This window comes from Heptranchias perlo, chromosome 15 (genome assembly GCF_035084215.1).
Source record: "Heptranchias perlo isolate sHepPer1 chromosome 15, sHepPer1.hap1, whole genome shotgun sequence".
Classification (NCBI taxonomy): domain Eukaryota; kingdom Metazoa; phylum Chordata; class Chondrichthyes; order Hexanchiformes; family Hexanchidae; genus Heptranchias; species Heptranchias perlo.
Genome location: NC_090339.1, coordinates 25607970 through 25750529, shown reverse-complemented (window position 1 = coordinate 25750529; position 142560 = coordinate 25607970). Strand labels below are relative to the sequence as shown.

Genomic DNA, 142560 nt, shown 5'->3' with positions numbered 1-142560 from the left:
GCTGCCCCAGGAAGCTGTGGAAGCTACATCATTAAACAAATTTAAAACAGAAATAGACAGTTTCCTAGAAGTAAAGGGAATTAGGGGTTACAGGGAGCGGGCAGGAAATTGGACATGAAGCTGAGTTCGGATCGGTCAAGGCCCTGTGGGTGGTGGAGCGGGCCCAGGGGCTGAGTGGCCAGGTCCTGCTCCTACTTCTTGTGTTCTTTAGATTTGAGGTTAGGATCAGATCAGCCATGATCTTATTGAATGGCGGAGCAGGCTTGAGGGGCCGATTGGCCTACTCCTGCTCCTATTTCTTATGTTCTTATGTTCTAATTGTCACAAACCTTCTGCAGAATATATAAGAACATCTGAACCCCTTAATTAGACAAATGTAATTTGTTCCCTGTTAATCTGTATAGGTCAGAATGAATATACAGGCATTTACTAGCAGCAGAGGTACTTGCCTATATATTCTCTTAGCTCCCTCCAGAGACATTAGAGTGCCCAGAAAAGCACCTTCACGAGCCCCTAATATAAAATAGGCACCTTTTCCTAGTCACAAGTTAGTATGAAGTTATTAGTGGAGCAAGACTTTGAAGCAGACACCTTAACTGCTCTCTACCAGGCCACTCAGTCCTGTTGAGTTTCCAGTTCTTTCCTTAATGCAAAATCCTCCTGTAAACTCAGGTGATGCTTAGTAAAAACACTCCCACTGTACCAGATTGCTTCCTTGCAAGGAATTCTCTATAGGAATCATCTTCACCCAGCCTAAGAAATGGCCACAAGAGATGGAATGACCTCTAACTTTCCATGTTGGGTCACACATTTCCAGAGAGTAACACAAGGAGGTATATCTTGATATATCCAAGTAATTTGGGCTGATCCTTCACTCTCCAGCACTGCTCTCATGGACTGTCTGCATTTGCCACTGATACAGTAGAGTAATTGTGTGCCTAAACCTGATCTGACTCCATTGCCAGTCTCCCGCTCTCACCATGCAGAACAGTAAGCGCTAATGTTATGCCACTGGATTTATCAATTTGAATCTGGTGGACTCAATTTATAGAAAACTCCTGTACAGTCCGCCTCCCTCTATGGTGGGTAAAATCCTATGCTGACCGGGAGTCAGAGACGAGCACAAAACCGGCAGACCACAATTCAGAGGGGAGATTAGCATTGGAGTCAAGTAGGTGTCTAAACCAACTTTCATGTTAGACTAATTACTAATATATCAAATACAGGCAGTGGCAATGTGGGGTCCAGGTGAGTAGGACTGGGCCAGCAGCTGGAATTTGCATAAATCAGTTTTTGCCAGGGCCCTTGCAGTTTTATAAATTGAGTCTTAATTGTCCATTTTTATAAATAAAAACTTTATGGAATGTTCTCAAAATCTGAGATTATTCAGAATATTTAATAACATTTATAATTTTACAATACACTAATATAGAAATAACTTCCAGCGACACTGCCAATACCTGCTTCGCTGGTGCCATCTCTATCTGCAAAGGACATCAGCAAGATGCACTGGACCATTGTTCACGATCAGCATAGCCTTAGCAAGTTTGTTTCCGCATGGGACACAGTATGAACTAAGAATGGAATCATTCCATGAACACCTTGATGTACATTCAAGCATTAAAGAGGACCTTGTAGTGAAGGAAAAAGGAAGAGGTTAAGATTCTTGGAAATTTGGAGGCTCAACGGTTTCCTGATCACCATCAACAGTAGCTGTCTGATTGGCATTGCTACAGTTGTGAGAAAATATGCCCAATGCTGCACGTGCAAACTTCTTGTTGGGCTGCATCTTGTAGAACAGGCTCCACCTCAGCATAGCCCTGTTCTGGGGACAGGTTTTCTTTTTCACTTTTCTATAATTTTTCCTTTAAGGAGTCACAAGATTGACATATGAGTAAGGCTATTTGGTCCATCTTAACTTATCTATCCCTGCCCATCACAGCATCCAGCTGTTTCTTAAATGATTCAAAGGCTTTTGCTCCCACTATCCTAGGCATTGGTGAAGCCTGGCACTAGCTTGTCATTATGAATAGACATAGGCTCAATATGAATAGGATCTCACTACAAGGACTAATACAAAAAGGAAATTAAATACACATTTGGTAAAACTCCTTTATGGTGCACATTCTCAACACCAAGTTATGAGTAGTGTACTCTTTCAAGAAACAATAAAGTACAATTCATAAATAAAAATGAACATAATGTAAATAGGAGGCACTAAGTGGCAAAACATTCAGTACTAAGCAAGAGAAGTAACTGGGTGTGTACATTTAAAAATAAATCTATACATACATGAGATTTTACTACAAAATCAAGTTTCTTGAACACGTCAGATTGCAGGTCACAGCACTGTCTTCATCTTGGCACTCTTATAAATGCATTTCAGTACAATACACCAGTGCAAGAACATCATAAGATGCCTTTCAGCTACATTTTCAAATTCAAATCAGGAGACAAATCTATCAAAATCTTTAATGAGTTACATTTTTTCATCAAGAAAACTGATATCTGAAAACATTGCCTTTTGGCTATAAACACTAGCTAGTTCAAGAAAAAAAAGTTGGATTTCCACTGAATGAATATACAAACTACAGCTGTAGTGCCTAATACTAATGCACTCTCAGTACTGCACTGAAGTGTCAACCTAGATTACATGCATGAGAGGGACATAAACCCATGACTCAGTCGAGGGTGCAACCACTGAACCAAAGGCGACGCTTAAAATGTTCGAGTAATTGGTTTAGTATGTGTGTGTTCACATGGGATGGAGTTTTTAAATTCAACATGGCATCCTCAGCAATAACCTTAGGTTTAGAAGCTGTTGAAAAGGCAAGGCATCATAAAAACCAGTAATACGACATACATAGCTCCACAGTAAATATATAGCTTCAGAAACACACAGTACTTTTTCTTTTACAATTACACCAAGTTCTTGAGGTCCCGGTGTTGTGAATCTTTTACTGCCTAATGCGGAGACATAAGTTCTAACCCCTAGGTACACTGCAGCAATCGAACCATAAACATGAAGCTCTGGAAAGGCTTATGATGATTCAGATTTTGCTCATGAGCCACATGATCTGAAAACACATGGCAAAACAAATTAGCGCAGAAACCTGGAAGTGAATTCAAAACCTGGAATATAATCAAAGATGCTCAAAGGACAATGCAAGCCATGAAAGCAAGAGAAAAAAAAAAGGTGCTTATTAAAAAGTCATCTGAACTGCTAAGACTGTGTTTTGACCTTGCAATACTCCCAGGCATCCAGTCTTTGAAGCACATCACATTGAATGTGTTCATATGCTAGTGTCATGCTGCCAACTAGAGCATGTGGTGTAGCACAAACAAATGACTTAAGTTTCAATCCTTCCAAATTATTATATGATGTCTCCAGTCTTCACAAACATCTGAATATTTAGCAATTACATAGTTAGCATTGTGTAGCATAAAGCCCAAACATGCAAACAGACAATTTGCCAGTTCGAAAGTTACACATGGTGATAATATGTTCAACATGTCATGCACAAGGTGTCAAGATTTTTATTTAGTAGGGAAAGACCACTAGGATGTGTGATTATATTATGAATGCAAATCCAGTTAAAATGTGAGTCCCACTCCTCAATCAGTGCAACCAACCATACTATAATATTTTACCACCATTTTGATTATGGTTATAAATAAGAGCAAAAGCAAATGTTGATTGTCTTCTGAGTCACAATGGTGAGACCAAGGAGTCAATTCAGTAAAGCAAATCTCCTCCAGTACAATATACTGAAGCCACTATCTAAGCACTGTCTGTGGGACACTCATACCCTACATACAAGCACATACAATCTATCACTGGTTTCGAGGGCAGGGAGGGAAGTAGTTATGCAGTATAGTTCTTCAATCAAAATAACATCTTCAACTAATCCTCATGATGCAAGTCCAATTAGGAAGCCGCCAACAAAACCCCCTGTGAGGACGATATTCTTCTTCACAAACACAGTCACCTGTGTGGAGGAGAAAGAAGGAAAGATGGTTAGCATTATTATCACACAGCATCTGTGGAGGAGCAAAGGACACCCTACAACATTATGGAACAGCTGCAAATTTAAGTTATTCCCAAAACAGTGATTTCTGACAGGATGCAAACCATAAATCCATGTGATAGACGTCATAAAAAGCTGTAACAAATACACATTCGTTGTTTTTGAATGCCAAACTGATACATTTTGTTTAGGAGCATTAACTAAGCAAAGCTTAGGAATCAAGTTTAAAATTAAAAAAACTAAACCCTCAAATGGCCTAGTGGATAAAGGCAGCACCTGGCGTAGCATTAATTCATAGAGACCAGAAAGCCGCACGCTTGATTTTTGGTTTGAGTTAACTGATCTAAGCCAGAGTAGCAGCTGGACTGCTACAATAGGCCTTAGTGTCCCCAAGCTGGGAAGGCAGTAAAAAGAAATCAGCCAAGGTTTGGGTTTCTGCTCTTTATTATCCACCTGCTGAAAAGTGAGTGTGAGCGATCAGGATTGGGCTCAACTGTGATGCCCATCGCAGTGACGTAGTATGCCAGCATAGTGTCACACATGGAGAATGGTCATTTGGACAAGTTACTGGAGGACTGGCAGTGCATGTGCAACAAGGATTCTAGCATGAAATCAGCATTGTCGAGAAAAGGAGGGAAACTGGAAAGAAAATAAAAAGTTAAATCTCTAATGTCCTCAATTGCTGCGGGGCAGGAGGAAGCATTTTGAAGGAATAACTGACAATTAGAAGACACTAATTCAAGTCAACACAATGTCATCAAGTTTAATACAAAAGCTACTATAAATATATGGGGACAAATATACTGTTCATCATCAGTACTTACACCTTAAATGTATCTGTTCCACATTTTAGCATTTAAAATATATTCAATATATTGTGGCAATCAATTCAGGTCTGCCCATGGGATAAATATACCCACTGTGTCTGATGTATCCATATTGTACATAAAACAGTGATGTATTTATAGCTCTCCCTCTCCACGCTGAATCCAATTACACCATTATTATGGCATCATGTTTTCCACAATCAATCAATCTCTGCAGAGAACATGTGACCATACAATAGCTGCAGTTTCCTTTTTATGTAACTGCTTCTTGTATGACAGAAAACGTGTCAGTACTTAATACGGTGGGAAAGACACTACAGGAGAGATGAAAAATTCAGAAGCTGGGGGATAGGAACTCGACTGACAGATTAAAGAGGATTTTTTTTTATTTAAAGCAGGTTTGTGAAGGCAGAGGTGTGACAGGATAAAGTGCTCTTGGGAAAGATTACGCCATTAAAACTACTTAATGCTGCAAGAAAAAAAAATAGGTATCCAGGCCATAACTAAAAAGAAATGTTTCTGTAAGAACAGTGTAATAAGAAAAACCGAGCTACACAGCTTTATCAAAGCCACTATTTTGGAATCAGGAATCTAAGCAAGGCTATTCCTGCTTACATATAGTGTAGACCTACAGTTACCTATAGTATAGTAAAGGTATAGTTTTACTTACCTTTAGTTTAAAAGTCTCATTTAGACCAAAATTAAAGCATGCAGCTCCATTAAAGAGGTGCAACTGAAAAACCAAGGAAAGTACCACCCTGACTTCTAGTTGGTTACTGAAACTGTGCAACAACATAGGTACACCAGTGTCATCATCACCCTACCTCATCAAATGCGCTGTGTACTTCCGGAACAATCTTATTCTTGCCAATTTTCAACTGCTTCTTTGCCTTGTTCACATCTCTCTCCACTCGCTTCCAGTCAACAGTGATGTACCCTGTGTGATTGGCAATCTGCAAGGAAAACTAGAGCATCACCACACCCACCTTTGAGGAGGCTCTAACAATCTCAACTTACCATGGGGTTCAGTATTAAGACATGCAGTACATTCTCCTAGTGGATAAATGCATCATTTGTTATGGTACTAAGCTATACCAAATGTGTCTGTTTCTTACCACATACTATTGTCAATATAGTTTTTCTCTTCCTCCCCAAATCAAGAGGAAACAAGGATGTGTTATTAGGAAGTTGGTTATCCCAGTTTCCACAGCAGAAGTGAAAGGGGGCAGTATCAACAAAACCTTTTAACTTGTGTTCTGGAGATTGGATTAACTTCTGCTCAACAGCACTCATTCGCACGCTCTCCACGAGGGGACAGCACAAACGTATACAGACCGAGAAATGCAGGCGCACAAAATCACGGCGCTAGCAGGACAAGGGAAAAAAAGTTGGCCAACTGCCTGGTCTTATCTTGACATGATACATCATCCACTTGCTTTAAGAGGAAAACAGGATATCTCCAATCCTCACTAGTTTCCAGCTCCACCTTCTTCCACTTTTTGCAGCCTCTCTGCATTTTTCAAGACAACACCAAACTCAACTGCTTAAATAAAAGCAGCTTTCAAATAGACTCTGGTTTTCGGTTTGCTGGCTTGTTTACATTCTGTCTCCTGGTTCCCTGCCTCATCCTTCCCTCAAACACATCAATCCACACACAAGACAGGCTTCACCTTGCATTTAGGAAAATCTGCAGTTAGACTGATAGAGAAATGGAGGCACTGGGACAGCTGCTGCCAGTGTAAAGCAACAGAACAAAAACCCCATGGAAAGAAAATAAATACACAGCAGAAGCACTAATAGAAATGAAGATCAAAGCAGTTGACATAGCTGTTGGCTACCTGAATAAAATGATGATATTGTTTTATAAAACAGACTATATCTGTTGGGAGTTCCTGGTTGTTTCTTAAATCACAATTCTAATTACACAAAATATCTTTTTGTCTCTGTGTACTCCCAGCAGATTTCATTATTGTAAATATTTAGAGCAGATTCCAAATCTCTAGTTGGGAAGGAGTGATTTCAAGACCAAGGATTTTAGTGCTGGAGAATGGAACACTTCCCACTTTTTGTATTTAGTGCCAATGTCAAGCACTCTCAGGTCAAGTACAGCAAATGTTAGGCACAGTACTGTGACTGATGTGATTTAATCTCAAGGTTTTAGATAATAGTGAAAAGCCATGCAAAATTCATCCCTACTGTGCAGGGCTGTATTTTTTTATTATTCGTTCGTGGGATGTGGACATCGCTGGCAAGGCCAGTATTTATTGCCCCTCCCTAATTGCCCTCGAGAAGGTGTTGGTGAGCTGCCTTTTGAAACGCTGCAGTCCATGTGGTGAATTCTCCCACAGTGCTGTTAGGAAGGGAGTTCCAGGGTTTTGACCCAGCGACAATGAAGGAACGGTGATTTATTTCCAAGTCGCGATGGTGTGAGACTTGGAGGGGAATGTGCAGGTGGTGTTGTTCCCATGTGCCTGCTGCCCTTGTCCTTCTAGGTGGTAGAGGTCGTGGGTTTAGGAGGTGCTGTCGAAGAAGCCTTGGCGAGTTGCTGCAGTGCATCCTGTGGATGGTGCACACTGCAGCCACAGTGCGCCGGTGAAGGGAATGAATGTTTAAGGTGGTGGATGGGGTGCCAATCAAGCGGGCTGCTTTGTCCTGGATAGTGTCGAGCTTCTGAGTGTTGTTGGAGCTGCACTCATCCAGGAAAGTGGAGAGTATTCCATCACACTCCTGACTTGTGCCTTCTAGATGATGGAAAGGCTTTGGGGAGTCACTCGCCACAGAATACCCAGCCTCTGACCTGCTCTTGTAGCCACAGTATTTATATGGCTGGTCCAGTTAAGTTTCTGGTCAATGGTGAACCCCCGGACGTTGATGGTGGGGCATTCGGCATTGGTAATGCAGTTGAATGTCATGGGGAGGTGGTTAGACTCTCTCTTGTTGGAGATAGTCATTGCCTGGCACGAATGTTACTTGCCACTTATCAGCCCAAGCCTGGATGTTGTCCAGGTCTTGCTGCATGCGGGCACGGACTGCTTCATTATCTGAGGGGTTGCGAATGGAACTGAACACTCTGTGATCATTAGTGAACATCCCCATTTCTGACCTTATGACGGAGGGAAGGTTATTGATGAAGCAGCTGAAGATGGTTGGGCCTAGGACACTGCCCTGAGGAACTCCTGCAGCAATGTCCTGGGGCCGAGATGATTGGCCTCCAACAACCACTACCATCTTCCTTTGTGCTAGGTATGACTCCAGCCACTGGAGAGATTTCCCTCTGATTGCCATTGATTTCAAGTTTACTAGGGCCCCTTGGTGCCACACTCAGCCAAATGCTGCCTTGATGTCAAGGGCAATCACTCTCACCTCACCTCTGGAATTCAGCTCTTTTGTCCATGTTTGGACCAAGGCTGTAATGAGGTCTGGAGCCGAGTGGTCCTGGCGGAACCCAAACTGAACATCAGTGAGCAGGTTATTGGAGACTAAGTGCCGCTTGATAGCACTGTTGACGACACCTTCCATCGCTTTGCTGATGATTGAGTAGACTGATGGGGTGGTAATTGGCCGGATTGGATTTGTCCTGCTTTTTGTGGACAGGACATACCTGGGCAATTTTCCACATTGTTGGGTAGATGCCAGTGTTGTAGCTGTACTGGAACAGTTTGGCTAGAGGCACGGCTAGTTCTGGAGCACAAGACTTCAGCACTACAGCCGGGATGTTGTCGGGGCCCACAGCCTTTGCAATCAGCCGTTTCTTGATATCAAGTGGAGTGAATCGAATTGGCTGAATACTGGCTTCTGTGATGGTGGGGATATCGGGAGGAGGCCGAGATGAACCCCTTGGTATATATTACGAAGTGTGGGGGTCTACATATACACATATGTAATCAGTAACTCAAATCATACATCTGTAATCTAATAGGACCAACTCTCCTCCAATATGCAGGCTACTCACCTGATTTGTCTTTTATAAGATGTCCATAAGGCAAATACATTGCATGCTTTGCATACACAGCCAGCCAGGGATGAATGGATGTTTGTGTTGCCCTAATTGGTGCAAGTGTTTTACATTTCCATGTGGGTTGAATATCAGCCTAAATCCAACTTGGACCCCAGAAACTATCAAAAGCATTAAGATTGTTTATTTTTCTACAAAACTGAATGCCTGGATCAACAATTACATATATAAGCTCCAAAATATACATGCAGTTTGTACATGGGTTATAATAAACCACCAGTTTAAGTTTTGACCCAGCTCTCTCTTTCTTCCACCCCCAGCAACCCCCCACAATTGTATCTGCTTCCTGAAGTACCTCAGCCTCAGATTATGAAGTAAATCATTCCATCATGCACAGAAGATTCTTGATTTCCCAATTCAATGTCTGAGTCTCACCTGGAGCATGAAGAAGCCTCCACCAACTGCTGTTGCAGCTAACTTTCCAACCTTCTTAAACAGGAACCCCGCACACCTGCAAAAGAGAAGCAGCAGAAATAAAACACTTAAAAAGAGGGAGAAAAGGGCAGACTCGTTTATCTCTTCCTAAAAGAAGTCTCATCATATATTAGATTCAGTTGAGGATGAATGTAAGGCTTCAAGGGCAAGCTATTTTGTAGAAAACTGAACATTTACAAGTTACAGCAGGACAGCAAGTAACAAAGAAACCAAGGAAATACAGGCCTGTGTGTTGCAGTTGGACAATACTGAAAACAAGTTTGAATGCAGTTTAGTCTAAAAAAGGGTGAAAGAGTTACCTAACAAGTATAAGAACCCAAAGTGAAATAAATTGAGCAGAATCAACCTGGTTCCTGACAGGCCCACGGGCCCACACCAAACCATCGAAAATTCAGCACCAATTCTAAGTCTCACTCAGAGGTCATAAGGATGGGTGGTATAGGTGGTGATTGAGGTTGAAGTTATTGCACATTATTGAACAGTACTATACCTAACATTTGCTGTGCTTGACATTGGCACTAAATACAAAAAGTGGGAAGTGTTCCATTCTCCAGCACTAAAATCCTTGGTCTTGAAATCACTCCTTCCCAACTAGAGATTTGGAATCTGCTCTAAATATTTACAATAATGAAATCTGCTGGGAGTACACAGAGACAAAAAGATATTTTGTGTAATTAGAATTGTGATTTAAGAAACAACCAGGAACTCCCAACAGATATAGTCTCAGTTTTATAAAACAATCTCATCATTATATTCAGGTAGCCAACAGCTGTGTCAACTGCCTCGATCTTCATTTCTATTGGTGCAGATCACAATGGACGAAATATTCTAGTCACTTTCTTAAATCCATTTAGTTCAGACTTATGTAGAGACAGAAGTTACTAGATTACTGTGTTGCCTACCCGGTGCCAGGGTTAAGGACATCTCCTCAGGGCTGGAGAGAAACTTGGAGTGGGAGGAGAAGGATCCAGTTGTCGTGGTCCACATAGGCACCAATGGCATAGTTAGGACTAAGAAAGATGTTCTGCTGAGGGAGTTTGAGCAGCTAGGGACTAAATTAAAAAGCAGAACCACAAAGGTGATAATCTCCAGATTACCACCTGAGCCACGAGTAAATTGGCACAGGGTAAATCAGATCAGAGAGATGAATGCATGGCTTAAAGATTGGTGTGGGAGAAGTGGGTTTCGATTCATGGGGCACTGTCACCAGTACTGGGGAAAGAGGGAGCTGTTCCGTTGGGACGGGCTTCACCTGAACCATGCTGGGAGCAGTGTTCTGGCAAACCAAATAACTAGGGCAGTAGAGAAGGCTTCAAACTAAATAGAAGGGGAGGGCTCAGGTGGAGTGAAGTTTAGATTGATAAAGAGAAAAGACAAGGAAGTAGTACAGGAAAGTGATGGGGATAATGATAAACAGAGTGTGTCAGGAAGGGACAGAAAGTACAAACATAAGAGTGCATTAGCAAATAGGGCCGGGGTAGGAAAGAATGGTAAAAAGACAAAATTAAAGGTTCTTTATCCGAATGCGCGCAACATTCGTAATAAGACAGATGAATTGACGGCACAAATAGGAACAAATGGGTATGATTTCGTGGCCATTAGAGGTATGGTTGCAGGGTGACCAAGGTTGGGAGCTAAATATTCAGGGTTATTTAAAATTTCGGAAGGATAGGAAAAAAAGGTAAAGGTGGTGGGGTAGTTCTGTTAATAAAGGATGAAATTGGTACAATAGTGAGAAACGATCTTGGCTCAGAAGATCAAAATGTCGAATCAATTTGGGTGGAGGTAAGAAATAGCATGGGAAAGTAATTATGGGTGGGGGTAGTATATAGGCCCTCTAACAGTAGCTACACTGTAGGGCAAAATATTAATCAGGAAATAAGGGGGCTTGTAAAAAAGGTAAGCATTAATCATGGGCGATTTTAACTTTCACATAGATTGGACAAATCAAATTGGCAAAAATAGCCGAGGAGGAGTTCGTATTAGGGACTGTTTCTTAGACTAATACGTCAAGGAACAGGCCATTTTGGATCTGGTAATGGGCAACAACAGGATTAGTTAATGATTACAAAGTAAAGGATCCTTGGTAAGCAGTGATCATAACATGATGAATTTCACATCCAGTTTGAGAACGAGGATCTTGGGTCTGAAACTATTGTATTAAACTTAAATAAGAGCAATTATAAAGCAATGAGGGTGGAATTGGCTAAAGAGGACTGGGTAAACAGATTAGATGGTATGATGGTGGATAAGCAGTGACAAATATTTAAAAAGATATTTCATGACTCATAACAAAAATATATCCCTGTGAGGAGGAAAGACTCCACAAAAAGGGTGAACCGACCATGGCTAACTAAGGAAGTAAAGGATGGTATCAGGTTAAAAGAAAAAGCATACAATATGGCAAAGATTACTGGTCAGCCCGAAGATTGGGAAAACTTTAAAAACCAGCAAAAGATGACAAAGAATAATAAATAGGGAGGAAAATAAATTATGAGAGTAAACTAGCAAGAAATATAAAAAATGACAGTAAAAGCTTCAAGTATATAAAAAGGAAGAGGGTAGTTAAAGTAAACATTGGTCTCTTAGAGGATGAGACTGGAGAAATAATAATGGAAAACAAGGAAATGGCAGAGGAATTGAACAGATATTTTGTATCTGTCTTCAGAGTAGAAGACACTAATAACATAATAGTAGAAAATCAAGGGGCAAAGCGAATGAGCGAAAATTTGGTAGATGGAAAATAATGTGGGAAAATGTGATGTCATCCACTTTGGGAAGAAAAATAAAAAAGCAAATTATTTGAATGGAGAAATATTACAAAATGCTGCTGTACAGAGGGATCTGGTGTCCTCGTACATGAAACACAAAAAGTCAACATACAGGTATAGCAGGTAATCCGGACGGCAAACAGAATATTGGCCTTTATTTCTAGAGGGATGGAGTATAAAAGCAGGGAAGTCATGCTACAACTGTACAGGGTGCTGGTGAGACCACACCTGGAGTACTGCGTACAGTTCTGGTGCCCTTATTTAAGGAAGGACATATTTGCATTGGAGGCAGTTCAGAGAAGGTTCACTAGGTTGTTTCCGGGTATGGAAGGGTTGTCTTATGAGGAAAGATTGAACAGGTTGGGTCTATACTCATTGGAGTTTAGAAGAATGAGAGGAGATCTTATTGAAACATACAAGATTCTGAGGGGACTCGATAGGGTCGATGCTGAGAGGATATTATCCCTCATGGGGGAATCTAAAACTTGGGGGCATAGTCTCAGAATAAAGGGTCGCCCGTTTAAGACGGAAATGAGGAGGAATTTCTTCTCCCAGAGGGTCGTGAATCTTTGGAATTCTTTACCCCAAAAAGCTGTGGAGGCTGGGTCATTGAATACATTCAAGGCTGAGTTAGACAAATTTTTGATCAGCAAGGGAGTCAAAGGATATGGGGAAAGGGCAGGAAAGTGGAGTTGAGGTAAAAATCAGATCAGCCATGATCTCATTGAATGTCGGAGCAGGCTCAAGGGGCCAAATGGCCTACTCCTACCTCTTATGGTCTTACACTTGGAATCCATTCACTGGGGCATCCCAGTGGAAAGGAAATTCTCCCATTAAACATCTCCATTAAAATAAAAACCATGAGAATGAATTTACGTAGATTGCGTCTCATTTTCCTTGTAAAGAAAGTAACCTCATCCAGCAACAATGGTACCTCTTTACAATTACCTTATGTTAATCTGTTACGAGGATAACGAGCTATCTAATCTGCAACATCACAACCTCTTCCCACTCTCTCCTCTCCACCCCCCCCCCCCCCCCCCCCCTCAAATTGCTGTCAATATGAAATACAATGAGCAGAAAAGTTACCCTCTGCTTAGTCAATATTAAAAGTGGAAAGCTTACCAACCACTGGCTCCTCCAATCATCAGCTGCGTTGCTACTGTATATTTCTCAGCAATTGGTCCAGAGTTTCTTCCAAAGAATCGGTTCCACCACCTTTGTCGTTTGGCATATTCAGCCAAATCCAGCACCTCAAATTGATCATTATCATTGCCCTGTTCTAGAGAGAAACAATTAAATCTCAGTTTTTTTTGTAGAGAATATACAAATATGCCAGCCACCATCAGTGTTATATTCTTCTTAGCCGCACATCCATTAGAACAAATAATGCTCACAAACAAAACGGCTGTCCAGAATCATTTCAGCCTCCGAAGGGAAAGATCATAAACCAGGGTTAAAGAAGATTTGATGATCCTGCTATTTACTCTTAAGCACCCACACCAGCTGTCACTTTTCAGCAAACTCAAACCATCAAAGGAACGCTTGCAGGATTTCAGTTCAGCAACCGTGAAGTGACAGACATTAGCAGCTGCTGTCTGTACATAGGCACAAAGTAGATCTGTATGCCATGAAATAAGTGGGGATGGGGGAAGGGTAAAAGTTCCTTGGAACATTTTTGTGTCAGCTCCAGAATTCCTTCCAAAAAAAGGACAGTGCTCCATTTGTCCCCAAACCAATTATCCCTGTATTCTAGTAGTATCCAGTATGTCCCCATGTGTCTATTTTAAAGCACACAAATGAGGAAAACAAGTGTTAGTAAGCAAGACAACGAGACGACAATCAAAACCAAGTCTAGTCCTTTACACTTTACAGTAGAGGTCATCTGACAGCCATCAAGATCAGTAACCCTGGCTGACTTATCCCTTAGCCCGGAAGCATTAACAACAATTTGCATTTATATAGCACCTTTAACGTAGAAAGCCATCCCAATGTGCTTCAGAGGCGTAATTAGACAAAAATGGATGTTGAGCCAAACTAGGAGATACTGTAGCAGTGATCAAAAGCTTGGTGGAAGAGTGAGGAGTTTAGGGAGGGAATTCCAGAGTATGGGGCCTACACAACTGAAGGCTCAGCCACCAATGGTGGGGTGGGGCAGGGGGCTAGGTGCAGATCTACAAGAGGCCAGAATTGGAGGAGCACAGTTTGGAGGGGGTGAGGGCAGTGCAGAGCTAGAGGAAGTTACAGAAATAGGGAGGGGTGAGGCCACATAGGGATTTAAAAACAAGGATGAGAATTATAAATTGGAGGTGTTAGGGAACCAGGAGCCAATGTCGGTCAGGAAGGACAGGAGCAATGGGTCAGAAGGACTCGATGTGATACACAATATGGGCAGCGGAGTTTTAGATGAGCTAGTTTACAGAGCGCTAAGGATGGGAGGAGAGCTTTGGAAAAGCCAAGGCTGAAGCTTAGCTCATGGTCTAATAGGACACCAAAATTGCAAGCAGTCTGGTTCAACTTGAAACTGGTTGAGGAGGGGATGGAATCGTTAGCAAATGTAGAGTTTTTGGTGGGGGCTGAAGGCGATGGCATCAGTATTCCCAATGTTTAACTGGAGGATGATGGTGGACAATACCAGTTGGAACAACCAGGATGGGAGAGTGTAAAGGTTCTACTGGGTGCAAGGACATCATAGGTGGAGATGAGGGAGTGATTAAGCAGATAGATAGCTGCAGAAATATTGTGGCAAATGGAAGGCCAAAGGCTAGGTAGTTGGCACCTTGAAAGTGCAATTATGCACTAACCACAGGATGCTTCTTCCTTAAAAAGAGCACTGGTTTCATCTTGAGCTTTGTGCAGGCCACCATAAAATTTAGCAGCAGCACATTTTATTCAGGATCTACAGCATTTAACTGTCCTCAAACTACATATAAAAGCTTGTTCAGCAGCCAATCAGAACAAGTGATTGCCCAAAGGACCATGATAGATACAGACAAAATACCCATGTACAAACCAGTCTTTTGTAAGTCTATTATCACTATCAGTAGCTCAATTGGCAAACTCTATTTGACCTGAAAAATCAGGTTTTCTTCAATTGCCCAAAATAAGTCAACAAAGGATCAATCAGCCCTCTCTAAGTCAATAAAGAACATAGACAAAAGGCAAAAAACAGAAAATACTGCAGATGCTGGAAATCTGAAAACAAAAACTGGAAATACTCAGCAGGTCAGACAGCATCCGTGAAGAAACAGAAGTCAGTCAATGTCTTCAGATCTAAAAACGTCATTTGACTGAACTCCATTTCTCCACAGATGCTGCCTGATCCAAGTATTTCCAGCTTTTTCTGTTTTCAATAAAGAATGTGTCACGTTTACAGATATGACTCGAGTATCTCTAATTGTAACCAATCTGTAAATTGAGCTATAGTCCAGGATTTTCCCTCCAATAGTTTATTTGAATTGATGGTGCAAAGACTGTTGCTATTATCAGACCAAAGAAACTAAGTCTCCAATGAACAGAAACCTGTGCCCTGGTACATGCCATTAATGGGTTAGCATGCCTATGTTTAACAGTTAACCACTAATCACAGAATGTTGCTCACTGGAGATGAAATACTATTACTGAAAATCAGGCACTTTAGATTAATACATAACTGACACTATATTATTGTATATTAGGCACTATGATGTACATCACTGACACTATATTACAAGGATCTATCCTTATCCCCCTCCTATTTCTCATCTACATACTGCCCCTCAGCAACATCATCCAAAAACATGTCAGAGTCCACATGTACACTGATGACACCCAGCTCTACCTCACAACCACCTCCCTTGACTCCTCCACTGTCTCATTTGTCACATTGCTTGTCTGACATCCAGTATTGGATGAGCAAAAATTTCCTCCCACTAAATTGGGAAGACCGAAACCATTGTCTTTGGTCCCCACCACAAACTCCATTCCCTAGTCACCGACTCTATCCCTCTTCCTGGCCACTGTCTGAGGCTGAACCAGACCGTTCGCAACCTTGACGTCCTATTTGAGCCCGAGATGAGCTACCAACCACATATCAGCTCCATCACCAAGGCCATTTACTTCCACCTCTATAAAATCACCAAACTCCACCCCTGCCCTCATCCATGCCTTTGTTACCTCCAGGCTGGACTATACCAATGGTTTCCTGGCCAGCCTCCCATCTTCCACCCTCCATAAACTTGAGCTCATCCAAATCTCTGCTCCCTTTATCCTAATTCACACCAAGTCCCATTCACCAATTACCCCTGTGCTCGTTGACCTATATTGGCTCCCGGTCCAGAAACACCTCAATTTTAAAATTCTCATCCTTGTTTTCAAATCCCTCCATGGCCTCACCCCTCCCTATCTCTGTAACCCCCTCCAACCCTACAAGATCTGAGCTCCTCCAATTCTCACCTCTTGTACATCCCCAGTTTTAATCACTCTACCACTGGCAGTCATGCCTTCAGCTACCTTGGCCCTAAGCTCTGTAATTCTCTCCTTTAAGACATTCCTTAAAACCTACCTCTTTCACCAAGTTTTTGGTCTCCTATCCTAATACCTCCTTATGTGGCTTAGTATCAAATTTTGTTTGATAATCACTCCTGTGAAGCACCTTGGGACGTTTTACTTCGTTAAAGGTGTTATATAAATGCTAGTTGTTGTTATAGAATCATAGAATCATAGAAGTTACAACATGGAAACAGGCCCTTCGGCCCCACATGTCCATGTCGCCCAGTTTATACCACTAAGCTAGTCCCAATTGCCTGCACTTGGCCCATATCCCTCGATACCCATCTTCCCCATGTAACTGTCTGACCCATGTTGTTGTGTATCAGGCACTATAATGTACATCACTGACACTACATCACTGTATCTCAGTCATCTTCCATTAATAAGGTGCATCACTCAGAGGAGATAGTTAAGGGCTGCATATAAACTGAGTCCGGCTCCTCCCACCAGGCCTGTCGTTGGAGAGCCCACTGGTGTAACCTTCTCTCCAGCCCCGTATTCTCGGCCTCCTGCCCTCTGCTCGTTGCGCGGACCGCCCCTATCACTTTTCTTCTCCGGTCTCTCGCTGTCCGCGTTCCGATATTGGCTCCCAGCCCAGCTGCCGTGCCACATTCTCACCTCTCGCCTCCGCCATTCCGCTCCGCCCTTTCATCCGGAAACGACCCGCCTACGCCGGCGGAAATGATCTAATCAAACTCTTTCCCCGCCCCTGTCATTCTAAGTGCACGCGCTCTGGGGCACTGTCAATCATTAGTTGGGCCTGTCTGCTGCAGGGGTAGTGAGAGGGTTAGAGGCACCATTTGCACTTTTTGCTTTGTTATCTGTAATATATTTTGTTTAAAGTTACACAACCTTATAATTTGTCGATCATGACTGACCACTATACATTGTTAAAATAAAGTGTGAGATATACAGTAATGTCAGCAATGTACATTAATAATATAGTGCCAGATTTACAATAATGTCAGCAATGTACATTAATATAAAGTGCAAGATATACAGTAATGTCAGCAATGTACATTCATATATAGTGCAAATGGATGTATTGCGCTACCAAGCCGTGAACAAAGGATGGGTTGGAAATGTGAGCCTAACAGGGATACACCTTGTAGGCTCAACAGATGGGACATGTAAGAAAAGCGTGTTTACAGGCTTTCTGCTGAATATTGTTAACCTTGTTAAGAAACTGTATTTACGGGCTTTCTGTTAAAGATTGTTAAGAGCATCAACAAACCTTCTGTTAAGATTGTTTAAACCTTGTATGGTTAGCGCACCCTTGATGAATACCACGTCAAGAGACACCATGGGCCCGGTTTAAAAACCAAGCCGGGAAGGGGGTGGGGGGTCAAATTGAGGACAGGAAGCCCATTAGTGTGGGTTTCCCGGATGTCCTTACGATTTTGACGTAAAGACGTCTTTTATTTTTTTTGTCGGTTTTCTGTCCGACTGACCGGCCCGATTGACAGGCTGGTCTCAGTCGGACAGGAAACCAGCCAGGGAGAGGACATGTTCAGGTAAGTCTGCAGGTATATCTTTGTTTATATGGATGGGGGGTCACGGGGAGGCATGGGTGGGCATGGGGCATAGGTGGGTATAGGTTGGCACGGGGGTCTTGAGTCATGGGGGGAGCGATCAGGGGTCAGTCACGAGGTCGTGACAGGATCAGGGGGTCATTGCGGGGGTCCGCAATCGTTGAGGGGGAGGGTCGGGGGTGGGAAGATCGGGGTGGGAGGATCGGAGTGGGGGAGGAGGATCAGGGTCAGGGATTGGAGGATTGGAGTGTGGGGAGGATCGGAGTCAGGGATTGGGGGTTTGTGATCGGAGGTTGTGTGTCCGCGATCGTTGGTGGGGGGGGGGTCGGTGCAGGTAGGCTTGTTGGGCCTGGGGGAAGCACTCCTGCTCCTCCGGGCCCACAAGCTGTGCCTTTCTAGACACCCACCTGATAGTCTCAGGCCTGCTCACCTCCTTGCACGAGGTGTAAAACAGAAGGCCTGGGAATCCCGGCCCCCCCGGGGTTGTCATTGGGAAGTCCAGAAAAAAAGAGGCCCGAAGTCTCCTTGAAAGGTATCAAGGCCTGACCCACCTCCTGGGAGTGGGTTGGTCATCCGCCCCTCTTCCCGCCCCAGTGAAAACCGGAAATGGGCGGGTTGGGGGCAGGTCTGAAATGGTGGCAATTTTTAATGCCTCCCCGCCCCCAACCCACCTGTTTTTCACTTATAAAATCGACCCATGTCTCCATTATTATCAAAATGTTTACAGGATCATGGCATGGGAAACCATCAGTTGTCTGTTTCTGCCTTCTTGTGGAGTGTGACAGAAAGAATGATTGATGTACAGCCCCAAAAAGGGAGGAGGGGGGCTCAAGGTCCTGTAATAACTAATGGGTGTTTATAATATATATAAGTCAAGACTTAAAGCGTACTAATTAGAATATTCTCGGAGCGAGGCTGGACCACTTGAATGTTACCACAAGGACCTCGGAACCTTGTCGATGTCAGCTTTGCCAGGTTGTATCGCAACATCTTATTTAGTATGTTATAATTGTGCTCTTGCATTTTAACATCTTTACTACTTATATTGTAACTTCTTAATAAAACCTTTATACTTTGGAACAAACATTCTTGAGCCTCTTTGTGCAAGAGACCGAATCTTACACAGATTACTTATATAAGTCATGAATTTTCAAAATTTATTGAAAATACAATCAACATCACCAAATATGTTTCATTTCCACAAAAATTTATTAATGGAGTTTTCAAACATTTCTGAATATATTTCCTTGCAAACTTCCTTTATCCCCTCTTAGCCACTGAAATATTTTCCTTACCCTGTTACATGGGAGTTCCGATTACATCAGCAAAGAATGACTGTTTGCACATGAATTTTGGTGATGTCGAATAGAACATTGTGATTAGGTAAATGTTGCATCCTGTTAAGCAACAGGAGTTTTAAATGCTCTTGTTTGTGTGTAAATGATGTGTACCCAGTAACATGGAGTGTCATTTGCTAAACATGTAGGTGGCCCAACAACACGGAGAGTCATTCCATCAGAACTCAGGAGTAAGCACTGGGGAGGAATCAGAGAAGTCTATCCAGGAGGATACTCCCGAGGTCTAATGGCCACTACTGGGCTCACAAGTCAAGGATGTTTCGGCCCACAGTGACACTGCTGAAATTATGTGGGACAATAATATCTATGTGCAGTACTGCAGTAATATATTAACTGCGTGAGAGTTAGGAAACTTGGTGCAATATTTGAGCGATATAGTGAAAGAGTGGGGGGGGAGGTTAGAGAGCCTAGTGCAGGATTGCAATGATATTAACACTAGGGTTTAAAGAGCTCAGTGCAGGATTACAGTGATAGAGTGAAAGTGTGTGGGTTAGGGAGTGCAGTGCAGGATTGCAGTGATGCAGTGACACCATGGGGGTGAGTGAGCTCAGTGTAGTATTGCAGTCATACAGTCAGTGACACCATGGGGGTGAGTGAGCTCAGTGAAGGATTGCAGTCATATAGTCAGTGACACCATGGGGGTGAGTGAGCTCAGTAAAGGATTGCAGTCATATAGTCAATGACACCATGGGGTGAGTGAGCTCAGTAAAGGATTGCAGTCATATAGTCAGTGACACCATGGGTTGAGTGAGCTCAGTAAAGGATTGCAGGAGCTGAATGAATCCTGTTCATTATCATACCATCTTATTTTCTAATCTTGTTAATTTAAAATTCTAAAACATCAAACTGTTGGCAGTTGCATTCTATGTTTTTATATTATAAATAGGACTCGCTATTGACATATTTTTGTCTTGGCTATCAGCTCCTCAGCTGATAGCAAACAAAGTGAATATGTTTTACAAACTCACATCTCTGAATAGCCTGTGAAGATCTGAGTCATCATGTCTTCTCAAGGTCCTTAAAGTTAAGTAGATAACACTAAATGATGCAATTATATTTACTGTCTTCACACTTCTGGAAGATTTCTACTATTCTCTCTCCACTTCCTGCATCTCCTCACTGCTCTCTCCCTCTACTTGCCTGCTTTCTGCTATATTTAAATTATATTTATAAGATTAATAGTCTGTGTTGATTAATCATATTATACTTTGATCCATTACTATTGTAACATAATCTACCAGATTGTGCACAATATTGAGAGGACTCAAACCTCTAATAATTAATGATGTGCAAAGGATAGGTTATATGTTTGGCATAGACAACAGACAGAACATGCTGCAGTACTAGCCTAGTGTTTGGGCCATTGATCACCATGAGAAAGAAGCTAACCTCATGATTCATGAGATGAACATCCGATTATAAATGACAATTGAAATGCTCTGAAAGTGGCAATAGCAGGTATGAAACTGAACTTAAAACAGGGCGACACTGCCATTTTCTCAACACTCTTCTGAGGTCTCCAATTGGCTGTTCTTATTCCTGATGAGCAATATTGGTAGTTTGGTGATGTCATCGGAGACCCAGTAACCAGATGTAGCTGTAGAGATTGTGAAACAGATCCTACACTAGCTACTGAGCAACTGATTGACACCTTTCATCTAGCATTTGGGATCATTCTGTTGAGGTTTCTGCAGAGTCAGGCTGGGGTTTCTTTTTATCCTGCAATAGAACAGAAAATAACATAAGGAACAATGAATGCATTGTAACAAATGGGCAATTGAGGCCACAGGGGTCAAACTCAGACAGAAATTGGAAGATCACTGTCAAAATAAGCCTTCAAGTAGTGCATCTGTGCAACATTCTACAGCCTACTACACAGGCTGTCAAAGTCTGATCCCTGAACGATGCATAAAGATGCCACCACGTGTCCCATGACTGCCTTCAAACCCATTTATAGATACATGCAAAGTCACAAAACAACAACAGAAGAGCACCATTCTGCCATTTTAATGGAATTGCTTGAGAGTTTGGACCTTTTGACAGCTCCAAGATTGAAACTAGAAAGGCAATATATTCCTTTTTTTAATTTAGAGCTGTACCCAGCTTTTGCATCACTTTCTGTTTTAGGGAAACACTGTAAAATCCAGTGGAATTTTAAAAATATTTTCCTTTATTACATCTGTGCTCAGGTTTATTTAAAGAAACTGATTTTACCACTGGAAATAATGCAAAGGAACTTTTTGAACAAAACTGCCCGATGAAGCACTGCAAATCGAAAGAACATGAGTTGCAAAAGGCGATCTTTTTGAAGCTGTCTGGAAAGAATGAATAGGGTACCAGTATTGTATGAATCTGACAGATACCTTACATGTATACACTAGGCATGTACAGAGAAAAATGATCAAAGTAATTATAGGGGCGATTTTAACCTTACCCAGCCCAGCTGAAACCGGACGGGCAGGCTGTTAAAATGTCCGGGTGACTTACCTGCCGACATCGCGCATGGATCTCGCCATCTTCAATTTTAAACTGCTCTTCTGAGCAGGCAGCAAGGACGACTGCCTGATGTCGGTAGAGTCCTTCTATAAATATGTAGATCAGGGTCTGATGATGTCATTGGGCCCCGACTGTAAAATTAACCATGGCCTGAGCGGGAAAACCGCTGTGAAGACAGAATAGGATCTGGGAGCAGAGGAGACCCAAACACGTAAGCTTTTTTACTTTCTTTATGGGGCCAGGACTAAAGTTTAAGCCTCTCATGCCCAGCGCACCCACAAGACCCTCTCGAAAGTCCCTCACCATGGGAAGAATTGTTCTTGTTACTATGTCCTGCTACAACATTTGCAGCAGTGCGGCAGAGGGGTCAGAATTTGGTCAGGACCATATGGATGTCTTTTGCTCACCCCATTGTTATTGCAGTGAACTGATTTGATCCATCTTGGGAACTGACCTTTTGTGTAGATGCATCCTGATGTGATATCAAAGTCTGATCTGGTGACATCATAGATGAGGAATGCTGTCCTGAGCCCGTTGTGTTAAGTTTGAAGGCTGCTGTTATGGGGACTATCTCAGTTAACATTTGTACTAAAGTAGTCTTTTCATTTTTGCAGAAATCACTTGAAATACAAAGAGTATCTGGTTCTTTTAAAGATGTAATACAACACCTCTTTTATTTAGAGCATCCAATACACATCAACATAAAAGATTAATGAACTGACCATACTCTCTTAAAGGAGCAGTATTGCCCAAAGCAGTTGTTAGATAATATAGATTCATAGAATGGATACAGCACAGAAGAAGGTCATTCGGCCCATTGAGCCCGTGCCGGCTCTTTGTAAGAGCAATCCAGTTATCCCATTCCCCTGCTCTTTCCCCTCAGTCCTGCAAATTTTTTCCCACCCCCATATCTAAGGATGATTGGAAGATTATGGCCAGCACCTCTGCAATTTCCCCCCCTACTTCCCTCAGCAACCTAAGATGCATCCCATCCGGACCAAGTGACATATCTACTTTAAGTACAGCCAGTCTTTCTAGTACCTTCTCTTTATCAATTTTTAGCCCATCCAGTATCTCAATTACCTCCACTTTTACTGTGATTTTGGCAGCATCTTCTTCATTGGTAAAGACAGATGCAAAGTACTCATTTAGTACCTCAGCCATGCCCTCTGCCTCCATGCGTAGATCTCCTTTTTAGTTCCCAATCGGCCCCACCCCTCCTCTTACCTATTTATATGCCTATAGAAGACTTTTGGATTCCCTTTAATGTTAGCCGCCTGTCTATTCTCATACTCTCTCTTTGCCCCTCTTATTTCCTTTTTCACTTCTCCTCTGTACTTTCTATATTCAGCCTGGTTCTCACTTGTATTATCAACATGACATCTGTCATACGCCCCCTTTTTCTGCTTCATCTTACTCTCTATCTCTTTTGTCATCCAGGGAGCTCTTGCTTTGGTTGGCCCCCCTTTCCACCTCATGGGAATGTACCTAGACTGTACCCTTTAAAGGCCACCCATTGTTCGATTACAGTTTTGCCTGCCAATCTTTGATTCCAATTTACCCGGGCCAGATCCGTTCTCAACTCACTGAAATTGGCCCTCCTCCAGGTAAGTATTTTTACTCTAGATTGCTGCATGTCCTTTTCCATAACAAATCTAAACCTTATGATACTATGATCACTGTTCCCTAAATGTTTCCCCACTGACACTTGCTCCACATGACCCACTTCATTCCCCAGTGTTTGTAAACGCGCATGTCACTTACGTCATCCAACATTAATAACCTCCATCAAAAGAACTAGTTATGTAGCAAAATCGTCATTGCACGTGACATCATCACAAAGTCTTTTCCAGACTTTTTCCCTAGACAACGTGGACCCCCTTTATTGTTCATTTGCATAGGCCAGTTTAGCATTTTATTAATCTTTACTGACAGACATCTAACTAGAATAATTATCACTTTTGCATATCATAAACCACTTTAACTACTAATGCAGTGGAATTTTTCAGTCAATGAGTTTGTATACCAGCAACTACTTCTATGGTTTTCTTAAAATAAACTTGCGAGGTGCCTAACAAACAGAAGGACATCACATATGCTCTGAAGGGACAGTGGCTTGCACTCTAGTTATTTTGATACATAACCGCGCAGCATTTCATTACCCAGGCGTGAAGCCAGCCTGCTGAATGCTTTGTTTATGTCGGCAGGTGTCGAGATGCTGTTTGTGGTTTATGTGGCCGTCTGAGGCAGACTGGTAATATAGTTCTTAATTGAAAATGCTTCCCGTCTGTTTCCTGAGCTTACTGCACAAACAAAACAGCTGCCGCTGTTTACTCTTCTGATTGCCTATCTTACCAACATTCTTAACCGGTTTAGGCTCTGTGTATACTCAGATCAGTGCAGCTTAATAGGTAATAAGCCCGTTCCTTTTACGATACAGCTAAGCAGACAAACATATACAAAACACATAGGAAAGGCAGTTGTGTGGGCTGGACTGTGCATTACACTATGGGACTGTGTGGACTGAAAGGTGTTACACAGAAGAACTAGGAGATCTGAAAGGTGTGCTACACAAATGAAATGTAGGGACTGAACAGTGTAATGTACAGTCCTATACACTGAACAAACTTTACACATGGAGCAACTAATATAAAAAATATATTTATATATTACAAATATATAAAAAGTCTATCTTTACCCTGCCTGATGACAATGGTGAGACAAAACTGATCAGATCACATTTAACAAATTCACTTTTAACAAAAACTCTATTTGCCAAAAAATGGATGTATAGTATTTACATGCAATAGATTTTTACTTTTTTTGTGGTATTTTGAAAGAACAAAATTAGCCATGAGTTGTAGCATACCTGTTAAGTGCTTGCTGTCTTCAGCTGGAGATGAGCTGCTTCATTCATTGGAGATACACAGAGCGAAGCAGTAGCTAGAGCTTTCACTCATTGCAGGCAAACTCTAAACTCAGAGTAGGAGCTCGTGAGTATTCAATGGGTGCAGGCAAGCCTGACTCAGAACAGAGCAAGAAGCAGAATAGATACTGTCATGTGCGTTTCTGTACACCAGTATCTCTGAGCAGTCATCAGTCAGGCTGCTGTTCTACTGTACATCAGTCTCTCTGAGCAGCCCTGAGCCAACCTATTAATACGTCAGTTGTAACTGGGTGAAATCCCCTGATTCAGCCCCTACTTTGTTCAGAGGCTGCTCAGTTGCTGTTAGTCAGCGCTGGGACTGTCCCAGTCACTCTGGGGCACTACGTGCCGACAGCCCCACACAGGTCATATCATGATTGCCTGTGTCTGAGATGAAACTGGAGGCTGTTGAATTGAAAGTCATCTCATCTGGAACATTTCCCGACACTTTCCCCTGTGTCGGTCCTACAAGCACTCAGTCTTAGAAAGCGGCAAGTCTACCACACTAATCCTGGCTGTACTTTACTACAGTTGGGGAATTTTCTTTTCTTTTAAATGAACTGGAATTTTTTAATGACCTGATTGATTGAGATGAAAGAAATTTCCCAGGTGATATTTAAAAGAAAACCAATACTTTTGTTTTAAGAAAGTCACAAGATCAATTGGCGTCAAAATATTCAAAGATAAGACCCAATCAGAAAAACATTCTCAGAAAATAAAATTATTTTTGTTAAGACTGAAACTATTTCTCATAACTCCTTCCCTCCATCTGAGTGAGTGATTTGTATATGGGTTTACTTTATCAAGATTCAAAGTTTAAAAGTGCTTTATTTTATTTCAGTGAGAATATTTAAGTTCGTTAAAAGAATTACCTGCATTTATGTAGCACCTTATCCAATCTCAGAAATATTTCAAAGCACTTCATGCATAGCATTTTAAATTGGAATGCAATGACTGTTGTTATGTAGGAAAATGTGGCAGTCATTTTACACAAAGCAAAGTCCTACAAACAGCCTTGAAATAAATGATCAATTAATGTTTTTGGTTTTAATGTCCAGCTGAACCAATGGAACAGGCAGATGAGATCTCAGTTTAACATCTTATTGATAATCAACACTCAATACTGCACTGGAGTGCCACATGTGGCTAATTTGGAATCCAGATGTGGCTAATTGCATTTCTGATTAGTAAATAAAAAATTAGTAATAGACACCATCGTTGGGCGTGATCTCAATACTCATATTTGCACGGCGTAAGCGTGTGAACTTTAACCCTTTTGTGCATTTGTTGGTAAAATGGTAAGACGAAAAGCAGAGTGAGTGAGTGTCTTTTGATCGTTGTGAGTACTTAACTTCCTTGCTAACTGAATGGCGGCAGATGTTTGTTAAGTAAATATACACAAGTGAAGTACATTTACCTATATTGTGTGAGTCTACTAAAATTAGTGCATGTGGCTAAAATGGCATCACCATAGTCACACCTGTGGTAGCAATTTCTATAGAAACATTGATCTATACCACTCACACAGATATACAATGCTAAGTGTAGCACACTCCTCACATTCTGTGTGCAAGATTAGCATCACCTGGGTATATTTTCTTCCGTTCCCCAATTTTTGCTCACATTAGCAAACTAAGGAATTCGTAACCCAAACACTGTATTGTAATTTCCCTGGTCTCCTTCCATTCTTTTCAACTTTGGTGGTGTCCTGAACAATAAACCTTGGCACTTAAGATTTCTCAATAAAAAAACATTAGTACATTCACTGAATACAGCACACACTGCACAGTCTATTGTTCTTACACATTTAAGAAGCACTGAATGTAACATGCTCCACTCATAGAAATACATACAAGTTGTTGCTTTCGTATCTTCACTCTTCCCTTGGAGAACAGTGTGAAGTAGTGGAAGGATTCGCAGACTGATTAACAGTCTGACGGGCTTCAACATGCATGTTCCTTCCATGGCCGTAACCTTTTTTTTATACCAGCCGATGGGGTGATTAGTCCTATACAGCAGAAGGACTTTATAGGCTCTCACAATCCATTCGTGGTGGCAGAGGCACCCACACCCACTGGACGCAAGTATCCTGCTGGATGTCAACCAAGAATTCAGAACTGAAGCTCCGGTCTCCACTCGCCAGGACTGTCTGGAGTGGGGTTCGAGCCCTGCATCTTCCGACTCAGAGGCGGGAATATCACCAAAGGCTCGCTCCACATAGAAGTTACAAAACGAAAACAGGCCATTCAACCCAACCAGCCTGTGTCGGTGTTTACCCTCCATATGAAGAAACAGTCCTATTCACATTTACCCATCCTGTTCCCAAAGCCCTTTATCCCCTTTTCCTTCATGCACATGCCCATATCCAGAGGATGAATAAAAAATAATCTAATCTTGAATGTTGGCACAGTTTTTGCCTCAACCTATAAGCATAGAAGTGAATTCCACAGCCTCACAACTTTATGTGTAAAGAAGTTTCTCTTGCCCTCTGTTCTAAATTTCTTACATTTAAACTTATGTCAATCAACGGCCCCTCGTTCTAGATTCTCTCAACTATTGGAAACAGTCTGCTTCTATCTACCCTGTCCCATTCTTTCGTAATTTTAAACAAATTGCCCCCTAATCTGCATTATTCTAACAAAAAAAGACTCAATTTTTCAAGTTTTTCTTTGTATTTCTATTTCCTCACTCCAGGCAAATATCCTAGTCAATTTGCATTGTACCCTCTAAAGCTTCAATATCCTTCCTATAGTGTGGAGCCCAATACTGCACATCGTACTATAACTGATGTCTTAGTAAGGTTTTGTTGAGGTTCATCATTACCTTTTGGCTTTTATATTCTATACTTCTTGTGATAAAACCTAGAATTCCATTTGCTTTTTTAAAACGCTTTATCAACCCAAGGTGGTGTCTTTAATGCCCTGTGAACCTGTACCCCCAAATCCATTCACACTTCCATAGTACCAAGCCTACTTCCATTCAGAGTATGGTTACTGCTGTTATTTGTTTTACCAAAATGCATCACCTCACACTTATTGACATCGAATTCCATCTGCCACTTTTTAACCCATTCCTCCATCTTATCACTATCCCGTTGCAGTTTTGTTTGGTCTTCTGAAGAATTAAATATATGTTCTATTTTGGTATCATCTGCAAATTTCAACAGCACTCCCTCAAGGCCTTTATCCACTCAGTCTATACCACTTGCATATGTACCTAACATCAAGCACAGCACCTAATGTACTGTCCATGCAGCTTGTGCATGTGCGTAATAACATATACAACGTGACACCATTCGGTCTACGTCATTGCAACAGCTACATAATACTGTGTGCAGTGCTTTCAATGTGGTCTATACCAAAGGTATTTGTATATAACATCAAGTATAGAGTACTCTGCATGATGTATACTGCTCTCCCAGGTATATAATGCCAAGCACAGCACAATCCACACATTCTATACAGTTCACATATGCGGTTCTCTTACAGGTATAGAATCTTAGAATGATACAGCACAGAAGGAGGCCATTTGGCCCATCATGCCTATACTGGCTCTTTGAAAGAGCTATTCAATTAGTCCCCCTCCCCTGCTCTAGCAGGGCTACGAGGAAAGAACAGGGCAATGGGACTAATTGGATAGCTCTTTCAAAGAGCCGGCACAGGCACGTTGGGCCGAATGGCCTCTTTCTGTGCTGCATCATTGAGTGTATGATTCCTTCCCCCTGGCCCTGCAATTTTTTCCCTTCAAGTATTTATACAATACGCTTTTGAAAGTTATTATTGAATCTGCTTCCACCACCTTTATAAGCAGTGCATTCCAGATCACAACAACTCGCTGCGTAAAAAAAAATTTCCTCATCTCCCCTCTGATTCTTTTGCCAATTACCTTAAATCCGTGTCCTCTGGTTACTAACCCACATGTCAGTGGAAATAGTTTCTCCCTATTTACTCGATCAAAACCCAACAGTTTTTTCAGTTATAACAACGGAAAATGCTGGAGAAGCTCAGCAAGTGAGGCAGCACCTGTGGAGAGAGAAACAGAGTTAACATTTCAGGTCGATGACCTTGCGTCAGAACTGAAAGATGTTAAAGAGTTAACAGTTTTTAAGCAAGTACAGAGCCAGGGAAAGGGGAGGAAGGGAGGGGACGAAAGAACAAAAGGGAAGGTCTGTGAGAGGGTGCAGCGCAAGAGTGATTACATGACAAAAGGGATGATGGTGCAAGGCAAGGAGGGTGGTAATGGGACAAGTTAAGAAATGAAAGATGGGTCTAGAGAAGTTGTAAATGGCAACAGCAGAACCATTGTCAGCAGCTGCGGTGCCACAAAAATAAAGTAATGGGAGCAGTGGTTATGGACTAAAGTTATTGAAATCAATGTTGAGTCCAGAAGGTTGTAAAGTGTCTAAACGAAAGATGAGGTATTGTTTGTTGAGCTTACGTTGAGCTTCATTGGAACAGTGTAAGAGGCCAAGGACAGGGAGGTCAGAGTGGGAGATCACTCGCTTTGCTGAACACCTCCGCTCAGCCCGCAAGCATGACCCTGACCTGCCGGTCGCTTGCCATTTTAATTGCCCGTCCCGCTCCCACTCTGACCTCTCTGTCCTCAGCCTCTTTTACTGTTCCATTGAAGCTTAACAGAAACTGGAGGAACAGCACCTTATCTTTCGTTTAGACACTTTTCAACCTTCCGGAATCAACGTTGATTTCAATAACTTCAGACCATAGCCACCGCTCCCATTACTTTTTTTTTGTGGCACTGCAGCTGCTGATAATGGTTCTGCTGTTGCCATTTACAGATCCTCTAGGCCCATCTTTTGTTTCTTAACTTGTCCATTACCACCCTCCTCACCTTGCACCATCATTCCTTTTGTCATTAATCACTCTTGCGCTCTACTCTATCACAGACCTCCCCTTTTGTACTTTCCTCCCCTCCCCTCCCTCCCTCCTCCACTTTCCCTGGCTCTGTACTTGCTTAAAAACTGTGTAACATCTTCCAGTTCTGACGCAAGGTCTTCGACCTGAAACGTTAACTCTGTTTCTCCCTCCACAGATGCTGCCTCACTTGCTGAACTTCTCCAGCATTTTCTGTTTTTATTTCAGATTTCCAGCGTCCACAGTATTTTGCTTTTGAGTATACTCCTGTTAATTGTATAATTATTTAGTATTGACTGCAGCAATCAAACCATCTAAAAATAAAACAGATGTACAAAGAACTTTTCACTTCATGGTCGTTAGTATGGTAATGATGACTGAACAGATCTTTTTTGAGGAACAAATTTCCAGCAAAAGCAGTTGATAGTGTATTGATTAACTCCTTCAAAAAGCAGATAGATAACTATCTGGTTGGGAATGGGGCTGGAAGTTATAGGGATAGATGATCAAATACTCCAAGTGACACAATAAATCTCTGCGGCTGGGGATGGGGGGTGGAGGGAAGGAAGAATTTTGTCTGTGATGGACAGTGGGGCATAAATAGTGGAGCTGTGGGGATGGATAAATGTTCTGGTGTTTTTCTTAATAAGATTTGCAGAATTTTTCCTCAGGAGATTAAGTGGGTAGGCTGGGGTTCATGATTGGGCAGATTGCACATGGTCTGTGGAAGGAGTAGGCTTGATGGGCCTAATAGCTTTTTCTTGGTCTATGCTCTCTAAAATCACTGGACAAAGCCCTGATTAATAAACGTAAGTTCTTCCCGAAATGTTAAAGTTTTTGATTTATCACAGACGAGTGTTTGAGGTGACCCTTTTGGAATCCCATTCATGAATTGGTCAGAAACATTTGAAATTTCTCAACACTCAAGGAATGAGATTTTTGTATCTCCAAAACCTGACATCAATCTCTCCTAGCAATCAGAACTTTATGTGCTACAAGCAAAATAGTGAACTACTAATATCACAAAATATTAACCTGGTTTCTTATTCATCTTTTGGTACCAAATCACATTCCAACAATTGGATCTTAACCTATAATTGCTTATCAGTGAGTTTCTGATAAGATTACATTGATTACATGAGTTCTTTTCTTTACATTTTTTAATCTACTAAATAAAGGCTTTTGTGCACATAGAGCTTTAACAATAATCTTCCCTCCTTTTCCCTATTTGTTGTTCTTCAATGTTCTTACATGTCATTTTCCATTCTGTCAAAGTTGTTGATTTAAGAGTAAGACACGAAGGCCTCCTAAGGCCTGTATCTGCAGATAACTCAGGTAGAGGCAGTTAGCATGTTTATTCAAATGCCAAGTGTTTTCCATAATGGTACATCATATTTACCTGAGACTAATATCCATCCAACAAGCCATTTCCAATGATGCTACCAACATGCTTCTCATTATGAGGTCAAGGATGCCTTTCATTGGAACCGTAATATAAATCTGTTGGCATAAGATCCCGATTCTCAACTTTGCTTCATTTAGAATCCAAATTCCCTCCTATCAACTTTTCAGCTATGTCCAAGGACTACCTGAAATTTAAATGCCTAAGGCACTGTCAATCCGCGCTCCAGCGCTCCCTTTTTCTATGCCCATATAAATCCCCTGAAGATGTAGTAAGATTTTTGGGATACATCTTCTGGCAGTGGCATTCTAATTATTTCCCTCTTGTCACTTTACTTAGGGTTGACATCCTTCTTTACCAAGTCCACTCGCCTCTGAAAAGGTATAGGTAGGTGTCATTATGATGGATTCAGAGTGCCATCTCTCTTCATGCTATAAAATTTGTGCGTTATTATAGGGTAAATTTTGCACAGTTCCACATCGTCAGTATACAGCCAGTGCATATCAGCCTAATGTTTTTGGATTTTTACACTCGATTTGGTTCAGTATTAGTAACCACTCCTATAAGTGGACCTTGTGTCCCCTAACAGAGTCTGTCTTTATCTGTGCAATATCTAGTAAAGTGTAGTGAGGTCAAGGGATTAAAGAGGGAAACATTGCTACTGTATTCTATTGGAATATATCATGTACCACCACATGATCTCCTTGTCCTTGGTAGTGAACGACTATCACATCAAGGCTGAGGCTATTAACCAATTGATAAATTTATCTAGCATGAAACAGTACTCAGCATAAACAGTATATTTAGGGTTTACAAACTTTACTATCCTCCTCAATAAAGATGATTCTCCTGAGCTATCCCTAACATAAAAGTGACCCTTGAAACATGATCACACACTTCATATGTGGCAAAACCATACCATGGAGCCACTGATTTAGCTTAGTGTCTCTGCTGGCCTCAGACTGACTGTTGACTGGCATAAAGTCAACTGTTGATATATCATTCAAAATCCTTTAAATTACACTGAAACAAGAGAACATTAAAATACTGTATCCTTCATAACTACATTAGATTAGCTGCTATTTGCAGTCTTCAAACACAGACAATACTATGGACCAAACCTGTAGGTTAGTAAATTTGAATTGAATAGCTTGGCCATTTAAATATACTAACATGATGAAGCCTGCTGTTAGATTGGGTTCTCATCCAAGTACAAAGACATCTCAGCCTGTGTACATGACCAAGGTATCAAGCTGACCAAATTGAATAGAATAACATCTAATGCATTTGAAGTGATTCTTTTTCCATCCAGATTGTAATGTGTATTTCTGTAGCTCATAGAAGCCAATATTAACCCTGAAGATATATTGTGGACAGCAATAAAGGAACCAATAGATCATCTAACATAGACAAAAATTCTTCATTTTTAGCACAATCAGAAAATCAGCAGTGGCATGGGGCTTTGTAAAATGTATCTTATAACTTTTCATATGAACTTTCAGCTAGGCCAAGTATTGTAAATTTTAAATGGAATGTTGTTGCTGCACTCTGAAAATAACTTTTTTTTGTCTGAGAATCACAGTTGAAGCATTAAACAATGTTGTCTTCACTTAGCTTCAAAGAAAGGTTGGTGTTACTGCCTATAAATAAAACCTAATCAGGTCTAAGTTGTCTGGCTAGCACTTCAATTTTATGAAATTATAACATGTAGAAATTTGCCACTAAGAGTGGAAACAGAGCTCATTATCTGTGATTCAACTTTGAGGAAGTGTCACACCAGATGGAAATTTCAAAAGTCTTGTCTTCAGACATGACCTAGTAAATATCTCTCCAAACAGCAATGGGCTGCAATGTATACCCCTTTGGGTGAGAGAAATAATTATTATAATTACCAACCGTGAGAAAGAATCAGTGAATTCCTTAAAGGAGCAGGCCAAATGTGAATGGTCTCTTTTGATCTGGGATGATTGACAACAATGTGTTCAGAGGCCTCTCAGGCCAAGATATATTCTGCAAACTATTGACCATTTCTTCAGTTCAATTTTAGTTGTTTTCAAGGCAATTCTGGGCTCTATGGGGAAGTTACTGCTCTTGTGGACGAATATCATATTAGGAAGGCTTGCAGTTTACTAGTCTGTGTAACATGCTCTGGAGAAAATACAATGGAATTTGATTTTAATGATCACTGCTTCTTTGTGATCATTCAACTATACAGATCTTACTTTCCAAACCCATTTCCCATTTGAGCTAGTGTTTTTTGTTCTCATTGAATCATTAGAAATCCTTAGGAGACACACAGGGGAGGCCATGGGACATAGGTAAGTAGGAGGCGAGCTGCCAAGAACAGGTTGGGAAAGGCAGGAGAGACTGCACAGTACAATGGCAATTCCCAGACATATAACAGCTACAGCTGGTCTACTACTAAGCTTCAACATTTTCAAAATGACATACGACAGCCAACCCTTCTAAAATCATTTCCTTTCATTACCCATCATGGGAATCTCAAACAAGAAGATGCACATTCAGAAGAGCAGGCTGGCACGTCAAGTTCAAGTACTCCTGCCTCAGTGTCCCCAATTCTATCATGGCATCGTACGTACTCCAGCACAGCCCAGATACATTCGGGAGAATGTAGCTAGCAAAGTCAGAGGGAATATCACTGGGTGAAGCACTGAGCACTAGTGAGCAGGAGGAATTGGGAGTGGAAGCGGGGAGAAGAGTACCATTACTCCACAGAGTGGAGAAAACACTGTCCTTGGTTGAGAAGCCTAGGGATCCAGATCTCCAGGGCCCAGTCTTCAAAACAACCATGATAAGAGAGCATTGATCTCATATGCAGACTGTGGAAACTGTTGCCAGGCATGTGGTGGAGATGGTGGATAAGTTGGAAAAGTCCAATACCTACATCTGCAACACTATGCAGGAAGTATGCCAGGATATGAAGAATACCCTGCACAGTGTTGTAGTCCAGGAGATATCTGCAACATCAAGGCATCAGGAGGAGTTTCTAAGGACATCAGTGGCTTCCGGAGTGGCAGCTGCAACTGCTTCATTAGATGCCTTGTGGGATAGTCTTAATAGGACCATTTCATAAGGATTCCAGTACTTAATTGGGAATATTTAAACAGTTATCGGTCTGACCATTAGACCCACTGAGCCCATGTCCAGCATTAGTGAGCTGCAAGGAGTGGTAACGATGTACATGTCCGTTAGAGTTGTGGCAATGAGGCTACATCTTTCCAGCCCTTTTACTGCCTGCACATAAAGAAAGAACTTGCACATGTAGCACCTTTCACACCCTCAGAACACCCTAAAGCAATTCACAGCTAAAGAGAATTGCTTTTGACGTGTAGTCACTGATGTTTTGTAGGCAAATGTGGCAGTCAATTTGAGCACAGCATGTTTTTGAGATTTCAGTGGTCTGTTCAATTACAATTCGATTTGCTCCATGAGCCTCATTATATCTGTTGTCGCCTCTGAATGCGAATATCTAAAAGGAATCATCAGCCAGGACTGATGGGGATTTTTAAGAATTCATTCTTGGAATGTGGGTGCCACTGGAAAGGCCGCCATTTATTGCCCATCCTTAGTTGCCCTTGAGTAGGCGGTGGTGGGCCTTCTTCTTGAACTGCCATAGTCTGTGTGGTGAAGATGCTCCAACAATGCTGTTAGGTAGTGAGTTCCAGGATTTCCAATGAAGTGCTGAGGGAGTGCTGCACTGTCGGAGGTGCTGTCTTTTGGATGAGAAGTTAAACTGAGGTCCTATCTGCCCTCTCAGGTGGAAGTAAAAGATCCCATGGGATTATTTTGAAGAAGAGCAGGGGAGTGTCCCTCAACTAATATCTAAAAAAGCAGATTATCTGGCCATTATCATATTGCTGTTGTGGGACCTTGCTGTGTGTAAATTAGCTGCCACGTTTCCTACCATACAATAGTGACTACACTTCAAAAGTAGTTCATTGGCTGTAAAGCGCTTAAGGACAGCCTGAGGTCATGAAAGGCGCCGTATAAATGCAAGTCTTTCTTCTTTTCTTTTTCTGTTTTTTAACCCAGTGACAATGAAGGAACGGCAATATATGTCCAAGTCAGGATGACGTGTGACTTGGAGGGCAACTTGGAGGTGATGGTGTTCCCATGCTCCTGTTGTCTACGTCCTTCTAGGTGATGGAGGTCACGGACTTGGGAGGTGCTGCCAAAGAAGCCTTGGTGAGTTGCTGCACTCTCGTTTCCTCCCCCCTTTTCTCTTCCATATTTTCAATATCCTCCTCTTGGAAACAAAGAAATAGAGATTTATCATAGGGAAATCCATATTTTTTTGCAGGAGAACTGCAGTTAATAAAATCCAAAAATCGCTGTCCTACCAGTGTCTGAGAACTGCAAGTTGGAGGAGAGTTCTCCAACAACTAAGCTATACCATCAGTGGAGTACCATTCTGCTCTTTTTAATGCCACTTATGCAGTGACGTTGTTTCCTGGGGGTGGTACTGGGCACAAAATGTCCCCACGCATCCACCACCATTTACATGCAGTGAGCAGGCAGCCCAGCTGATTGGCGGGTTCCTGGGAGGAAAATAACAGTGGCAATTTTCAGGGGTGAGATTGTGGCAGAGCGCCTCACCACCCCATCACCCTTCAATTATATCCACAAAACCGACCAAATGTTTTGAGGAAAATCCGGCCCTAAATGTTACGTATAAGTGGTATTTTTGGGAGTTGGTAAAACGTCACATTATTTTTGTACCTAAGAACATGCAACTTGAATGTTCCATGATCAAAAAGAACACATGTACAAATTTCCTAGAAATCCTGACCAGAGGAACTGTTCTTGAACACATTTATGATGTTGCTACACGTGGTAGCCAGAGTAGTGCTTTCCCTCACAAAGGTAAAAGCAGGAAATCCTCCAAGCTTTAGGACACTGCAAATGTTTTAGCCCGATTCAGATTGATGTACAATTCTTCAGAAAGATCCCTTCTAAACACATCTGCAATATCATGAAATCGTTTTTACAGTATTCAAATTATCATTTTCAAAATAAACCTTAAAAATACAAACACAGTTTACACATATAAGCTCATCACAAATGATACAGAATCACAATTGATGAAAAGACACTTTCTATAAAGTCTTAAAAATTGCACATGACAATGGACCTCATACTGCACAGTATGGTAAAATTAAGCATAACTAATGAAACAGAATTTGGATGTTGAACAATGATAGAAAATGGTACATTTTCATCATAATTTCCATTAAGTCATATCTCTTTATCCCTACATCACCAATCGATCAGTAAAATAATCAATTACTCTTTAAAAATGTAAATTCTAAAATCTTTATAACTTTGCACTAGCAAACAAAAAGGTCTCAAAGAGTGTTTAAAACAGAATGCTAGTTAATCCAACTATTGTTTTACCTTCCACTTTTTTCTTCTGCTCTCCTGAAGCATTAACTCATTCCAGAATAGAAGTATCCAACCTTTTGGAGCAGGGGCCAGATCCACGAGCTGCAACTAGTGTGTGGGCTGCTTTTGGTTTAATCACTCGAGTCAGATAGAATCAAGAGTAAGCACCATTTCTGACACAACCATTTTCTTTTCCAATAAAAGTTTCCACATTTATTGGAGAAGCATTCTAAATCATTCCAAACATCATGGGATTTGAGAGTTTTGGCTATACCACCTGCACCGTTTTGCTATTGACAAGCCTCCCTCCACCCAAAAAAAATCAGGATGCACATACATTAAAAATTTAACCCCCATACAATAAAAATCAGATCCCCAGACACTAAAATTCAAATGCCCATGCACTAAAAATCAGTACCTCATTTAATAAAATTCAAATTCCAATCCCCTTCTACTAAAATTCAAATACCCATTCACGCCCATGCATTACAGTTTAAACCACTATACAGTAAAATTCAAATCTCCATACACTGAAAAAACACTGAACATGTAACTCATATTCACTCAAGTATCACATTCACTGAAACACTGAATACAATTATTTCACTTTTAATGTATCTTGTAGTCAGCCATTTGTTTATTATACAGAAAAGAAAATGTCAGTTGTTCACAGTTAAAGCTAGCAGAACATATAAAGTTCTTAGTGAAAACTAAACAGAGAAAGCAACTAGCAGTTTGTGACTATGGATACATTCAATCCAGAGGAGTAAGGGTAAATTTTCCAAAAATTTACTCCAGGCATCAAAAGTGCAAATCAGAAAGTCGGGTACAGAGATCAACATGCCCAATTGTGCCAGTCATTAATTCACTGGGCATGGTGACCTCCATGTCCAACTCTCCAATCCATGTTCCCATCCAGCATGACTCAAGAGTGGAGCATCAGGAAATGTATCCCCTTGTGCCCAATTGAAGAGCTTATTGAAAGAAATGGACAACAAGACCACACGGACCTGTTTCCCTGGCTGCACTAGCTGGTCTGCTGCTGGTGGCTGCTATGTATATTAATCCTCTTCATCTTGCATGGCTTGTAGCCACTCCTCGTCCAAGTCCATGCTGAGACATATGTTTGTGGCAAGATTATGCAGCATATATGGTTATAATGATTCCAAACTTCAATGGGGCATATAAGAACATAAGAACATAAGAAATAGGAGCAGGAGTAGGCCAATCGGCCCCTCGAGCCTGCTCCGCCATTCAATAAGATCATGGCTGATCTGATCCTAACCTCAAATCTAAATTCATGTCCAATTTCCTGCCCGCTCCCCGTAACCCCTAATTCCCTTTACTTCTAGGAAACTGTCGATTTCTGTTTTAAATTTATTTAATGATGTAGCTTCCACAGCTTCCTGGGGCAGCAAATTCCACAGTCCTACTACCCTCTGAGTGAAGAAGTTTCTCCTCATCTCAGTTTTGAAAGAGCAGCCCCTTATTCTAAGATTATGCCCCCTCGTTCTAGTTTCACCCATCCTTGGGAACATCCTTACCGCATCCACCCGATCAAGCCCCTTCACAATCTTATATGTTTCAATAAGATTGCCTCTCATTCTTCTGAACTCCAATGAGTAGAGTCCCAATCTACTCAACCTCTCCTCATATGTCCGCCCCCTCATCCCCGGGCTTAACCAAGTGAACCTTCTTTGAACTGCCTCGAGAGCAAGTATGTCTTTTCTTAAGTATGGAGACCAAAACTGTATGCAGTATTCCAGGTGCGGTCTCACCAATACCTTGTATAACTGCAGCAATACCTCCCTGTTTTTATATTCTATCCCCCTAGCAATAAAAGCCAACATTCCATTGGCCTTCTTGATCACCTGCTGCACCTGCATACTAACCTTTTGATTTTCTTGCACTAGGACCCCCAGATCCTTTTGTACTGCAGTACTTTCCAGTTTCTCGCCATTAAGATAATAACTTGCTCTCTGATTTTTCCTGCCATATTGTTAGCCCCCTGTCAACTGATCCAAAAATCTGGAGTGTTACTTTAGCATCCTAGATGATTGCTTAAAGGGGGCCCTAATTTAATCATGTGCCTCATTGTATCTGCTCTCTGGTCAGGCACCAGATTTTGCAGAGGTATTATTCGCTATTGTTGCACTGCATAGCCCACATCTCCAGGAGCCAGCCCAGCATCCTTCTTTCTCTTTCAAACTGCTGTGTTACGTTTGATTGCCTCAAAATGCAAACATCAGGCATATTCCTCTCGAAGCATGAATTGATGTGCATTAATATATAGTTATGGGAAGATATCATTTGCACATTGATGGAATAATAGCCCTTCTGATTTAGGTATGTTATAGGATTGTTGGTAAATAAATGAAAGTCTACGGTGGAAATTTCAATTTTGGCTTCAGTGGAAAGAATATTCGGGCAGGGTGTAAAACAAGCGGACGACCCACTACCGCCCAATTTATGCCCCCATCAAAATTGAAAGTTCCACACTTTATGTGATGCCCTGTACTTTGGGAAAGTGACCAAATTAGTACAAATCTTTACCTACCTTTATTGCAAATGGTCACTGTGGAAATGAATGCAGGTTGGTGCTCGATGGAACAGAGCCTCAATTACATCCTTAATGATATGGTGCACAGAAAAGTAGCTGACTTCTGTAATGAGCCCTGTGAGTGTCTAGAAGGAGCCTGTGGCACAAACGTTGAAGACAGTGATGTACTGTTGAAGACACTAGTGTAGATGGATGATGTCTCTACAAGTCATCATGGATCAGGAAGATCATTTCAGTCACAGCCTCTCTGTTGACCCTGCCATTCTCATTCTACTGGTAGCTGACTCTGTTATGGTAGAATGGGTGCCTGCAGTAGCCTGTTTGTGGGAGTAGTGCTTCACCTTGGCTTCCTGAGCTCTCAGGCCATCCTCTCCTACTGCACTAACTGGAAATAGCCCCTGCACCCAAGCCATGGACAAAAAAATTCCTTTCAAGTGACTAACACTAGATTTGACATGGAGTTCAAAACTCGTTTTCATTTTTCATCCCACTCATCCCTGTGTAATCCTGCATAAATTTCTCATGATTGTCCTTTAACTAGCTCTTAGCAAGCATAAAACTCCCTTTTCCAAAATCCTTTGAAACCATTTTAGGATGGGAACACTACATAGAGCAACAATACAAACAGACAAAAGTCTGTCACCATTTTTTACTGGCCTTGCACTCCTGTTTACATGCAGGACAAATCCAATCCGGCCAATTACCGCCCCATCAGTCTACTCTCAATCATCAGCAAAGTGATGGAAGGTGTCGTCGACAGTGCTATCAAGCGGCACTTACTCACCAATAACCTGCTCACCGATGCTCAGTTTGGGTTCCGCCAGGACCACTCGGCTCCAGACCTCATTACAGCCTTGGTCCAAACATGGACAAAAGAGCTGAATTCCAGAGGTGAGGTAAGAGTGACTGCCCTTGACATCAAGGCAGCATTTGACCGAGTGTGGCACCAAGGAGCCCTAGTAAAATTGAAGTCCATGGGAATCAGGGGGAAAACTCTCCAGTGGCTGGAGTCATACCTAGCACAAAGGAAGATGGTAGTGGTTGTTGGAGGCCAATCATCTCAGCCCCAGGGCATTGCTGCAGGAGTTCCTCAGGGCAGTGTCCTAGGCCCAACCATCTTCAGCTGCTTCATCAATGACCTTCCCTCCATCATAAGGTCAGAAATGGGGATGTTCGCTGATGACTGCACAGTGTTCAGTTCCATTCGCAACCCCTCAGATAATGAAGCAGTCCGAGCCCGCATGCAGCAAGACCTGGACAACATCCAGGCTTGGGCTCATAAGTGGCAAGTAACATTCGCGCCAGATAAGTGCCAGGCAATGACCATCTCCAACAAGAGAAAGTCTAACCACCTCCCCTTGACATTCAACGGCATTACCATCGCCGAATCCCCCACCATCAACATCCTGGGGGTCACCATTGACCAGAAACTGAACTGGACCAGCCATATAAATACTGTGGCTACGAGAGCAGGTCAGAGGCTGGGTGTTCTGCGGCGAGTGACTCACCTCCTGACTCCCCAAAGCCTTTCCACCATCTACAAGGCACAAGTCAGGAGTGTGATGGAATACTCTCCACTTGCCTGGATGAGTGCAGCTCCAACAACACTCAAGAAGCTCGACACCATCCAAGATAAAGCAGCCCGCTTGATTGGCACCCCATCCATCACCCTAAACATTCACTCCCTTCACCACCGGCGCACTGTGGCTGCAGTGTGTACCATCCACAGGATGCACTGCAGCAACTCGCCAAGGCTTCTTCGACAGCACCTCCCAAACCCGCGACCTCTACCACCTAGAAGGACAAGAGCAGCAGGCACATGGGAACAACACCACCTGCACGTTCCCCTCCAAGTCACACACCATCCCGACTTGGAAATATATCGCCGTTCCTTCATCGTCACTGGGTCAAAATCCTGGAACTCCCTTCCTAACAGCACTGTGGGAGAACCGTCACCACACGGACTGCAGCGGTTCAAGAAGGCGGCTCACCACCACCTTCTCGAGGGCAATTAGGGATGGGCAATAAATGCTGGCCTCGCCAGCGACGCCCACATCCCGTGAACGAATTTTTTAAAAAATCTATTTTTATATAATATTTAACCATAAGTGTCAAGTATGTGGAGAGTGAACTTAGAGGAAATGTAGGGGCTGACATGCGATTTTCTGACAGTTGTTCACGTCAGATAAAGTTCCAGGTCTCATCACATCAGCTGATTCTGCTTCTCCTCATTTGCATGACACCCGCATCATCACCTGAGGAAAGTTCTGTGGTAAATTTTTTGAAGATAGAGCCTGTTCAGAATTTTTTTTTGATAAATCTGTTAATGATGTCACCCTTTTAAGATGCTTAGTCCAGCAAACAGTAAAAGCCTCCAGCATCAAGTTGACATTTCAATTCCATGCTTAAGGCTGATCAGTAGAAACAAATCGCCCAATTGTGGTTGCGGAGAAACCTCACACAACCAGCACTTGTTCGAGGTCATGGTTGGGGGAAGGTTTGAAAGGGGTACAAGCATTATGCAGAAAATCGCCTATGCACTATGCTTGAAACAAGAACCTTCCAAAAAGGATTGCTTATTAATTCCGTGCATCTAAAATCTAGGCTTTCAAAGCAGTAGAGGCACAAATTGAGGTTGGATACTTCCATAGTGAGAGACAAAAGAGACAGTGGGTGCCGATGGGAGCTGGTTTAGTCCTTTCCTGTTTTTCTATGTTGGGGGAGGGGGGGTAGAGAGGATTCCTTGTCTCTGTAATTAAATGACCCACTAATGAAGTTGAATGTTTCAAAACTGTGCATTATGTGGATCATTAATGCAGAGGAAACAAGTGTTGTCCTAGTTTTATTAAAAAAGGAATTCCACCTCTTGGTTTGGTCCTATCTGTTTTAAATTGTTATTTTCAGTCTGCCAGCTGTAAACGAGCTTTACACAGTTTTCCAACATCCAGTACACGTGTTTAACCATTGAATCATTAACATTACAGGTTCCAATCTATTGTGTTCTAACCAAAACTTCTCCACCACCCACCAAGTCAGGAATGTGATGGAATACTCTCCACTTGCCTGGATGAGTGCAGCTGTGACAACACTCAAGAAGCTCAACACCATCCAGGACAAAGCAATCCACTAGATCGGCAACCACTTTAAACATCCACTCCCTCCACTGGTGCATCGTGGCTGCAGTGTGTGCCATCTACAGGATGCACTGCAGCAACTCACCAAGACTTCTTCGACAGCTCCTCCCAAACCCGCGACTTCTACCACCTAGAAGGTCAAGGGCAGCAGGCGTGTGGGAACACCATCACCTCCAAGTTCCCCTCTGAATCACCATCCCAACTTGAACATATATCACCATTCCTTCATTGTCACTGGGTCAAAATCCTGGAACTCCCTACCTAACAGCACTGTGGGAGTACATTCACCTCATGGACTGCACCAGTTCACAAAGGCTCACCACCACCTTCTCAAGGGCAACTAGGGATGGGCAATAAATCCTGGCCTTGCTAGCGACACCCATATAAAATCTTACAGCACAGAAGGAGGCCATTTTGCCCATCGTGCCTGTGCCAGCTCTTTGAAAGAGCTGTAATATCCCGAGAATGGATTAAAAAGCTACCAGTAAGTGAAGATCTTCAGGCTGGATATGTCAGTATATATGAGGCAATGTCCATTGCCTCTTTTCATCCCAGTTTTCTTGCTTTCACTTTCTTTAGCTTTTTATTCCTTCTCCTATCCATTCTCTTTTTTTGATTACTACTTAGTTTGTCAGATATGAGTTTTTCTGGCAAATGGGAACTGGATCCCTTCATGAAGGACTCATAAAATGGTTCGATTCAAATAGGAAAGATTTGGGGTGGGCTTGGCTTGGAGTTATATTTATTGGCAGTCACTCGGAGCCAACAGTTGGATCCTTATTAACTTTGCTGCTCGTGAAGTAGAGCTCCTGTGGTCTCCTCACATAATAAGAGCTGAAAACATCAGAGGATCCCATGGCCAAGGGATTATCAGACATATCCTTCCTCAGTGTGGGTGCCCTGTGGACTTCCAGCTAGCCATTGTGCCACGTACAGGAGTTGAAGTCAGATCAGCTCCTTGTGCTTAATAACTGCCCACTTATTCAGAAGAAATGATTCAAGAATGAGGTGGCTGTTTTGGTGTATTGAGGAGGGGGCAGCAAAGGACTCACACCAGTGTATGCTTGTGATTCCTTACACCTCCACCAGGAAGGAGTTGAGGATGGGGATGGGCTTTCTTAGGCCTACAGCAGGGGCTGAACTGCATTTCAGTGATTCCCTGCTGGGGTGTCTTTCTGACATGGGGAGCACTATTCAATTGCAAGTCATTGTTGTTGATGTTGTTGCTTTGCTTCATCTGATTTAAGGTAGTGCTGATGCTCTTGCTTTTACCATTTTTGTTTCTTCATTTTTTATGATGTTTCATTTGATATCAGCCTAGATTTGACATGTTTTTTCTCTAGTCTAAATATATTAAACATGTAAGCATCCAGGATACTAGGTCTGGACCTTCCCACCACCAATCTGTTTCTCAGCTTTCTTCCTCATATCACAAGAAGTTATTCCTATCTTGCAACTAACTGACCTCAGTTCCATCTCACTATATAAGCCTCCTGCCCTTTGTCAATGCCAAGATGGTGCTGGGGTGGCTATTCTGCTTGATGACAATCCCCTTCCCCTTTTTAAAACTGAGATTTCAGAGTTTTGCTCTGCAAAAATATCAAAATGCCCCTTAGAGGGAATAGAAAACCTCATGCATTTTGGAAAAAGGATACATTATCCTCACAGAAACCACAGAAGGGAGGAATCAAAGCTCTATGATCTGCTCACAAACCTGACCACATTCCAGAAAGAGAAGGTACAGGGTAGGAGGCCTGGACTGCCACCTAATAAGACTTACCTGATTAACTCATGCTTGATATTATGATCCTTGGTGGAAGTTAGGCTGCTTCTTAATATGTATAAAATGTAACAACAGGTTGGATAAGCTATCCTTTATGATGCACAGTTGGACATTCACTCAGGATTCACACAGGCTATTAACCAGGTGGCATTCTATGTCAGCGTCGAGTTCTTTGAGCTTTGTTTCAATGCCACAGTTAGCTAAAGCAGATGTTAGACTACCTACTCTTTGATGGACACTTTGGAAGCCATCAAGTTCTATTACTGGTGAGCAAAGCCCACGGTTCAGATAGTTTCCTCACTGACTTCTGTAAGAACTCATCACCTGATCTGGCTTCTTTACATATCAAATTCATTCGCTATTTGATAACCACAGGTGTACATAGGAACATAGGAACGGGAGTAGGCCATTCAGCCCCTCGAGCACATTCTGCCATTCAATTAGACCATGGCTGATCAGTACCTCAATTCCATTTACCCGCCTTAGCTCCATATACCTTGATACCTTTACCCAACAAAAGGACACGTGGTGGGAATCAACTATTCCACTGATTCTCAAAAGGTTAAGTACCATTCCAATTTGGCTCCTTTTACTAAATTGAGATATGAAAGTCTCGGCAAAGATTCTGGCCATCTGTCTGAACAAATGATGTTTTATATGTGAGAGAGACTTGTCGAGCAACGTTTGCTGTCATCTCACAAAGTACACACACAAGCTGAGGTTTCTGTGGTACTTTCCCTTTTAGCAGAAAAAACTTTGGTGGTTGAATGGAGTTTTTTTCATGGGATGATCAAAAAGGGGGTTGGTTTCTCATTAGTTCCTCTTGTATTCCTCTTGTATTGTGGCCTCCTACCCTGTACCTTCTTTTCTGGAATATGATCAGACTTGTGAGCAGTCCTTAGTAGTGATGAACAGTATGGGAGAGGGAAAATAAAAAGAGCAGGAATGAGGTACAGTTTCTGAGTCAGTTAGGGAAACATCGGTCAAGTATGAGCAGAAAAAAAATGATTGAGAAAGAAAAGGAGAAAAGAAATAGTGGCTAGATGGGTAGAAAATCTGGTCTAATCACTGAGTCAAGTAAGGAGAGTCAGCTTCAAGAATAAGAAGGAGCCAGGGTGGTAGCAAAGTTTAAATCACTTAATGAGGCCAAACGACATGAACAGGAAATGGAAATATCATAATAAGAAGGGGGAGATTTTCTAAGGTTTGGGGTAAAGATGGTTTGTTGAAGCTCAGTGAGAGGGAGCTTTATCCTACATCAAACCTGCTAAACCTGTCCAGATGGGACAGTTTACAGGAAGTTTTAACCTGCCTCTAATCCATACTGAACATGATTTGGGAGCGCTTGAGTTCTCATTGCTAATACTGAGGGCCAAAGTTTTAACATCTTTCACTTTAATAAGCACAAGTGTTCACCAAAATGCAAAAATGATGAAAACTATGTATGAGAAATGTTTCACAATAACTTATAGTTAAATGATGACATTGTGTTTCTTTTGGATGAATAGGGGATCATAGATATTACAAATGGGTCCTTCCACACTGTACATAGTTAATTTGCTAATTCTGTATGCCAAAACTGCTCTCTGCAGATACAAGTAAACTATTTGTTAAAAGCATTTCTGTGGTTAGGGGATTCACTGATTGTAATTTTGTGGATAAGAACATAAGGTTGGAGAGATTACAGGAGTCATAATCTAACATATTAGCATGGATAAAGGACTGGTTAGTTAAGTGGAAACAGAGAGTAGGCATAAATGGGTCATTTTCAGGTTGGCAAGATGTAACGAGTGGAGTGCCACAGGGATCAGTGCTCAACTATTTACTATTTAATAGTCCTCAACTATTTACAATCTATATCAATGACTTGGATAAAGGGACCGAATGTATGGTTGCTAAATTTGCTGATGACACAAAGGTAGGTAGGAAAGTAAGTTGTGAAGAGGACATAAGGAGTCTGCAAAGGGATATAGATAAGTTAAGTGAGTGGACAAAAATTTGGCAGATGGAGTATAATGTGGGAAAATGTGAAATTATCCACTTTGGTAGGAAGAATAGAAAAGCAGAATATTTTTTAAAAGGTGAGAGACTAAGAAATGTTGGTATTCAGATGGTGGTATTCAGATGGATTTGGGTGTCCTTGTACACGAATCACAGAAAGCTAAGGTACAGCAAGCAATTAGGAAGGCAAATGGAATGTTGTCATTTATTGCAAGGAGAATGGAGTATAAAAGTAGAGATGTTTTGCTACAGTTGTACAGGGCATTGGTGAGACCACATCTAGAATACTGTGTGCAGTTTTGGTTTCCTTATTTAAGAAAGGACATAATTGCATTAGAGGCGGTTCAGAGAAGATTCACTCAACTGATTCCTGGGATGAGGGGATTATCTTATGAGGAAACGTTGGACAAGTTGGACCTGTATACACTGGAGTTTAGAAGAATGAGAGGTGATCTTATTGATCATATAAGATCCTGAGGGGACTAGAAGGGATAGATGTTGAGGGGATGTTTCCCCTTGTGGGAGAGACTAGAACTAGGGGCCACAGTTTAAAAATAAGGGGTCTCCCATTTAAGACAGAGATGAAGAGAATTTTTTTCTCTCAGAGGGTCGTGAGTCTGTGGGACTCTCTTCCCCAGAGAGCGGTGGAGACAGGGTCGTTGAATATTTTTAAGGCTGAGTTAGATAGATTCCTGATTAACAAGGGAATCAAAGTTTATTGTAGGTAGACGGAAAGTAGGGTTGAGGTCACAATCAGATCAGCCATGATCTTATCAAATGGCAGACAGGCTCGAGGGGCCGAATGGCCTACTCCTGCTCTTAATTCATATGTTCGTTTGTAATCCTGCCAGGACTTTCCCAGCAATTCAACACTGAACTGACATCAGTCTTACTCACAGCTACAGGAATGAGATTAGGTGGGAGCAGGCAGCTCTGTAATGAATTGTGGCTGTCACACAGTCACCACAAAGTCACGCTCAAGCTGCTTCCTAGGAACCTGAAACCACTGACAAGAATAGAGAGCTTGAGAAGCCTGAGCTACACACCAAGTGTGCAAAGAATTAAAGAACAGGTTCAGAGTGGCTTTATCTCACCTTAGGCTGACAGGGTGATTAAAAACATATGAAATAGGAGCAGGAGTAGGCCATACGGCCCTTCGAACCTGCTCCGCCATTCAATACGATCATGGATGCTATTCTACCTCAACTCCACTTTCCCGCCCTATTCCCATATCCCGTGATTCCCTTAGTGTTCAAATATCCATCGATCTCAGTCTTGAATATACTCAACAAATATGAATCCACAACCCTCTGGGGTGGAGAATTCCAAAGATTCACAGCCCTCTTAGTGAAGAAATATTTTCTCATCTCGTTCCTAAATGGCCAACCCCTTATCTTGAGATTATGACCCCTAGTTCTAGACTCTCCAGCCAGGGGAAACAACCTCTCAGCATCTACCCTGTTAAGCCCTCTAAGAATTTTATACGTTTCAATGAGATCACCTCTCATTCTTCCAAACTCCAGAGAATATAGGCCCATTCTACGCAATCTCTCCTCATAGGACAACCCTCTCATCCTAGGAATCAATCTAGTGAAACTTCATTGCACCCCCTCTAAGGCAAGTATATCCTTCCTTAGGTAAGGAGAACAAAACTGTACACAATGCTCCAGGTGTGGTCTCACCAGAGCCCTACATAATTGCAGCAAGACCTCCTTACTCTTATATACTTCAACCCCCTTGCAATAAAGGCTAACATACCATTTGCCTTCCTAATTGCTTGCTGTATCTGCATGTTAACTTTCTGTGATTCATTTATAAGGACACCCAAATTCCTCTGAATTTCATCATTTCTTGGTCTTTCACCTTTTAAAAAATATTCTGCTTTTCTATTCTTTCTACCAAAGTGGATAATTTCACATTTCCCCACATTATACTCCATCTGCCATCTTCTCACCCAGTCACTTAACCTGTCTATATCCCTTTAGAGACTCTTTGCATCCTCCTCACAGCTTACTTTCCCACCTAGCATTGTATCATCAGCAAACTTGGATACATTAAACTCGGTCCCCTCATCTAAGTCATTGCTATATATTGTAAACAGCTGAGGCCCAAGCACTGATCCTTGCAGCACTCCACTAGTTACAACCTGCCAACCCGAAAATGACCTGTTTATTCCTACTCTCTGTTTTCTGACCATTAATCAATCCTCAATTCATGCTAATATATTACCATGTCACTGAAAGCAAACATGCAGGTGCAGCAAGCAGTTAGGAAGGCAAATGGTATTTTGGCCTTCATTGCGAGAGGATTTGAGTACAGGAGCAAGGATGTCTTACTGCAGTTATACAGGCCTTGATGAGACCACACCTGGAGTATTGTGTGCAGTTTTGGTCTCCTTACCTAAGAAAGGATATACTTGCCATAGAGGGAGTGCAGTAAAGGTTCACCAGACTGATTTCTGGGATGGCAGGACTGTCGTATGAGGGGAGATTGAGTCGACTCAGCCTGTATTCACTCGAGTTTAGAAGAATGAGAGGGAATCTCATTGAAACGTATCAAATTCTGACAGGGCTAGACAGACTGGATGCGGGGAGGATGTTTCCCCTGGCTGGGAGGTCCAGAACAAGGGGGGTCACAATCTCAAGATACAGGGTAGGACATTTAGGACTGAAATGAGGAGAAATTTCTTCACTCAGAGAGTGGTGAACCTGTGGAATTCTCCACCACAGAAGGCTGTGGAGGCCAAGTCACTGAATATATTTAAGAAGAAGCTAGATGGATTTCTAGACACAAAAGACATCAAGGGGTATGGGGAGAGAACAGGAATATGGTATTGAGATAGAGGATGAGCCATGATCATATTGAATGGCGGAACAGGCTCGAAGGGCCAAATGGCCTACTCCTGCTCCTATTTTCTATGTTTCTATATTACCCCCAATCCCATGAGCCCTAATCTTGTGTGACAACCTCTTGTGTGGCACCTTATCGTTTGAAAATCCAAATATACTACATCTTAGAATCATAGAATCATAGAAGTTTACAACATGGAAACAGGCCCTTCGGCCCAACATGTCCATGTCACCCAGTTTATACCACTAAGCTAGTCCCAATTGCCTGCACTTGGCCCATATCCCTCTATACCCATCTTACCCATGTAACTGTCCAAATGATTTTAAAAGGCAAAATTGTACCTGCCTCTACTACTGCCTCTGGCAGCTCGTTCCAGACACTCACCACCCTTTGAGTGAAAAAATTGCCCCTCTGGACCCTTTTGTATCTCTCCCCTCTCACCTTAAATCTATGCCCCCTCGTTATAGACTCCCCTACCTTTGGGAAAAGATTTTGACTATCTACCTTATCTATGTCCCTCATTATTTTATAGACTTCTATAAGATCACCCCCTAAATCTCCTACTCTCCAGGGAAAAAAGTCTCAGTCTATCCAACCTCTCCCTATAAGTCAAACCATCAAGTCCCGGTAGCATCCTAGTAAATCTTTTCTGCACTCTTTCTAGTTTAATAATATCCTTTCTATAATAGGGTGACCAGAACTGTACACAGTATTCCAAGTGTGGCCTTACTAATGTCTTGTACAACTTCAACAAGACATCCCAACTCCTGTATTCAATGTTCTGACCAATGAAACCAAGCATGCTGAATGCCTTCTTCACCACCCTATCTACCTGTGACTCCACTTTCAAGGAGCTATGAACCTGTACTCCTAGATCTCTTTGTTCTATAACTCTCCCCAACGCCCTACCATTAACGGAGTAGGTCCTGGCCCGATTCGATCTACCAAAATGCATCACCTCACATTTATCTAAATTAAACTCCATCTGCCATTCATCGGCCCACTAGCCCAATTTATCAAGATCCCGTTGCAATCCTAGATAACCTTCTTCACTGTCCACAATGCCACCAATCTTGGTGTCATCTGCAAACTTACTAACCATGCCTCCTAAATTCTCATCCAAATCATTAATATAAATAACAAATAACAGCGGACCCAGCACCGATCCCTGAGGCACACCGCTGGTCACAGGCCTCCAGTTTGAAAAACAACCCTCTACAACCACCCTCTGTCTTCTGTCGTCAATCCAATTTTGTATCCAATTGGCTACCTCACCTTGGATCCCGTGAGATTTAACCTTATGTAACAACCTACCATGCGGTACCTTGTCAAAGGCTTTGCTAAAGTCCATGTAGACCACATCTACTGCACAGCCCTCATCTATCTTCTTGGTTACCCCTTCAAAAAACTCAATCAAATTCGTGAGACATGATTTTCCTCTCACAAAACCATGCTGACTGTTCCTAATCAGTCCCTGCCTCTCCAAATGCCTGTAGATCCTGTCTCTCAGAATACCCTCTAACAACTTACCCACTACAGATGTCAGGCTCACCGGTCTGTAGTTCCCAGGCTTTTCCCTGCCGCCCTTCTTAAACAAAGGCACAACATTTGCTACCCTCCAATCTTCAGGCACCTCACCTGTAGCTGTCGATGTAGCTGTCGATGATTCAAATATCTCTTTGATTAACATTTATGTCATTACGTTGATAGTTTCTTTTTCTGTCAAATCAACAGTATTTTTAATTTGTGTAAGTGATAGCCCTGTCTCTCTGGTGTGTGTGTGTGTGTGTGTGTGTATAAGTGGAATTTCACAATCTCCAGAACCAGGTGAGTCACAGACGGGGAGGGGAAGGGGGTTTCGTAGACACAAGTTCTGCGATAGGTGTGTCGGTATTTTTAGAAACAATGAGCTCACTGGTGGGAAAGGTCAAAGTGATTTAGAATGTCAAAGCTATTCGTTTTTTTTGTTGTAAAAACTTACCTAATTTGCATTAAGTTTTTTTTGGTGAATCATTTTGCAGTTAGAGACAGACGAGGAAAGGTTGTGCTTCAACCACACAGGAAGTACTGTAAACACAGACCTGTGCTTCCCCACAGTAACCGCGACCTTTTGGATTCCTGTTGGGAACATGGACCCAAATGGAAAAGGATAAAGCTCCAGAATCCGCTATTTCATATCATTCCCCTTCAATCCTTTCCAAAATACGGGAAATGACTACGTTTCTGTTCAATGACTGTTAGACCATCAGATTCATCTGTTTACAACAAACTATTTAACAGTGACTGGAAATGAAATTGCATCAATCTCTGACGCGAGCCCCTCCCACACTGCTCAAATACAAGCAGCATCCTGTCCTCAGTTGTCTTCACAAGTACAGTGAGTTCAGTCACATTGTTGCCGTGAAATGTTCTCGTCAACCAGGACTTGGAGATTTGCCCTCAGACTTAAAAGGAAATCAAAGAATTACTGCACTTGGGGAATTTCAGGGCTGATCTCACCTGGAATAACTTTTACATTTAAATTCAGTATGTTCTGAATTTGCTGATATCGGTCAAGGAAGCAATTAGGACACTACAACGGGCCTCATTGTCCCTTGGACTAGAGAAGTGAATACTCAGTCAGGGTTTCTATTCCTGATTACTATCCAATGACCACTACCGGTAAGTGCACTCTGTGGCTGAATAGTTTGCCAACACTCACTGTCAAGCTCAGACTTGAAGAATGGCCACTGGGCAAGGTACTTGAGGGCTGCCAATGCCTAAGGAACTGTACCCCAGTGCTTTCAAGCGAGGAAGAGACAAGATGTATGACAATTGAGAAACAAAACAATAAAACATTTTAAAAGAAATGGCACTAGATCATACAGTGGGTTAAAACATCCTCCTTCCATCTCCGGTACCTGGATTTGAATCAAACCTCGATGATGGGATGAAAACGTCTTCTCTCTGCTGGGTGTTAGGTTCCTTTATGAAATTAGTTTGAGGCAATCTCAACTTAATTCCTATGGAGTGGCCCACAGCTCAAAATGGTCCTCAATCAGAACAGATTGGGAATCTCATGCAGAGGGCTGGTTTGGGAAGGGGAAAAATTCATGCTGATGTGCTTTTGAGATTGAATTACATAGAATTTACAACACAGAAACAGGCCATTTGTCCCAATTTGTCCATGCCAGTGTTTATGCGCCATACGAGCCTCCTTCCATCCCTCTTCATCTAACCGAATCAGTATAACCTTCTATTCCTTTCTCCCTCATGTGTTTATCTAGCTTCCCCTTAAATACATCTATGCTATTCGCCTCAACTACTCCACGTGGTCTTTGACTCAACCGGTTGGCTTTTATTTTAATAATTGATTCAGGCTTCTCTTTACCACCCCTCCCCATATCAGTTTTTGGGATATTTTTCCACTGTTTAATTTTCATGTGCAATGCACCATTCTCAGCTTGCGTGTGGTGCCAATTGCTTGCAGTCTGACTGGAGCTTTCCTCCTGCACGCCCGCTTTCACACTCTGTACCCATGCTCCTCTGCTCTGCATTAATACCATTTTAAATTATAAATACCTGATAACATTTGATAGGTATGGAAAAAAATGGATTGCAACACCTGAAGTCAGATGACGTGCTGCTTGACAAACTGAAGTTTGAAGACTGCCCGGTGCCATTTCCAGCTTTTGTGCAATGGGGAGTTCTTTAACCAGCATCCATAGTGGCAGAGAAACTGCTCCATCCCTGGGATAGAGCCGTGCAAGCTTTCAATCCCAGAGATAGAGCGGTTTCTCTGCCATTATGCATGCTGGATAAAGAGATCTCCATTCCACAAAAGCCGTTTCTTTCACCCACTGCCGCCTCGCACTTACCTGCGTGGCCATGTTTTAAGTTAATTTAAAACGGACTTGGTGCATTGAAGGCTGTCCGTAATTCATAATTTGCGAATGTCTGTGGTTTGAAGGTGCAGCTTGTATCTATTACAATGTAAGTTATTTGGGACAATGGGAAAGTGTCCATTTTTTTTGCAGGTATCTGCTTTTTGGGGGTATCCATTTGTATAGGTTTCACTGTATATTCAATTCCCTTTTGAAAGTTACTATTGATTCTGCTTCCACTATCCTTTCAGGCCACGCATTCCAGATCATAACAACTCACTGCCTAAAAAAAATTGTCTTCATCTCCCCTCTGGTTCTTTTGCCAATTACCTTAAATCTGTGTCCTCTGGTTACCAGCCCTCCCATCAGTGAAAACAGTTTGTCCCTATTTACTAAATCAAAACCCGCCATAATTTTGAACTCCTCTATCAAATCTCTTCTTAAGCTTCTTTGATCTAAGGAGAACAATCCCAATTTCTCTAGTCTCTCCACATAACTGAAGTCCGGCATCCCTGGTACCATTCCAGATTCGAAATCTCCTCTGTACCCTCTCTAAGGCCTTGACATCCTTCCTAAAATGTGGTGCCCAGAATTGGCCACAATACTCCAGCTGTGGGATAACCAGTGATTTATAAAAGTTCCTTCCTTGCTTTTGTACTCTATGCCTCTATTTATAAAGCTTAGGATCCCGTATGCTTTTTTAACACTCTAATCAACTTGTCCTGCCACCTTCAAAGATTTGTGTACGTAAACCCCCAGGTCTCTCTGTTCCTGCTTCCCTTTAAAATTGTGCCATTTAGTTTATATTGCCTCTCCTCATACTTCCTTCCAAAATGCATAACTTCACACTTCTCCACATTAAATTTCATCTGCCGTGTGTCTGCCCATTTCATTAGTCTGTCTATGTCCTCCAGAAGTCTGTTACTATCCTCCTCATCTGCAAACTTTGAAATTATGCTCTGTATACCCAACTCCAGGTCGTGCATAGATATCAAAAAGAGCAGTGCTCCTAACAGGCCAGGCAGCAAAAGGAAGGCAAGTTTCCTTCCCTAAAGGATATTAGTGAGCCAGTTGAGTTTTTACGACAATCCAACAGCTTTGTGGTCACTTTAACTGAAAGCAGTTTTAGTTTAATTTCCAGATTATTTTTCTAACTGAATTCAAATTCACAAACTGCCCTAGTGGGATTTTGAACTCATGGATTATTAGTCCAATAACATAACCACTGCGCTACCGTACCTGCCGCTTAAAACCAAACGGCGTGTAAAACGGATGGGCGATTTGATCGTGTCAGTTTTCTGCCGGGGAGGTTGGGTTAAAATTACCCACTAAGACTTGAGCTCATAATCTAGACTGACACTTAAGTGCAGTACTGAGAGAATGCTGCACTGTTGAAAATGCTGCCCTTTAGGGTGAGATGTTAAATTGATGCCCTGTCTGCTTGTTCAGGTGGACATAAAAGATCCCATTGCACTATTTAAAGAACAGGGAGTTCTTGCAGTACCCTGTCCAGCAATTATCTCTCAACCAAGACCATCAAAAACAGATTAACTGGTCATTCACCTCATTGCAGTTTGTGGAACCTGCTGTGAGCAACTGGTTGCCATGTTTTTTTTTAATATTCGTTCATGGGATGTGGGCGTCGCTGGCGAGGCCGGCATTTATTGCCTATCCCTAATTGCCCTTGAGAAGGTGGTGGTGAGCCACCTTATTGAACCGCTGCAGTCCGTGTGGTGAAGGTTCTCCCACAGTGCTGTTAGGTAGGGAGTTCCAGGATTTTGACCCAGTGACGATGAAGGAACGGCGATATATTTCCAAGTCGGGATGGTGTGTGACTTGGAGGGGAACGTGCAGGTGGTGTTGTTCTCATGTGCCTGCTGCTCTTGTCCTTCTAGGTGGTAGAGGTCGTGGGTTTGGGAGGTGCTGTCGAAGAAGCCTTGGCGAGTTGCTGCAGTGCATCCTGTGGATGGTACACACTGCAGCCACTGCGCACCGGTGGTGAAGGGAGTGAATGTTTAGGGTGGTGGATGGGGTGCCAATCAAGCAGGTGCTTTGTCCTGGATGGTGTCGAGCTTCTTGAGTGTTGTTGGAGCTGCACTCATCCAGGCAAGTGGAGAGTATTCCATCACACTCCTGACTTGTGCCTTGTAGATGGTGGAAAGGCTTTGGGGAGTCAGGAGGTGAGTCACTCGCCGCAGAATACCCAGCCTCTGACCTGCTCTTGTAGCCACAGTATTTATATGGCTGGTCCAGTTAAGTTTCTGGTCAATGGTGACCCCCAGAATGTTGATAGTGGGGGATTCGGCGATGGTAATGCCGTTGAATGTCAAGGGGAGGTGGTTAGACTCTCTCTTGTTGGAGATTGTCATTGCCTGGCACTTGTCTGGCATGAATGTTACTTGCCACTTATGAGCCCAAGCATGGACGTTGTCCAGGTCTTGCTGCAGGCGAGCTCGGACTGCTTCATTATTTGAGGGGTTGCGAATGGAACTGAACACTGTGCAATCATCAGCGAACATCATCATTTCTGACCTTATGATGGAGGGAAGGTCATTGATGAAGCAGCTGAAGATGGTTGGGCCTAGGACACTGCCCTGAGGAACTCCTGCAGCAATGTCCAGGGGCTGAGATGATTGGCCTCCAACAACCACCACCATCTTCCTTTGTGCTAGGTATGACTCCAGCCACTGGAGGGTTTTCCCCCTGATTCCCATTGACTTCAATTTTACTAGGACTCCTTGGTGCCACACTCGGTCAAATGCTGCCTTGATGTCAAGGGCAGTCACTCTCTCCTCACCTCTGGAATTCAGCCTACAAAATTTGCCTACAAAAGAACAATGACTACATTTCAAAAGTTAATCATTGGCTGTGAACTGCTTTAATACATCCTGAGGATGAAAAATGTGCTATATAAATGCAAGTAGTTCTCTCAATTAGGTACAGGAGTTTAACCAAGTGTGGTTAAAAATAAAAACTTTTATGTCACCACAAAAGTAGTTTTGTCAAAGCCAAGTAACTGTCACTCTTTGGAATTTCTGACTATTTGGCCACAGAAGTATTTTGGTATAATTTATATTAACCTGATGACATTAAGTTAAATTTAGCTCACGAGATTAATTCTACAACATGCAGTTTCTGGGAAATATATATTAGATTCAGATGAGGCATTTGTTCAGAATGGTACTTCCCACATATCACTTCAACTTAAGACAATGAAGGCTCATATCGACATTCCAGTAAATGTTCACACTCATTATGTGGGCATGGGTCCATTCATTTGAGGCAGCAGGTATGTAGCTGCCAGGAAACCCTCACCTAGGAGGGCAGAAGCTGGTTTAATTGGTGACTCAATTGGCCAATGCCTGGACATGGTCAGCTTGGAGGATAAGCCCTTTGCTACTGGGATCAGACTAAAAGAGAATATTAGAAGGTCTAAGATAGGTTAGAGTGCATGTGTGCAAACGCATGAAGCGTGGTAAATAGGTTGGTGAGCTGTAGGTGCAAATAGCCACATGGGAATATGATGTAGTGGCAATAACGGAGACCTGGCTCCAAAAAGGGCAGGATTGGATACTAAATATTCCTGGATACAAGGTGTTCAGGAAAGATAGCAAGGAAAAAAGGAGGAGGGGTGGCAGTATTGATTAAGAATATTGCAGTGCTGGAGAGAGAGGATGGAATCTATTTGGTTAGAGTTAAGAAACAACAGAGGTGCCATTACACTACTGGGTGTATTCTATAGGCCACCAACTAGTGGGAAGGATATAGAGGAGCAAATTTGCAGGGAAATTACAGAGAGGTGCAAGAACTTTAGAGTAGTGATAATTGGGGACTTCAACTATCCTAATATACACTGGGATAGTAATAGTGTAAAGTGCAAAGAGGGGGAGGAATTTCTGAAGTGTGTTCAGGAGAACTTTCTTGATCAGTATATTTCCGGCCCAATGAGGAAGGAGGCATTGCTGGATCTGGTTCTGGGGAATGAGGTGGGTCAAGTAGAGCAAGTGTCAGTGGGGGAACATTTAGGGAACAGTGATCATAGTATCATAAGGTTTAGATTAGTTATGGAAAAGAACAAGGAGCAATCTAGAGTAAAAGTACTTAATTGTAGGAGAGCCAATTTCAATGGGTTGAGAACAGATCTGGCCCAGGTAAATTGGAATCAAACAGTGTCAGGGGAAACTGTAATCAAACAACGGGCGGCCTTTAAAGAGGAGATGGTTCGGGTACAGTTTAGGTACATTCCCATGAGGGGAAAAAGTAAGGCAACCAAAGCCGGGGCTCCCTGAATGATGAAAGAAATAGAGAGTAAGATGAAGTAGAAAAAGGGGGCATATGACAGATGTCAGGTTGATAATACAAGTGAGAACCAGGCTGAATATAGAAAGTACCGAGGATAAGTGAAAAAGGAAATAAGAGGGGCAAAGAGAGAGACTGGCAGCTAACATAAAATGGAATCCAAAAGTCTTCTATAGGCATATAAATAGTAAACGCGTAATAATAGGAGGGGTGGGGCTGATTAGGGACCAAAAAGGAGATCTACGCATGGAGGCAGAGGGCATGGCTGAGGTACTAAATGAGTACTTTGCATCTGTCTTTATCAAGAAAGAAGATGCTGTCAAAATCACAGTAAAAGAAGAGGTAGTTGAGATACTGGATGGGCTAAAAATTGATAAAGATGAGGTTCTAGAATGGCTGGCTATACTTAAAGTAGATAAGTCACCTGGTCCGGATCGGATGCATCCTAGGTTGTTGAGGGTAGTAAGGGTGGAAAATGCAGTGGTGCTGGCCATAATCTTCCAATCCTCCTTAGATATGGGGGTGGTGCCAGAAGACTGGATAATTGCAAATGTTACACCCTTGTTCATAAAAGGGTGTAAGGATAAACCCAGCAACCACAGGCCAGTCAGTTTAACCTTGGTGGTGGGGAAGCTTTTAGAAAGAATAATCCGGGACAGAATTAACAGTCACTTGGACAAGTATGGATTAATAAAGGAAAGCCAGCATGGATTTGTTAAAGGCAAATCATGTTTAACTAACTTGATTGAGTTTTTTGATGAGGTAACAGAGAGGGTTGATGAGGGCAATGCGGTTGATGTTGTGTATATGGACTTTCAAAAGACGTTTGATAAAGTGCCACATAATAGGTTTGTCAGCAAAATTAAAGCCCATGGGATAAAAGGGGCAGTGGCAGCATGGATAAGAAATTAGCTAAGTGACAGGAAACAGAGAGTAGTGATGAACTGTTGTTATTTGGACTGGAGGAAGGTATAGAGTGGTGTGCCCCAAGGATCGGTATTAGGACCACTGCTTTTTTTGATATATATTAATGACTTGGATGTGGGTATACAGGGCACAGTTTCAAAATTTGCAGATGACACAAAACTTGGAAATGTAGCAAACAGAGAAGAGGATAGTAATAGACTTCAAGAGGACACAGACAGGCTGGTGAATGGGTGGACATGTGGCAGATGAAGTTTAATGCAGAGAAGTTTTGGCAGGAAGAATGAGGCAAGGCAATATAAACTAAATGGTACAATTCTAAAAGGGGTGCAGGAACAGAGAGACCTGGGGGTATATGTGCACAAATCTTTGAAGGTGGCAGGACAGGTTGAGAAAGTGGTTAATAAAGCATACGGGATCCTGGGCTTTATAAATAGAGGCATAAAGCACAAAAGCAAGGAAGTTATGTTGAAACTTTATAAAACAGTGGTTCGGCCACAACTGGAGTATTGTGTCCAATTCTGGGCACCGCACTTTAGGAAGGATGTAAAGGCCATAGAGAGGGTGCAGAAAAGATTTACTAGAATAGTTCCAGGGATGAGGGACTTCAGTTCCTTAGAGCAGAGAAGGTTGAGAGGTGATTTGATAGAAGTATTCAAAATCATGAAGGGTTTAGATGAAGTAAATAAAGAGAAACTGTTGCCATTGGTGGAATGGTCAAGAACCAGAGGACACAGATTTAGGGTGATTGGCAAAAGAACCAATGGTGACATGAGGAAAAACTTTTTTACGCAGCGAATTGTTATGATTGGGAATGTGCTGCCTGAAAGGGTGGTGGAAGCAGATTCAACCGCAGCTTTCTAAAAGGAATTGGATAAATACTTGAAGGGAAAAAATTTGTAGGGTTATGGGGAAAGAGCGGGGGAATGGGTCTAACTGGATTGCTCTTATAAAGAGCCGGCACGAATTCGACGGGCCGAATGGCCTCCTTCTGCACTATAACGATTCAATGATTCTACTTGTCCAACTAAGGGAATAATAAGGAAACAAAGAAGCACGCGGTCAGGGACAGTCTCGTTTGTTTTGAGGCCAAGAGAGTAAGGTGCTCTCTTAAAGCTCAGGGCTGACCATTTTCAGGGAGTGTTCTGCTCAGAAGAATGCATTTAGCCCACTAACAGGGACAGTGCATTTTTATGGAAACAATTTGAAGTAAGGTGAGATTTCCTATAAATCTTTATCTTGGACATTCATTTATTCTTTGTAAAACAAATCAGCCAGTTAATTTATAATTAGCTATGTCTCACTAAAGTGTTCATCAGGCTGCCTTTCAGATGATCAGAGAAGTTCGCATGGTGGCAAAAATGGGATTTCACTCTCCAGTTCATACAAAAGGCTTCATTGTTACGGCCCCTCAGGTAACACTGTCACATGAATAGATATTGAGCAGTAAACTCCTGATCATAAAGGACACAGGGTCCACTATGGAAGAGACCAGAGCTGAATCCGAATGAATATCTGGTGCAGACCTGAAATTTGTAACACCAACACTTACAGAGCTTAACAAGGATGGAGACTGAATACATCATGGTTACCTTCAGATATCAGAAAAGCAATCTGTTTCAACAGACCAGAGGATGTATTTTTGTAGGAAGAATCAAAAACTCCAAATTTAAGAAACGTTTAACCTTCTTTCCTTCTTCACCAACCATCCCTTCAACAGTACTTAATGCTACCAAAGAGCCTCTGTTTATTTATGTTTAAATCCAGGAATTTTTATCCTAAATTCCCCTCCTTGCTTGAATAACCCTCCTTCAAGTTACTCCTTTTTCTGCTGTTCATATTTTTCTGTTCTCTCAGATGCACAAATAAAATAAACTCAACCACCGACATCACGATACAAAATAAACAAATAAAGCAAAATTTCACTTGTCACACAAGCCGTCACATTCTGGTAGTCCAGGGTGAAGCCCATACTGGGATCACTAGGCAAGGTCCACATTTGGGAAGCCAATTGCAGGGGGCCACATTCTGGGACTCTAGCATGAGAATTATGCTTGGGTATACTGACAGAAATACAAAGAGAAGGCCTAAGGTTTGCTGACACACTCGTCTGGTCAACATTAGGTCTGCAGCATTCTCTGCAATACCATTGTTTTACAGTTGTGTAAGCAAGATCAGGCCAGTCAGTTTAACCTCGGTGGTGGGAAAACGTTTAGAAACGATAATCCGGGACAGAATTAGCAGTCACTTGGAGAATTGTGGATTGATTAGGGAAAACCAGCACGGATTTGTTAAAGGCAAATCGTGTTTAACTAACTTGATAGTTTTTGATGAGGTAACAGAGGGTAGATGAGGGCAATGCGGTTGATGTGGTGTATATGGACTTTCAAAAGGCGTTTGCTAAAGTGCCGCATAATAGGCTTGTCATCAAGATTGAAGCCCATGGAATAAAGGGGGCAGTAGCAGCATAGATAGAAAATTGGCTAAGTAACAGGAAGCAGAGAGTAGTGGTGAACTGTTGTTTTTCGGACTGGAGGGAGGTGTACAGTGGTGTTCCCCAGGGGTCGGTACTAGGACCACTGCTTTTTTTGATATATATTAATGACTTGGACTTGGGTGTACAGGGCACAATTTCAAAATTTGAAATGACACAAAACTTGGAAATGTAGCGAACAGTGAGCAGGATATTAATAGACTTCAAGAGGATGTAGACAGGCTGGTGAAATGGGCAGACGTGTGGCAGATGAAATTTAACGCAGAAAAATGCGAATTGATATATTTTGGGAAGAAGAACAAGGAGAGGCAATATAAACAAGAGGGCACGATTCTAAAAGGGGTGCAGGAACAGAGAGATCTGGGGGTATGTGTGCACAAATCGTTGAAGGTGGCAGGACAGGTTGAGAAAAGCTGTTAAAAAAGCATATGGGATCCTGGGCTTTATAAATAGAGGCATAGAGTACAAAAGCAAGGAAGTCATGGTGAACCTTTATAAATCATTGGTTCAGCCTCAACTGGAGTATTCTGACCAGTTTTGGGCACCGCACTTTAGGAAAGATATGAAGGCCTTAGAGAGGGTACAGAAAAGATTTACTGGAATGATTCCAGGGATGAGGGACTTTAATTACGTGGATAGACTGGAGAAGCTGGGGTTGTTCTCCATGGAACAGAGAAGATTGAGTGGAGATTTGATAGAGGTATTTAAAATCGTGACGGGTCTAGACATAGTAGAGAGAAACTGTTCCCATTGGCGGAAGGGTCAAGAACCAGAGGACATAGATTTAAGGTGATTGGCAAAAGAACCAAAGGTGACATGAGGGAAAACTTTTTGACACAGCAAGTGGTTATGATCAGGAATGCACTGCCTGAGGGGGTGGTGGAGGCAGATTCAATCATGGCTTTGAAAAGGGAACTGGATAAGTATTTGAAAGGAAAAAAATTGCAGGGCTTTGGGGATAGGGTGGGGGAGTGGGACTAGCTGGATTGCTCTTGCATTGAACCAGCGCCGACACAATGGGCCGAAGGGCCTCTTTCTGTGCTGCAACCTTTCTATGATTCTAAGATAACTACATTTCATATGTACAGGGTTTCGAGGTTAATAGAGCACCCTCTGCTGGACAATAGTAGTTTCAACAATGTATATTTAGTTAAATAATGATTTACATGCAAAACATGGAACCATTGGCTCTAGGATTCATAGTGAAAGAGATAAAGAATCAAACTGTCCTGTAACAGGAGTCTGTCTCCCGAGTTTGTTATATAGTCTAGACATCGAGAAGTGTAAAACCATATTGACTACATATCAGGACAATATAAATACAGCTCAAGTTGTAGTGGTAATTCATTTATTCAATTTAATCATAGTTTCTGGCTCTCCATGTGTTTCTTTGTAAATGCTAATTCTTTTCTTCTAAACTCTAGTTTTAACTTTTCTTGCCCTCTCACTCACTTAATTATATAAGAGGTGAAATTCATTAATCTGCTCCAACCAGCTCTTTGTAAGCTTCACAGAACACCACATAGATAAACACTGACACTTCATTCTTTGCAAAGTGCCCATTTTCTCCTTCAGTGATAACTTATTGTCAAGACCTTATTGCTCCTTATAAAATATCTAGGTGATCAATATACATTTTACAAAAGCATCAATACAATTCATTTTAGAACACAAATCCATCAATACAATGTCCTGAGAAAAGTCACCAATTCACATAGTGTGCACTATTATATAAAAACCCACATATGTACATATTCAAAGTGTGCAATATATTACAGAAGACTCCACATTAAAGTTCTTTGAATGAGAACTACTAATCCCTATTAAGCACCCTAATACTTGGTCAGTATGGACACACACTCATGCACAAAAAACAGGACAAACCAAGGTTTTGTTACTAGAGGAGGAGGGGAGTTAGTTTCAACCTCATCCCAGATAATGATTGAGATTTTTTTTTTAAATAATGCAGAAAGGATAAAGAACTGATCCTGTCAAATTTTTAAATGGGGATTCGGTGACAAACTGTATTAAATTGGCTAACTTTACATTGTTATAAAATTAATAAGTCAGTTGGCCTCACCCACTTGTGAGTTTGAAAGTGGGTACAGATGATTCCAACAGAAAGGGGCCATTTCTCCTCCTCATAAGATTGAATTGATTCTTGCCCTTTCTGGGCTTTCTTGGAGAGCACTTGTAAGTCCAAGTGAAATGTCCTGAACATGAGGAAGAAAACAATGAATACATTCCTCATACAGCAAGGAGCAAGATATCAAAAAGTTAAATAAATATAACTAGTTAAAGCTAAAATTTACACATGCTGAACAGTTTTTAGGACTTTACGGATTTACCCAGCTTCACTCCCATCTATACATAAAATCTCAGTGATTTTCATCCCCACCTCACACACATTCCAGTAAATATTCATGTCTTTCTGTTCTAAATGAAAGGGTAAATCCCACTACCAACATCACCACCTTTGTGCCCAGTACTTACTTAATTATCCCACTCATGCTTATGTCTTCATTAGGCCACCTCCCTATATCATAGATAGTTACACTTGTTATTCCTCATTATGGTCCTGGTCATTCTATAGTTAAAATGCAAGCTCACCTCCCTTATTCTCATTTCCAAATGGAGAATAGAAACCGGAGCCTAATGTGTGCAAGATAAAGATCAAATAACTTGATTTGTAGTCATGGTGCAGAGGCTTTATGTTAGGTGTGGATTAGGTTGTACTTGCTCGGGATCTAGGTAAATAGATGATCTGTGAACACCTGTTCATCAGTCATTCTATCCAATAGAATGTTCCATTGTGTCCTTGATCATGTTGATTGACAATTTTGTCCCAAGGGCGTTTTGTCTGAAATACGTATTGGAGATACCTAATATATAAAATACATACTTGTGCACCCCATACATACACCCCACACACACTTTTTTCTCACCAAGCTCATCGTCTCCCCTCCTGAAGACATTAACTCCTTGCTGGGGTAAGATTTAGTTCTTCAGGTGCAAATTGTTCTCTAGTACCTCGCCCAGTGGCCATTATTCATGTGGGAGTCTTGACAGTGAGTGTTAGGAGGCAAGTCAACTATTACAGTCTAGCCCAATCCTGCTCTTCATTCAGCATCCCTATATACACACACTCAGCAGAGATTAAGAAGCTAAAAGATCCGTACATGAGTGTTTCTTTATTGGATAGTGCCAATTACCGGATTTATTGAATTAATGGGAGATTTAAATTTAATGGGGTGCTAGACCAGTACCATGACCGTTACACCACCGTACCAGTATAAACAAGAGTTGCTGCACAGTTCATATTGGAATGTTCAGGGGCCAGCTGTGTGGTAAATACTTGGCAATTGGCTCATTACTAAACATCATTTTACAGTCGCTTGAATAAGAATTATGTGAAATGCAGCATGAAAAAATCAGGTAATCTGCATAGAAAACAGTTACTGGCAAAGGGCCAGTGCCAGGGTTTAAAGATGCAATCTGCCATTTCAAGCCCGAGAATCATCCTTCAACAGCATGACTGAGATTGGAAACTCAAAAAAAATAGAAAAATCCCCAAAAAGATGGCTCTTTGCAAGTGAATTTGTAAAGAGGTACTAATGGCAAGACACACCCTGGTTGCATTCCTAATGTTGGCTAAAGATACATTCATTTTCCCTTTTGCATCATAGTAAATTGAAGTTTTTTAAGACTATATATTGTGTAAGCAGAGGTACATTAGCCACTTTCCTCGTGGCTTCAGTCAAGTACTGGATATTTCTTGTTAATTGCAAATTGTAATATATTTTGAGTTGGTGCCAAAATGCTGACCCAATGTTCCTTAAGAGTTCCTGCCGTTAGATTGCTTTCCTGGGGATGTTTTGCTTTCTTCAAAGTGTAATTTTCTGCAATCCAGCATAAGTTCAATCTGCTGTGATTGTCGTGCTTTGCAAACGTCTAGAAAACTGTGGTATAGACGGGACCATTTTGCAAGCATTAATTGCCAAACACAGAATGAGAGCACTGATTTTCTATGTGTTTTTGGTCCTTCTCATTATCAAAGACTCTGCAACAACAGTGAGGAAGCATTACATTGCAGCAGTGGAGTTTAACTGGGATTACAGGAGCAGTAATCTCCTATCAGGGCTGGGAGCTGGAAACATGAGGTAAGAGTTTAAGTTTGTTCTCAGGTAATATCATCGGTATGAATTACCTGATACAGTACTCCAGAGTGTCACAGACCTACGGATATGGGTGGTGGTTGTTGTTTTTGTATCTTCACTCTTCCCTTGGAGAACAGTGTGAAGTAGTGGAAGGATTTGCAGACCGATTAACAGTCTGACAGATCGCAACGTGAACTCTCCTTCCACAGCCGTAACCATCTTTATATCAGTTGATAGGGTGGTTAGTCCTATACAACAGGAGGGTTTTATGGGCACTCACACCCACTGGATGTCAACCCAGAATTCAGAGCTCCAGTCTTCAATTGCCGGACTGTCTGGAGTGGGGTTTGAGCCTTGCACCTTCTGACTCAGTGGCGGGAATACTACCAGTAAGCCAAAGGCTTGCTCCATCAATGTGGTTAAGCAGCCTCTATTGAAATGAGCAGTGTTGCTTTTCATCTGCTTTAGTCTTTCTTTCTAGAATCATTAATCTGTGAATTTGAGCGTCTGTTACGAGTTAAAATTAATTATAATAACCTCTTTCCCTTGCCCTCTCCACCCTCACCTCCAACAGGTATGAGGAACTCATGGACTTCTTTGTCATTAAGATTGAGACCATCTATTCAGCTAACTTTGCTGCATTCCCCCTTTCTCCTTGCCCAACGAGCCAGACTTACTCCAAGAATGTCTCCTGCCCTAGTTCTGAATCCGCATCTTTCTCTAATTTCACTCATGCCCTCTCCAAGCTCATCTTGTCCATGCAATCTCCTTCCTGCTCAGTTGACCCTATTCCCACTACATTGCTGACTACCCAACTTCCCTTCCAAACCTCTATGCTAGCTGACATTGTAAACAGTTCCCTCTCCTCGGGTACGGTTGCCCTCCCATTCAAAACTGCTGTCATCAGTCTCCTCAAAAAAACCACCTTGGCCACTCTGTCCTTGCAAACCACCGCCCTATCTCCAACCTCCCTTTCCTCTCCAAAGTCCTTGAATGTGTTGTCAGCTCCCGAATTCATGCCTATCTTTTCTGCAACTCCACGTTTGTACCTTTCTGATCAGATTTCCACCCCTACCGAAGTATTGAAACGGCCCTAATCAAAGTCACAAATTATGTCCTCTGTAAGGAGTCACACAATACCAAGTTATAGTCCAACAGCTTTATTTGAAATCACAAGCTTTCGGAGCTTTGCTCCTTCATCAGGTGAATTTCAAATAAAGCTGTTGGACTATAACCTGGTGTTGTGCGACTCCTTACACTTGTCCACCCCAGTCCATCACCGGCATCTCCACATTATGTCCTCTGTGACTGTGATGCATTATACCTCCTCGTCCTTGCTGACCTCTCTGCAGCCTTTGACATTGTTGACCATGCCATCCTCCTCCAACATCTCTCCTTCATTGTCCAGCTGCATGGGATTGCACTCACTTGGTTCCACTCTGCTTTATCCAATCATAACCAGAGAATCTCTTGCAATGGTTTCCCTTCCCACCCCCATGCCGTTACCTCTGGAATCCACCAAGGATTCATCCTTGGTAACCTCCTATTCTTCATCTATATGTTGCGCCTTGGTGACATCATCTGAAGACATGATATTAGGTTTCACATTCAGATGAGATATTAATCTGACGTCTTGTCTATGTTCTGGTGGATGTAAAAGGTCCCATGGCATTATTTGAAGAACAGTGGGGAGTTCTCCTAGCCAACATTCATTCCTCCGTCAACACCAGCTAAAACAGATTAGCTGGTCACTCACCTTATTTGGTGTTTGTGGGATCTTCCAGTGTGCAAATTGGCTGCCAACATAACAACAGTGACTGCGCTTCAAAAGTAATTCCTTGGCTGTGAAATGCTTCGGGACATTCTTTTAAATCTGCTCTCACTGAAAAAGATAAGTCAAGCAGGACAGTCAGGTTTTAAAAATAACAAACGTTATCCATAATCTGGGTGTAGAGAGGAATTCTGTGCATTACAATACAGCAGAAGAATGCAGGGCAGATATTAGCCAAAGAAATTGATGGGTGGTATAGAGGGAACTTTACTCTGTTTCTTGCCTGTACAGGACGAAGCACAGGAGTGCTTAGTGAGACGGTGTAAGGAGTGCTTTACTCTGCATTTAATTCATGCAACACATGACCTAGGAATGCTTGATGGGGCAGTATAAAGAGAGATTTATATTATGTCCAACTCCTTTTGAACCTGTCCAAGACATGCTTGATGTGGCAGCAATGCAAAAGGTTAAGTATTCCATTCTCCAGCTCTGACATCCCTCCTCTTGATAAACAAACCATTTAAGAATTTGATGAGGCTTTTGCAACTGTATTTATATTAGATATTGTTTTTCTGTAGGGTGGTACAACAGTGCAGTGGCACAGAACAGTGGGTGAGGTGCAGGTCTGCACTCATACCCTGAGCTCTGATTTCAGTCATGCCACCATGATGAGACACCAAATAGGAGAGGGAAAGTCTGCCTGGAGCCAATGTCATGCACTACCCTTGCAGCTTGGTTCAGAGCAGTGTTTCTGGAGTCATTAGCTAATCAGAGATGATGCAGAATGTGGGATAACCCAACAAAATGAGAAAATAAATAAGCTTGTTTAAATTTTGTTTTTGTGCAGCCCACGATATACTTCCAGAACTTTGACTCAGTACCGGAAGGCAGTTTTTATGGAATTCAAAGACTCTTCATTTCTCACGCCAGAACCAAAGCCCAGCTGGATGGGTAAGAACAATGTTTTCACATGTAGTGAGCGTCAGCATGACATTACTAGATTGGCTCTGTCAGTGCTCCTCCATTACTATCGGTCCAGGCATTCATGTTCCTGGGTCTGTTGAATTCAACCGAGGCTGGTTTCCTCCCTGCTGAAGAGGAATTGCTCTTTGATCAGTACTGGAGTGGGATACTTTATACAGGTTGCTTGGTGATGGGGGTCCCAGACACAGTCCTATCCTTTCTCTTCTTTATCGCTCTGTAATAGCATGACTAATTTTAAATGTACAAAACAATTATTTTTAATACATTTCCTATTGTCTTTTAGCACCCTTCCCTATGTACCCTTGCCTAAAGTGGAAGTATAGGCCGAGATCTTTCTTTCATTGATGCTCATTGAGATCCATAGGACTGGCCCAAAGTGATCAATGACCTTTTGTTTTCTCTCCCTTCAGCCCTGAATGAATTGATGGGACTCTGCTTTGCTCCTTGGCTTCACAGTATGGTTAAGATCCAAAAGTTCCATGTAAGAAATTGCAGGCATCAACCACCGCCGCCCCCCCCACCCCCCACACCCAGGAGAAGCACATTGAAGCACCAATGAGGGGCACCAGCAAAATTCATGATTTTGTTTAGGATGTAAACATAATGGTCATCGAGGTGAAGGATGTCAGTGCTGGGCTATGGAATGCTTTTCTATTTCCACACTCAGTTTCAGCAACAATCACTCATAATTAGATGCAGAGTAAACCTCACTCTACACTGCCCCAGCAAGCACTCCCAGGTCAGTTATAGCACAGGCTAGATGCAGATTAAAGCTATATCTACTATGTCCTAAAGCAGGCCTATTTGGACACTGATTTGGTTTGGGATGTGGGAGTAACAGGAAAGACAGAGACAGACAGGTCAATGGCGCTCAATAATTTATTAGACCTATCCTCTCTGTATTAACTGGAATGTTTTTAAAAGCAGCCGAGCCAAAAGAAAGATACTAAGGACAATCTCCTCTTTTAAGATTGTTCTTTCTGATTTAGAAAAGAACATGTTCAATAATTAAAGCTGGTCACATGAAAACACTTCTTGGCATAAAGAAAAGTTGGATTCCATTTTGTAATATTTTTGTTTTTACAGAATTTTATATACATTTTTCTCTTTGTTTGATTAGAGGTAAACTCCTCCCCCTGCTTTTTTCCACCTCTGATCACTCCAGGCTGCACTGTAACTGAAGTTGGGTAACCTGCTCCCAGGTTTCACAAAGACAGCTCTGAAACTGTCCATTAGGAGGTATGGAGAGCAGACCAAAAACCGCTTTTCCTCCAGTGTTTCCCTCCCCTCTCTCCCCCATGGGGAAACGCCCTGCCTAACTCACCACCTTCTTTCAGTGATATAGCTGAGATCAGTAACTGAGCAGCAGAAGTCAGACTTCCATACCTACATCTCCATACAGTGGTCCAATGTATTTTTGTGCCAAAGCACTGCCTGGATTTTTCTGCCATTGATTGTTTGGGACCTGAAATAAGTGTGAGAAGGTTTCTTTGGCAGTAAGTTTGTTTTCAGTAATGTTCCAGAGTTTGCTGTATACCTGGGTGTGAGTGTGTTTAAATCTGTGAAAAAATCACTTTCACAGCAAACAAAAGTACGTGGTGTGCTGATCCATCACTCGCACTCGGAAATCTCCACAGCACATGGCCTCAGGACAACCTTCTCCCCTCTCTCACATCTCATTCTATTCTGAGTGACTCACAACTCTCCATGAAAGCTACTGCCAAGCAAAATAGCTCTGGTCTCATACTATTTACCGACAGTTATCAGGCAGATCTGTCAACTGACAGTGTTTCCTCTCAGAGCAGCCAGAAGAAACAAATAAGACAAACAACTTAAATATATTTCTTAATTTTTGCTGAAAGATGTCATTGAGGGTCATATTGTGACTTGTGTTGTTTTTTTAATGTCAATTTGATTTCTGTTTATACACAGTAGCTTAGTATTGATGTCAGACTCCTTTGCACACCTCCACCCCCCCCCCCCCATTTTTGACTCTTACTGGGTATGGTTCCACTCACTGCCATGCATTCTGATGCCCTGCCCAAGTGGCCACTGCCCATGTCTAAGCCTAGATAACAATAGTCACTGGACTATTCAAACATGAAGGACATTATAGATGAGCCCAAGGCTGCTCAGACAAGCACGCTTCCAGCAGGGGTCACTGGATATTAATCAGGAGAGGGAGCCCGAGCTCATTTTTGCCTGCCTAGCCCATGGGTACTGAGGCCAATAGTAATGTTTCCAGCTGCTACTCTGGCTGAAATCGGCTAACTCAGCAATAGACTCAGAATCCTACCCTTTTTGAAAATTCCAAGTAATTCAATTTGAAAACAGCAGTACACTGAAGTCAGACTCAAACATAAGAGCAGGGGAATGGGACTAATTGGAAAGCTCTTTCAAAGATGGGCCAAATGGCCTCCTCCTGTGCTGTACCTACTATGATACTATGATAAGGAAATTACCAGGAATGTAACTAGATAAACTAATTTTCCCTGTAAAGCTTCTGATCAAGGGTAAGGACTTGCACAACACCAGGTTATAGTCCAACAGTTTTATTTTAAATCACAAGCTTTCAGAGCTTACCTCCTTCGTCAGATGACGAAGGAGGTAAGCTCCGAAAGCTTGTGATTTAAAATAAAACTGTTGGACTATAACCTGGTGTTGTGCAAGTCCTTACATTTGTCCACCCCAGTCCATCACCGGCATCTCCACATCATCTGATCAAGGGGACTTTACTTTTATTGTAACTGTTCCATCACAACTCTCACAAAAAATATACAAGTCTACACAATGATGCAGAATTCTCCAAAGTTAATCTTGAAACTTAAACCAGAGGTACTGGTGCTCTGCAGTACACTGGTGTGACTGGTGCCCATGAGTTTAAGATGGATGGACTCTATTCCTCTGAGATTTGGGAAGTCCTTCCTCTTTGAATTGGACTTCTACAATGACTCTCTTGCTTCTGATTTATGGTCCAGATTGGTAGGACAGCTCTGTGCTCTCCCTGCAAGAGATGAGTGATCTGTTAGGTAGTTACTGGTTATTGCCCAAAGAGCTTCGAAAAGTTGACACTGAGAAAGATCTACAAAAATGTCTGGAAAATTCTACTGCACAGTAAGTGGTGAGCTGTAAAACAAAGTCAATCATCCCAAGTAATTGCACTGTATTTCTCATCCCATTTCTGATCTTTCATTGCTATTTTTTTCTGGTTTTCTGTTACCCTGATCCTTTGTGGTCTGTAATAGTTCCTTCCTGACAATTCCCTCACAATATCAAGGGCATATTTTATTTGGAATAATTTCTTTATTTAGAGCACATAGGACAATATTTGATAAATTAAAAGTTGTATTTAGATGAAGGGACTGGGTGGTTAATGTAACAGTGTACTCCTGAGTCCTTCCTACGCACTCTTTTGACCTGGGTTCATAGGGAATATTGGACATTGTCTTGTGACCGAAAAGGAACAGATAAAACAAATCAATACAGGAGTTATACCTTGCCTTCAGCAATACAGTAGGGCTTAAGCAAATACCTCAATTAAAATATACTTTTTACCATTCTACTACATTACAAGTAAGTGGCTCACGTATTGTGTCTCCTAGGGATTCTTGGTCCCACAATTCGAGCAGAAGTCAATGACAAAGTAATAATCCACTTTAAGAATCTAGCCTCACGGCCTTACAGCATTCATCCATTTGGGATCTCCTACTGGAAGATGTCTGAAGGTGAGTCTAGCACAGTTATTTGTATGTTATGCTTTCAGATAATTAAGCAGTAGAAACTCTTCCAATGGAAGGCATCCAGCCTCAAAAAGATCTATTGATAGTATATCCATAACATGAAAATTTGTTCTAGGTGTCTACTCACATACATATTTAAATGTGTGCATGTGTGAAAATCAACAAAAGACACACACCATTGCTGTAAAACCCAGCTTCGACATGACTGGCCTAACAAGGCAATGTTGCTGTTATAGTGATACATAGTGTACATAAATATATATCTGAGGTGTCAATACTGTGGTAACAAGTTAGACTCACCTCCGTATTATCAGGTAATGCTACTAAAAACATTCATGCCTTCTCCCACTGTCATTTTACATCAAGCACAGATCTGAAAAGGAGTTGCAGGAAGATCACAGAATGGACACTGTGTATCCTAGCTACTCTGCTCTTGTTAATAGACAGAAAAACACAAAATCAATTTTCCTTTGCTCTGCCTCCCAAAAAACAGGTGTAATGCAGAGCAAAAATCTTCTGCTCCCATTTTGCATGTGAATACACTGTACATAAAATTCCTCTGTAGCTGATGTGAGTGCAGCAGTGCAAATTTCATGTCAACTGAATGTCAAATGACTTTACAGCCAGATTTCTTCCAATAGCACCAGGTGTAGATCAGGATCAAACTGCCCCCTTAAAACCCTGGTGCTACCAATTTCTGGGCTGCAAATTTATGCGCGATCACTCATCCTGGACTGGGGCTTGACAGAATGGTAGTGTCGAGATATACTTGCCTTGGAGGCAGTACAACGAAGGTTCACTAGATTAATTCCTGGGATGAGAGGGTTGTCCTATGAGGAGAGGTTAAGTAGAATGGGCCTATTCTCTCCGGAGTTTATAAGAATGAGAGGTGGTCTCATTAAAACATATAAGATTATTAAGGGGCTTGCCAGGGTAGATGCTGAAATATTGTTTTCCCTGGCTAGAGAGTCCAGAACTAGGCGGCATAGTCGCAGGATAAGGGGTCGGCCATTCAACACTGAGATGAGGAGGAATTTCTTCATGCAGTGGGTTGTGAATCTTTGGAATTCTCTACCCCAGAGGGCTGTAGATGCTCAGTCGTTGAGTATATTCAAGGCTGAGATAGATAGATTTTTGGACTCTAGGGAAACCAAGGGATATGGGGATCGAGCAGGAAAGTGGAGTTGAGGTCTTAGATCAGCCATGATCTGATTGAATGGCGGAGCAGGCTCGAGGGGCTGTATGACCCATTCCTGCTCCTATTTCTTATGTTCTTATGTTATGTAGATGGGTCTTTACTTTTGACTTTTTGAATTTAAAAAAATGGTTTTGCTGCTTCAACTCTTCTTGTAGAATGCTGTTAGACTTTTACACTTAGTAATGCAAGCTGTGTTCAGTACCTTGACAACCCCTACCCCCACCCCCCAAGAGCCTTTTACGATATGGTTTATCTGGAGACCGCTGATGAGAAAGAACCTTTGACAGCTACTGAGGTCATTGCCGGGGCCCCTTCCTGAATCACAGAGTAAGATTCCCTAGCTGTACCACAACTCCAGGCTACCTGAAATAAAAAGAGATCGACTATAATTAATTTCAGCACTCACCAATACTCACCTGCAGTGGCCACTTTTAATATTTGATGTTCCTTTCACCAGGAAATCCTGATAAATTGCTCTTTCTTTTATGAGGTATCCACAGTGGTAAAGGCCCCTTTATAGCCCAAGGTATGTCCAGATTTCCTTCTCTATTCGCGGCTGCAGCCAATATTGCATCCCCAGTTGTGTCCACGTATGCCTAGTACGCATCTGCAGAATTAAAATGTTGCCCCATAAGAAATTCAGGCACTCAGTTCTTGGACCTTGTGGGGTGCCAAATCGGTGGGCTCATCCTAATTGTTTTCAGACAGAGCCAAGAAAGGGAGATTGGCCCTACAATGTGCCTGATACCCATTTATTTTATATTGGGGGAGGGGTGGTACAAAGAACTTGCATATGCTTCACTGTTGTTCTGTAAGCACGTGTGATAGCCATTTTGCAAACAGCAAAACTGCAAAGACCAGTTAATCTTTTCTGGTGATGTTGGTTGAAGGCGAAAAGTCATTCAGGACCGGGACAATGTGCTGTTCTTTGAATAGTACCATGGGATCCTTTACATCCACTTTAAACACTGGAACTACTTTCCATTTCTCTGTTGCTGTAAAAAAGTATGAGGTTTAATTTCCCATCCAAAGTCAACATTTCCAACAATGCCTCTGCCCTGTACTGAAGTGTTTGTGCTCAGTGGGATGGGGCTTGAATCCACAGTCTTCTGATTCTGAGCCAAACTGACATTTGAGAGGGAGTGCCAATATGTCACTGTGCCAACTATATAAACAATTTAAAACAACTTGTTAGATTTAGCAACAAATAATACAGATCCACAATAGCCCACAATTTCTCCAAACAAAACTAGGGATAATCCCTGAAATTTTTGCCACAATTTTCTGCTACACAAGGATAGAATGTTGACAAGCCCCTGCACTTTCAATGTCACTACATGTTATAGGCTTATGTTCACAGCTGTTTGAGTTGTTACCTTTTACTAGTTTTCCAGGTTGACATGTATGTGAACATAAACAAGCACAAAGAAACCATTATTCTCTGCAATAACATATTAAGCCATTATATCCTAACCGCAAAACGGAGTGATTACTCAGGGAGCACTGTCTGTACACACATAACCTAACAGGGTAAAGGCAAGTGAGCAGAGAAGGAAGGCAAAAGGCCCAATATTATGGAATTTTAGAAGTCTGAAACCAAGGTCACTAGACTGATTGGAACACCAGAATACCCCACCCCAGGGACTGAGTACAAACCACTGGATTAGCAGGAACATGGACATACCTCTTCACCACCGCACTGCTGGGAAAGGCCGACTTGCTTTCAAGTTAAATAACTGGACAATAGCTATCCAATCACTGCTCTTCTAACTGCAGTATGAAAGAATACAGATGAACCCTCTCTGTTAAACAGTTAAGGAATATAAATGCACCATCTTTACTAAACCACCAGCAAATATAATCATTATCCCACCCTATACTACACTGCCAGGAATACTAGTGCTACACTTTTGTCCTCTCCACAGCACCATAGAACTAAAAGACAACGACATTCAACATAAACAAACAAGTCTATTAATTGCCGCAGTGATGAAAAATGTGGCACTGTCTGTTCAATGCAAGACTGAAGCCAAATTGAGCTAAATGAAGATTGATTCATTAAGACCAATTCAGATCATTGCAATTACAAATTTAGTTTAGCTCACAACCCTTAATATAGTAAACGGTGATAACCCAAATATTTAAAATATAATCTGATATTTGACAGTTTTATAGTTTGGACATTTTGCTAAACATCAACAAAGTGTTCATTACAATTCCTTTGCTCTTCACTTTCCCTACACCTCTCTTGAGTTGCTACTAATAAAGAACTTTCTCTACTAAGGAGCTTCGTACAACGACCACACATCCACATCCGAGAAGAAAGATGACATTGTGCCACCCAAAGGTGAATACGTGTATGTCTGGGAAATAGCTGAGAATCTTGGCCCAATGAATGGTGATTCCAGTTGTCTCACCTATGCTTACTCTTCACATGTGGATCCTGTGAGGGATTTCAACTCAGGGTTAATTGGAGCAGTACTCGTGTGTAAACAAGGTGGGTGTGAATAAGGGGCAGGAATAATATTTACTTTTTAAACTGTTTTGCCATTGTGTGTAATCTGAGGGATGTGTTGTAACGCAGACCAGTACTCTCCATTCTGTGATGTTACTGAGTGAAATTGTTGTAGGAAAGATCACCGCTCCCCATTCTCTAACTCTGTTATTCCTGAATGATACGGATTGTGACAATGATTTCTTTCAACTCCTCTGCTTTACTGAGTGACATTACTAAAATTATTCTTGCCTATATAGTCTGCTGATGTTGTTTAGCTGCAGATACTCAGGTACAGTTAGCTGCCATTTTAAACTATTTTATAAGTTAATATAAACAGCTTATTTTAATGCTTTGTTTTCTTTAGCTTGTTCTGCCTTTTCAATTAAAAATATTTATTCAAATATACTTTGAAAAAAAAATTCCAAAGTGTAAATGTTGTTTCTTCAGGGACTCTAAATGAACGTGGGAAGCAGGTCAATCGACAAGAGTTTGTGCTTTTGTTCTCAATCATTGATGAAAGTAAAAGCAGGTACCATGAAACAGATAGGATCAGATACAAGATTCCCGGCCCTCAGAAGACCAAAGGGCAGATGTACTCAATCAATGGCTATGTCAATGTTTCTTTACCAGGTGGGTACGAGCACACTGTTTAGAACTGTGTGCTTAGCTGCCCATGATGGCAGATTGTTATTAATGTGTGAAATTACGATCGAACACAAGAAGTAATCAAAAAGGCTAATGGAATATTGGCCTTTATCTCAAGGGGGTTGGAGTACAAAATGAGGAAGCGATGTGTCAGTTGTACAGAGTCTGGGTGAGACCCCATCTGGAATGCTGAGATTAGTTTTGGGCACTGCACCTAAGGATATATTGGCCTTGGAGGGGATACAGCGCAGATTCAACAGAAAGATACCGAGGTTTAAAGGGTTAAATTATGAGAACAGGTTGCATAAACTTAGCTTGTATTCACTTGAGTTTAGAAGGCTGAAAGGTGATCTAATTGAGGTGTTTAAAATGGGAAGAAGGATCCAACAGAGTAGATACAGAGAAACGATTTCCTCTGGTGGGGGAATCCAGAACAAAGGATACAATCTTAAAATTAGAGCTAGGCCATTCAGGAATGAAATCAGGAAACACTTTTTCACACAAAGGATAGTGGAAATCTGGAATTTTCTCCCCAAAAGGCTGTGGATGCTGAGACAATTGAAATTTTCAATACTGAGATCGAAAGATTTTTGTTAGGTAACGGTATCAAGGGATATGGATCAAAGGTGGGTAAATGGAGTTGAGGTACAAACCATCCATGATCTAATTGAATGGTGGAACAGGCTCAAGGGGTTGAATGGCCTGCTCCTGTTCCTACGTTCTATTTGTGTTTATATTTCTTAACCACTCAAGCTCTGCTTGAATTTTGTATATCTGCAGTTTTGGAAAGAACTGTTCTTAGCAATGGTGCCGCATTTGTTAGTATCAGAACATAGGAACATAGGAACAGCAATAAGCCATTCAGCCCCTCGAGCCTGTTCCACCATTCAATTAGATCATGGCTGATCTGTATCCTAAATCCATTCACCCTCCTTGGCTCCATATCCTTTAATACCTTTGGCTAGCAAAAATCTATCGATCTCAAATTTAAAGTTATTAATTGAGCTAGCATCTATTGCTTTTTGTGGGAGAGACCACCCTTTGCGTGAAGAAGTGTTTCCTAACCTCTCTCCTGAATGGCCTGGTTCTGATTTTAAGATCATGTCCCCTTGTCCTAGATTCCTCCACCAGCGGCAAAAGTTTCTATCTACCCAATCAATTCCTTTCAAAGTCCTAAAATCCTCAATCAATTCACCCCTAAATCTTCGATATTCCAGGGACCATTAGCCTAGTTTATGTAATCCTCTTAATTTAATCCCTGGAGCCCTGGTAACATTCTGATGAATCTGCGTTGCATTCTCTCCAAGGCCAATATATCCTTTCTAAGGTGCAATGCCCCGAACTGTATACAATACTTGAGATATATGCAAATTAATGGGAATATAGATTTATACTTTATATATGTGGCCCATGAGGTTCCATGGTACAAAGATAGAAAGCTTGGGCATTCCTAATCTATATAGTCTTGAAAAGGACATGGGGGTCGGAGAAAGCGGCAGAAGGCAAGTGTCCAATCGCCATTCAAAACTCACTAGACTTCGATGGTTTAAATAGTCCATACCATGAGCTAATAATCCACCCAAGCCTCTTGGACTAAAGTTGTGAGATTTTGTTATTTTCTACAAAAATAAGGAACGCAAATTCAGCAGACTTTTACCCTGAGATTACATCAGTGATTTAATAGAGTCACTAAAGTAATTCTGCCAGAAACAAAATGGGCCCCATGGAGGATTAGGAGCACTGTTAGGTGACATCATCCCAGGAAGGGAGGAGTGGAAAAATATTTTTATGTCATTGTCTAGGGTTTCAGAAACAACTTAAAATAAAGGGGGAAGGCAATCCATTAATTAAAGATAGGAAACTTTTAGTTTTGTGGTGTGGATACTGTTAGGTGGTTAGAAATAGGTGTTGGAAAAGTTTGAGGTTCAGTCTTATGTTCGATGCATTTTGGCTTGTTTGGTATAGATCTGACTCAATCCTCAAACCTTCAGTGTGGGGGGAAAGGGAGTTCCACTCTTCTTTAATTATAATGGGTGAGTCTTGACTCCATTATAATCTGTCCAAATCATGCCTTTCAAAGACATGTATTGCTCTGCCATTACTGCTTTTCAGATCTGAATATTTGCAAAAACAAAGATGTCAGCTGGCATTTAATAGCCATGGGCTCCACCCCAGAGCTGTACTCCATTTACTTCGGTGGATATGGGCTCCTACTGCGTGACCGTAGAGTTGTCTCAGTTGAACTGGCTCCGACTGCGTTTGCCACAGCAGAGATGATCCCAAGTTATGAGAGCAAATGGTTACTGTGCTGTCAAAACCCAAACCATCAACAAGGTAACAGTGGCAGCAGGAGTGTGCTGTGAAAGTCTGGTATAAACTCTAATAAGAAAAAACCATGAACTTTAACTTTGCAATTTTAACAAGAATGTGATTATTTAACTAGATTTTGCATAACCTCATACCGTTTATATGCAACAGGCTAAGTCTTGAGGAGCCTATTGGGCTAATTCATATCTTTATATTGCCTAATATCAGTTTACTAATAGCAGTAGGCTAATAATTTTAGTTCTTGGGTATTCATAAATCACAAGGGTACTGATCTATACATTTGCAGTGAATGGAGTTTGCTTAAAAGGGATTTTTGGTTAAAGGGAATGTTACGTTTGCCAAACGAGAGATACATGAAGAATTCTCAAGTTCCTTTTTTGCTGCTCCTCTGTTGCAACAGCTGGGATGATGGCCTACTTTAATATAGAGGGAATCTGTGAGGAAGACATAGCTTCCGTTTGGAAAACTAAAAAAGTAGAGGAGGATGACAATGATGATTATGATGAAGATGAGAATGAGAAAGAGGAGGACTTTAAGATACAAATTAACTACTTGCCACGGACAACTGTTACCAAAAGTAGGTCAATGGAATGGATTTATTATATCGCTGCTGAGGAGTGTAATTGGGATTATGCTCCAAACCTTCCAGACCATGTGAGCAGGTACAGTCCTTATGTCTTTATACTCTCATTAGTGTGTCTTGGGGTGCCTGCTGAGGTGACATTTTCTGCAGGAGTATCATCAGTAGAGCCGAATCCAATAGATGCATCTCCTACAACACTATCTCCAGTAGTGGTTTCTTCTGCAAGAAATCTCCAATAGGGAGTCTCCAAGAGTAGGTCAGTGTCCTGTGGGTCAGACTTGTACAGGTTGTCCAACCTCAGGGTCTGGAGCACCAGAGCTTACAGGTCATTGGGGAGGTGCAGCGCAGACCCCTCCACAGTGAGGAAATGAGAAACAGCTGAGGCTGTCCACTGGCATTTTCAATTAGTATATCAGTGATCAGTGCAATGTGCACAGAATGGCACAATAATGACCTATAATAATGATCTAAACAGTAACTTCCCAGTTTCCGCAACCATCATGGAAAGCGAAGGATTTTGAGGGAAGGAAAAGCACTGCCCCATATGGAGGGAGATAAGATCAATGAGCAAATCCTCATCCTCGCAGGTCACTTTTGTCTATGTCTCAGCAGTTGGGTATTGAGCACTTTTGAGCACAGTATAGGAACAGGACACCCAAATCTGGTCTCGGCCATGGAACTAAATATACCATGGACAAACCATAAACAAAAGAAATTAAATATAAGAAACAACTAAAGAACAGGGTCTGTGATAAAAATAACAACTTGCTGTCATAATTTACTTCTACCTATTATCATTTTATTTTATTTTTTCCCCTCAGAGATTTAAGTGGAAAGTATCTGGAAAAGGGGCCAGACCGGATTGGGAAGGTGTACAAAAAGGCTGTTTATGTGGAATATACTGATAGCACCTTCACAGTTGTAAAACACAAACCGGAATCGGGGTCGTCAAAGGGAATTCTGGGCCCAGTTCTACGTGGAGAGATTGGAGATCGCTTTAAGGTAAAATGCTCCAATATATTTGGGTGGTTTGTAATGGTAGTGTAATGGTAATGCCATGGAGCACGCTATTTGGACACATATCAACTGAGACTGTGACAACAGTAATTTTTTTAATCTATAATATATAATCAGAAAATCCTGCAAACACTCAGCAGGTCAGGCAGCATCTGTGGAGAGAGAAACAGAAGGATTGCTAATATTGGGGATAAAGTAGGGTGTTGCAGGGCTGTTGAGTGAGTAAGAGAGATGTGAAGGGAAGTCTTACCTTGGCAATCCTGGTCAGGTCGTTAAATTTCTTCCAGCACTGCAGCCAGGTCCTTGGAACAATGCTGCTGGCATTGACCTTATCAGCCATCTCGTTCCACTGATGCTGGCTAATTTAAGGAGGCACCATTGCAGGGAAAGAGGACGTTCTTCCTGATTCTCGCAGTCCACAATCACCTCCAAGTCAGAGAATCTGGGGACCCTGGACGGTGCCATGCTACCTCCATAACACGTTCTCCAAAGATCACCGTTGAAAAGTACACCTCCCCTTTAAGATTTCCCACCCACCCAATTGGTGAGCTGCATATAAGGAGAGCGATTCGCGCTGGCAGAGTGGATGCCCAGGCCACCACCCGTCCAATGTACACCAGATACAAAAATTGCCTCCAGTAACTCTCCCCCCTCCTGGGAAAAGGAAATTTAGTGCCTCCCAGTAACAGCATGGTTGAGATTGGGGACTCTGTGTGGAAGATTGTGGGTGCAAATCCCATGCACCTCCCTGTAACTCACTTTGATGCATCCCACACCTTGTGTTCCTCACTGCAAAAGTGTAGAATATATTTATACCCTTTACTGTAACATTCACTGATAGAGCAAGGGACATGCTATATCACTCCCTGATACAGTCTGTGTGCCCCATAACCCTCTCTTTAACACTAACAAGACCTCTCAGACATGCCAACTCCAAGCTGGAGTGTCCATCAACATTGGAACACAGTCTACTGTTCACAGTTGTCTGACATCAGCATCCTCCCCACCAAACTAAGACTCTAGCTGCACATTGGCAAGAAGAATTGAACAAATGTCCCAACCAAAACATTAGTTGGTGTTTGAATCCTTAATGCTGTGAGTTACTTACCTTACCCTAAACTTCAACAGCCTCCAGCCTCTAGCTCCATGCTATGGTGAAGTATTGTCAGAGCCCCATCTCACATTTCCCATTGATATCCATTTTATTGAGACTTGGTTGACAGTTTTTGCATTTCAGCATCTTCAAACATGGTTCTTTTCTGTATGATGCAGATCATCTTTAAGAATCTCGCCAGCAGACCATACAATATTAATCCACATGGACTGACAGAAATAAAAGTGGACAAAGCTGGAGGTAAGAAGGAACAGTGCTGGAGTAGCACAACTGTTTATTACACAGCAGAAAGGCTCTAGATCAGGCATCTAAGTCAAAGCAGCCCTTATTAGGGAAGTACTGTACCGAGTCCATACTTAGGGCCTGTAGAGGTTCTCTCTGATCTGTAATAATCTTTTTTTTCTGTGTTTCTTTAAGAGTTGTAGAACAATTTACATACTTGCTCCAATGCGGTTAAACACAGAAACGTGCTACATTACAGATTACCATAAATTTGCAAATACTGTACAAACACCAAAGACACCAGAAATAGTGGCACAGATAAGGTGGGACTTATGCGGGTTTTAATCAAATGCACGCACTGTTATCTGCGGATAACATTGGAGCCACGTGAAGAGCTGAAAAATCCCGTCTGCCCTATTACTGTAATTTGGTCTGCTCTACCAGTGTTACTTTGCTTATGAAGACTCTGTTATATTAAACACCTTGCATAGTTATACTTAGTTGGGATGGAGTTACTCATTGGCAGGATCTGTTCTTCATTTCATGGTATCATAGTATGATAGTAGGTACAGCACTGGAGGAGGCCATTTTATAGAGAATTTCCACAGAATCCTACTCACAAATCCAGCAAAGAGCAACCTCTGTCCTGCAGACTGGATGCTTTGAAGAGCAAATCACTTTTGTCATTCCCTCTACCTTAGGCTAGCATCACACTATGACAGGGAAGAGCTCATAAACAAGGAAAAATTATTTAAGGCCAAAGATGAACTCAACTAAATACTTATTTAGTGTGACAATGCCTACATAGAGGGTTATCATTCCCTTTAATATTGTTCAGATACACTGGGACACTTCCTAATGATGTTTGTGAAATGCAGATTAATTCAGTTATTATATGCAAGTCAAAGGTTAACAAATTAGAGCCGTGCTACCAAACGGTGGATCAGGGTTTTTACACACAAATTGCGCTCTTTGTAAGTAATGCATTTTTCACAATTATGTGGGAATTATTCTTTTCATTAACGTTACCTTTATTTATATTTAAGTTTTTTCCCCCACCTTGGTGCATGTATATGATCTGCTCCTAAGCCTCAACCTGTGTGGCTTTGTGATTAGTTCTGGCTTTCATATCCCCATTAACACTACCGAAAACAAGGTAACTGGTCATTCATTTCACTGCTATTGGTGGAATTTTGTGCACAAAATGGCTATTACATTTGCCTACATAACAGCAGTCACTGCACTTCAAAGTAATTAATTGTATATGAAAACGTTTGCACATGTGATAACATACAATGTACATGCAGGCCTATCTTTTTTTAAGTGTTAGGAATTGCGCAAGAAGAAAATGGGGTGGCTCTCCCTCTTACTTTCCCATTGGTTTTATTAAATAAGCAGTTCTGGCAAATGTCAGGGTTGAAATTAATTTTTTGTCATAAAATAAATGGATAGGTTGTCACATTGATTTTGAATGCAGCTCCAAGTAAGTTTTCTTCATTTTTTTTGTTTTAAAATTGTGGCATAATCCAGATTGGAACAGCATTAAGAATAAAAATGTTACTCCCAAACAGTCCATATACATTTCAGCTACACGACAATGTGCAATTGCAACCAGAACTGCTCCATCTTGCAGAGCACCCAGACTTCACCTTCATCAAAATGTCTCACTTATGTGCTCCGCTAGACAATGTCCTGAACAGAAAACAGGCTATTGAGTAATAAGGTTGTGGAATGTATTTTACTGAAATTAATAATTATGGAAGTTAGATTCACACATGGTATGAAGAATGTTAAACGTTTTTAGGCGTCCTTCAGTTATTAGGCCCAATTCTGGATGCTGTATAAACTCTGGTTGGATTCTCTCTACAGGTCACAATGCAAGAAACCACACTGTTCAGCCCAATAAAACAGTCACTTACTTCTGGAATTTGACCAAAAGTGATGGACCTACCAACTCTGACCTGGGCTGCTTGACTCGATTTTACTTCAGCAATGTGGACATGGATCGCGATATATCCTCGGGGCTCATTGGGCCTCTGTTGATCTGTGCCAAAAACATGCTGGATACCAATGCAAGACTGGTGAGGAGAAGCTCAGTGTTAATAATTCGGGATTATTCAACTTGCGCTATCTGCAGTTTTGTTTCGTATTTAGCAATGTTATCCAAGTTGTAGTTTCAATAACTGAGGGAAAATGGTGGAAAGAAGCTGTTTGTAGGACTGACACCAGGAAACAGGCTTGTTGGACTCAGTCCACATATTTTTACATTAATGTTCAACCAATATCAAATAAGAATGCAGGTGTATTATCTTACAGTTTACAGAATGGTAGAAAACAGGCCGGAAGTGTTGGGCAGATGACATGGCACATGCCCTAATGCCTGACCAAAGATGTTATGTTAGTCTCAAGGAAGGCTGCACGCTGATCCTTTGAACAGTGGAGGCACAGGAACTGCATAAAACCTACTCACAACAGGGAGAAAAACTGAACATGTATGTCCCACATTGAACTGCTGAGTGCTATCCAGTGAATAGCTGAGCTGTACAGACCAGGAAGATCCCAGGTTCAATTCTGTTGGGTTAGTAGGTATCACCTGGAGCAGTAGTAAGGGCAATACAGTTGGCTACAGCACCCCCAGGGGAAAATTAGTCAGGGTTCCTGCTCCTCATCAGTATCCAGTGATCCCTACTGGAAATTTGCACTTGCGGAGGTTGGGTGAAGACGGAATTGGGATTGGTTGTTGTGCTCTTCATTAACAAATAGCTGCCCAGTATTAACTGTTAAGGCCCATGGATGAATTATGAGCACTTCTGATGAGGCTTCAGAAGGCAACCAGCACCCATGAAATTGCACCTCAGCAAGGAATTGATGCCTTCAGAAGAGAAGAAAATTTGAGGGAAGAGAGAACAATAGAGAGCCAGTTACTATCAGGGATTGGAGTTGTGCATATGAATTTGATTTGGAAACCCCAGAGAAATGCAGAAATGCAACCCCACAGTTTTGTACTAATATCTTTTTGGCAGGCCTAGTGATGGATTGACAGGCTGCATCATGGAGTGGTAAAATACATGCCAAGAAAGGCTAAGACTAATAACATAGAATATTAGGTTAGATAGATAGTCTGGAATTTCGTGTGGGAAATGGAGTAAAAAAATTCTAATAAGGTCCTGTCGTTAAATTCGGCAGGAACTCCATCTTCTCGGTATTTCCTGGTTTCCCGGCTGCTGACTTGCACCTCTGCTCCCTCCCCACCTCCCTGTAAATATCGGGGCCAATGTTTTGTTCATTCCTGGTTATCTTAGCTTTGGCAATATCTGACACCATGGACCTTAGTCCTTCACCTAGGTTTTTCAATAAAGTCAGCTCAGTGTGACAGGCTTTTACAATAAGAAGGACATTTGGTTGTGCATTGAGACAAAAATTTTAAACATTTGAGGAAATAAATGTGCCAATAGGGTGTGCGATGTAATAAAAATATTTATTACGGCTTTATAGTTACTGCAATGATTTGGCAATCACTGGAGTAATTATGTAATTCTCCTCAGAGAGCCAAACATCAAATGCAGAACAAGCAGAGGACTCACCCACCCTGTACTAATGGATGTTTCAACCTTCAACTCACAAGATAAGGCCAGTAACATGACTCCACTGTGACAAAGTTGACCCTAAATCTTATTCGTTTTTTTCATGTTTCTTCCCAGGTAAAGATTGACAAAGCCAAATACCTTTTCTTCTCCCTGTTTGATGAGAATAAGAGCTGGTACATAAACGAAAATATTGAGAAAAACTGCAAAGACCCATTACGGGTGAACCCAAATGATCCTGAATTTTATGATTCCAACCTAATGCACAGTGAGTGATTAGTGATCTTTTAGTAAAATGGGCCTTCCATCCTAACCCCAAATGATCTTTCACATATCCTTATAGGGATATGTGTCTGAAGTTTGTATTTGACTTTGATGTTGGCAACAGGTCTGATGATTTGAAGGTAATCGAACTGACTTTTTCCAGCTCCAAGCTAAGACACCTCCTGATTAACATTCTGTTAGTGGGCAATAAAAGGGTTGTTAATCCTTCAACAATAACTTCCACATGTGATTCGGGCACGCGTGGTTATTAAACAACAAGCTTTAATATATATTGATTCACAACAGTATTATAACAGTCTTCAGATTACATTAAATGACAAGTAATCAATACAACCTGGTTTCCCAGATTCCGAATGATCAGACCTGACCTCCGTGGACTGCCTGTCGCTATGAACTTCCGACCGTCCTCTCGAGAGCTCTAACCTTTGGGAGGGAGCCCTATTTTTATACTATTCGGCTGTTATGTTCTGCACATACGCATCTCTGTTCTTATCTCCTGGTCGTAAATTACCCTGTCAGGCTGACACCACATTAACAACCCAAAAGAGCTGTTTTACATTGTGTAACCGATCACCCCAAGCTGCGTCCCTGCTGATATAAGCTGTTTGTTCTTCTGAGGAATGTGGGGCCTCTTTCTAGCTCAGTGTTTTATGGCCTTGAGTGCTCCATAATTCTTGCTGTCTCAACAGTTACTGAAGGGTATCAGTTCGGTGAAATGTTGGTTCCTTGGTTACCACACCTCCTGATTAAAGCGTGTCTCCATAATTCTTACTTGTATAAGCAGTGTTTCAATGTTATCAATTCTATGGAATGTCAGCTCCATCCTCCCTGCTGTTCAGACAACAAGCTGTCCTTGTTCTCACAGAGATGCTAAACCACGCCCCCTTGCTAAATGTTTGGGCGCTATGCGAGATGGGATACTTGACCGTGTTTGTTTTTAAACCGTATTCTTCCACATCCAGGCCAATTTCTAGATGCTGATTTATGGGTTTTTATATGGAATTGCTGGGCCAAACACTTATTACTGATGTCAGCAGAATGACTTCCTGGTAAGAGGGAGAGAGAGATGAGCAATAAAGTGGTCTTCCACCAGTTAGAAGGCTATTTCCCCAATTTTTATTATTACATAGAATAGGGGAAGCACTTTGTATTGTTAGTATTTCCACTATATTTTCCCTCTTCTTTAGAATGTGTGCCTGTGCATTTTATTATGCAGTATTAATTACAGTCCTGGTGTATTGATTTTTTTTTTATGTGTGCTATTCTGCACTATTAATATGTATGTATCGGTTATCCTTCAGATATTGACTTGGATCTGTGTATGCTATTTTGCAGGTATTAATGGTTTTGTATATGAAAATGTCCCCAAGCTGAATTTCTGCATGAATGAAGTAATTTTTTGGCATGTGATACTTGGTGCCCAAGACAAGTTTCTTTCAATCTACTTCCATGGACAAACATTTAAGTATGACGGGGTCTACGAAGATGTGTTAACTCTCTTCCCATTTTCCAGTGAAACAATCCGCATGGACATGGACAACATTGGTCAGTAATGCAGAGTTTTGTGCTTTTTTTTTGTAGGGAAATGGGATATATAGGCCCCCGCAATTCCTCGAGACGTGATCCTGACAGTTGCACTGGGATCATGCCCTCTGGTGCGCTCCAGTGCTGAATCCACCAGAGTTTGTGGGGTCAATGGGACGGCAACTAATTTGCATGAAGCAGGCAGGAACAAGCACCACTGTGGGTGCATCTCCAGCACCCATCTGCCCCGTGCGGCCAGAAAAGTCAACCCCAGCCATGTCCCCTCAAGGGAGCCGATCGAGAAAATATAAGAAAAAGCCACCCTTTCTTTGGAGTGTTGGGGGGGGGGGGGGTGGGGGAGATCCAGACCATTGACTGAGCCAAGTAAGTGGGAACTCCTAGCATAGGAAGGCCCTGCTCTGGCTCTGTCCCCCTGATGACACATGCCTTGTAAGTATTGGTTGGAGGTTTTTCCCTTTACAAGGCATGTCATAAAGTAGCACAACAGCTGGAGATAATTGTAACAATTCATTCATCTGCTGAATTTGGCCTGATGGTTGCTGGAAGCACAGAATGATTTTCGGAAATTCCACTGGAATATTAACATGGAAATCAGCTTTCCCACTGTCTAATGAATGTTACAATAACCTTGGTTGAGCAAGTAATGGGTGGAATGTGAGCTGTGAGGAGGATGCAAAAAGGCTCCAATGTGATTTAGACAAGTTGGGTGAATGGGCAAGAACATGGCAGATGCAGTATAACATGGAAGTTATTCACTTTGGTTGTAAAAACAGAAAGACAGATTATTATCTGAATGGTGATAGATTGGGAAAAGGGGAGGTGCAACGAGACCTGTGTGTCCTTGTACACCAGTTGCTGAAAGCGAGCATTCAGGTGCAGCAAGCAGTTAGGAAGACGAATGGTATGTTGGCCTTCATTGCAAGAGGATTTGAGTACAGGAGCAGGGATGTCTTACTGGAGTTGTACAGGGCCTTGGTGAGACCACATCTGGAGTATTGTGTGCAGTTTTGGTCTCCTTATCTGAGGAAGGATGTCCTTGCCATGGAGGGAGTGCAATGAAGGTTTACCAGACTGATTCCTGGGATGGCAGGACTGACGTATGAGGAGAGATTGAGTCGACTAGGCCTATATTCACTAGAGTTTAGAAAAATGAGAGGTGATCTCATCGAAACATATAAAATTCTAACAGGAGTAGACAGACTAGATGCAGGGAGGATGTTCCCGATGGCTGGGGAGTCCAGAACCAGGGGTCACAGTCTCAGGATACGGGGTATGCCATTTAGAACCGAGACGAGGAGAAATTTCTTCACTCAGAGGGTGGTGAACCTGTGGAATTCTCTACCACAGAAGGCAGTGGAGGCCAAGTCATTAGATGTATTCAAGAAGGAGATAGATATATTTCTTAATGCTAAAGGGATCAAGGGATATGGGGAAAAAGCGGGAACAGGGTACTGAGTCAGACGATCAGCAATGATCATTTTGAATGGCGGAGCAGGCCTGAAGGGCCAAATGGCCTACTCGTGCTCCTATTTTCTATGTTTCTATTTAATGGTTAACTGCATTTAAATAGATTTTTTTAGGCAATAACAAAGTCTTAGAGAGTTCCGGATAGAAGAAGCAGTGTGTGAACGTGTTTTCTGATTAGGCCCCACACTCTGGAATTCCCCTCCCTAAACCCCTCCACCTTTCCACTTCCTCTCCTCCTTTAAGACCCTCCTTAAAACCCATCTTGTTGACCAAGCTTTTGGTCAGCTGTCCTAATATCTCCTTCTTTGGCTCAGCTTTGTCTGATTAAATCTCTGTGAAGGGCCTTGAGATGTATTTCTACGTTAAAGGTGCTATGTAAATACAAGTTGCTGTTATTGAGGTTTTACCACTGGCATTGTGTATGGAGTTTTTAGATTATTGCACAATGTTGACATGCAGCTACAACAGTTTGTGTTCCTGGCATAAATGTGCAGGTCTGGCTTAACTCCTGTTCTGTTGCATAAACTCGTAGAGGACTGACAGCCCAGCAACATCACTTTAGAAATTGAAGAATTACTAAATGAAACTGGTTACGTTTGTTTGCACTTAATTTTGCATAAAGATTGATTCCTACTTTTTTAAAAATTTTACTTGGTTACCCACCTTGTTATTAATCTCCTAACCTTCAGGTTTGTGGCTCCTGGAACCCCTCAATTATCGTTACCAAATTCAGGGCATGAGGGCAAAGTTCAGAGTTCGTAACTGTGACAATGATCCAGATTACTTAGAAGACTTCATTGTGGAAATTGATTCAAAAGACGATGATCATGACTTGGCATATGGAAACATACTTCAGGACGAAATAAAGCGACTTAGTTACACACCGCGAGGATTCAAGAGGCACAGTGAGAATTTAACAGAGCTCTATGAAGCAATTGAACTAGAGGAACTAATGAACAGCACCAATGATGGGGAAAATATGACTGTGAAAGACCCTATCTGGTCACGTTGTAGACAAAGGCAGCATCACACTTCAGGTGAGCAATACAGTAACGAAAAAAAAGAAAATCACCTTCCAAATCATGGAATTGGCAAACGTTTGTCCAAAGACACCAATGAACTGAATCAGAGTCAAACTACCAGAAAGTATTTCTATGATACAACTGTTAACAGCAAGAACCAGATCACAATTGAATCTGATCAAATGCACAGTAACTCTTCATTCACTAGGGACAGCAAAGTTAATAAACACAGCAAGAATGAGGATATTGATGAGTTAATTAAAACAAACTACAGCTCAGACGATCTTGTTCAGACAAACAGAATGAGTGAGATACCAATACCTGATCACCCAGAATCTAACCTGACCTTTACGGGAACAGATGGAAAGTTAGATTTGCTCTATGCAAATCAGATTCTAAGAAATGAGATTGCATCGACAGACAAGTTGAAATTGAATCAAAGCAAAAAGCTGGAGAACGGGGTTATCACAAAAACCCAGCTTCACAAAGACTTTGCGTTTGAACAGGCAATTAGCAATGAAACAAAGGAAATGAAACTATGGGATAATGATACAGCTGCAACCTTTAGGGAATCTGAAGGTATAATACCTAATCGGACATCATTTGACAAGAATTCAACCACAGAAACTGGAAACAATTCCCAACAGGCCAGGAATGAGCCTCTTGATTACGATGACTATGAAGAAGATACTAACAGTGGAGCTGGTGGTGAATCCAACTATAGAGATCTGCATGATATCAATTTCAGAACTCTCCCCAACAGTGAGTGGTGCCCAGAGGAGAATCCAAGCCACATCCCACGAACTTCCAATTCACAGTCTAAATACTATTACATTGCAGCTGTGGAGCTGATCTGGGATTATGAAGCCAGTCAAACTTCCAAGCACAGGTAAGTGCATCTCAATTTTGCATTGTAAGGGTGGATATATTAAAGAAGGTAATTACCCATATATTGCACTTACGACATTCCTCCTTCAAGTCCTCTACTTATCCAGTTGTTCCAACAAACTCTGGAACAGTTGGTCCAAAGAGATATAGTAAACTGCTTTCATTGCAGCTGCTGAGAATCATTTTGATAAAGTGAACAAATACTTGGTAGAGACTAACTGTCCCTTCTCCCAACAAGCATCCTATGGCCCATCTCTAAAGAGACCAAACGCATTAACATGAGATACTGAGCAGATATAATTCAAGGAAGTCTCATATGTATCTGCTGCAGTCAGTGTTGCAACATATGACTGTAGAAATGGCTACAAATTCACCTAAAATCATAAATGTGATCCACAGGTAAGTACTCATTAGGAGAAATGGTTGGGAGAGGTGACTGAACCCAAGGAGGTGTGAGGAAGTGGGATTAACATCAGTGGACAAACAGTCATTAGTCACTGGATGTTGATCAACAAGAGTTAATGAGCCCCAATAATGCAAAGGAACTGGATTAAATTGATAGGTTATATTGTTAATCCAAGGATAACCTTGTTAACATTTGTAATTCCCATAATTTGTGGAAATTTTTTAACGTTTGAAATTCATGGAGAATTTAAATGTAGCTTTCTACATGTTCAAATTTCGTAAGTGAACCACAGGTATTTTAAAAAAAAACTTCTGCAAATTATTGTAATGTGTTTCTGGCAGAGAGTACTGTCAGTCCATCTAATTATTCCCTCTCTATACCGTAAGAGGTCATATTTATAAAATTTAATAACCATGAATCCTTTAAGATGCTAACGCTGCAATGGTAAATCCGCAAATCTTTTACACAATCAAGGCTATTTTGGTGTGATAAAGCTGCATTGTCTCGCCAGCTGCCCACCTCTGAGACACAGTGTTGTGTGGTGGAAACCAACCACTGGACAAAATGATATCATAGTCAATTAGAAAAAAAAACAAACTCAATTATTTTTAACAAAAAAAAACATTGTCCAATGCTTTTTTTTTTGGTCAGGCATTGTTGGAAGAATGGAGATGTAAACCTCAACTTTTAGTGAGGACTGTGCTTCACTTAAATTGACTTAGCTTGAAATTCCAGATGTTTGTGGTATTCTTATGACTGTGATACATGGATAATTTTATAAGCAAAAAGTACTTTACATTTTAACTAAAGTTGGTCATCAGATGGTGTTCAGCTCTGCTCTATAGTCAACTGCAGGGGACTATGTCACATGGTGTCAGGCCCACCTTCTTGGCTGGGGGATGCTGTGGGGCAAAAGATCGCAAGATGAGAGGAGGCAAAAGGGATAAAACGTGAATTCAAAACAAAAAATATAAAAATATAAGACAAGGTTTTTAATTGGGTGTTTATGGTAATTATTTATTTACTGGCCATTTCTTATGGGTTTGTGGTTTAACTGGTATTTAATACATATCCTGCTGGTATTCAGCATTCACTAGCTATTTATTAAGGAGTTGCAGCACTTAGCAGTTACTTGTTTTTTACTGGGTATTTCAAGTGTGTACTGGATTTTTATGGTAATTACTAGGTACAGAATTGTATTACTGCAATTTGCAAGATACTGATGGTATTTTACAGAAATGACTGCATTCACAGTCATTAATGCCATCAACTGGGGCAAATATCATCAGCTCAATATCATATTAAACTGATGCCAATGTCACTTAGCTGGAGGCAGCAATCAAAGGGGCAAAGACTTGGCAGCAAGTTCAAGAAGGCAATGTTTCTACAATATAAGGACAGCATGTTCAAATATCCAGTAGTCCGTGGAGAAAGGGAAGAACACTTGGGCATACTCGGGCCTGTCATCAGTGCAGAAGTCAATGATATCATCGTGGTGAGTCACCCACTTTAAAAAAAATATATAGATTTAAAAATGAGCTCTTGCGAATTGATCACCGGGCTATCATACCGACTCAGGATTGAGTTTCACATTAAACTGGACTTCAGGAGGTCAGGATCCAATTAATTCTTATCCAGATACTTCTCTGTGTCTACATTTTGGCTGCCACCCTGGACCTCAATCCTTCCTTTATTTTTAGCGACCATCTCCCCTCATGCTTTGGCCCACTTGCCTCCCTTGTTCCATCACTTATTTTCTTAGTCCATGTCATCAATCACCGGCCTACTGTCTCATGCCCCAACCCGCTTATGGTTACTCTTCTGCTGACCCTCCTCGCCCACTGCCACCCCAGTATTGAGTCTCTCCTGCACAGTCCCAATGCTGCCCTCTGCTGTATTTAGTATTCTGTATCCTCTGCCATGTCCACTGCAGCTCCCACAGTTGGCTCTGGCAACGCAGCAATCCATATTGCCTCATTCTTCTATTTCTACGTCCCTTCATGGCCTCATCCCACCTTACCTCTGGAACTTTCTTCAGCCCTATGTTCCTGTATGCATCCTCCCCTCTTCCGACTTTGGCTTCCATTGCCTTCCGCTCTGCATCCACTTAACATTTGGTTGCGGTGTCTTCAGCCATATCCACTCCACACTCTGGAAAGCTCCCATTCACCTGGCTATCTTTCTGCCTGTGGAAAACCTTATCTGGAAAACCTTCTCTGAACCTAGCTCTTTATCTTGCCTTCAATTATCAACCTAATTCTCCTTCCACGCTGCTTAGTGTCCAACTATTTTTAGCTTGTGAAGCACTTTGAGACACTTCGTTACTTTAAAGATGTTTTATAAATGCAAGTTATTGTTATTTCTATTCAGGTTATTTCTCATTATTTGTCTCACTGAAACAAAGACTCCAAAGAATTTATAAAAGGCAGAAACAAATTATAGATCACCAACAAATCTTAAACTAAACTGTTCAAATGGTCTTCATTATTTTCCATGAATTAATGTTTAATATTGATGATCTGTAATCTTGTTCTAACCCAAGCATTTTGATCAAATTAATTATTTAACAATTCCACAAAAATATTTTGTAACATTATTAGAAAGGTCTCAAAATGTGACCTCACTTTAAGAGCTAACTTCATTTGAATTTGTAATTTGGCCTTTTTAAACTGTCACTTGTGGGGATAGTTTGCATAAATTTCTCCCTTTTTTTAGTAATTTTTCCCCATTTTTTGTTCACTTGGTCTGACACCTGAGGTGAAAAGGTCAAATGCACAATCTGACCCAAGGCCACTGTTGATGCTGTCTTTAGCAGGCTGTCTGTGACCACCAAGGCATGAATCACTTCTCTCAATTTTCCACCTCCCCTGTTGGCGAACACCACAACCTTCACTCAGAGCCTCTCCAGTTGGCACAACTCAGATCAAGACCTGAGCGAAGTGTTTCTCAAATCTGCATCCATTGCGCTAAGCCTTAGCACTACCTCAGCACTACCTTGTGTACAAACAACCCTTTATGAAAATCTGGGCACCATCGACCAAGAATGTTTACATATTCCAGCTTTAAGCACATATTACATCAGAGGCAGGTGTAGAAATACTTGAACAGATGCTGATATCCCCATACACAAATGTATCATTCTCACCCACACTTTTGTTTAGTGTGAACATGATCAACCAATGTGATCACTCTGGTTGGTCTAATTTTGCACTTAATTAGTTGTTGCAAAGTGCATTAATTCTCCAGATATTATCCAAGTTCCAAAACTTCACAACATTCAGTCATGGACTGCACCCTCCTCTCACATCTAAAATGACACAGTTAATTCCAAAGCTCAGGTGTTTGCTGCTGTAACGTCAGAGCTTGGTGAGAAATTAAGTAGCAGACACCCAAGGCAGTTTAATACCAAAGAAAAGAAGGATTGTTAGTCTGAGACAACACGAGGGTGGAAATTATTGTTACTTATTAAGGCCCAAACCAGACAACAATTATAACCTGAAGTCCAGCATCAGGACCTGAATGATGAACAATCACAATATTTAAAGCCAATGGGACTACAACTAGATGACTGCATTTATATTATTTTGTAGTCATTAGCTGTGCACCTACTTTAAGGTGTTGTCTCCTTGTTTTTGGAGACTACAACCTAGTAAGAAGAATCCTGCCGCGGCTATTGCATAGCATTACAAGATTTTGTGATTTAATTGCTAATTCAGGAAAACGGATGCTTGTGGATTGTGCCTTTAGGAGAAAACAGGAACCAAAATTCAGAATGAAGAGTAAGTAGTCTTTATAGATTGAAGAGATACATTTAGTCAGACAGAGACAAAACAACTGGGTAAGTAAGACGTAGTTATGAAGGATATTCCATTTCCTGGTGTAAAACCATTCTACTCATACAGGTGAAGTTCAAGAATATGGCCTCCAGGCCTTTCTCCATTCACGCTCATGGTGTGCCACGCGAGATACCACTTGAATATACTTATGAAGAAGAGCAACTGATAGACTGGCCTAGAAAGGAGGATGATATAGTTTATCCAAATAAAACAAAGGTGTACATTTGGCATGTGACAAAGGGATCGGCGCCCACCGATAAGGACTTTGACTGCAGAGCCTGGACATATTACTCAGACGTCAACCCAGTAAGTCAATCGATGTTTGCATAAGTTTCTTGGTGAGTTGAGTTTCATGCAGTATGAATTGGCTTTCTGCCTTATTCCTTGGTTCTTTATGGGAATTCTTCAAAAGAAGTTTCAACTTAAGTCTCTTGATCTTTCTTTAACTCTGCTGGGTTTCAGTGAAACTCCTGAATGAGAAGAAGGTTTTATGCTGTAAAGCCATGGGGTTACATGGAGCAGGCTGCACTATTACATAGTTACACTGTGCTGTTTTTCTAATCAGGAACGAGACATCCATACGGGTTTGATTGGTCCTTTAATCATCTGTAGACAAGGGACCCTGCACAAGATCTCTAATGGGACGCTAAAGGTTCAAGAATTCTCTTTGCTTTTCATGACTTTTGATGAAAACAAAAGCTGGTACTTAGAAGACAACATCCAAATGTTCTGCAAGTCTCCCTGCCAGGTCAGGCCAGAGGACCCTGCATTTCAAAACAGCAACAAATTTCACGGTAAGAGTCCATCAATTGATTTCAGCTTTTGGGCGATTACAAGAATGTTTGGCTTGGGCAAGACAATGTTACTGAGTGCTAGAGCATATGATCATGCCTGTAATTCCCCACAAAATGAGTACACAATTTCTAGTAACTGGCTCAATAGACCTCGAGGCCCAAGACTCAAGCGGCAAGTTATCTTTTGTTAGAAAATGCTAGAGTCCCCACATTTAAACTGGGCAATCATTTAGAATCATAGCATCATAGAATCATAGAAAGGTTACAGCACGGAAGGAGGCCATTCGGCCCATCGAGTCCACGCCAGCTCTATGCAAGATCAATCCAGCTCGTCCCACTCCCCTGCCCTTCTGTGCAAATTTTTTCCTTTCAAGTACTTATTCAGTTCCCTTTTGAAGGCCATGGTTGAATCTGCCTCCACCACCCCCCTCGGGCAGTGCATTCCAGATCCTAACCACTCGCTGTGTAAAAACATTTTCCTCATGTCACTTTTGGTTCTTTTGCCAATCACCTTAAATCTATGTCCTCTGGTCCTTGACCCTTCCGCCAATGGGAACAGTTTCTCTCTATCTACTCTATCTAGACCCTTCATGATTTTGGATACCTCTATCAAATCTCCTCGCAACCGTCTTTATTCCAAGGAGAACAACCCCAGCTTCTCCAGTTTATTCATGTAACTAAAGTCTCTCATCCCTGGAATCATTCTAGTAAATCTCTTCTGCATCCTTTCTAAGGCCTTCACATCTTTCCTGAAATGTGGTGCCCAGAACGGGACACAATACTCTATAAAACACTGGTTCGGCCACAACTAAAGGTTCATCATGACTTCCATACTTTTGTACTCTTTGCCTCTATTTATAAAGCCCAAGGTCCCATATGCTTTTTAACCGCTTTCTCAACCTGCCCTGCCACCTTCAATGATTCGTGCACGTATACCTCCAGATCTCTCTGTTCCTGTACCCCTTTTAGAGTTGTGCCCTCTAGTTTATATTGCCTCTCCTCGTTCTTCCTACCAAATTGCATCACTTTGCATTTTTCTGCGTTAAATTTCATCTGCCACGTGTCCGCCCATGCCACCAACCTGTCTAAATCCTCTTGAAGTATATCACTATCCTTCTCACTGTTTACTACCCTTCCAAGTTTTGTGTCATCTGTAAATTTTGAAATTGTGCCCTGCACACTGAAGTCCAAGTCATTAATATATATCAAGAAAAGCAGTGGTCCCAGCACTGACCCCGGGGCAACACCACTGTACACCTCCCTCCAGTCCGAAAAACAACCATTCACCACTACTCTCTGTTTCCTGTCCCTTAGCCAATTCTGTATCCATGTTGCTACTGCCCGCTTTATTCCATGGGCCGCAATCTTGATGATAAGCCTACCATGTGGCACTTTATCAAACGCCTTTTGAAAGACATATACACCACATCAACTGCATTGCCCTCATCTACCCTCTCTGTAATCTCATCAAAAAACTCTATCAGGCTAATGAAACACGATTTGTCTTTAACAAATCTGTGCTGGCTTTCCCTAATCAATCCACACTCATCCAAGTGACTGTTAATTCTGTCCTGGATTATCGTTTGTAAAAGTTTCCCCACCACCGAGGTTAAACTGACTGGCCTATAGTTGATGGGTTTATCTTTACACCCTTTTTTGAACAAGGGGGTAACATTTGCAATTCTCCAGTCCTCTGGCACCATCCCCGTATCTGCGGATGTTTGGAAGTTTATGGCCAGTACCTCCGCAATTTCCACCCTTATTTCTCTCAGCAACCTAGGATGCATCCCATCTGGACCAGGTGACTTATCTACTTTAAGTACAGCTAGCCTTTCAAGTACCTCTTCTTTCTCAATTTTAAATCAGCCAAAAATGCTAACTATTCCTATTTCCATTACAGTCAATTACAAAACTGCCACTTACAGCGTGTTAAGCGCTCCATGTATTTCAGGCAGAAACAGGAGGTCACGCAGCAGTTCGCACCTCCTTAAGGTGCAATTCCCTTGTATACTTAATCGTCCCTAACTGGTGTAAGGTTACAGCTTGCACTACTCAGCACTGACTTTTTTTTTTCTGACACTCTGGGGTGCCTTATTGCCTTACAGATTCATTCCAGATTCCTTGCAGTGACATTACATCAAGCCAAAGCTCTACAAGCCAAAGCTCTACACTCTGCCCGAGGGGATTTCTCCCTGACTGCATCCCCCCGGCATACAATGGCAGGAAGGCTCCAAATGGTTGCCTTCCCCCACTTGACCACTTGATCTTAGCCAAAAGGCCGAGAAGCTGCAATAACAAAGTAAATAGCAGCCCCTTTAGGTCCAAAGTAGCCAGCAGCTATTTTTTTTATCTCTGCTGTAGTTCGACCACTTTACAACCGAACTTCACTTATCATAATTTATTTTTCAGCTTTCTGACTATACCCACCTAAGGAATATTCTAAAATATACCAAATCATTACGTGCTTCTGCAAAGGAATATTTGAATCTTGATAAATGAATTTTTTTATACATAGCTGTCGACATTTTAGCATTAAATCTATTTCATCGATATTTCAGTTCTTTCTTCTGAACATCATGAGTATTACAGATGGAGGAGGGGACGGTCCCCGGCAATCAGGAGAGGGGAAAGGCATTCAGAGTTTGGTGTGAAGGGAGGTTGGCTACGATCACGGCATGGCGAGGTCAGCAATCGGAGCTTGTGGGGGGCGAGGGGAGTGAGGCCATTGTAGTTGGAGGGGGGGAGGAAGACCACAAGAACTTAAGAAATAGGAACAGGAGTAGGCCATATGGCCCCTCGAGCCTGCTCTGCCATTCAATCAGATCATGGCTGATCTTCAACCTCAACTTCACTTTCCTGCCCAATCCCCATATCCCTTGATTCCCCTAGAGTCCAAAAATCTATCGATCTCAGTCTTGAATATACTCAATGACTGAGTATCCACAGCCCTCTGGGGTAGAGAATTCCAAAGATTCACAACCCTATGGGTGAAAAAATTCCTCCTCATCTCAGTCTTAAATGGCCAACCCCTTATCCTGCGACTATGCCCCTGGTTCTAGACTTTCCAGCCAGGGGAAAGAACCCCTCAGCATCTACCCTGTCAAGCCCCCTCAGAATCTTATATGTTTCAATGAGATCACCTCTCATTCTTCTAAACTCCAAAGAGTATAGGCCCATTCTGCTCAATCTCTCCTCTCATCCCAGGAATTAATCTAATGAACCTTCGTTGCACCGCCACTACAAGGTCGGCGATTGTGGCTTGGGGGGATTGGGATCGGCCGCAATCAGCAGAGGGGAGGCCGAAGACTTCCTTGAGGGGCTGGGGGGAGCACTCCTGCTCCTCCTGGCCCTCGTGGAGTGCTGTAAAAGGCATTTCCCTTGTGGAGCCGGCAACTCCCGTCTCCCTTTCCGACCCCAGGGAAACCCGTACAGAAATTGTGAAAGTTAATCAGGCTCCCAATTGCACTGTGGGAGTCCGTTTTAAATATGTTAATGAGGTGCCCCGCCTCTCCATGGCGGGACACTTGGACGCCACGAAACCCACCGCCGTAAAAAGGGCAACGGACATGTACGTGGCGGGTTAGGGTCGCGTTCCCTGTTTTTTCATTTTTAACTCCACCCCCAGCCCGACCCTCTCCTGCCTGTCGTGGGGGAATTAATATCGAGGCCATAGAGTCTATTGAAGATTACATGCAAGCGGGGAAAAAATCTCCATACTATCACAGTGCAAAGGGTGCTGCAACAAAGCGTTCAAAACATTTAACATTACATTTTGAGTGCTGTGATGTTGTGCCTATCATTGAAATCTAGCTGCCATGGCTATGATGAGTGCTGTCTATTCTTGGCTTGGCCTCACTATGGACCTACTCACCACAGGATTGCATTCCCCCAATAACTGTCCTTATTCAATTCTGTCTTGATTTCCATGCTTAAAAGGACTATAGAAACCATCTTTTTGGAATTAAAGGATTAAATTGCAGAAGGTCTGCTATGTGTTAGTAGTTTTATTCACACTTCTAATTCACAGGGATTTAACAGCCAATTGTAATTTAATGTTTAAAGTTAGACAATAACAAAGTGTTAATCTCTGATTGAGAGAGAAAACAAAATCAAGTACATGCCAGACCAAAACTCTCCTAACTTGGATTGCTGGAAACCATGGGGCCAAAAATACGTGAGCATTCTAGCACAGTCCTACATCAAGTGAGAGTGCACTGAAGGTTCAGAATTTAGGCCCGGACCCAGATACGCCGGGCCTTGGCCTTGTAGAAGAGTCCCCGGGGCCTTGTGGGTGAAGAAGCTCCGCCCTAATCAAGACCATCAGAATGAGAGGGGCTATGTTGGGGTCGATTTTGCAATGGTGGTGGGTTGGCAGTGGGACGGGTGAAGGTGCATGTGGCAAACCCGCACAAACAAAACTTACCATTTCCGACGCGATTGCATGGTGATTGACAGGTTGGCTGCCGTCAGGAGCTGCAACGCGAGGGGGGGGGGTGGAGAAAGAGAGAGAGCAAGATGTCATCCAGCGCTGGAACGGAAGATCGGGGGGGGGAGTGGAAGATCGGGGGGGGAGGGGGAAAGATCAGGAGGGAGGGGGAAGATCGGAGGGGAGAGGGGAAAAGATCGGGAGGGTGACGAGGGGAAGATCGGGAGGACATCGGGGGAGTGAAGAGGGGGACATTGGGGGGTGAAGAGGGGGAGATCAGAGAGGGGGATATCAGACATCGGAGCAGGATGCAAAGGTAGGTTCATTTAGTGTTTTAACTTCCTTCTGTGGTTTTGATGTATTTTATTTTGTTTGTTTTTCCCTGATCCGGCCCTTCACATCTGGTTTCACCAGGCGTGAATCAGAAGTGGTGGGCAAGCCGCCCAGGTAAGTTAAAAATTGTTACAATCACTTAATCTGTCACAGGTAAAGTGCCTTAAGTACCTCAATGAGGTACATTTGGCTCTTTAACTGTCACCCCGCCGAATTTAATTGTCGGCGGGACTTCCGTTTTCGGGCCCCCCACGCACTCACAGGTGGGTCCTTGGGAAACTCGGAAGTCAGCGGGTTGGAGCCGGCTTCTGAACCCGAACGGGATTTCCGCGATTTTCGGAGCTCCCCCCGCCCCCACGCACCCGCAATTGCCCCCTAAAATTGAGCCTGTTGTGTCTCCAGCCATCAGAGAGATCAGGTGAGGCCAGATGTACCATGTCGCCAAATGGCAGAAGTGGGGCGCACCTGAGAGTCCAGGCTAGGATTGTGGCCTGGACTCCCCAAAGATTTTCTAAATTCTTACAATGGATTTCAACCCCTTTACAAAGAGGGCTGATAAGTGCTGTTAAATATTTTCTGCAGTTACCTGTCAGTGGGATGCAAATTAGGGCACCTCCTCCTGCCAGATAATAAAATAACGTCTCTGATTTTGGCTGTAAGTCTAATTTTTAAGACCCTTATCCCTGATTTTCAAGTAAGCAAACAATACATTCCACCTGAAGAGAAGAAACTCAGATGGTCCATTATATCTGCAGCAAGCAAGCGTTCTGCTGGCCAAAGGCAGAGCAGTAACAGTAGAAGCTGTTCAAAGTCCAACTTGCTGAACCATTGAGTTCTAGTGTGCACTTTAGAGACATCCTAACATTCCTTTAACTCTATCTTTGATTTCGCTTGCAGCAATCAATGGGCATGTGGCAGAGACCCTGCCTGGGCTGCTAATGGCACAGAACCGGTTAGTTCGCTGGTACCTGATAAACATGGTTGGATCTGCTGATATCTACAGTGTGCATTTTCATGGTCAACCTTTTATAATGAGAAGATCCAAAGAGCACAGGATGGGAGTTTATACACTATTCCCTGGTGGGTATTTTAAAATATAAGTTCCAAACTTCAACTCTTCGTATCTCCAATACACCCTACAACCTTTACTGTAGTACACTCTAATATACCCCACGGCCCTCACTTTAGTACGCACTGATATACCCCATGCTCCTCAATGTGCTACACCCTTTTATACCGCACATTAGGCACCCCATCCACCACCCTAAACATTCACTCCCTCCACCACCGGCACACCGTGGCTGCAGTGTGTACCATCTACAGGATGTACTGCAGCAACTCGCCAAGGCTTCTTCGACAGCACTTCTGAAACCTGTGACCTCTACCATCTAGAAGGACAAGGGCAGCAGGCACATGGGAACAACACCACCTGCACGTTCCCCTCCAAGTCACACACCAGCCTGACATGGAAATATATCGCCGTTCCTTCATCGTCGCTGGGTCAAAATCCTGGAACTCCCTACCTATCAGCACTGTGGAAGAACCTTCACCACACGGACTGCAGCGGTTCAAGAAGGGGGCTCACCACCAACTACTTAAGGGCAATTAGGGATGGGTAAAACCTGCCAGCCATGCTCACATCCCATGAATGAATTTTTTAAAAAATTCTTAACTGTCCATACTGCAGATTCTAATGCCGTCATCATCTAGTGTATGAGACCCCTGAAAGCGTTGTCCCTCTAATGTGCAGTGTCCGTCCCTCAATGTTCTTGCTGTAAAGCGTAGGATTAGATTTTTTTTGTAGTTTTCTGCTTCCATATTTATTAATTATGTGAATGCCTTTAATGTGCTTATTATCACAGGCTCATTTGGAACCATCGAAATGCACCCGACCAAAGTAGGCTACTGGCTTGTGGACTGTGAGACTGCTGAACACCAAGAGGCAGGGATGCGTGCCATCTTCCTAGTCTACAACTCATGTGGGTATTATTCTCTTGCGTTAGTCATGGATATGTGGAATTGATGGAGATAAAGCAAATAATGCTACATCAATTAACACATTTGAAAAAAACCTGAATAATTATCTGAGAAGGGACAGGATTTTAATTGAGAATTCAAAAAGAACGGCCCAGGCTCATACAATACTGAATACCAGTAAGTTAGATGATGCCGAGCTTGGGTTTTAAAAGACTGAAGATTGTAGGAGGAAGGAAAGCTGAGGGAGGATTTCAGATTTTTTTCTTGGTCAGCCGGGTGTCTGGCACGCATGTAAACCAATCGCCAAAAGAAAGAATGTCCGAAATAGGCTACTGAGAAATTTACTCCCATAGCGTTTGTGTTAGCCCGATACGGACTGCGGACTCTTTCACCAAAGAGACACACACACTCACGTAAGTCCAGAGTGTTGATACTGGGACTATTTCCATTGGAGAAGAGAAGGCTAAGAGGAGATTTAAACATTTTTTTAAAATTATGAAGTGAATTATAGAAAGGTCTTAGAAAGGTTACAGCACGGAAGGAGACCATTCGGCCTATCGAGTCCGCACTGGCTCGATGCAAGAGCAATCCAGCAAGTCCCACTCCCCCACCCTATACCCGTAGCCCTGCAAATTTTTTCCTTTCAATTATAGAGTGAATGGGGAAAGGCTATTTCCTCTAGTTGGGGAAATGTGAGAAGAGACAGGAGAAATTTCTTTACACAGTGTTGTTAGAGCATGGATTGCTTTGCCATAGGGAGTAGTTGAGATTAGACAACATTGCATTTTTAAAGGAAAAAATGGATAAACATTTGAAGCAGGATAATACAGAGCTATGCAGAAAGACTAGGGCACTGGGATTAGTTTGGGAATTTACTAGCAAAACCCCAGCACAGACAAATAAAGCCAAATGGCCTCCTTGTCTGCTGAAAACCTGGTTCAGAGCGGGTAGGTGCAGGTTGTCAGAACTAAGGCATAGGGATCCCAAGTGTATGCAGAAGTACTAATGAATTCCAAGCAATTAAAATCAGTTAAAAATACAGAGCACTAGCCAGCTTCCTGCTGCTTGTCCAGCTCAATAGCATTTGGAAGTATCCAGCGTTCCAGACGGCCTCAGATTCACAGTCTGACAGACCACAACATGAACGCTCCTTCCATGGCAGTAACCATCTTTATACCAGGATTGTTAGTTCTAGACAGTGGGAGGATTTTATATACTCTCACAACGCATAAGATGAAGGAGGGTAGTGATCCCCTGAATGCTGGATGTTAACCCAGAACACTTTAGTGTGTTAACAGATTCTTGACATCAAAAAATGACGAGTTTCCAATAGTCTTTAAGGCATCGCTTTCATTTTCAAATTTGTGTCAGCTCCCTAACCTGGGAGGAAGTGACATTTAACCTTCCTACCCAGGTGAGGCAATTTCCAGGAATAAGCCAGAGAAACTAATTTAAATCAGATTCTGAATATAACAGGGCTTCTCATCAGCAAGTAAGATATGAATTTGACATCCAAACCCTGCAATTCTTCCGTGCTCAGGCATGGGAAAATTAACTAAGTTCAGCTCATTACACTGCAATAAATCTGATGATGGTCTTCACATTTCAGACTGCAGGGTGCCCTTGGGTCTAGCAACTCGAAGAATTGCAGATTCACAGCTCACAGCTTCTGGCTCCATAGGTCAGTGAAATTTTACTTAATTTTTCTATTTTTGACAAGATTGAATCCTTCTGCATTGGGAGGCGGGGGGGGAGCTGATTTTAACCTTACCCGCCAGGCGGAAACTGAACAGGTGGGCAGTAAAAATGCCCCGGGTTACTTATCTGCCAGAAAGCGGTCTGGATCCCACTGTCCGATTTTAACCTGCTCTTCTGAGCAGGCGGCAAAGGTAGTTGTCTGAAGCCGGTGGGGTCCTCCTTTTAATATGCTAATCAGAGTCCGATGACGTCAAGCGAACTCCGATGGCATTTGAAGTCAGGCCTGTGCAGGAAGCCATTCCAGATGGAAAGTGGATCTGCAACATGGTAATGAGGCTCGGTGGTTAAAATCACCTTGGCCTCATGCTGCTGCCGGCGGGCAGGAAACTGACTCCCACGGTTTCCCACCGGAAACCCACTGGAACTCAATATCTACCCCTACTTTTCCTAGAACTATTATTCCAGCATCCGCTTGGCCATATTCAGAGAAAAAAAGTGAGTAAAATGGTTGCACAAGTCTTGTGATTTGTGTTTGTCGGATAGCTGGGCATTCATAAAATTAATCATGACACTGGCTAACCAATGGACAGCTTATAAATGGTCATATACTGAAGATATTCTTTGGGTACTTCCCCTAATGGTTCAGTGGGTAAATGCACTGTACAGTGTATTATTTAGCATCATAAAGCAGGTAGATCCAGGTTTAATTCCTGTTCTGTGCAGAATTTGATTGGCAGCAGTATGGAAAAAGAATCAGCCACAGCATGAATTTATCTCTCCTAGAAAACAGCACCTGAGGACACATCAGGCTTGGCTGTGATATCTCTCATGGTAAAATAGCCCACTAGCACTCACCATCTAGATTCAAATGTGAAGAACAGTCACTTGGACAAGGTACCAGAGGGTCACCAGGCTCAGGGTACAATATCTCAGTGCAAAGAAGAGGAAGTTATTTTTGGGTGCTTATATAACAGACTCAAATAAGCAAATATGTATATCAGTTCACAAATGTGAAGATGGAACAAGGTTAACTTGCAACAAATATACTTGGAAGTAAATTGATTTAACTAAAAATGCAATTATATTTATAATTCTATAGAGGAATCATGGCTGGATATTCATATGGGACTCACAGTGGGGTCCTTGTTCCGGTAATCATAAGGAAATTGGGGGTGATAGTATTTGATATTTCCTGATTTTTGTTCACATTTTAATTTACAAACTTAAATTCTGTGTCAATTCTACTTGGTTTAAGAGGCAGCTTGTTATCTAACCCCATTTCATAATATTTATCCAACTGGCAAGTTTAGTATGACAATAAGACTGTCACCAGTACCTAAGGTTCTCTCTTACTGGATTTTATAGGGAAATGGACACCTCAATTGGCACGATTACACAACTCTGGATTTACCAATGCATGGCGGGGCAAAGGAAGCCGACCATGGATTCAGGTACAATTGCCAACAGGAGACTGTATAGAATTTATTTTAATGTAAACTATATTTAAACGCATATGATGAACCTGCCCCCTGCACTTAGTTATCAAGGGCAAATGGCCTCAAACTGCCAGATTATTAATACAATTTGGGGATTAAATCTGAGTCTGGTGAATTAAAGGGAACCATTTTCACTTTAAAAAAAAGCATTTGGCACAATATTTTTCCATTTTTTAAAAATTGAGAGATGTACTGAAAGGCCAAAGTTGCTAGTACGGGATACCACCGAAGCTTTAAAGGAAAGAAGACAAAATAAATCCAGCAGGAATGATTAACAGATTGCCAAGCACCAGTTTCAAAAATCTGTAGATTGAAGGGGGAAAAAGGGACTGAGGGAGGAAGGAGTTCCATGATTTTGAATCTTTATGGCAGGGAGTTTTATCCATTTTCTATAAAGTCGACATTTACCAATTTTGCACATTTACTGACTATGACATTCACCCCAGATATGATGGTAAGATGCTCTTCTAAAGGGCCAATATGCAATCCTTTGTAGGTACATGTTGGAAAATGAAGATCCTCATATCTATGTCAAAGTGAGGTTGCTGTGATGAAAATTCTTCTCCCCACAACAATCTGGGACAATGGAGACACTGTCACATGGTGGGGTGAGGATAGAAAAATAGAAAACAGGAGCAGGAGTAGGCCAGTCAGCCCTTCGAGCCTGCTCCGCCATTCAATAAGATCATGGCTGATCCTCTATCTCAATACCATATTCCCGCTCTCTCCCCATACCCCTTGATGCCTTTTGTGTCTAGAAATCTATCTAGCTCTTTCTTAAATATATTCATTGAATTGGCCTCCACAGCCTTCTGTGGTAGAGAATTCCACAGGTTCACCACCCTCTGAGTGAAGAAATGTCTCCTCATCTCAGTCCTAAATGTCCTACCCCGTATCCTGAGACTGTGGCCCCTCGTTCTGGATGCCCCAGCCAGGTGAAACATCCTCCTTGCATCCAGTCTGTCTAGCCCTGTCAGAATTTTATATGTTTCAATGAGATCCCCTCTCATTCTTCTAAACTCAAGTGAATACAGGCCGAGTCGACCCAATCTCTCCTCATACGACAGTCCTGCCATTGGAACATAGGAGCATAGCAACAGGAGTAGGCCATTCAGCCCCTTGTGCCTGCTCCGCCATTTGATAAGATCATGGCTGATCTGTGATCTAACTCCATATACCCGCCTTTGGCCCATATCCCTCAATACCTTTGGTTGCCAAAAAGCTATCTATCTCAGATTTAAATTTAGCAATTGAGCTAGTATCAATTGCCGTTTGCGGAAGAGAGTTCCAAACTTCTACCACCCTACGTGTGTAGAAATGTTTTCTAATCTCACTCTTGAAAGGTCTGGCTCTAATTTTTAGACTGTGCCCCCTACTCCTAGAATCCCCAACCAGCGGAAATAGTTTCTCTCTATCCACCCTATCCGTTCCCCTTAATATCTTATAAACTTCGATCAGATCACCCCATAACCTTCAAAACTTCAGAGAATACAACCCCAATTTGTGTAATCTCTCCTCCTATCTTAACCCTTGAAGTCCGGGTATCATTCTAGTAAACCTACGCTGCACTCCCTCCAAGGCCAATATGTCCTTCCGAAGGTGCGGTGCCCAGAACTGCTCACAGTACTCCAGGTGCGGTCTAACCAGGGTTTTGTATAGCTGCAGCATAACTTCTGCCATCCCAGGAATCAGTCTGGTGAACCTTCGCTGCACTCCCTCTATGGCAAATATATCCTTTCTTAGGTAAGGAGACCAAAACTGCACACAATACTCCAGGTGTGGTCTCACCAAAGCTCTGTATAACTGCAGTAAGACATCCTTGCTCCTGTACTCAAATTCTCTTGCAATGAAGGCCAACTTACCATTTGCCTTCCTCACTGCTTGCTGCACCTGCATGTTTGTTTTCAGTGACTGGTGTACAAGGACACCCAGGTCCCTTTGTACATCAACATTTCCCAATCTATCACCATTTAAATAATACTCTGCCTTTCTGTTTTTCCTTCCAAAGTAAATAACTTCACATTTATCCACATTATTCTGCATCTGCCATGTATTGGCCCACTCAATCAACTTGTCTAAATCGTCTTGAAGCCCCTTTGCATCCTCCTCAGAACTCACAATCCCACCTAGTTTTGTGTCGTCAGCAAACTTGGAAATATTACATTTGGTTCCCTCATCCAAATCATTGATATATATTGTGAATAGCTGGGGTCCAAGCATTGATCCCTGCGGTACCCCACTAGTCACTGCCTGCCACCCCGAAAAAGACCCATTTATTCCTACTCTGTTTCCTGTCTGTTAACCAATTTTCAATCCATGCCAATATATTACCACAAATCCCATGTGCTTTAATTTTGCACACTAACCTCTTACGTGGGACTTTATCAAAGGCCTTCTGAAAATCCAAATAAACCACATCCACTGGTTCTCCCTTATCTATTCTACCAGTTACATCCTCAAAAAATTCCAGTAGGTTTGTCAAACATGATTTCTCTTTCATAAATCCATGTTGACTTTGTCTAATCCCGTTGATATTTTCTAAGCGTCCTGTTATCACATCCTTTATAATAGACTCTAACATTTTCCCTACTACTGATGTTAGGCTAACCAGTCTGTTGTTCTCTGTTTTCTCTCCCTCCTTTTTTAAATAGTGTGGTCACATTTGCCACCCTCCAATCTGCAGGAACTGTTCCATAATCTATAGAATTTTGGAAGATGACAACTAATGCATCTACTATTTCCATGGCTACCTCTTTTAGTACTCTGGGATGCAAATTATCAGGCCCTGGGGATTTATCGGCTTTCAGTCCCATTAATTTCTCAGCACTATTTTTTTACTAATACTAATTTCCTTTAATTCCTCCTTCTCACTAGTCCCTTGGTTCCCTAGCATTTCTGGGAAGTTATTTTTGTCCTCTTCTGTGAAGACAGAACCAAAGTATTTGTTTAATTGCTATGCCATTTCCTTGTTCCCCATTATAAATTCTCCTGTTTCTGACTGTAAGGGACCCACATTTGTCTTCACTAATCTTTTTCTTTTTACATACTTGTAGAATCTTTTACAGTCCCCTTTTATGTTCCTTGCAAGTTTACTCTCATACTCTATTTTTCCCCTCTTAATTAATCCTTGGTCCTTTTTTGCTGAATTCTAAACTGCTCCCAATGCTCAGGCTTGCTACTTTTTCTAGCAACTTTATATGACTCCTCTTTGGATCTAATACTATCCTTAATTTCTTTTGTTAGCCACGGTTGGGCCGCTTTTCCTTTTGTGTTTTTGCACCAGAAAGGAATGTGTACTTGTTGCAATTCATGCATTCATTCCTTAAATGTTAGCCATCGCTTATCCACCGTCATGCCTTTTAATGAAGCTTCCAATCTATCATAGCCAACTCACTCCTCATACCTTCGTAGTTTCCTTTGTTTAGATTTAGGACCCTAGTTTCGGATTGGACTACTTCACTTTCCATCTTAATGAAGAATTCTATCATGTTATGGTCACTCTTCCCTAAAGGACCCCACACAACAAGATTATTAATTAACCCCTTCTCATTGCACAATACCCAATCTAGGATAGCCTGTTCCCTGATTGGCTCCTCAACGTACTGGTCTAAAAAACCATCTCGTACACACTCCAGGAATTCATCCTCCACAGTATTATTGCTAATTTGGTTTGACCAGTCTATATGTAGATTAAAGTCACCCATGATTACTGTAATACCTTTGTTACATGCATCTCTAATTTCCTGTTTGATGCCATCCCCTGCATTACTACTACTGTTTGGAGGCCTATTGACAATTCCCACCAGTGTTTTCTGCCCCTTGGTGCTTCTTAACTCCACCCAGACTGATTCTACATCTTGATTTTCTGAGCCAATATCCTTTATCACTATTGCTCTGATTTCATCCTTTACTAACAACGCCACCCCACCTCCTTTTCCTTTTTGCCTGTCCTTCCTAAATATCGAATACCCTTGGATAGTCAGCTCCCAGCCTTGGTCACCCAGCAGCCATGTCTCTGTAATTGCAATTATATCATATCCATTTCCATCTATTTGCGCTGTTAATTCGACTACCTTATTACGAATGCTTCGTGCATTCAGATACAGTGCCTTTAGATTTGTCTTTTTAACATTTTTAGACATCTGATCATTTTTTTGTACTATGGCCCTATTTGTCTTATTATCATTTTTTCTTACTCAGACCCTAAATTTTTAGTGCACTCTTTTGTTTGTACGCTCTGTCCCTTCCTGACACAATCTGGTTATCCTTACCCCAATCACTTTCCTGCACTGCTTCTTTGTCTTTTCTCTTTAGCATTCTAGATTTCTCTCCACCGGGACCCTCACCACCCCCCCACCCCCTTATTTAGTTTAAAGCCCTTTCTACCTCCCTAGTTATTCGATTCGCTAGAACACTGATCCCAGCATGGTTCAGGTGTAGTCTGTCCCAATGGAACAGCTCCCTCTTTCCCCAGTACTGGTGCCAATGCCCCACAAATTGAAACCCACTTCTCCCACACCAATCTTTAAGCCATGCATTCATCTCCCTGATCTTATTTACCCTGTGCCAATTTGCTCGTGGTTCAGGTAATAATCCAGAGATTATTCCCTTTGTGGTTCTGCTTTTTAATTTAGTCCCTAGCTGCTCAAACTCTCTCAGCAGAACCTTTTTCTTAGTCCTACCTATGTCATTGGTACCTACGTGGACCACGACAACTGGATCCTCCCCCTCCCACTCCAAGTTCTTCTCCAGCCCAGAGGAGATGTCCTTAACCCTGGCACCGGGTAGGCAACACAGTCTTCGGGACTCATGCAGAGAACAGTGTCTATCCCCCTAACTATACTGTCGCCTACTACAACCACCTTCCTTTTTACTCCCCCCACTTGAATGGCTTCCTGTACCACGGTGCCGTTGTCAGTTTGCTCGTCCTCCCCACAGTCCCCGCACTTGTCCACAAGGGTTGCAAGAACCTCAAATCTATTGAACAAGCGCAGGGACTGAGACTCCTGTAATACGACCTCCTGGATCCCCGTACCTGCCTCACTCGCAGTCACATCCTCCTGTCCCTGACCATGTGTCAATTCTAAAGTATTTAATCAAAGGGTGTGGCTGCCTCTTGGAGCAAAATGTCCAGGTAGCTTTCTCGCTCCCAGATGTCTCGTAATGTCTGCAGCTCGGACTCCAGCTCCTCAACTTGGAGCCGAAGTTCCTTGAGCCGTAGACACTTACCGCAGATGTAGTCGCCCTGGACATAAATGTCCACAAGCTCCCACATATTGCAGCAGCAGCAACACATCTCCTGTTCTCCCATTATTTTATTTATTTAATTAATTAATTTAGTGTTAATCAAATTATTTACCTCATTTAACTTATTAGATTAATTAAATTAAGTTTAGTTTTAAAAATTTAGTCATATGCTATATGTTAACTTAAAACTTAACCCACAATCACTACTAATCACTTACCTGTCTCACCTGTGATATCACACTGCAGTTTTCTCTTGTTGCAGATCTGCTGCTGCTCAGGTCCATCGCCACTCTGCAGAAAAAGTTAGGAAAAGCAAGGCAAAGCAGCACCTCTTTCTCCCACTTCACCGAACTCCCACACTTATCAAACTCTCAAGTTGCTCACTCCATGCCCGCTGCACTCAGTGCTGGTTGCACTCACAGGCCCCTGTATTTCTACTCAGATGAGTCAACCCTGCTCTGCTACTGCTACAGGAACCAGTTTAATCTAGCTAACCAATTAACTAACTACAGCATCTCTCCAGTAGGAGAGCTTGCTTGCTTGTCTCTGCTTAAGCCTGACAGAAACTTAAAAATTTAAAGTTTAAAATTAAACTTAAACAGTTGATCGTACTTAAAGGTTAATAGCACTGGCACTGGTGAAAGCAGCAAAGCAGATGTGAGCAATATATTCTCCCAGCACAGAAGCATTTCAGAAGGGTGCAGGAACATGCAATGACGGGAACATTTTTCTGCTGTGCAAAGATGACCTAAGAGAAATAAACCTGTTGACCACTTGAGAATCCTGTTACCATATATTTGTTGGTGTCACCATACAGCTGTTTCTCCAAGAATTTGTAGGAACAATGAGCAAAGTAAGGGTTGCTGCAAACCCTTTATCTCCATCATAGAGAATACTCCCCCCTTCCAATTCTGTAGCAAAGTCACTTCAAGAGTAGCTTTAGTATTGGGAGACATAAGATTTATTGAAAGAAAAGTAAATAGCTTGCATCCAGTGGTAGGATTTTTTTTGGGGGGTGGTGTTTGTATATGAGCATGTCAGACCAAACACAACTACTTCAAAAGCTCTATTTTTCAAATCGGAATTTCACAATAAGGTTCAAATAGAAACATTATTACTTCCATTAATCTAACAATTCAAACAAAGCCAAAGTCAAAAGTCTTGCTGGACAAAAACTCAAGAACTAAGTCTAAGCACCTGTTTGGTGTCGCTGGTCTATCGATAACTTCGTTACTATTTACTGAAATATTCATTGAACATTTAGAAGCGCAAGCCCAACTAATCGATTTTCATGGTTCAAATTGGGGAACTGATTAGCTCTGGAAGAACATTCATTGTTTCCGTGTTTTATCAAGTGATCTAAAGCACCTTCTTTCAAAAGAAGAAGTGGTCCGATAAAAGAAAATTAGAAATTTCGGAGGGCGTATGAACACCCCTCTGCCTATGCCCATGCTTGCATCCCTTCTATTTGTATTGTATGTTAAATGGTTACTGCTGCTTTATACATAAAGTAGTACCTCAGGATTTCAAACACTGACAAAATGTAGCTTTACAATTTGTTTATTGAATTCTAACCTTTGACCTGGTGATGTGCTTCTAGGTTGATTTAAAGACACCAATGTTAGTTCATGGAATAATTACACAGGGAGCCCGCCAACATTTTAAGCACCTCTATGTGGATCACTTCTATATTTCCTATAGCCTGGACAGGTATGCCTGGAAAAATTATAAAGGCAATACCACCTCAGACATAAAAGTAAGTCACTTTTTTTCCTACAACAAAAGCAGAATGAATTGGTGCATCAAAGCATTGTGCCACAGAGCAATGGGACATGGTGTCATGCTCACGAGTGCCTCAGATTGGGTCAGAATTTCACCTTTGCCAAGAAATTCTTTTCTGCCACCTTATTACTTGAAAGTAGACTCACTGGGGACAATTTTGACTTTAGGTGGTAGTGTAAAACGGGCGATATCAATTCAGCCGCCCATTATACATCTCTCCCGATTTTCGTTTCCATTGACTTCAGTAGAAATGAAAATCTATGATGTGGGATACTGTCTGTCTGATTTTCCCCTGTGAGAAAACAGGTATTTTCAGGATAAACTCCAATCAAAGAATGAGGAGGACTACACTAAAGGTGAGTAATCTAACTTTCCCACAGTCCTATGGTAAAGAATGCACCAAATCTAGATAGTCACTCTGACCAGGAGATTTCATCACTTCAAACACAGTTGCAATTAAAGTCCTTTCAGTAGTGATAGAGCCAGATAGGAAAAGAAATGAGAGGACAAACAGAAATCAAGTCCTCAAAAATTTTACAACAAACATTATTTTGAGTGGAGTTGTAAGCAATATCTCCATTTCGAATCATTTTGGAACATTGTGGTTATGGCATTTAGTGCAATACCATGGTGGACTTGATCTAACACCATTTTTAATCTTAATAAACAGGTCTCTTTAATCACTGGCAAGAATGCTATTTGCATCTTTCCTTGCAAGGCTTCACATTTACATTTTTTAATTCCAGATATTTGCAGGAAACACTGATGGAATAGGGCAGGTGAGGAACTATTTCAATCCACCAATCATAGCCCGGTACATCAGAGTATATCCGAAGCCAAGCACAGGACACTTGGCGCTACGAATGGAGCTGCTGGGTTGTGATCTGCAGAGTAAGTTCAGAGACATAATCCCAATGACTTTGAATGCTTAGTCCAGAATGGTCAGAATTAAAAGCAGAAGAAGAAAACAAGTGTGTGAAAGAGAAGCACAGTCACTCCTGTGATTCTTCACTCTCTGGTGTGTTGCTATGTTCTTCGAAATGTGAAGACAGAGGAGAGGGGGATAAAAACTTCTGATCAAGTTACTCTGGACTGCATTCACATGCTTCCTTGTGACCACATTACAAACAACATTTTGGGGTAGCTTCCCTACCTGACTGGCTCTCTTGGGTAAGGCACACGTACATGGCACAGCGAAGCCTATAAAGAGAGGAAGAAAATACAGGTACATTTTTTTAAAATGGGTAAAAAAACGAAAACTCCAAACAACTTAGAAATTGACTAGTTATGTTTAGAAACATCTGCCTAGCTGTATATGATAGATCCAGCAGTAACTTTCATCCCATCAGATAGAGATGAAGCAATGTTATGGTACAACACAATTTTAAAATTCTCATCCTTGTTTTCAAATCCCTCCATGGCCTTGCCCCTCCCTATCTCTATAACCTCCTCCAGCCCGTCAGCCCTCCGAGATCTCTGCACTCCTCCAATTCTGGCCTCTTGCGCATCCCCGATTTTAATCGTTCCAACATTGGGGGCCGTGCCTTCAGCTGCTTAGGCCCTGAGCTCTGGCAATCCCTCCCTAAACCTCTCCGCCTCTCTCCTCCTTTAAGACACTCCTTAAAACCTACCTCTTTGACCAAGCTTTTGGTCACCTGTCCTAATATCTCCTTATGGCATGGTGTCAAATTTTGTTTGATAACGCTCCTATAAAGCAACTTGAGATATTTTACTACGTTAAAGGTGCTATATAAATGTAAGTTGTTGCTGTTGTTGTATAGTGGTAAATTCTGGTTAAAAAAAACAATTTTGACTCTACATAAACACTAACCTCCACTATTTATTCAAATGGATACAGAATAGGGTTTGACATGTAGAGCAGTGGTTTAGCTTTTTTTGCAGCAACATAGTACACCTAAGCATTAAGATGAGTTTTTTGTTGATTTTCCATGCAGTGAGTTCTCGGTGTTTGCTGAAGTACTAATCCAGAGAGAAGAAATTGAAGGGGATGTTTCTCTCCCCACCCTGTTACCAATTCCTTGTGTACCCCACTATGTGTTTCTTGTTGTTCCCATTCTCTCTCGTGCTGCTTCTGTGCCTTATCCCTCACTTCCACACCTTCTCTCCCTGATGTTGCTGTCTTCAACTTGACTTCCTCTGTCCCTGCATTTGTCTCTGCTGACCATCTCTCACTTGGCATTGCTCACTCACCTGCCTCCTCTCCTATACAGTTTGCCCATGCCTCACTTCATTCTTTGTGTCAGCTGATGCTGCTTTTCTTCTTAGAGTTAGCCACACTTTTAGAAGTAAATTTAAGGGATGGGCCTAATTATGTAACATCCACTTTTCAAATTAATAGTCTCAATTGAGTCACTGGAGAAAGCAAAAGAATGTTAAGTCAACCTTTATCACTTGTAAACCTAGACAGCAGCTTTGGCAGCAACCTCTGTCAATCTCATTTGCTTAATCTCCTCCTCAGGAAATTAGTAAAATGGCATCAGCAGAATGAAGGCACAGCCAGTGCTGAACTCAAACCAGGGTGGGGGCAGCAAATAATATGAAGATAGTCCCTCTGTCCTCTCTAGTGAAAGAACCATGATCCATTATTTGATAACGTAACAACAGGAGGTCATTAGTCCACTAGCAAGTCATAGGATTATTTTTTTATTCGTTCATGGGATGTGGGCGTCGCTGGCGAGGCTGGCATTTATGGCCCATCCCTAATTGCCCTTGAGAAGGTGGTGGTGAGCCGCTTTCTTGAACCGCTGCAGTCCGTGTGGTGAAGGTTCTCCCACAGTGCTGTTAGGAAGGGAGTTCCAGGATTTTGACCCAGCGACGATGAAGGAACGGCGATATATTTCCAAGTCGGGATGGTGTGTGACTTGGAGGGGAACGTGCAGGTGGTGTTGTTCCCATGTGCCTGCTGCTCATAGGATTTGGATTGTGTTCACAACGCCTTACACACTGACTTCTTTCTCTCTCTCTGCCATGCCACTTGGAGAAACAATGGCAAGCAGAGGCACTTCTCCACATGGAGGGAGAGGAGGTCTGAGGGACCTCATCCTACACATTGCATGGCAGCTGTTTACAAAGCATCATCTTGGCAGCAGATTGCTTAACAGTCTCATGGGTCACAAACAGTGGGTGTTGTAGGAGACCAGCAAATGGGGGGATAAAAATTGCTGCAGGAGTTCCTCAGGGCAGTGTCCTAGGCCCAACCATCTTCAGCTGCTTCATCAATGACCTTCCCTCCATCATAAGGTCAGAAATGGGGATGTTCGCTGATGACTGCACAGTGTTCAGTTCCATTTGCAACCCCTCAGATTATGAAGCAGTCCGAGCCCGCATGCAGCAAGACCTGGACAACATCCAGGCTTGGGCTGATAAGTGGCAAGTAACATTCGCGCCAGATAAGTGCCAGGCAGTGACCATCTCCAACAAGAGAGAGTCTAACCACCTCCCCTTGACATTCAACGGCATTACCATCGCCGAATCCCCCACCATCAACATCCTGGGGGTCACCATTGACCAGAAACTTAACTGGACCAGCCATATAAATACTGTGGCTACGAGAGCAGGTCAGAGGCTGGGTATTCTGCGGCGAGTGACTCACCTCCTGACTCCCCAAAGCCTTTCCACCATCTACAAGGCACAAGTCAGGAGTGTGATGGAATACTCTCCACTTGCCTGGATGAGTGCAGCTCCAACAACACTCAAGAAGCTCGACACCATCCAAGATAAAGCAGCCCGCTTGATTGGCACCCCATCCACCACCCTAAACATTCACTCCCTTCACCACCGGCGCACCATCCACAGGATGCACTGCAGCAACTCGCCAAGGATTCTTCGACAGCACCTCCCAAACCCGCGACCTCTACCACCTAGAAGGACAAGGGCAGCAGGCGCATGGGAACAACACCACCTGCACGTTCCCCTCCAAGTCACACACCATCCCGACTTGGAAATATATCGCCGTTCCTTCATTGTCGCTGGGTCAAAATCCTGGAACTCCCTTCCTAACAGCACTGTGGGAGAACCGTCACCACACGGACTGCAGCGGTTCAAGAAGGCGGCTCACCACCACCTTCTCAAGGGCAATTAGGGATGGGCAATAAATGCCGGCCTTGCCAGCGACGCCCACATCCCGTGAACGAATAAAACAAAAAAAAAATGTACTTAAATAGGTCTAAAAAACAACATTGAGCTCATCTGAATCCTCGTCTTATATGTTTTACTGCTTAGCAAAACCAACATCCTACGTGGTCTTCAAATCAACAACTGAGTAAAATTCCTTTTCAATGTTTAAATGTCTCCTTGCTGTCCATACAATCATTTGGTTCACAGCTTAAACCTAGCATTTCAAAACAGGAGGAACAACGAGGAAGAAACAGAATGTTCAAAGAAATCTTGTACCACAATTTGGAGGCAGAAAAGACATTTTATTTTGCACCTAGATTTCTAATATAGGAGTAAACTCTTCCTTTGCTTAAAAAGTTTTAATGAGTTTACCCAGCTCTCTCAGCAACACCACTAGATTGCGTCTCAGTCTCTTTTTCTTTGTGTTTCTCAGGTTGTTCGATGCCACTAGGGATGGAGAATAAAATCATCTCAGACCATCAACTCAGTGCCTCCTCATTCTGGGTTAGCATGAGTGCCTGGACTCCATCATTGGCCCGACTCAACAAAGAAGGGTATACTAACGCATGGGTACCAAAGGTAACAAAGAAAACAAATAAACAAAAGAATATTGGATTCTCAGGAGTGAGCTACAAGCTGGAATCTTATCAAATGATTCCAGTGGTTTATATCGCAGCGGGATCAGATTTCTGCCTGTCTGCATTTAATTATTTGAAATCTTCTGTATTTTTTGAATTGCTAGTATATTATTTCTGTTGCTGTACACTAATAATAAAAGACAATTTTGTGAAATTTAAAGTACTACAAACTGTTTTCTACTCGCAGAGGAACAACCCACATGAATGGTTCCAGATCAACTTCCTACACAGGAAAAAGATTACAGGGATTATAACCCAGGGTGCCAAACACCTGGGTCGGCCTATGTTTGTGCAGGAATATATTATCTCATACAGTGATAATCGTAACAGCTGGACAGTAATTAAAGATAGACAAAACCTGAAGGAAAAGGTAGGTTCTGAAATGGTTTGTAATAAGAGACTCCAAACAGAACTATTAAAGACTTATGGAATGCGGGTACAATTGTCAATCGAGGTTTTTGTTTATTAGAAACCATACCCGTATTCTGAGGTATTCCTTCTGTATAGTATGCAAGTATGAAGCTTTTCCCTTATCTTCATTCTCATTTCTCCAACTCTCCCACCAAACAGAGCAGACGGGAGTGAGCCCAACTCTCCATCAATGCATGGAAGCAGACCTGCATTCCAAAATTGCCATCATCAGCAGCATCTATTACAATGGCAATAACAACCATTCTGGTTTGTTTTGCTGGTTCGAGGGCCCCTTAATCACTCAGTGTGCAGCATTCAGTCGACAAAATGAGCAGAAAATGGACAAAGAGTTTCCATTAATAAGCGAATACCATTACTGTTCAATTCCAAGAAAACTGTCCCTCACATTTTGAGGCCAGAGTGGCACAAACCATCTGCAAAAATATGTACCATCCTTTCCAAACCAACTCCTCTAATCTTTACAACTACATTCTTCAAACTTTTTCAACCTGAGGTTGTATATTGTGAATCACTGCCAATTAACTTCTTTGTTGCCATATGAAGGGTTTTGAGATTTTTCTTTCCCTGGAAGGCATTTTCTCCTCTTGGGTCTCTTTATGCCAGCCACCATTCCAGACAAAAAGGCGCATATCTAATCTTCCGCCCATCCTAATCTAAAACTGGTTCCTTCTCGAGAATTATCAATACTTAAAAATGTATTTGCTGCTAGTCTTTAAATAGTTACTGTCCCTAGGGAACTATGTAGTGTCATTACTTAGAACACTGTTGTTTGACCAATGTCAACTAACTTTAAATCTAGCCCAACCTCTCTCTTTTGGTGGCAAGAGTTCTGTGTCCAAATAAGATTAGGCATTACAATCTTGTGGGCACGAATCTAGAACCCAAGTCTGCCAGCAATTCAATACAAGTTGAAACTTACCTGGAAAACTCACTCAAAGAGGTCTTAATAACAGCATGGTGTGGGAAATGGAAATATCACACTGGTGCAGTAGGAAGTGCTCATCTGGATTATGGCATTTGTTGGGTTAAAGGGAGCTTTATTCTGCATCTAACTGACCTGAGAATGTTTGATAGAGTAGAGTGGAGAGAACTTCTAGAGAGCATGGAACAAGTCAACATTATAAAGCTTGTGAAGCCCATTCCTCCTACAGACCACATACAGTCCATTCTATCATTTATTTAAGTGCTGATAAAAGGTTCTGCAAAATTCCTTTTTACCTCCAAAGGTAAATCAGGCAAAAACATACCCAGTCTCAAGCCTACAATGTTCACTGTTGACCATTTACCTTCTTGAACACAGTCTCAGCACTTGAAAACTTTCACATTTCACACAGCATTTGATGTCTTCTGCAATTATCCCTATAACTCTTAATCCCATTCCTAACCAGATATTTATCCAGCATTTTTTAAATGGTGTTAGTTAACACAGTATTAACTGTTTTATCTGAGAATCTATTCTACACTAGTGAGTGGGGGAAATCATCGGTTCTAATCTCAAGTTTGTCTTGCAACTCATCTACATACATTTTACTCTCAGCTAATTAAGCTATTTACATTCATATTATGCATTCTCATCATTTAAAAAACCTAGTTGATATCTCCTCTTCCTCTTCTCTAATGAAAACAATAATGTTTCTGTAAGACTCTTCATAACTTAGAGCCCCAAGTCCTGGATTCATGCTTGTTGGTCTTCCCTGAACAATGTCCAATTAATCAAGGTTCTTTTGAAGGAATTATATCCAAAATGCAAACAAATTTTCCAAATGTGGCCTCAGCAATGTTCTGTAATTTATTTTGACAGTCAAATGGTGTTCTAGACCCCAGAATTAATGTCCCTCACCTTGTGAACACAGTGGGTGGAATAAAAATAAAACAAAAACACCCTTAGGATGCTTCAGGATCTGGCTGTAATAATCTACTCTTCCCAGCTCCATACAAGGTCAATCTGTGTCAGTCTAATGAAATGCATCTTCTGTTCTTTGACCAGATGCTAATTTATATCTTGAACTATTCATTCCGCAGATATTTAAAGGGAACATGGACGGTAAAAGCCAGGTTCAGAACACCTTTGATCCTCCCATATTTGCTCAGTATTTGAGAATTGTCCCACGAACTTGGAAAAGAAACATTGCCCTTCGTATCGAGGTTTTGGGATGCGAGACTGAACAGAGACTTTAAAGAAAAAAATAAACGTATTAAAAATGAGCAAAACTAAATATATATTCAAGATTTTTGAAAGAAAAATGTAATAATAAATAGCTACACTTCCAAGTTCTGCTTCTCTTCCAGTGAATGATGTCAGTGTATATATATAAATGTGGCATGATTGCCTAAAGTGTATTGAGGTAACTAACATGATCACTCATTCATCTAGCCTTTTGATGTCTGTCATAAGGTTATTATACACTATATTTACTCTTTGTCTACTCCCAAAATATGAGAGCACCCAGAGCATTGATTCATTAAACTCCAAGTAACAATTAAATAAAAATCAATTATTTCTAGATATGCCTCAAGTACCCAGGACTTTTTTAAATCTCTCCTTCGTACATCTGTGTTCTTTTATGGATTTATGTAATACCTACGAAGCACAGATTGACTACCTGCTCTTGACAGGTATATTGGCATCATTTTTGAAACTTAAATCCATATCTATTTATCACAATCCTCTATTTAGATGAATGTGTTCCATTGAGTTGATTCAGAAGCAAACAAAATCGACTTTATGGCATCTAGTCTTGTTACATAATTTATTGCCTAGTGAGTACCACCCAATATTTGGAGTTCATCATAAAGTTAAAAATTACATGATTTGCTAGTCTTTGTGTAATTAGAGAATGTGTACTTGTGTTATCCGTCCAAATAGTGTGCCTTTATCCCTACACGTATGTGCATGACTTTCCCTCCATGTGTACATTGCATGTTTGTGTATCCACCCCAGTATCGTGCATGTATAGACACATGGATAGATGGTACTTATCTCTTGTCTGGATGGATGTGACCTGGCAAAGTGTTAAAATATTCCAATCTTTAAGTAAATACCTTAAAATGTTCTAACTGAGGGTATATTGTAGATTTTTTTAAAGAAAAAGTGCATTTCTAACCAAGTTGCTCCCACTCCCTCCGTGTTAGCTAGGGTGATAGGCAGAATAGTGATCTTATCTCATTTATCAATGGAGACATGCTGCAGCCTGCTAAACTAACGAATGACAATCCTAACAAGAAAACAGGAGCACACATTTTTTTAAACCAATGATGCCAATACCACTGCCTTATATATAGAAAAAAAACCACCATTTTATCTATTAGAGATCTTTATGGTATCATAGTAGGTACAGCACAGCAGGCGGCCATTTGGCCCATCATGCCTATGCCGGGTCTTTGAAAGAGTTATCCAATTAGTCCCATTCCCCTGCTCTTTCCCCACAGCCCTGTAATTTTTTTCCCCTCAAGTATTTGTGCCTTGTACAATATCAAGAACTCACCACAATGTACTTAATCTGCCAAAGTCTTCAAAATTAACTCCTAACAAACCCAAAGTAACATTTTACACACAACCTTAACTAACATTAGTCAACATAAAGAATTTATCGGTCTCAACATTGCTCCTTTGAAATTTACCAGCTGGTGCTACTTGTGTTTTGGCAGTATATTCATTTTGCCAGTGGTGTAATGGAAATCCTAGAAGTTGCTATACAGGTGTTCATATGTGGGATTTTTTCGAGGGGGTTCTGAGCATGCTCTCTCAGAAAATATAGATTTTTTTTTGGTAACTTAATTTAATGTATTTCCCAGCATTTTGGCGATTTTTATACAATTATATCACATGCAAATATTTTTATGATGTCGATATTACATCATGAGGGTATACCCCACTAAGCTGGACAGAAAACTATAATGGTGAATTATACACATTACAGTAATCTAATAACAATATACCTGTTCCTGGATTGTTTCTTACTGTACTATCATACTTCCTGAGCCTCAAAAGTATTGTTGGTGATACACGGTTAGCGGATGAATGCTTAACGCGTTTGCACGATTTTCCTTTGCCCGCTAATTTAAAGCAGTTTAAACCCATGTATTTTTAATGGACAAATATTAGGTAAAAATTCCATAGACATGTGAAATGTTCATCATGTTCAATAGCAACAGTAATTTATAGACGATGGCCTCAAAATGAATCAATTATGTTTATAACAGAAAAAATCATTATTATAGTAACTGTTGCCAAGCTTTACAATCTCCATCAGAAGATGGCTTTTGCAACGCATTGACTTTATATCATTTACCATCTTGTGTTTTTGGAGCCAGAATCTGATGTACTTCCACAAGGAAAGATAGAGTCCATTCAAGGAGACTTGTAATGTTTGCGATGAGAAGTCATTCTATTGTCATTTCTTTGATATTCACAAAACATTTAAAACTGAGGATTTGATCAAATTAAAAATGAGCAATGCTGTATAATTTAATCTGAAAAAATCTTAAATGAAAAATTTGCCTTCCGATGAGCATTGATACGAGGACGAGATGTATCCAAATCGTTAATATGATGACAGATTTGAGCATTAAGTGTAGATAAATCAATTTATGGGTCACAAACCATTCACAGTTATCCATTTAATAGTGAGTTGGGATTTTTTTAAGTTTATAAGGGAGGGAATTTTATATCATGAAAATATGTAATATACATGAATAAGAATTAAACACAGCAACATAAAGCTCTGGTTAGACCCATCTGGAGTACTGCATTCAGTTATGGGCACCACACCTCAAGAAGGATATATCACCCTTGGAGGGGATGGAATACAGATTCACCAGAATGATACTGGGGCTAAGGGGGTTAAATTTATGAGGACAGGTTGCATAGACTAGGCTTATATTCCCTTGAGTATAGAAGATTAAGGGGTGATCTAATTGAGGTGTTTAAGATGATTAAAGGATTTGATACAATAGAGAGAGAAACTATTTCATCTGGTGGGGGAGTCCAGAACAAGGGGGCATAACCTTAAAAATTAGAGCTAGGCTGTTCAGGGGTGATGTCAAGAAAGACTTCTTCACACAAAGGGCAGTGGAAATCTGGACCTCTTCTTCCAGGCTAGGTCAATTGAAAATTTCAAAACTAAGATTTGAAGATTTTTGTTAGGCAAGGGTATTAAGGGTTACAGAACTAAGGCAGGCTGAATTGAGACAAGATACAGATCAGCCATGATCTAATTGAATGGCAGAACAGGCTCAAAGGGTTGAATGCCCTACTCCTGTTCCAAACATTAATGGGAAAGGTATAGGAATGCAGATTATGCACAGTTTGTAATGGCATTAGGGTATGAATGAAAGCTTGTATTTCAGTGTATTATTGTGTGTGGAAGATATTTTGATGATACAGCATAACATTGTTTAATCTTCATTAATGGATTAGTCTCCACAAACTAGTCTATATAGTATATTCAGCACAACCAAAAATACCTTCCACTACATGCTGCCAAACCTATACTCTTTCCACCGTGGGAATCCTCAAGGCTAGCATATCCTCCAGTCCTGCATTTTGTATTTGGTGCAAACCAGCCAGGCATTTCTCCCAAAACTAACTTGATTTTCAATTTACACATTCAAACAAGCCGACTGCATCAAGTTCCGAAAGAATGAATTAAGCTGCTCATGTTGTGCTGGTTAACCTCCCCCTCCCACTGCCCTGCCCTTTTTTCATTTGGCCAAAGGGAACGTGCATTGATTGGTTTCCACAGGTCAGAGCCAGGCCTGACATTTGCAATTCTCTCTATTCCATTCCATCTTCTCCTCTCTCAGACCCGCTACAACTCTTGCTTTTTATACAAACAACTGATGTCACGTTTTTATATATTCTGAGACAACCCAAGAGTAGGAATAGAGCGTGAGACACGGGCACAGTAAGGGACGATGCCCACTATGTTTGTAAATGCGAGGGTTCAATGACTGTAAGGTGATGCATTTATTTTTGCAATCAATCTTCAATCTAATTACAATAAGGCACGAGGATCTCATCCAATGTAAAAGTCTCTTCCCCGTCCCTCCTCCCCCCCCACCCCCCGCTCTGGATTGGAGATAGTTTGACCCCCCCCCCCCCCCCCCCGCTCTGAATTGGAGATAGTTTGACCACCAACCCCCCTTCCCCCCCCCCCCCCCCCCCGCTCTGGATTGGAGATAGTTTAAACCCCCCCCCCCAGGCTCTGGATTGGAGATAGTTTGACATCCCCCCCCCCCCCCCCGCTCTGGATTGGAGATAGTTTGAGCCCCTCCCCCCACCCCCGCTCTGGATTGGAGATAGTTTGATACCCTGGCTCTGGATTGGAGATAGTTTGATACCCTGGCTCTGGATTGGTGATAGTTTGACCCCCCCCCCCTCCTGGATTGGTGATAGTTTAACCCCCCTCCTGGATTGGTGATAGTTTAACCCCCCTCCTGGATTGGAGATAGTTTGACCCCCGCTCTGGATTGGAGATAGTTTGACCCCCCCTCCTGGATTGGTGATAGTTTGACCCCCGCTCTGGATTGGAGATAGTTTGACCCCCCCTCCTGGATTGGTGATAGTTTAACCCCCCTCCTGGATTGGAGATAGTTTGACCCCCCCCCGGGGCGCGGGTTGTCGAGGTGACGTCCGGAGCTCTGTGACGTCACAGGGGTCCGCGTGCGAGGGGCGGGAAGGTGCGAGCGGTCGAGACGTGGCCTGGTTGTCGCGAGGGGCAATAAAAAAACATTATTGTCATTTACTCACATCTGATCTCCTGGTAAAGAAATATAAAGAGAGTGAGGAACGAACAGAACCAAGACTGCCATTGAATAATACAAAATAAGATGGATTTTTGCAACTGCCAGTGATTGAGACCAAGACAGGAAAGAGAGAGAAGGAGACGGGAATCATTTCCTTCAGTTAGGTTTAAACACCGGGCAAACTGCTGTAATGTGGCTGTATCCGTTGGCTCAGAACTACCAGCCGACAATGACCCTCCTTAGCATCGGCCATCTACCTTTGCTATGGGTCTCTATCGTTGGATTATCTTCAGTGTCAACCGTAGGCGCTTCCTGTTTGAAATGTGAAAAGAAAATTCACTCCACCTTGAAGCTCATCGACTATCAGATCCGGACCCATCCAAACGGCAGTAAGCATGTGGCGCAACTTACCATCATTAGTGCTTTCCTCCAAGGGAAGAAAATGCCTCCAGGTTCACAGGACATGTCTATCATAGAGAACATTCATGAGAAACTGTCCAATGTTACAGAATTACGTGAGTAATTGCATACAGTAGTATAGACTGAAAGCATCTCTTTGCAATTTACTGGTTCAGGGCCAGTGTACCTGAAATGTTAATGGTCCGCTATGTTGTGCCACTGTTTGAGATTATTGTATATTTTGGGGCCAAATATATTTGCTTATTTTAAAACTGCAATGTTGTGCATCAGTACTATAAAATCAGTTGTATAAATTAGATTTGTGTCTGATTCTTCCTCATTTTATATGTGGCATTTTAGGAGAAATATTTGCATCTGTTTCTAGGTCATAGACAAATGTTCTATGAGAATGCAAGATGATCGATTAAAAATTTGCCAGCAGCATAAAACTGTGGTCGAAATATGTACAGTACTAATTGGGTTGAGTGCTTCTAGGGCTGGAGGCTCTTTTAGTTGTGTGAAACATGTGTAAACATAAATAAATTCTATACAGTAGAGTACTGAATGTGGAAAGGCATGCTACTGTATATGTTTTATACAGTATAATATATTCTCAGAATAGTCACCTCACTTTACTTACCCTAAACTGATAACCCCACTACGTTACCTATTTTAAGCAAACAAATCTTTTTTTAAGTAGTTTCAAGAGGAATAAAAGCAAATCAGCATCATTGAAACAAAAACTTAGAACCAAATTCAGTTGCAGGGTGATGTTCAAACAATTACATATGTTTTCAACCTGTTGTGGACTTCAGATATTTTCAGTTTTTAAAACATTAAAATATGAGGCTATAAATTATTGTTGACAATAATAATGAATACTTAACACATTTGTATGATATTCCTCTGTCAGTTATTTTGATGTAATTGTTACGCCATTTAAAATAAAAGGCGTATTTGACAACCTCCAGTTCTGTCCTCCAACTAATCTGATTGATTGATACACTCCAAACTCAGTGGAAAAAAACTGATTTTTCTTGTGAAATGTTAACATGTTGACTCATGGGTTGATACAGTGTCTGCTTCAAAAGCTGACCGTTGTCATGTATGTATAAATCTGAATTTCTCTCAGATGTGATTTGCAGTAGAATCGTAAGGGTTTGTCTCTCCACAGGCTAGACAAATTCTTGCTGACAAATCCTACTTGGGCTCTCCCACCTTACAGGAGAAATTGTTACATTTATTCAAGCAGGTAAATCCCTATGAATTTTGTTCCAATTTTTAAAAATTAAAATATATGCCTTGGAATTAGCTTCTCTTTTGCTTGAGATGATTCATTTGATGATAGCCACCAATTCTTCTCTAGCCATGTGATGAGACACGGTCATCCTGATGGTCTTAAACAGGATGAAGACCTCCCTCCCCACCCCGAATTGTGTTTTGGTTAGACCAATGTCTGATCAAAAATCTTAATTCCAAACCGATAGTGAATTATTTGAGCTTTGCACCGTACTAATTTAGTAGTTAGAATCACTCACATGAATCAAATGGGACTTAACTATTTATGGGTATTTTTATTCATTTTATGTTTATGAAGGTAAGGGATTTTAGTGTTAGGGAAAGGAACATTTTCCATTTCGAGAACGCCATCTCAGCATCAAGCACTTCTGGGTAATAACTTTTTCATGGCACCACCAGCCCTACAGTACTTCATCGAAATAGCTCAGAGTGTCAGCAGACTGTCCCACTGTCCATTAAAGCTGATTCTGATCCAGTCCTCACCTGATGTCCACATGTGTATCTTTCGACAGGTTCACTGGATAGGCCAGTGCTGCTGAGGCCAACTGTAGTGTCCCTAACATCACCCTGGCTAAGATCCACCAACTCAGCCACAGGCAGAAGATCAAATCTTTGACCTTCTTGGTCTGTATTGTGTAGTACGAAACTTAGCACCAAATTATAACAATTATTTTCAATTATCCAGTCGCTATTGAGAATCCTGTACAGACCTGTCTATAGACAAACACCAGAGCAATCTGTTTTATTATTTGCTCCTGTGCTTGTTGAATAGGCTCTTATTTCCTTCCACTTTCTTTTTTCCCAGCTGCAAATGTTCTTACTTCCATAAGAAATGAAATGCACAACTTTCTGAAAAATAATTTTAAGAATAAAAGTAAGTTCTTACTTTTGCATTTCTACCTTTTATAAAAATTTTACTGATATTGCACTTATTTTTAATCATTCTTTTAGTTGTTAATTTACCTTGTGCTATTTTTCATTTTGCTAAATAACTCCTACAGAGAGGACCACCATCACAGCTGTGGTGAGGCGATATGCACAGCTCACTCAGGACGCTGTTACACCAGGTCTGTTCTTGTTCAGTTGTTATTGTTGTTTATGGAGTGTCTCTGTAACCGTGTAAACTGTAGAATGATTTGATAGGACAGTACAATGGTGTTGAGGGTTAGGGCATTAACATTCAGAGCCACTTCAGGAGTGAAGGCAAACAGAGTTTCAGTCAGTTCATGGTTTGAGGTGTACTGAGCAGAGAGATATCTCCTTGCAGTGGAAGTGGGAATATTGGAAGGGAGAGTCAGTGCCTTCAGGTGGCTGACTACAAGGTTCCAATTGGCAGTGCTCCGAGAGAGGCTCACCTGCCCACCCTCTCTGCAGCAGTTGTGGCAAGGCCAGGCAGACCATACATGAAGGATAATTTATCAGCAGAAGAAAGTACATAAAAAGTAACAATGCAGTGATTCAGCTATTGCATTGTGCCGATGAGTGACATGACATAGCTTTGCGCTTGTGTTGTCCACACACTGAGCTAACAATCTCAATCCAAACCTACTCTACTCACCTAATCTATGCAGAACCACTCTAACCATCCTAACCTAACCAAAACCTTCTTCCATCCGAACCTAACCGGATCCTATCACTTTCCTACCTAACCAGAAGCCACTGTCAGCGAGAAGGTGTTGAATGGAAGCCAAGTGTTTCCCCAAAGGAAATGAGGGAGCATCATAGCATAACACCTAGCACTAGTTATAGAGAGCACTGACAGAGGCCCTGGGAAAAGATTGTTGTGTACTCTCCCAATTAGGCTAAGGGATGCAGACCAGGAAAAGTTAGAAGAGAAAAGGAGAAAATATTCTTTAAAACTTACAAAAAAAAATAATGATTATAACTAATATGATTTCCAAGAAACGTTGTGGAAGTACATCATCATAATAATATTCTCTTGTAAATGTGAAGTGTGTGCTAAAGAGATGTGAATAATACTAAAGTTTGCTCACAATCCTCCACAATATTTTCTTATTTTAGGTCAACTGTGTAACTGTGCCAATAATGGTAAGTAATCAGCATATATTCAGTTGTACTTAGTGGGCAGCCTAACCCATCTAAATCCCTCTCTTACTACCCTAATCTAAACAGAATCCAATCTAACCAATGTAATCAAATCTAACCAGAACCCAGCCTGACCAACTAAATGGCGTGGAACCCTCTTTAACCATCATAACCTAACTATAAGTCTTTCCAATTCTAAGTCTAACCAGGACCACTCTAACCAACTAATCTACTCCAAACCCTCTGTAACCATCCTAACCTATGCTCTCTTTACACAAGCAATACTTTAGAAATAAGTTTTAACCCAATCAGAACCTTCTTTCATTCTAACCTATCTCAACTATGCTAACCTAATCAAAACCCTCTCTCATCATAACCTAGCCAGAACCAACTCTAGGTGGCCAATCTATTCAGAACTGAATCTAACAACTGGGCAGAATTCTTTTAAATAGCAGCAGAAATTACCTTTGCATTTTGGTGATTTGTAACATGCAACAAACTTTTTACAGAAATCTTGTGAATGTTTGAGAGGGTGAAAATAAAGGCCTTGTGAGGAGTGTTTAGTCTTCAAAATGTATGAAAACAGCCATTTCCTAAAGCAATTTTTTCACTCTTACAGTGCATTTAGTTCACTGTGGTACCTGCAAGACAAGGGATGAAACCTGTCCATCTGAAAGTAAGTCTGTCCAAAGAAACATTTTAAACACAACATAATCTTCAATACAGCTGTATCCTATAAGCTCTGACCTGATCAATTCCTTCTTTGTAGCCAAAAGTTTTAGTAATTTCTCCTCTGTAAGTCTTCTTGTAAACAGCATTATTCCCTCACCTGAGAGGGGTGTTCCCTAGCCTCGGGCAGTAAGAACATAAGAAATAGGAGCAGGAGTAGGCCATACGGCCCCTCGAGCCTGCTCCACCATTCAATAAGATCATGGCGGATCTTCTACCTCAACTCCACTTTCCTGCCCTATCCCCATATCCCTTGATTCCCTTAGTGTCCAAATATCCATCAATTTCAGTCTTGAAAATACTCAATGACTGAGCATCCACAGGCCTGTGGAGTAGAGAATTCCATAGATTCACAGCCCTCTGAGTGAAGAAATTTTTCCTTGGTCCTAAATGTCCTTATTTTGAGACTATGACCTCTAGTTCTAGACTCCAGCCAGGGGAAACAGCCACTCAGCAGCTACCCTGTCAAGCCTCTAAGAATTTTATTCTTTTCAATAAGATCACCTATCATATAGGTCCATTCCAGTCAATCTCTCCTCATAGGACAACCTTTTCATGCCAGGAATCAATCTAGTGAACCTTCGTTGCACCGCCTCTAAGGCAAGGAGACCAAATCTGTACACAGTACTCCAGGTGTGGTCTCACCAGAGCCCTCTATAATTGAAGCAAGACCTCCTTACTCTTATACTCCAACCCCTTTACAATAAAGGCTAACATACTGTATTGCGTGTTAACTTTCTGTGATTCGTGTACAAGGATGCCTAAATCCCTCTGACTACCAACATGGCCACCTTCTCGCCCACTCACTTAACCTATCTATATCCCTTTGCAGTTCCTTTTGAGTCCTCCTCACAGCTTACTTTCCCACCTGGCTTTGTATCATCAGCAAACTTGGATACATTACACTCGGTCCCCTCATCTAAGTCATTGCTATATATTGTAAACAGCTGAGGCCCAAGCACTGATCCTTGCGGCACTCCACTAGTTACGCCCACATCCCATGAACGAACAAAAAAAAAATTCAATTATCTCCCTCTATCAGTTTCTTGGGCATCCTTTGTTGATTTCTAAAACTCCCCCAATCCTCAGGCTTACTGCTTTTTTTGGCAACATTGTAAGCATCTTCTAATCTAATACTATCCTTAACTTCTCTAATTAGCCACAGTTGGATCATTTTTCCTGTGGAGTTTTTATTCCTCAAGGGAATGTATATTCATTGAGAATTATTAATTATTTCTTTACATGTTCGCCATTGCTTATTTACTGTCATATCTTTTAATCTAATTTCCCAATCTACCTTAGCCAACTTGCCCCTCATACCTATGTAATTGGCTTTATTTAAATTTAAGACTCTAGTTTTGGAGTTAACTACATCACTCTCAAACTCAATATGAAATTCTATCATATTATGATCACTCTGTCCCAGAGGATCCTTAACAATTAGATTACTAATTAACCTTGCCTCATTATACAATACTAGATCTAAAATAGTACCACCTTGTGACCAACTGTTAGGAGCTGTGTGAGAATGGGCCAGGTGGCATCTGCAAATTCTCCTTTCTCCCAGTGAGGAAGAAACCAACCACCACTTGTCACGTCCCCTCAGCTCTACTGCTCAGAGTCCTTTTCTAACTCTTTATGTGTAGTTGTTCCCTGTACAGAGGAGCATTTTAGATGAGCATTCCAATTATCTAAGTCTTGTATGGGGAATCAATAAATGAAAAGTAGTAATGTGATGCACCTACTGACAGACAGTTGTTTAATGATTTCATGAGTTTAATAGTAATAACATATGGGGACTCTTTAGTATAATGTGATCAGAATGACTCATGTAATGAGTGAAGTCTGTGTCACCTACTCAGTACCTCCAGGGTGTTTTCCATTGCATGTTTTTTTCAGAATTATTTTGAAAATTAACTTAGAGCTAAATGTCAATTTGGTGCTCTGGTGCAAATGTGCCAGACAGTGATAGAATATACATTAGTGCTCATATTTTCCTGCAGTTTCCCAACTTTGACGGGTCATCAAGAAGAGATACTGAGCAAGCTTCAGATGAATAAAAAAAACAGCAGGCCTGCCCCACTGAAATCTGGTTAAGAGGGGCAGTTTCCCCAATGGCTCAGTGAGTTTATTACCATATGAAAATAAGAGTTAAGAGCAGGAGTAAGCCATTTGGCCCCTCGAGCCTGCTCTGCCATTTGATAAGATCATGGCTGATCTGATTGTGACCTCAACCCTACTTTCAAGTCTACCTACTATAACCTTTGACTCCCTTGTCAATCAGGAATCTGCCTAACTCAGCCTTAAAAATAGTCAATGACCCTGCCTCCACCGTTCTCTGGGGAAGGGAGTTCCACAGACTCACGACCCTCTGAGAGAAAAAAATTCTCCTCATCTCAGTCTTAAATGGGAGACCCCTTATTTTTAAACTGTGGCCCCTAGTTCTAGTCTCTCCCACAAGGGGAAACATCCTCTCAGCATCTACCCCTTCAAGTACCTTCAGGATCTTAAATGTTTCAATAAGATCACCTCTCATTCTTCTAAACTCCAATGTATACAGGCCCAACTTGTCCAACCTTTCCTCATAAGATAACTCCCTCATCCCAGGAATCAGTCGAGTGAACCTCCTCTGAACTTCTCTAAAGTAATTATGTCCTTTCTTAATTAAGACGACCAAAACTGCACACAGTATTCTAGATGTGGTCTCACCAATACCCTGTACAATTGTAGCAAAACATTCAGTGAATAACTTAGCCATACAGAGCTGGAAGATTCTAGCTTTCAATCCTTGTTCTGCAAAGAGATAGCTTATCTCAGCAGGGTTAGTAGTGCTCTGAACACTACAGTTGGCCTCACTGACCATGGACCAAGGAAGCAAAGAAAAGCCAGGAAGCATACATGAGTGGATTCTGGAGAATGGAATGAGACTCAGGTGTAATGCATTTGTGGTCAAATAGTTTATCATCACTCATTGTCAAAGTTCACGCATAAGCAGTGGATATGGCAGAAGTGCCGATGGGACATCAGTGCCCGTGGGACTGTAGCCCAGCAAGGAGTCAACACCTTCAGGAGAGAAAAGGGCAGGAGAGGAATTGGCAAAGACAATTGGTCAGAGTAGAGAACAAATATTTTAAAATAGTAAGGACAGCGGCTTGGGAACTCATTGCAAATCCATTCCCTCAGTCACCGAATTGCTTGTGGGAGGAGGTGGAAAAAGAGAAATCTCATCAAAATAAATTTTAGTTTAAGATAGATTACTGAATGTCCAAGATCAAAATCAATACAGATGTACAGATGAGTGAGGAAATCAGATTTGGGAATAAAATCTTAATCTTCACACTTTCAAGATTCTACAACATTTATGTCCACCCACTAATGGCATATTATAGCTTTGTTTGATAGGCTAGAATTAATATAGTTCAAAGACCAATGGACCTGATTATCACGCAGACCAGTGAACTTAATAAGAATGGCCGACCCTGTGGCAGAGTCCACTCTGCCCAGTACTGAAGAGATGACACTGACCCATCAGTCCTCCAGATTGGACTGGAGCAGTGCCACAAGTGCTGCTAGTATTCAAGCCAGACTTCCATGTTTATGTCTGGAACACAAGAGCTGCAGCAACTGCACCGGAGTATTCTGTTTCAGTATGCATATGTTGTAAAGAATACCAGGTGCCAGTGCTCCAACTGCCATTTCTCCTGCCTGTCATGCTCTTGTCAACACAGTGTTTTTTGGCCCTATCCCTTTCAATAAAAGTTCTAGTGTAGACTTAACCACCACCTGGTGAACAAGGGGTAGTTGAGCACCTATAACACTATTGAAAATCTGTGACATGCCCATTGGTATCCCATTTCAAAGTATTTCTGTTATCAACATTCACCAGAATAAAATTTGTAAGACAGTTGTCAATGGAATTATTTCCAGATTCACCTATTTCTGTGCCACCCAACATGCAAAAAGAAAATTTGTACAAAAAAAATCTTGTATGTGAAGAAGTCATCAGTATGCCAACAAAATGACAGGCATATTTAAGTATTCCAGAATGTGTAATAAGATAGAAATGTTTTATTTTGAAAGCTGCGACTGTCTTGATGCTATTGATGTAACAGCTGTGCATCCTTATACTTCTCTCTGACTATCACAGTGTATCACAGAACAAAGCGAGGAATACTTTTTTCAGTCGGAGAAGTCAAATTGAACTTGTTCGGCCAATCCAAAGTCATGATGCCTCGATCAGTGCTATACTCTATTCCTGCCGTCATCATCATTGTTGCTTTTCTCTGCTTCCTTACGTAAGTAACATACATGATACCCTTTACAACTTAACCTGTTCAATGTGAGATATTCATTTGCTTATATATTAGTTGATCTCATAGAGTCATAGAGTTATACAGCACGGATAGAGGCCCTTCGGCCCATCGTGTCCGCGCCGGCCATCAGCCCTGTCTACTCTAATCCCATATTCCAGCATTTGGTCCGTAGCCTTGTATGCTATGGCATTTCAAGTGCTCATCCAAATGCTTCTTGAATGTTGTGAGGGTTCCTGCCTCCACAACCCTTTCAGGCAGTGAGTTCCAGACTCCAACCACCCTCTGGGTGAAAAAGTTCTTTCTCAAATCCCCTCTAAACCTCCCGCCTTTTACCTTGAATCTATGTCCCCTTGTTATAGAACCCTCAACGAAGGGAAAAAGCTCCTTAGTATCCATCCTATCTGTGCCCCTCATAATTTTGTACACCTCAATCATGTCCCCCCTCAGCCTCCTCTGCTCCAAGGAAAACAAACCCAATCTTCCCAGTCTCTCTTCATAGCTGAAGCGCTCCAGCCCTGGTGAATCTCCTCTGCACCCTCTCCAAAGCGATCACATCCTTCCTGTAGTGTGGCGACCAGAACTGCACACAGTACTCCAGCTGTGGCCTAACCAGTGTTTTATACAGCTCCATCATAACCTCCTTGCTCTTATATTCTATGCCTCGGCTAATAAAGGCAAGTATCCCATATGCCTTCTTTACCACCTTATCTACCTGTTCCTCCGCCTTCAGGGATCTGGGACATTCAAGGAAACGCTACCTTAAAACAGTAAAAGTGCTATAACATACAACACATAATACATTATACAATAATAAGGGGAGTGTTTGTGTCTTGGTAGTTCGTTCCTAATATGGAAAGTGGCTTCTTTTGAGGTAAGCGGTCTGTGGGCAAAGTGGAGTTGTGTTAATTGTGGCCAGTCCTTTAATGCCACAAAGTCTAACTGGATTGAAACCCGAAACAAGGTTGCCCGAGTGTCAAGAGCCCTAAAATCCTACTAAAATGTTACCAATTTTTTTTTGGCACACCCAATCACAACCAAATTAAACCAAAATCCCATTGTCCTCATCAACTATGCACTCCAGTCGCTGCGATGCCCACCAGTCTAACTGGACTCTAGCAGAAATCTGATTTCCTACCTGCTCATCTATTCCCTGTGGGGACTTGCTATAATTAGATACATCCTGAGGTCCATTAGAGGTTAATTGCTATCGTTTAGGGAAGTTTTATCTCTAGATTAGCGACTGTATGTAAGTCCTTCCCTCTTTCCCTTGGGAAATGGTTGGGTTATAAGGTCAGAAAAAAGCAGCAGGAAATAACTGGCTTTTTCTCCCTTTTTTATCATTCGTTTTTCAAGATGTAACATTTATTGGTAGGTTCCCTATCAAGTGATTTGTTGCAGTTTTATGAACATTATATTTGACATATATCAGCTGCAACATACACTTTGCATTTGTAAAGCTTTGAGTTGGGATGGATGTACTAGATGCAACATTGTTACATATGTGTAGATAGGTATATTGTGAAAGGATTTTTCACCTTGCCTTCCTCCTCACTCTTGTTTCCCTGTGTGCCATGCAACATCATCACTGAGTGGTTGAACTGGTATGTTCCCCAACCTGGCCATTGGGAGTGTGTGGGAGCAGTCCAGGATGAGTCTCCCTCCCACCTCCTATGTGGAAAATCCTGGTCTCCACTTAGCAATCCTGCATCCTATCTCTTAATGGCATAGTGCATTGGAACTCCCAATAGACTGGATTGATGTGCCACCCCTAAAATGATTATTTTTATTAACGAGATACTGACATTGTTTTGATTACAGCCCTATCTCACCAGCAACATTGATTCAAAGAATAGGATATTTACAGGTAAGTTAGGGTAAGTAAGTTACTCTAACATATAATCCAAATAGATTATATACTTTTCTTTCTTTGACAGTGAATAAGTATTTCTTCTCTTCAAGCCCTTCTTGGTCTCCTCACATCCCACATCATCCTCTGCTGGGAGTATGATCGCTTGACCTCTTTGTGGGTTTCCACCAATCCTCACTTGAAGCTGTTGCCAGAAAGCAGCCCAAAGATAATAGCCTCCCAATGGGGAAATGCTCAGTCTCCACTCTATACCCTATGATGATGAGATCATGATCAACAACACTGCAGGTGGAGGAGCATTGGGCACAATCCCTCATACTATCACTGCATCATACACTGTTTTGGGACTGCAGTTCTATGTTGCATTATCTTTCTATTTATTGAAATGTTCTCTTACTTTCAACCACCAAATATTTTAGGTACTTTCTCTTGCAAATCCCTTTTCCAATCTACATGCCTTCTCCCCTAGGAAGATGAGCAGCATCGTGTTCCTATACCTCTGCCAATGTGGCTTTATAATTAGACATGAAGAATTGCAGTCTGGGGTAACTTGCTTTCCAATTTCCATTCCCTTTCCCCATGACAAAGCACCTGGCATCTACCCTACTCTGCACCTCTTCCCAATTGTAGTCTCAAATTCATTCAGTTAGTATCCTCAACAATTTATTTTTGACTTTTTAAATTACTCAGTTTAAGCAAATATCTTGTATTTGTTTTTTTCAGATTTTATTGTGATGTTCCTCACCGCTGACCGATGAACTGAAACCTTCATCAGTTAATTAAAACTCTTCAGAGTATGTCAGCTGTATCACTTCTGAACTTACAAATGTAAATAGAGACTCCCATTATGCATTGTAAGTGTCCGAAATGATGCTTAGCTTAAGCCAGGTGACACTAACTGAACAGATACTTGACAGCCTGGTATTAGAGGAAACCTTCAGCACATCTGGGACTGCCAGCAAAGAAATAACTCAACCTGCTGAAAAAAAAATCAAAACTTTTGTGAATTCAAGCAAAGGACTCAATAAATATGTGTGAAAATCTATAATTTAATAAAATGTTTATCTTGGAAATGGCTCACTGCTAAAGCTCTTAAAAAAAAATATTTTCACAATCAAACATCTCATCGCATTAAAAAAGTACTTGGATATGCTCTTGAAGTGCCGTAACCTACAAGGCTACGGGCCAATAGCTGGAAAGTGGGATTAGCCTGGATAGCTCTTTTTCAGCCAGCACAGACACGATGGGCCGAATGGCCTCCTTCTGTGCCGTAAGTTTCTTTGATTCTATTACATGCTTGGATATATCATCCTGATCCTTTTGTGAGGAGATCCCATGGCAGGCCCTGTGATCAAGGCATATACTTACATGTTTCTGTTTCCCTGGACAACTCGTGTCCCTCAGATGTTGTCTCTAATGCCAAAAGAGTCCATGGGCTAGAAATTGGGCCGTCTAGCGCCCATTGTTTCGGCACTACGCAGCCTCCTGGAGTTCCAAGATGGCGTCTTGGATGTGCATGCACGTTTTTAGCGTGACGTACACCGGACGCCATCTTGATACACTTTTCTATACACTTGGAATACTGTGTACAGTTCTGGCCACCCTATTATAGAAAGGATATTATTAAACTAGAAAGAGTGCAGAAAAGATTTACTAGGATGCTACCGGGACTTGATGGTTTGACTTATAGGGAGAGGTTGGATAGACTGAGACTTTTTTCCCTGGAGATCAGGAGGTTTAGGGGTGATCTTATAGAAGTCTATAAAATAATGAGAGGCATAGATAAGGTAGATAGTCAAAATCTTTTCCCAAAGGTAGGGGAGTCTATAACGAGGGGGCATAGATTTAAGGTGAGAGGGGAGAGATACAAAAGGGTCCAGAGGGGCAATTTTTTCACTCAAAGGGTGGTGAGTGTCTGGAACGAGCTGCCAGAGGCAGTAGTAGAGGTGGGTACAATTTTGTCTTTTAAAAAGCATTTGGACAGTTACATGGGTAAGATGGGTATAGAGGGATATGGGCCAAGTGCAGGCAATTGGGACTAGCTTAGTGGTATAAACTGGGTGACATGGACATGTTGGGCCGAAGGGCCTGTTTCCATGTTGTAAACTTCTATGATTCTATGATATAGGTAGTAGCGTGTGCACAAATAACAAACGCCGGCTGCATGTAAAGTTAGGAGAAAATGCATACAATCAGTGTGCAACAGTGGTAATATATAGGGATGAGAGGAGGCATCTGATTGGAAGAGTTGAGTACTGATGGAAAGAGTTTGTTGGTATGTGGATGATGGGGAGTGTAGTACGTGGAGCAGTGGATGCGGCTAGTGATGCAGTTAGTAGGAGATGCCACTTGATAGTTGACCTCACTCAGCTTGACCACTCGTATCAAAGCATTGAACTTCTTCCTGCACTGCAGCCAGGTTTGTGGTGCTGTGCGCCTGCCGTTGACTTCGTCTCCCACTGCTTTTTGGGCATATGTCTGGAGGGCCTCTTGTCGCCATCCCCCCCGCCCCCCACTGATTATAGGATGTCCCTGCTATCCACCTCTTGCATCAAGGCCTGTACTGCATCAGCAGAGAACCTTGGTGCACGCTCTCTCGCAGGCCTGGTACAAACTCAGATCGGCAGTTTGGTGAGGTCTGGTGTGTAGATTGGAGGATGTGGGATTTAGTAGTGCGCAACCTTTATTCAATGTTTTAAAATGACTCAACAGTTTGTAAACATAGGGACGGGACCTGCATCTGTTATACGTGTGCGATGCCTGATCTCCGTGCAGACAGCAGACTTATTTTTACCAACTAACAGATACCGGCTACCTTTAAGAGATTTTAGCTGCTTGTCAGAGAGACAGCCTTCCTTTAAGAGATTTGAGCTCCCCCTGCTGGGGGAAAGTGCACATATCTGTGAATCCTCATGTCAGGCTTGGTTTTTAACACTGCTTGCAGGTAAAGTGTTCAGGCCAGACGAATGCCTCACCCTGCCTGCGCCGGAAGCACTGCGCACAGGTTAATCGCAGATCGCGATACCCACACCCCCGGGTTTCCCAGACGACGTAATGACGTCTTTTTTTTGTTGGTTTCCTGCCCGACAGGCTAGCCTGATTGACAGGCTGGTTGTGAGTCGGATGGGAGAAGAGCCTGGAGGCGGATGCGAGCGGGTAAGTCTTAGATTGGGGGGGGGGGGGGGAGGGGGGGCCGGGAGTCATCGGGGGTTGGGTGTCGTCGGGGGTCAGGAGTCATCGGGGAGTTGGTTATCAGGGTCGGGAGTCTGGAGTCATCGGGGCATCGGTCATCGAGGTTAGTCGGCAGGGGGGTCGGGAGTCATCTGGGGGGGTCGGGAGTCAATGGGGGAGGGTTTGCTGCAGGTAGGCTTGTGAGGCCAGGGAAAGCACTCCTGCTCCTCTGGGCCCACAAGCAGTGCTATAAAGGCACTTACCTGCCGTTTTGGGCCTTCTCGCCTCCTCTCATGGCGTGAAGTAGAAGGCCCGGGAATCCCGGCCCCCAGCAGTTAAAAATAAAACAGCTGTAAAAACGGAGGCCCACAGCCTCCTTAAAAGATTTCACTGACCGACCCTGAGAGCGGGTAGATTGCCCGCCCCTCGTCCCGTCTCTGATAAAACCGTAAGTGGGCGAGTTTGGGTTGGGTTTTAGTTTTTTTACAATTTTTACCTTCCCACCCGCCCCCAACCCACCCGTCTGTGGGGTTAAAATTTAGGCCATGCAGTCATTCATCACTCAGTTATTATCTGCACGTGATATAGGTTGATGTACCACTCTAAATTAAGAGAGGAGAAATAAGCCAGACAATTATTAGTTTGTTTCAAAGCTACTAATGCATGGAATTTATTCTATTGCCATGAATTAGCAAACAGAACTCTGAAGTGACAACTCTGTGCCTGCCAATTGAACAGACTGTACTGGAGCTAGGAATTAATATCTATAATCTAATCGGCAACATCAAGGAAAGCAATTAAAACTAACAGTCTGCCAAACAATTAAAGAGCCTCTGGTGCCTGGCAGCACAGACTACCATTGTTTGGGCTGGGGAAGGGGGCATGAATTTGGGATGGCAAATGGTTCTGTTGCATCTCTGCCCTTTTTCTTCATCCCAAATTCTGACGGAAATGGGGACAGACTTCACCGGTAGAGGCAAGACTGGTGGGTTAATATAATTGCCAAAATTCCGGGCAATTCCGCCTCAGTAGGCCCCAATACAAAGTGCACCTGCATGATGAATGTATAGTGTGCCAGGAATGGATCCTGGCAGAAGTAGAGCCCACAAGTGTATGAATCGGGGAAAACTCTCCAGTGGCTGGAGTCATACCTAACACAAAGGAAGATAGTAGTGGTTGTTAGAGGCCAGGACATTGCTGCAGGAGTTTGTCAGGGCAGTGTCCTAGGCCCAACCATCTTCAGCTGCTTCATCAATGACCTTCCCTCCATCATAAGGTCAGAAATGGGGATGTGCGCTGATGATTGCACAGTGTTCAGTTCCATTCGCAACCCCTCAGATAATGAAGCAGTCCATGCCCGTGTGCTGCAAGACGTGGACAACATCTAGGCTTGGGCTCATAAGTGGCAAGTAATATTTGCGCCATACAAGTGCCAGGTAATTACTATCTCCAACAAGAGAGAGTCTAACCACCTCCCCTTGACATTCAACGACATTACCATTGCCGATTCCCCCACCATCTACATCCTGGTGGGTCACCATTGACCAGAAACTTAACTGGACCAGCCACATAAATACTATGGCCACAAGAGCAGGTCAGAGGCTGGGTATTCTGCAGCGAGTGACTCACCTCCTGACTCCCCAAAGCCTTTCCACCATCTACAAGGCATATGTCAGAAGCGTGATGGAATACTCTCCACTTGCCTGGATGAGTACAGCTCCAACAACACTCAAGAAGCTCGACACCATCCAGAACAAAGCAGCCTGCTTTTGGCACCCCATCCACCACCCTAAACATTCACTCCCTTCACTACCGGCGCACTGTGGCTGCAGTGTGTACCATCTAAAGGATGCACTGCAGCAACTCTCCAAGGCTTCTTTGACAGCACCTCCCAAACCCGTGACCTCTACCACCTAGAAGGACAAGGGCAGCAGGCACATTTGAACAATACCACCTGCACGTTCCCCTCCAAGTCACACACCAACCCGACTTGGAAATATATTGTCGTTTCTTCATCGTCGATGGGTCAAAATCCTGGAACGCCCTACCTAACAGCACTATGGGAGAACCTTCACCACACGGACTGCAGCAGTTCAAGAAGGCAGCTCACCACCACCTTCTCAAGGGCAATTAGGGATGGGCAATAAATGCTGGCCTTGCCAGTGACACCCACATCCCACGAATGGATAATAAAAAAATGCTGGTTACCTCATGATAATCGATTGCAGACTGACCACTGCTGCTAGGAAAGAGGCAAATTTAAAAGTCAGCTGTGAATGTAAATTTAAATTAAGAAAAAAACATATTCAGCTGGCAGTGTGACCCCAGTCACATCACAGCAATGGCAGGCAGAAGGTCCCTGTATAATTGACTTGCTTTCAGGAGGCTGCACTGGGAATTTCCAGGCGGGGTTTAATTAACATTCCAGAGTTGTTACCTCGGTGAACAAATGCACTTTCTGAATTGGTATTGAGACATAAAAACCCAGGAACCACAAATGAGCAGATGCTTTCATCACTCTCTATCCATGCACAAATTCCAGCAAGGCTCACTGGAAAATGATGAGGAGCACAAAGACCAATTATAGTAGCACCTCTCTCATGCCCTAGCTGAGACCAGATAACTCAGCACACAGAGTAGTATGGTAGCATTCCTGTTATGTAATTCAGTTGTACATCTGGAGGAGCTTTATCTGCTGAACAATCAGAGATCCCAACTGAAAGCACTCTATACTCCTTTAGTTTTTTTAAAGTTCTTACTAAAGGTCATGCAGTTAGTGGTTTGATGTAATCTGATTCCAAAAATCTGTGCAGGAGTCAGCAAGTAATGTAAAACAAAACAAGAGGGGTGCACAGACTTGCAGAACCCAGCTTAATCACCGCAGTCAGGGAACACAGTGGATGCAGCCTGTATTAAACCTCAGAGAAGCAAGTCAAAGTCTTTTTAATGTAAGAGATTGAGTTCAACAGCTCAGTGACTAATTCCTTGATTATTCTACTAACTCCTGAATGGTGCTAAATGTGGAGGTCAACCTCCTCAACAATGGGTTTGACCTTGTTCGGGGAACATTTTCCTGGTGCGTTAGATGTAGTGAAATTGTAAACATATTTAGAAAAAACTGGTTTAAAATTTTGCTACACCAAGTGCAAAAAAGCAAATTTTCCCACCAGTATGTAAATCTAGATCTGGAATCTCATCAGTTCAGATGCCATTTTGCTATGACCATGTGGAAATATACCAACGGAAGGAACCTGAGTTCCAAATCCTTAAGAGAAACTGAAGCCACCAGTGCAGAGGTTTTAGAAAGCCTAGAAGTCTATTGAAGAAGGTAAATAAAATTTTGCAGCCATCCAGCAGTATCTATTGAATTAAATCCATTGTAATTAGCTCTTGTGCAACAAATTTAGGTACTTTTACACTACAGAAGTGTAGTTGATGAGTCAATGGGTCTGCTGTTCGGTTCAGGCTGTCTGTTCGAGTAAGTACAGGGAGTCGCTCCTATATGTTTACAAGCTGCCTCTCTGTATTACACAGCAGAATCTGTGATTGCAAAATAAATGGGGAAGAACAGCACGTAAAAACACAGCAATCTCTGACGAGGATGTTTGCTGTGTGGGCTGCCAGGATTTTAAGCTTTTCTTTTGTTTGACGATTGGCTTCGTGGAGTTTTGTTAAAAAGAGAGGAGCTCAAAAGACTGAATTTCATGTCAGCTGAAACCTAATCCCTTCCCAGCCCCTTATGTGTGATTGAGTGTTTGGTACATTTATTGTCTAATTTATGCAGCTTCACAAAATAAATAATGGCACACACAAACTCACAGTTGTAGTGCACCAATTAGAATTGGAAGCAGAAATCTCCCAAGTAACAAATGGTTTTATAGTACGCTCATTAAGACCAACATTTTTCCACACAACACATACATCCTATCATAGATTTCACCACATCCATTTAATCTCCTGAGGGAATGTTCTGCAAAGCTTCTCCTTGTCCTTCAGCAGTAAATCAAGCAAAACTCCAGGATATCAATTTAACCAAACATCAGTTATTATACATCCTTTACTGATTGCTTTCCTTGACGTGCCATTTCATGGTTTTAGAACCTAGATATTGGGCAGGCACACTCCGCTTCGCAGAGGAGGTAAACTTTGTTAATGGGAGGAATTAGCAATGCTGAACCTGAGAGAATACCACTCAGCGGTATTTCAACCAGGACTGTCAGGTAAGCCTTGTGATACCACACATGAAAATGTAGCCAAATGTGCTGTAACAGAAATGGGACTACTAATAAATTATATTAGACACCCCCACCTCCGCCACTCCTTGCGTTCTTTCTAGTTTCTAAGGGGGGTAATTTTAACCCTCAAGAATGGGTGGGTTGGGGGCAGGTGGGAGGTTAAAGTAGCAGCTTTTTGGAGTGAGACCGCATCCCGGCTCCAATGTGCCCACTTCTGGGTTTAACCCAGACGCGTTAGGATGCGCCAGGGTCAATATTTAAAGGGCCAATTCAGTTGAAATACTTTAGGTACTTAACTTTTTATGAATTCCGTAACAGAAACTGATTTAACTACTCCTGAACATGTCTCCAGTGGCTTCTGAAACACGCTACTGAAATGGAGGGGAGTTGCAGTAGAAGCTCATTTGGCCCTTTAAACCAGTGATTGACACATCTCAATAAAAGGTGAGGTATTGCAGCTGGGCACTCAGTTCTCTCAGACAAACGTTTGGCTGGGAGTTCTTTGTGTTTAGACTGAGATTTCTTTGTTGAGACTGAGAATTCTTATGTTCAGACAAATTTACCTACATTTTGGAGCCCCTCAAACTGACGAGATCAGGATGGGTTGCGTAATGGATCTATTCCACAGTACATCTGCGGAGGAGGAGAATGAAGATGGGGGATCCCACTGCCAGAGCAGCCATGCACATTGCTACCTGTGATGCCAGGGATTCCCTCATCTCTTTAACAGGTTCTCATAATGAGATGTACAAATTGGAGACTTTGAAATACTCAGGCCACCTGGAACAACCACTAACAACCTCCACCACCCCCCCCCATCCTTTGCACAAAACAGTCCTTCAACCGCACATATACCCATTGCACACCCACCCAATGGGTGGCATCATGTCTTGGTGTTCATGATGAAGCACATGAAAGGGCGAATTCACAAAAGGGACTCAATAATGAACAAGACGTGCAGTGGTGGTGATAATGATTAAATTTAATATGCCATTACAAAAAA

The 142560-nt window shown here is 42.0% G+C and overlaps 3 protein-coding genes across 5 annotated transcripts; 2 read left to right on the top strand and 1 right to left on the bottom strand.

The window, feature by feature from the left end:
- Nucleotides 1–2098: 2098 nt before the first annotated feature.
- fundc2 (fun14 domain containing 2) lies at nucleotides 2099–17308 on the bottom strand. Its single transcript, XM_067996944.1, has 5 exons — nucleotides 17225–17308; nucleotides 13202–13358; nucleotides 9246–9321; nucleotides 5680–5808; nucleotides 2099–3989 (listed from the first exon to the last, which is right to left on the bottom strand). The coding sequence occupies exons 1-5, from the start codon at nucleotides 17256–17258 to the stop codon at nucleotides 3912–3914; spliced, it is 474 nt and encodes a 157-aa protein (XP_067853045.1). The 5' UTR covers nucleotides 17259–17308; the 3' UTR covers nucleotides 2099–3911.
- Nucleotides 17309–51555: 34247 nt separating this feature from the next.
- On the top strand, nucleotides 51556–119808 carry f8 (coagulation factor VIII, procoagulant component). 2 transcript variants are annotated; one of them, XM_067996942.1, is made up of 26 exons: nucleotides 51556–51583; nucleotides 64560–64662; nucleotides 67278–67381; nucleotides 71017–71139; nucleotides 74637–74849; nucleotides 75297–75479; nucleotides 77607–77828; nucleotides 78223–78484; nucleotides 79227–79407; nucleotides 80695–80776; nucleotides 82628–82839; nucleotides 84460–84610; nucleotides 85963–86172; nucleotides 88329–89550; nucleotides 91282–91450; nucleotides 93858–94097; nucleotides 94357–94585; nucleotides 100242–100424; nucleotides 101207–101323; nucleotides 102931–103002; nucleotides 104385–104470; nucleotides 111363–111518; nucleotides 112291–112435; nucleotides 116115–116260; nucleotides 116507–116689; nucleotides 118774–119808. In XM_067996942.1, the coding sequence occupies exons 1-26, from the start codon at nucleotides 51571–51573 to the stop codon at nucleotides 118927–118929; spliced, it is 5163 nt and encodes a 1720-aa protein (XP_067853043.1). In that variant the 5' UTR covers nucleotides 51556–51570; the 3' UTR covers nucleotides 118930–119808. The 2 variants fall into 2 exon arrangements, with proteins under 2 accessions (XP_067853043.1, XP_067853042.1); XM_067996941.1 differs by lacking the exon at nucleotides 51556–51583 and having other exon boundaries at nucleotides 64438–64662.
- Nucleotides 119809–123429: 3621 nt separating this feature from the next.
- Nucleotides 123430–135224, top strand: LOC137332705 (uncharacterized). Of its 2 annotated transcripts, XM_067996648.1 has the most exons (7): nucleotides 123430–124013; nucleotides 126002–126070; nucleotides 126198–126263; nucleotides 127219–127245; nucleotides 127862–127918; nucleotides 132119–132266; nucleotides 134875–135224. In XM_067996648.1, exons 1-7 carry the CDS (start codon nucleotides 123689–123691, stop codon nucleotides 134900–134902), a joined length of 720 nt encoding a protein of 239 aa, XP_067852749.1. In that variant the 5' UTR covers nucleotides 123430–123688; the 3' UTR covers nucleotides 134903–135224. The 2 variants fall into 2 exon arrangements, with proteins under 2 accessions (XP_067852749.1, XP_067852750.1); XM_067996649.1 differs by lacking the exon at nucleotides 126002–126070.
- The last annotated feature ends 7336 nt before the right edge of the window (nucleotides 135225–142560 follow it).

What these genes read in the sequence shown, in the direction of transcription:
- LOC137332705 (XM_067996648.1), top strand. Translation starts at nt 123,689, where the DNA reads ATGTGGCTGTATCCGTTGGCTCAGAACTACCAGCCGACAATGACCCTC. An exon ending in GTCCAATGTTACAGAATTAC is followed by an intron (nt 124,014 to 126,001) that starts GTGAGTAATTGC and finishes CTTTTTTCCCAG; the next exon opens with CTGCAAATGTTCTTACTTCC. An exon ending in GCTTTTCTCTGCTTCCTTAC is followed by an intron (nt 132,267 to 134,874) that starts GTAAGTAACATA and finishes TGTTTTTTTCAG; the next exon opens with ATTTTATTGTGATGTTCCTC.
- f8 (XM_067996941.1), top strand. Translation starts at nt 64,511, where the DNA reads ATGAGAGCACTGATTTTCTATGTGTTTTTGGTCCTTCTCATTATCAAA. An exon ending in AAAAGTGGACAAAGCTGGAG is followed by an intron (nt 80,777 to 82,627) that starts GTAAGAAGGAAC and finishes TTCTCTCTACAG; the next exon opens with GTCACAATGCAAGAAACCAC. An exon ending in CATGGACATGGACAACATTG is followed by an intron (nt 86,173 to 88,328) that starts GTCAGTAATGCA and finishes CCTAACCTTCAG; the next exon opens with GTTTGTGGCTCCTGGAACCC.
- fundc2 (XM_067996944.1), bottom strand. Translation starts at nt 17,258, where the DNA reads ATGAAAGGGCGGAGCGGAATGGCGGAGGCGAGAG. An exon ending in GAGGCTTCTTCATGCTCCAG is followed by an intron (nt 5,809 to 9,245) that starts GTGAGACTCAGA and finishes TTTTCCTTGCAG; the next exon opens with ATTGCCAATCACACAGGGTA. An exon ending in TACACAGCGCATTTGATGAG is followed by an intron (nt 3,990 to 5,679) that starts GTAGGGTGATGA and finishes TCCTCCACACAG; the next exon opens with GTGACTGTGTTTGTGAAGAA.